Here is a 144,179-nt window from a genome sequence, read left to right as displayed (position 1 = left end):
GAAGCCTCCCCAAGACAACCAGAGCCCTTGCATGCAGTGGCATGGCTGACCAGGCTGTCCCTACAATCAGCTTTCAGAGTTGGACGTGTGAAATTGAAAAATATTAAACATCACAGCTTGTGACTTAGCTGTTCCTTCTGTTCCCACTGTGGGGGAAAAAGTAACACAATCTCCCCTAGACGCGATTGTGAGAGCGGACATTTGGATGCCATTTTAAAGCAATGTTTAATGAAGTGAGAAAATGCATTTGCGGTGTTGTGCTCTGTGGCACATATATGCAAGCCCAGAAGTGCACAACGGACACATTTTGTGATTTAGACATGAATTGGAAAAGCCAAGGAAATGCCATCGAAATAAAAATCAGACTTGAAAGTCTAAGCTGAGCAAGAAACAGATGTACTTTCTGCTACTTAAAAAAGAAATTCTTCTGTCCTCTCCTCTCTTCCCCCCACAAGCTGTGCCCTGTCACTGTCTTAAGATGACCTTTCCACTGGGTCTTTCTGAGATGCTTTTAGAGAACGGGTTGGGGCATGTGACTCTTGACCTTTCTGCAAATTCTGCAAGGAGCCCCAGGGTTCTCCAGCTGCCCTCTGGGTGGTCCCCACAGACGTGGCTGCAGATGTCTGCTCCTGATAAGTCCAGAGACCAGGGACTGAAGACCCAACAAGGGCTCCTCTGGAGGGTGAGGTAGGCAGCAGCCTGGCCTGGAGAGCTAAGGGCTCAGCCCAGAGCAGCTGCTCACGCTGGGAGGCGAGGGCTGCTGGCTTTGGTGTTTTGTTTCTTGGGCAGGTGTGGGGGAGGTTATTCTTGCTTTTAAAGGATTTTTTCCACCCTGCTGCCATCAGCTGACAATGAAATCTTCCTAGAGTTGACATCCAGCTAAAGGATACTATCATCACTAAGACCAAAAATAAAGCTCAGATATTCTTTCTAAGTAAGTCTAAAAGTGGGGATTGAAATTGACATTGCTTTGGAAGAATAAACAGGGCAGCCTTCTTAGGTAGCAACTTATGTTTGGTAGTGTGCAAGGGGAATGACTGATGATGCACAAATAGAACAGAGAAAATAAGTCTAGAAACTGTTGTTTCAGTTGCTAACAAATGAATTATCAATACAGAGAAGAGAAGCGATCTAAGGCTTATTGAATACACACTAAGTACCAGGTATTGACCCAGGTACTCTCCATATGTGGATTCATCTAGTCTTTACCACAACACTGGGAAAGTGGCACTACTGTTTCTGTTTCAAAGATGAAGACACTGACATCCTCCGAGATTCAAGTATGTGACCTTGTGCATAAAAATAAACGGTTGAGCCACATGACTCAGGATTCTTTGAATCAAAATTCTGTGCTCTTTTCTGCATACTGTCATTTTAACAGCTGGTCTAAGTGAATATCAGGTTGTTGTTTAAAATTAAGACCGTATTTTCTTCATTTCCAGTAACAAGTTGGAATTTTTGTGGTTTGAAACAGGGCCTCCTACATGGGTGAGTTTTCAGTAAAAAGTGTATCCCTTTTGGTCCCTTTTGTCCACATAGAGCTATGCTCATGTTGTGTAAAAGCCACAGTTTTAGTAATTTTTTGTTCCAGAATCCATCTAGCCCACCTTTTGATTGTCTGCTCTGCGACTTTTTGCTTTCAGATCCCTTGGTTCTTCAACTTCTCTCGGTTTGTGTGGATTCTGTGTCTTGGCTGGTGTTCTATCTCACCCCTGGTCTCAACAACCTGATTTGGCCTTCCTCTTCTGGCACTGATGGGGTGTCCTCGCAGACACAGCTTTCCCTTCTCATGCATGGCCATGATGGGCAAGTGGTATTTGAGCAGCTTTTCTCCCTTGGTTCCCTTATCGGTGGCAGGCATATGGGCTGCCCCTTCTCTGCATCATAGCTTTAGCGCAGTGACTTCTTATTTATATAGGAACAGCCTGACGACATAATACGTTTCTGCTTTCTTGAGTAGGGATATTTAGCATTATTATAATATGGTAAAGTTGTCAGGCCATTGAGAAGGTCAAGACCAAGAGTTTCTTGTCAGTTCTGTTAGATAAATATATTTTTAACCTCTGTATCCAGCCTTTGCAGTTAGTTTTGCTTCTTTCTGCCATTGGTATAGCTTTTTACACACAATTGTCTTGGTCAAACCTGAAAGTGCTTCTATCACGCCTAAGATATGAAGGACATGGGCTTTCTGATAAGTCTTCGTTTTTTAAGATGTCCTTTGCTTTCTTATCTCTCTTCTTCTCTATGTTCTAGATGATTAAAATTGCCTAAAGGGGGCAGTATGTTGCCAATTAAAAGCCCTACCTTGCAGAGTAGATCAATGGTTGTCAACCTTTTTGCCACCAAAAACCACTTTCTTATTTTCTTTTCTCAAAGATTCAGATTTAGTCCAAATACTAAATTTCTTTTTCCTATCATTTTTTAATTTCCCAAAGACAAGCAATTATGGCAGAGTGAGATATGAACCCAGGTCTATCAACTAAAACCTGAAATCTTGGCTTGCCTGCTACAGGTCAAATTGAGGCAATATTAGGTTGAACCATATGAAATTGCCAGTGTTTGACTATTTTTGACTTACAAAAATGAAAATTGTTTGTGGCTCTGCCAAATAATATTGTTGACTGAATTAATTTAATTTCAGACAGAATGAATGCTTTATATGTAAATCAGCCAGGTTAGATTCATCCTGAAAAACATACTAGTTCTGGGAAAACTTTTGTAATAGTAGCAATAACTCTAATACCACATTCGTTGACACTCCCTTCCTTTCCTCCACCTGCCCCTGCTCTGGCCAACCCTTATACTTCCACAGGCTCCTTGGGGTTAGGAGCACTTCCTTGGGAAACACAAAATTAGGTGGATAACATGAATTCTGTCTGATACATATATATTATATATATTTAAATATTTATATATTATATATTTATATATAAATATATATATATTTTAAGCTTAGTAGTCACACATAATTTGTGTTCAGATAGAATTCTGGGATCTTTTCCTTTTACGTTGTCTAGGTCTTTGTTCCCAGCATGGAGTGAAGGAAAAACTTTCAAGAAGAAAGAGGGAGCATACAGTTGGAGGAAAACCCTCACAACTTGGGGTCGTGCAAACTTTGAGTAAAGGCGAAGAGTGCTTATCATCCCTAACCATCTGAAGCCTTCCTATATGGAAATCATTAATCATCATCGTCGCAATCATCATTAGCACTATCCTCATCCAAATAGCTAACATTTATTTGTCTTATAGCTTACAAACAACTCTTGCATACATTTGATTCTCCTAACATTCCTGTGAGATTGGTATTATTAGTTTCCTAATTTTGCAGATGAGTAAATTAAGTGAAGTTCATGTAGTGAGATCCTTGACTCTGAAGCAGCATTGCCCAATAGAAGCTTCTGCAATGATAGAAATATTCTATATCTATGCTCGTCAATACAGTAGCCAGGGCACAGGTGACTGTTGAGCAATGGAAATGTGGTGATGTAACTGGATTCTAAATTTTATTACTTTTTACAAACTTTATTCACTTGAATTTAAATGGAAATAGCCACATGTAGCTAGGGCTAACATATTAGATAGTAGCTCGAGAACCTGTATTCTTTTCTTTGCCATGTTTTCTCTCTTTGGTGCAGGGATTCTGGAGACTGAAAGAAAGGGAATGAATGTAAACTCTAGCATCTTATTTTGATGGATACAAACGTTATCCACCTGAAAGGGATTCCAAGGGGTTACATGAACCTTGCACAATCTCCCTGTAAAGGCTGTTAGACTATGAGATACTCTGATTTTTCTGGCTGTTTAACTATATTGTACCAAAAAATACCCTCCAACACAGGCTAAACCAAATTCACCTGGTTTCTTTCTAGCCATATGGTCTTATGACAAACATGACTAATTCGTGCTCTGTTTGGTTTGAATCTTGTTAATCTGCCAATTGGTTAGCACCCATTACAAAGCAGCTTTTATCTGGAGATTCTCATTAGCATGTGAAATTAGTCTAAGTCTAAACTTCATTTTGCCAAATCCTTCCTTGGTCTGCTCTTGAAATAGAGTCTGTTCACAATAGAGGTTTTGTTCCTTGACTGTCAATAAGGTCAGATAATTAGCTTGAAAATTTTTTAAATCAGATATTTACCATTTTTTTGCCGCAGTCTAAGCTATGGCAAAGCTAATTTTTTTAAGTTTCACTTCTGCAATAGAGAAAAATGTCATCTGTTGCCCAGCAAACAAATGATTTCTTATTGTATCAGTTTGGTTTCATCAAAATAATTTTAAAATATTCTTTTGCTAAATTTCACTTGACCCGCTGCTGCTTCTAATTATTCTCTCACCTCTAAAGTTTTTCAACATTGCCAAAAAACCCCTTGACATTGCTTTTCTGCATTTTCCCACCAGTGATGGAAGGTAACACAAAGAATCAGAAATGGCTGCATTAAAATTTTTTAAAAAATAAAATTATAGTCAGGAGGACAGGTATGCATATGTAGTTCCCTTAATTATTTATGGTTTATTTCTTTTAAAGTAACTTTTTATTAGTTTTTCAAAAACAATACATGTTATTCAGAAAAAGTAGAAAAATCAGAAGCAATTATCCCAAGACTTTCTAGAATAAGTAAAATTTTAAAAAGAGTTTTTTGAAAAACTGACATAAGGTGGCCGGCTCTTATTTGATCAAGTAAGGACAATTAAAAGACAGAGAAAGAAAAGGAACAGCTTCTCTCATCATCACTTCTATGGAGAAAGGATATTAGTATACTAAAAATTTTTTTTAGCATAAAGAATAACCAGTTAGAGTAAACATATTTAGTTTTATAAAAAGCATGATCATTTCAGTGTCCTTCTTTTTCTCAGTTTTGACCCAGACCTGGGAAAATGTCATGCTGGAAAGCATTTGTGGACAATAGGTATAGAGAAAACATAAAAGTCCCCTTGAATCCCACTTTGCATGGCTGTTCTATTATTTCATTACACTTTATTGGAATAATGATAACTGTGTCTGTGAAAGAAGGGATTTGCATTTTCCTCGGCATTTACTGCTATTCTGTGTCTTGTCTACCTCCCTTTGTAGAGTGTTTGCAAAGCCTGCCTGAAGGTAAAATAAAAGCAAGTGAAATGTGAAGGTCTTTTTCCATCTTGTTGCCTCTCCTTTTAAAATATTTAATAGTGCAACCAAGACAAGATGGGAGATAACCTGAGCAGAAAATGTGCGTCACTCAAAGCCCATCATTTTCTCTGTCCTGGCCTTGAATAGTTACTAAGTGGTAGAAGACATTATGGTACACTAGTTAAGAGCTTGGGCTTTGGAACCTGCTGATCTTAGCACAGCTACTCGCTAGCGTGGAAAGAATCCAAGTCTCAGCTTTACCATCTATAAAATGGGGATACCTAAGTCTTCCCACCTATTGACATTCTTGTGAAGAGTAAATGTCAGTTGGTCAGCATAAGATCTGAACCATAGTAAGGGCACAGTGAATGGCAGCTATTGTTCGTTTCATCTGTAGGACGCTGGGCACTGGGTGGAAGGAAGGTAAAGGAGCTTTTGTGTTTCTCATTGTGTGCGGTGCATTGTAATTGCTCACTAAGTATCAATACTAATCATCATAGAGAGTGGGTGGACGCTCTTTGGAAAGGGCATGAAGGCTCTGTGCAGGGCAAAAGTCAGATGCTTTTGATGTGCTACTGGGTCATAGCGGGCTTCTTAGAATCTCCAAAGGACTCAAATTTACCTCCTGCCAAATTTCGATGTTCTCTGAGGCGCAGGATCCAGAAAGGAGAGGTTGAGAGAAAGCTCAAGTGTGGGTGGGACTCCCTGGAGAAAAGCCGCCCGAGGAATGCAGGGACCTGGGTCCCGCATCATCAATCGCCTATTGAGAAGCGGTCCCAGATCTAAGATGCTCTCTGGGAGGGCTTGGCTTTCAGAAAAGACAAGTTCTAGAAAGAGATTTGATTGTTGTTTGAGGGAAGGTAAAGATATTTTAACTTTTAAAAATTTTTATCCCAATTGTGTTTTTGTTGAGGGGCAGAGGTGATGGGGAGAGATGGAGCTGGTCACAGAAGGACTGCAAATCCCAAACTACAAGTGTGCTGGGTTGTAGTGGCTGTCGTGCCTCATGTTCTAAATAAGTATTATTTTATTTTATTATTTTTTTTTGTCCATTAAAACTGGCTTGGTTTCCTGTTGGAAAGTTTTTGGTTAAAAGATCATTTTGCTGCAGATAACATTCTCTTCTCCTTCCTTAGCTAGGAAAGAATAGCTGGCAGCCTGCAGTGCCCCAGATGGTATTGTTTGAATCTGGGAACAAAGATTGATGAAAACATTTGAGTCATAATTTTGACAAATTATTGAACTCCCCCTGAGCTTCAGTTTTCCCATCTTTAAAATGGGGATAATAATAACACCCAGCTGATAAGGGATTTGGGAGGAACAAAGGTGACAGTGCTGGCCAGGAATGGAGTGCAGTCGCTGAGCAGAGACAGCCCCTAGTGGACATTAGTTGATAATAGGACAAGACAAGTAGAACCAGGCTTGATGTCTCACAATTTATGTCGCTGATTTCTGTCTTCAGACAGCACTGGGGCATTTCCTTTGGTCACAATTTTCTTCCCTTAGGAACTCTCGGGGGCGTGTGCTCCCCTCCCAATGCCCACCTCCCAATCAGAAACAAAACTGGGCTTTTTCAAAGGAACAACTGCTTTCCCTAAGCACAATCTTCAAAAAGTGGTGCCTTCTCAACAAATTTTAGGATACGTTGACTTGAGATTTGTTGTATTTATGGTGAGAAGATATTAAAGAAAGCCCTGAGAAATATGTCAATGGAACATAGTCAAGGTAGTCAAAGGATGGAAACTTTCTTTCTCTTTCTTTTTTTTTTTTTTGAGACGAAGTCTCACTCTGTCACCCAGGCTGGAGTGTAGTGGCGTGATCTCGGCTCACTGCAACCTCCGTCTCCCGGGTTCAAGCGATTCTCCTGCCTCAGCCTCCAGAGTAGCTGGGATTATAGGCACCTGCCACCATGCCCGGCCAATTTTTGTATTTTTAGTAGAGACGAGGTTTCACCATGTTGGCCAGGCTGGTCTCGAACTCCTGACCTCAGGTGATCCACCTGCCTCTGCCTCCCAAAGTACTGGGATTACAGGTGTGAGCCACCGCCACCTGCCAGGGTGGAAACTTTCTCTGTGTGCATTCTCTTGCCTGTCCCTGGTGTGGGCCCTGCTCTCTGGCCGACCTCACCCTCAGCTCATCCCCATTGCTATTCAAACACTGCCACCTTCCTTGCCTTCTTGTACTGGGGACTCATTTTCTTCTTAGGGTTGAGTCATGCCTCATGTGGAACCTGGGGCTATGTAAGCCCTCTCTCCCATAGTTGTAGGAACTGAAGGTAAAATGAGAAAACATGCTAGAAATAAGTAATAAGTGCAAGAAAACAATGACTGTTAGTAAGTGGTGTCTTTTTTGAGTTTTCTACGCATGTTGATTGATTGTGTTGCACCTTTCACATTTCCACCAGCACTCATGGAATGGGAAGGTCAGGCTCTGAGATGCATTCTGTGGCTATGCACCAGCATCTGTGTTTTGGTTTGTTTTCACTTTTCTTGTTAAAAGCGAACTATTCCACTATGCAGACAGAGTGTGTAGATCTGGTGAACATTTGATCTGATGAACATTTGATCTGGTGAATATTCTGTTTTCCAAGTGCCTCCCAAATCTGGCTGTGTATTAGAAAAAATTGGAGGCACTGGTTTTCAAACAATTCTGGATCTTGTCCTTGAGGATAATTCTGTGGGTCTGGGCTGGGGACTAGGAATGCCTGTTTTTGTCACTCATCCTGGGAGATTCTGACAGGGCCAATTCATGGACTGGCCTTTAGGAACTGCTCCATCGGTGATAGCCACACACACACACACACACACACACACACACACACACACACACACACACACACACACACACACACACACACACACACACACACACACACACACACACACACACACACACACACACACACACACAGTCATTCACTCACTCCTCTGCAGCAGATAATAAATCCCTCCATGGGATCAGAAGCTCAGGGCCTCCCTTTTCCAAAGGAGGCCGCCTGCAAGAAGACTGAATGAAAAGAAGCCAAGCCTGGTTCAATTCCCAGGGATGGAATTTAACAATGACTGATTGCTCATCATCTGCTATTTGAGTGTCATAATAAAGACAAATGGGAACTTGGGAAAAGATCTCTCTATAACTCACCTATAGTAGTCAGTGCACTGCACTGTAGACCACAGGGTAGGCTGCTGAGCCCAGAGAAGGGCAGTTATTAGTTAATAGGTACGCACTGAGCTTATAAAATGTTTTATTAAACGACAAAATCCTAAACATTATACAGGGTCCTGTTTTGTGGTCCGTATGCTGACTAAATTCCCAGGTGACTTTAATGAGCAAATGGCAGCCCATTAAAATTACAGTAGTTTTGCAAAGAAAATAGGTCTCCAGGGGAGGACAAGAAAATGCACCAGGCTGCTACTGTGTTGATAGTTGTCCCAGGAGCTCCCTTCTCTTCCCCAAAGATTGCTGGTGGAGGAAAATCTGCTGTTCTGAAAAATATTTACCCCCATCTGGCCTGTCCTCCTGTGTCTGAGAGACACTGCTTGCTTTTGCTAATCAGTTCCTAGCCTTGCTGACCTTGAAACAATGAAGAAAACAACACTTGTGTGGATATTTTGCTTAATAAAGAAAACATTTATAGTTAACCACTGGGAAAGAATGAACTTGTTTTTCCATATTGGTATAACGACCTCAGCTTTCTTTCCAAGAGACTATATTGTAAAGCAATAACCATGTACCTCTACTAAGTTATCATATTATAACTTATAATTTATATTTTCATTATATAAATTATAAGCCTCTTCTTTATATTAGGTCACTAGGAATTTTGCTTTGTTTTGCTCTCAGAAAAGGTGCTGTTTCATGCAGACCAAAGGGGCAGTTTCTGATCTTCTTTCCCCAGATACGCTATGAACATGGTTCCCAGTGTCTCAAGAGTTTATTCCCCAGAGACAGCATCTTGAATATTTCTTTCCAGTGTACATCACCATGCAAGCATCCTTCATACTGAGGTGTGGGAAGAGTTTTTCACAGTATGTGAGATGATAAACCTTCTATTTCAGCATCTGTATGTAATTTACACTAAATATGATGTTCTATAACCCTTGCCATTACTGGTCCCTAAGTGGACCTCAGCCTTCAACGGATGAATGCTGAGAGGCAGCAAAGCTGCATGGACCAAAAAGGGACCAAGAAGGGCAAGGGTCAAGGAAGGCCTAGATTCCTCATTTTTGCCCAGCCTTCATCTGACTGAAAACATACCTCTATGTGCAAGTTTTCTCTTTAAATCACCATAACCCTCTTTCCTCTCTTCCTTTGGCCCTTTTTTTGGTCAAGTCTTTCGTCATTTAGGTACCCTTTAAAACATCACCTCTTTCTGAGGCTTTCTCTAGACAGCTACTATCACTCCTGTTGCCCCTGCCAATCACTCTTGATTTAATCACTTTCTATTGTATCACCTTTTTATATTTCTGCCCTAATACTTGCCACTCTATGATATGATCATGTTGGTTTATTTCCTTGACTATTGTTTGTCTCTGCCCATCCCTGTCTCTAGAATGTAGGAGCTGGGGCCTTACATATCTTGTTCTTCATTGCATCTCTAGCACCTCAAACAGTGCTCAGCACAGGGTGACAGACAACAGCATTTGTGGAGTGAATAATCTGTGGAAATTCTTTTTTTAAAAAAACAGAGTCTTGCTCTGTTGCCCAGGCTGGAATGCAGTGGCGCAATTTTGGCTCACTGCAACCTTTGCCCGCCGGGTTCAAGCAATTCTCCTGCCTCAGCCTCCTGCCTCAGTTTCCTCCTCTGTAAAATTTTTTTTTTGAGATGGAGTTTCACTCTTGTTGCCCAGACTGGAGTGCTATGATGCGATCTCGGCTCACCACAACCCCCACCTCCTGGGTTCAAGCAATTCTCCTGCCTCAGCCTCCCGAGTAGCTGGGATTACAGGCATGCGCCACCACTCCTGGCTAATTTTGTATTTTTAGTAGAAATGGGGTTTCTCCACGTTGGTCAGGCTGGTCTCAAACTCCTGACCTCAGGTGATCTGCCCTCCTCAGCCTCCCAAAGTTCTGGGATTACAGGCATGAGCCACTGCGCCCGGCCACTTTGAAGTATTGTTTGTATTTTGTATTTTTGGACTTGGTGCAGCCCATTGGGAAGTCGGATCATTAAGACTGACTGTGAAAACATATTTTGGCCAAGTTAAGTAACAAAACCATGGGAGTGGGAGGAAGGTACCTTTTCTTTGATGCCACATCACTATTCCTTATAAGATTCCCAGGAAGGAAGGCATGGGAGGTGCAGGCTGGGTGTGGTGACTCAGCACTGAGTCTTGCTGAGGGCTCTCGAGGTTCAGTGGGTAAAGTAGGTCAGGGGAGGAATTTGTGGGCTCTAAGTCTGACACTGCCTCTTAGCCTATATTTTACGTGTAGATAGTGGCATGGAGAATGGAAGCCTGGGATAGAAAGTCCACATTGGTGATTCCTTGGAGGCTGTAAGAGATGATGGCCCTACGGTTGCGAGGGTTTAGGAAGTGGCGAGAAGTATGCCAGGTGTGCAAAGCCTGGCCATGGTCCCAGATGCAGGTTCTGCCTAAACTGACTTTACCATAAAATGTCTTCAATGAGTCCAGGGTGGACAAGTTCTCAAAATGTTTTCTAAAATAGTGGCAGCCAGGAAAAAGCATACCAATATGCCCGGTAGCTATGCTATCCTAAACTATGTTTGGCAGGTGGCTGCATGAGCAATTCATTCTGCAAGCTATAAATGACACCAGTCTTGTTACTAGATGGTCATTTCTTACTGAGGACACAATTATTATTTCCTTTGTGTCTTGGAGATGGGTACAGTGATTTAAAGGGAAAGCTTATACATGCAGGTATGTTTTCAGTCAGATGAAGGCTGGGCAAAAATAAGGAAGCTTCCTTGATTCTTGCCCATCCTGGTCCTTTTTTTGGTTCATGCATAATGACCTATAGGAGCATATGAGTGTAAGAAACTTTCTGTCCAAGGAATGCCTTCATGCTCTTGATGTCCATGTGTTTGTTCTTTGCTCCTGAGGCCATCACCTCTACCCACCATGATTCTGGGTGACCGTAGATCATGAGACAGATTTGGGAGAATGACATCAGGAACTAAAATCTTGCCTTCTTATTTGATGAGTGAAATCAACTTTCTGAAGAATGAGTAGAGGAGAATGATTTTTTTTTCCTCTTAGATAACCTGACCTTGAAGGTTGCCTCCACCTCTTATGCCTTAAGCCTCAGTTTCCTCCTCTGTAAAATGGGAATAATGTCTACCTGGACTTTTGTACAAATTAAATGAGATAATATAAAGGTGAGGTGGGGGAGCCAGGATAAATTTAGTTCCCAGCCATTTACGAGGAGCTACCTGTCATGTGCAGGATACAGCAGACATGCCAGGAGCCCATTGATAAGTAGAGTATTGTAAGTAATTAAGTCGCGTGTCTGTATAAAGTTCTTTTAGAGGAAGGGCATCTGACTTAACCTGGGAAGTATTTGGGAGTGAGTGAGCCTGGACTGGGGATAATGTCAGGCAAGAGGAGGTGGGAATGCAGATGTGAGTCTTTAAAAAGAAGGAGAGGAAGACATAAGTAGGGGGAGAGCGACTCTAAGCAAGGAGTACGGTACCTCAAGGTGAGTGAGCTCAGAGTGATTCCAAGTGACTGGGCTGGAAAGCACAAAGCTGGGGTGGATGAAGAGGAGGGTGATGTTATCAGAACGGCCAGACTTTCTGAAGAAACAAACCTGGCAGCAAGGTGGGAGGTCTCAAACTGGTTGGAGATCTGCAAAACAATTCTGCTGGTAACTAGCTCACTGACGGAGGTTGAAAACAAGATGTGTGTCACATATATCAAGCTCTTTCAGACATGTGTTGGGGGAAGTGAGAGACTTAAGAGAGTCAAGCCCAAGCAATATTATTAATATTCTCCATCATCAAATGTTGGACCCAGGCCAGAGAGCGTTTTCTGTAATAAATTTTTTTTCGTTGGATTTTATCCTGTGAGATACATAAAGTTTAAGGCTGTCAGTGGAGAAGCATTCTGTAAACCAGGAACAACTGACATTTTAGTCTTTAGAAGCTAAGTAGGGTATGGCTCCCATATGAGAGGGGTGGAAATTCTTTTTATTCAGCAAAGTGTCTTTGTTGGAGAAATTATAGAGCATGCTACAATCATTAAGTCGCTGAACCTTCCTCTTTGCATAAAACATTTGCTCAATTGGCCCACATATAAATCTATTTTTTTTGCTCAAAATGGCAGAGAAGCATTAATATGGGAAATGGGCTTAATAGGTTTGGAGAGAAGCATCAGTCATGCACCAGACACTCTTCTGAAGACTGGCCTGCAAAGAACTGTCCTCTTTAACACACCAGGGGTTATCCAGCCTGCAGTAGTCATTCAGCAATTCAGCAAATATTTAGAAAGGGCCTTGATGTCCTAGGCTCAGCACCATACTGTAGATCACAGCGGCCAATAAGATGGACAAGGCCCTGATCTCATGAAGCTCAAGGTCTGGTTGGGGGACTTGATAGCAATCAAATCATAAACAAGAGAATGTTAGATGGTGGGTCATGCTGTGAAGGCACTCTAACAGGATCCGGAGACAGAGTAGGGAGTGGTTAGGGAAGGTCTCTGAGGTGACACTGGGCAGAGACTTGAATAAGGAGCCAGCTGTGCAAAGATCCAGGGGAGAGAAGAGCAAAGGCCTTGAGGGAGGAATGGGATTGGCAAGTTCACCAAGTGCTATGGGGTGACTCAGGCTGAGAACTCTGAAATCAGGCTGTCCTGGTTTGATCTCAGTGCTGCCACATAATAACTGTACTAATCTGGGCACGTTACTTAACCTCTCTAAATCCTACTTTGCTTTTCTATGAAAAGGGAGCCATTATAGAACTGCCGTAGGATGCTTTTATGAGATAAAGCAAGTAGACTGTCGGACTAAGAGTAAGCATTCAGTAGGTGTAGGTCTTCTTCATCAATAATTAAGTCAACAAATGTTTACTGAGCATTTTCTACATTCCAGGCATTAAGCTGCAAACATATTACGAGGGATATTGTCTGCTGCTGTTATCCAGTCCTACAGTTTGGGGAAAGATTTCCCTCTTTAGACTATGACCTCAGGGTACACATAGGACATGCACACAGGGGAGAAGCTATTTATTAAATATGACAGATGGCACTATGTAAGCTAAATCCTGGATTATTGTACTTGAAAACATTGGTTTCCCCAATAAATATTTATTGTGTGCCTGCTGTTAGTTAAGCAATATTTTAGGTAATGGGGATAAATTATGAACAAGATAAAGTTTCTGAGCTCATAGAGTTTGCAGTTGAAAACTCTTGGCAAAGACTTATCAATGTCTAATTTGATTATAAGTTTCAACAAATAACTCTGAAAAGGCATGAGATGCATCTAATGTAACCTTTCTCTGGGTACAACTAAAACTATGTGTTTGGAAAAAGGATTCTATTTGGCCACCAAAGTTTTCACCACTCTTAATATGGAACCAATTTTTCAGTATTCAAGAGGTAGTAATATAGGGAACTGGAATGACAATCTAAACCATTGGCTGCTTTTTTCCGTCAAGAAGAAATCCAGGGGAAGCGTGTTATATGTATTGAAAGAGAATGTGTTCTGAAGTCAGACAGACCTGAGTTTGAAGGCTGCCTCCACCTCTTAAGCCTTAAACCTCAGCTTTTTTTTCTCTGTAAAGTGGGGATAATATCTACCTGGAGTTTTGTGCAAATTGAATGAGTTAATATAAAGTTTCCATCCCAGTCACTGATATTGGCATGCAATGAATATTAGTTTCTAGTCTCCTTCTTCCCTACTCACCTCCTCTTCCTGCTTACATTCAAAACTGGGGTTTCTTCTGAACTATCAGCAAAATCTAAGCTGTAATTATCTCATGGTTATCTCAATGATAAAAATTTTGCTGGGGCTAGAGATTTGAGGCATCATTTTGGAAACTGTTATCTCAGGTGCCCTTCACCTCCTGCGCTGAGATGCAGTTTTCTGAACAAGATGAGATGAACAAGGTGACACTTTTGACAGCAATCACATGGGCTGGTTGTGAGAATTAAGTGAGATAATATGTATAAAAGCGGCTTAGCATAGTGCCTGGCACAAAGGAAACAAAAAGTAACAGCTGCTATGCATATGCAGGTATTTTAGGCTCTCAGACCAATTTTTCACTGCTGGATGGTCTTGGGAAACAGCCACACTTTTAGAGAATCCTTTTGTTCTAAATTTGAAACTGAGAGCAGGCAGTGTAGGCTGTGACCTCATTTGCTCTTGGACAATGGCAGTATAGTAGCTCTTGAGACAAATGTGAATAAAATATTACTTTGGACTTTTGACAAACAACACTTTGCATAAGTATGATCAAACGAGAAACTAATGGGGTAAGTTTTCCTCTAGGACACAACTGGATAGAAAGTAGAAGTGAATGAGACTTTTTAAGAAAAATCCACATTTTAGTTTTGCTAAACAGAGAATCTTGAAAATTTGAGTAGTATGAGTCTTGACAATCATTCCGAGTACAACAAGTTTTAAATATATTCATTCAACAAATATTTATTAACACCCACTATATTCAGGCCAATATTTTCTGGCTTTCTATTCTAGGAGCCTAGGCCTCAATTTCACGGTGTATCTTGTATACTAATCCCTAGCTTATTTTGAAAGTGCAGCTAACATTCACCCAACTTCCAAAAAAGTCAGCATATTAATAGGGAACATGTACACTTTCTTTTGATTAAACTTTGAAATTTAATTAGTTAGTCCCAGGAGAGTGCAGTTGACATTATTGTCAACATTATATAGTAGCTGATCCAAAAGGACCTTGGCCAATAGTGTTCTAATTGTGGAAAGTAGGGAGAGGAAGGCTACAGGCTTTGCCAGAGCCAGCTAACCCAAGCTCCATTTGTTCTTCAGGGAAGGACAGAATTTGGTTTTAAGACCAATTGTGTGAGTATCAATGTTTTGAATTCATGTTTCTTTTTACATTGTTAAATTTATATATTTCAGCTTCACTTTGTTTCATCTGATGCCTTGATTTTTATCTTATTCAATCTCTAAAGTGATAGGCAGTCTTTAGAGGTATTTCCCCACCATCTCCTCTTCTATTTCTATACTCTACCCTTACTAGTACCAAAACTAGAGACAATACAAGAAAAGAAAACCACAGACTATCTCTCATGAATATAGATTCAAAATCCTCTGTAAAATATTAGCAAATTGTTTCCAATAATATAGAAAAAGGTTAATATATCAGGACCAAGCAAGGTTCAATCCAGGAATGAACCTGGACCATTCAGCCTGGCTGGTTGAACATTCACAATCAATGGGTATAGTTGGGAAAATATTTGGAAATTTTTGGGAAAAATGGGAAAATATTAACAGATCAAAGAGGCAAAGTCATGTGGTCATCTCGATAGATGCAGAAAAAGCATCTAACAAATTCAGCATTCATTCAAGACAAATCTCTCTGCGTATCAGGAATAGAAAGGAAATTCTCAACCTGATAAGGTCTTCTATGAAAAATATACAGCTAATATCATACTTAATGGTGACAGACTGGAAGCTTTCTCTCAAAAATTGGGTATGAGGCAAGGATCTCTTCTCTCATCACTGTTCAGTGAGCTTGAAAAGCAAAAGAAAGAAAGTCCATGCATACTGGGAAATAAGAAACAAAACTGTCTCTATTTGCAGACAACATGATTGTCTATTTGAAAAGAAGTTACAGATAAATAAGGGAGTAATGCCAGAATAAACTCTGTGGTGCTGGATTGCAGTCAGAGATGTCGTATGAAGTCATGTTTATTTTAATACATATACAGCTAAGCAGATACAGAAGTAAATATACATGGGTTAGTATACATACACACATAACCTAATGTTGTTCACTGAGAGCTAGGATCAGTGACATCCTTGAGCAATGAATACACTTAGCTCCAGATTTTGGTTTCTAAACATTATTCTCTAATAAAAGGAACCCGATGTTCTTGGGAAAATGGCTAATTCTAGGGCTGGGGCAGTGAAAACATAAGATGAGCCTGGAGCATCTCATGGTGCCAGAATTTAAAGAAGTGGTTAAGAAAAAAAAGGAAAGGATGGGACATATCCAAAGGACACACGATCCAACCTGAAAGAGTTTCTAATGGCCAAACCTAGAAAATCTGAGAAGCAAAATCAACAATGACAGTATTAGATTATAACCCCCAAATGAAACAAATATCTATAAATCCATACTGATATAAATACATGTTTAAATAAATACATGGGAAGAAGGAACAAGTCTTACTTACATATATTAAATAATGTTAAGAAATGATAGAATGAGGGAAATTGAAAATTGCCATAAGAACCTCACAATAGTGATTACCGCAGGCAATATCCACCAAGAAATGCTAAGAATAGTGGGTGAAACTTTAAAGAGAAGTGGGATAGCTATGTAGCCTCAGAGTGTCTTCCCCAAAATGTTTGTTTATTACTGTGGTGGTCTTAACATGTGTCTGCAAATTCTTTGATATATCTCTCTCTAGGACTTGGAGTTTAATTCATCTCCCCTTGAATGTGAGCTGGATTTCATGACATGCTTCTAATGAAAAGGAGAAATTAGTAACTTTTCCTTAAAGAAGCCTCATAGATACTACCTTAATCCAGTGATCAAGGTTAAGTTCACCAATAATAAGACATACTGATATAATATCCCTGAAATGTTGCAAAGGGCATGTCACCTCTGTGGCATTCCTTCCAAAAATCTATAACTGTATCTAATCCCGAGAAAATATCAGACAAACCCAAACTGATGGACATTCTACAAAATATTTGACCCGCTGTTTTGAAATATGTCAGGGTCACAAAACACAATGAAAGATGGAGGAACTGTCACAGACCAGAGAAGATGACAACTAAGTGCAATATGGTGTCCTGGATGGAATCCTGGAACAGAAAAGAGACAGCACTGGAAAGATCAGAGAAATCTCAACAAAAGCTATAGTTTAGTTAACAGAATTAGACCATGCTAATGTCTGAGTTTTGTTAATTGTATCATGGTTATGGAGGGTGTTGACATTGGAGAAAGCTGGGTGAAGGGTAATTGGGGACTTTATGGTCTTTGCAAGTTCTTTCAAAAAGTCTAAAATTAATTCAAAGTAATTTAGTTTTTTACCTTTTAATTTATTTTTGTTTTTATTTTTGAGATGAGGTCTCACTCTGTCACCCAGGCTGGAGTGGAGTTGTGTGATCATAGTTCATAGCAACCTTGACCTCCTGGGGCTCAAGCAGTCTTCCCATCTCAGCCTCTCACGTAGCTGGAACCACAGGCATGCACAACGATGCCAAGTTAATTTTTTTACTTTTTTAATTTTTTGTAGAGACAGGGTCTCGCCATGTTGCCCAAGCTCACCTCAAACTCCTGGGCTCATGTGATCCGGCCGCCTTGGCTTCCCAAAGTACTGGGATTATAGGCATGAACCAGCATGCCCAGCCTGAAAAATAATTTAAAAGTTGGTGAAAGTGAGCTAAATTCTTACCCATCATGGTGTGAAGTCAGTAGTTATTGTATAAAATTAATAAATCAAGAAATAGTATTTTAAGCATACTATTTAGCAATACATGATTAACTATTTGAAGAAGCAGTTGAAAGAGATAAAAGTGACTGCATATGGGGAATAGGACTGGGATGGAGAAACAGTGACCCCTGGGCTGCTGCTTCTCATTGTAGGCTTTTCTGCATCAGTGCCTTGTAACAAAACTTTTTATTCTGAAATAATTTCAGACTTACAAAAAAGTTGCAAAAATGCTACAGAGATTTCTCCAAAAGTTAACATCTTACATAACCATGCTACAATGATCTAAAACCAAGAAATTAACACTGATAGAGCATTGCTAACAATTTGCAGGTTGATGGTTAACTGCCATTAATTAATCTATGAGTGTCTTCTTTATGCCATTATGTTCTTGATCTGGTCCAGGATCCAGCCTGTGATCTCACATTGCACGTAGCTATTGTCTTTCCTTACTTTCTTCCGATCTGTAACGGTTCCTTAGTCTTTGTTTTTTACAATTTTAAACAGTATTGGCTGCTTATTTTGTAGCATATTTCTGAATTTGTTGTTTTTTTTTTTGAATTTGGATTTGTCTGATGTTTTATGCTTTTCTGAACATGTATTCCTTGCTCTTGATTTAAATAAACTAATTATATAACCCAACTACATTTTACCTGGGTGATCTTTTCTGATGTTCAATGTACTTGGCCAGGAATTTATTTTCACCGTATATGTTAAGCCTTTTCTAAGTTTCTCAATGTGGGCTTTGTTTCTTTTGGTTCCATCATTGGTAGAGTGAAGAACAATCTTAATTTCTAGCCCCCTCCTAAGGATTTAAGCTGACAGCAAAGAACAGGTCTAATTTCCTCTGGTCGTGGGAGGAGACCAACCACAGAGGCAGGGCTTGGCCTCGGCCCATGCAGAGGTGCCTGGGGGTTGTTGAAATGAGGGCAAGCTTCCTTAACCAAAGGTTCTGGCAAACCCCCAAGGCACCCCTTCTCTTCCCTGTGATTGAGCACTTGGGTGCTGACCTTTTCAGGTCTTTGCCTGTCAGACGCTTGCCTTTGGCCCAATCATAGCTTCTCACTCCCTTTAAACAAAGAGAGTAGAGACCATCGGCATCTCCAAACGTGCTTTCTGCCTTTTGAAGCTTTGAGAGACTGCGCTGGCATAAATCAAAGGAGAGAGAGAGAGTTTATTCATTTAGCTCATCAAAAAAAATCCCACTGTCATCATGTCACATACAGGAATTTATTCTTTTAATAGCTTTATTCTTTGCCTGTTAAGAAAGGAATTGTTCCAGGGCACTCATTCCATAGTGTATATTAGCCATTTCATTTTTCACAGATGGAAAAAAGTACCTTTCCACACATGATTAATTTTGCAGTTGAATACCAGAAGAGCCAACCATGTGCTGGCTTTGGGCCATCCATCAGCAATCTAACATCTGTAATCTAGCCACAACGAGTCACTGTTAACATCACGAACAAATCATGGCTGGTTCATGGTCTGAGCAGTTTATGGACCTTGTGTGGGCAGAGCTTGCATTCTTCCTAGGGATTTGAAAATGAGGAAGATCTGAAGTAAGGAAAGCTGCATATGAAGAGGGCTCACAGAATTTTGTCTTTAAAACATTCCCATTCGATTCTTACCAATGAGAGTTCAGAGCTCTGCCTTCTTCCTCCTTAAAGGAGAATATCAGGGAGAGAATAGTGGGGCTTATACTTCAGAAAAGAGGGGGAAAGCATGATTAGAACAGTTTGAATTAAGTAGAATCAGAACAGTGGCATAAACTTTTTAAAAAAATTTTTTTACCTCTTTTCTCCCATGGATCTGAATTGTGCAAAAGAATTATCACTCACTGCGAGTCCCAGTGTGAACACTTTTCATCAGATGCTCCGACAGCACAATGTGTCATGGAGCCAGGCGGACTGGGTTCGAGTCCCAGTTCCCCAGCATAGCAGTTATCTTTGGATGCGTCACTTAACCTCTCTGATCTCCTGTTTTCTCCGGGATCGTAATATCCACCTCACACAGTTGTTGTGAGATTTCACAGGGCAGTGCTACCATATGTGCCGGCACCTGACACTTAGTAGGTGCTGCTGGAACTTATGTTTCTGTTTTTTCCCTCCTCTTTCCTCTCTAAAGAGAACGAGGCGTCTCTGCCAGGATTAACAGATCAAGACAACCTTTCTGGAAGTTTAGTTGAAGGGCAGATCCTTTAGAGGAACATGAATAGCTTTATAAATTGCCTTCAAAAGTAGCACCAAATCCTTCAGTCAGTTTTAAAGGAACTGTTTACCGCTGCATATGGCAGCCATTATTTGGAATAATAAACCCTCTGAGAATCTGAACATGCATGGGCCAACAGATGGGTCAACCTGCTTCGCAATTTAACAAAGTAATTTATTTCAATCACCGGGACAGGGCATGTGAAGATTACTAATTCAGTTCACAAGCAAAAGCAGCAAACACCACTTGGTTGCTGAATTGTGCAGCGATTATGGAAATGCACACCTGTTCAGTTGGTTTTGGGACAGTCTTCATTTCGATTAGCGTTTTGTTTTCTTTGAAGGTATGTATTAAATTGCTGTAGATTCTTCTGCTGAAATGCATGTGCTAATTGGTGTCAGGATGAGATAAAAATCTCAGTGAAAATTTATACTGTAGTGTAGATAAAATTAAGGTCATCAAAGTTGACTTTTAGAAGTAGAACAGGTGTATCAGAAGTATATTCTTGTAATAATTGGGCAATGTGATGTTCTTTCTTTTCAAAACATTCTGCCCAGGATTTACTGGGGAAGAAAAATAGCCAGGATTATTTTTCTCTCGTCTTCAGATCTGCTTAAATCTCCCAGATCTTGATTTTATCTCTCTTAATCCATGCTCACTCTGGAGCCAAAGGAAGAAATAGAAAAGATGGTCAGAGAGCTTCTCTGGAAAAGCTTCTATGAGCTCAAAAGCAGAATCCAAGATGCTAAAAAGAACTGGGTGGTATTCCCCTTGATAGCTCTCCTCTCCTCTTCCCCAACCCCAACACTGAGTTGGACAGAACTTGTCTGATAATGTCAGGAAGCTTCACACAAAAGATGGTGCCTGGTTTGTATTTGAGAGCTGCCATATGTTAGTTACAATTACTAATACCACAAGATTGTTTTGTTGCCCTTTTTGAAGGGAAGATATTTGTTTTCTTCTATAAAGTTGTTCTCCACTTTGATGTCTGTACTTATTTTACTTCAATATAGATGAGTTTCCTTTCTTACTATCCCTCCCAAATTATTTAATTTTTGGTAACCTTCTTTCAGCCAGAGGTTAGATTAGCTACTGGAATTTCAACTAAGCAGAACACAATTCTATCCCTCATGCAGGCAGGAAGACAGACAGGGAGGCAGCAGTTATAACTCAGTGAAAATATTGCTACAATTGGAGGTAAATGCAGATTATGAGAGGATCCCTTGTCAGTGTTCTTAGAAGGCACTTCTATAATATTTTTACATTTCCATGTATATTAGAGCACTAAATTAATATATCAGTAGAGCTGCAAAATTGTGGTATTTTTAAAGTTTGTGCTTATCAAACTTCAATACCCACATGAATTCAAGGACTGTATACATTAACTCATCATCTCAGGCCATTTGTGCTGCTATTATATAACAAAATACTTAAGACTGGGTAATTTACAAATAACAGAAATTTAGTCCTCATAGTTTTGTGGGCTACAAGGTTCAAAATCAAAGTGCCAGCAGGTTTCGTGTCTGGTGAAACCCTGTCTCTGCTTCCAAGATGGCGCCTTGTAGCTGCCTCCTCCAGAGGGGATGAACTGTGTGTCCTCACATGGCAGAAGAGCAAAAAGGCCTTAAGCTAGTTCCCTCCAGCTCTTTTATCAGGCACTAATCCATTCATGAGGGCATGATTTAATCATTTCCCAAAAGGCCGCATCTTTTAATATCACCCCAATGGGGAGTAAGTTTTAATCTATGAATTTTAGGAGCCATTCAGATCATGGCACTCATTTAAAGGCAATGTCAAAAGTCTCAGTTTGAGAAATTCATGAATATGAGGCCTGGGCCAAATGGCCCTCCTTCTCCCCCATCCCCACCCCCATCTAACAGCTCTGCATTGCAACTCCCTCTTGGTTTCATTTGGATGTCTCATCTCCCTAACTCCTGCCCTGCCCCTCCCAAGGCTCAAAATATCTTAAACCCAGTTTTTCACCTTGCCCTGAATCACCAAATCAGTTCTTTCTTGTAAAGTCTTTCCTTCTGTAAATGGCCACGCGGTATTGTCATCCACTTTGCACTCCTCCTTCATCATCGTTCCTTAAAACGTGACCAGTTTTCAAGAGCTGTTGGCTCTCCCTCTGCCCTATGCCCTGAACTCTTCCTGTCCTGTCCCTCCTCACTGTCATTTTCCTTATTTAGGGCCCTACCATTCACCTGGGTGGTTATCGTGCCTTCCACGAAGTCTCTCCTTTTCCTGCCTCGCATCAACATATTCCACCCCCTACCCACTTAGTAAATTGATCCTTTTGGTACCAAGATACCTGGCTCCCCACTGCCCACAGAATTAAATAGATGCTTACCAGCCCGAGAGCTAAAACTCTTTTTGGAATAGCCACAACTCTTGTCCCTTCCTCCACATACTCTAGGCACAAGATAAACAAGAATACTGACTATTCCACAAACACATCTTTGCCTCTCTGCCTCTGAGCATTTACATATGCTGCTGCTCTGCCTGCAATGCCATCCCAGAGATTCTGCTTGCTGAAACTCTATCCTTCCTTTAAAGTCCACTTCAAATGCTTCAGGAAACCTTCCCTCCTCCCCGACCCCCTGCGTGTTGCTCCCTCTTTAGAACACTAGTAGCTCTTTGATTCTTTTATATCTTATGGCTCTCACTTTTTCTTTTCTTTTTTTTTTTTCTTGAGACGGAGTCTTGCTCTGTCGCTCAGGCTGGAGTGCAGTGGCACAATCTCATCTCACTGCAAGCTCCTCCTCCCGGGTTTACGCCAGTCTCCTGCCTCAGCCTCCCGAGTAGCTGGGACTACAGGCGCCTGCCACCACGCCCAGCTAATTTTTTGTATTTTTAGTAGAGATGGGGTTTCACCGTGTTAGCCAGGATGGTCTCGATCTCCTGACCTCATGATCCACCCACCTCGGCCTCCAAAAGTGCTGGGATTGGCTCTCACTTTTTCTAACGTACCTATTCCACAAATACCTAACAAGCATCTATCAGGAGCTACAGACTCTGGCATGTGCTGGGGTTAAATGAGGTATCAAGGATCCCTTTCCTCACAGAATTTATAGTCTAATGAAGGAGGCTGACAAGGAAACACACAACTCCCATAGGGTGACGAAGCAGGAGAGTGTCTGATGGTAGCACAGAAAAAGGCTGCTTCATAAACTGGGGCACAAGGGCAGAAGAATCCACAGACAAATATCCCCCTCAGTTATCTATATTTTCATTTATACCTTCTAGGTGGACCTGTTCTTGAGGGAAACTGGCTGATATCACTGCATGTCCTTGAAGTCTGAGTATTGTGCCTATACATCAGCACTTACAACTTTGGGTTTTTTTTTAATATATACATTTTTATAACACTTTAAGTTCTAGGGTACATGTGCACAACGTGCAGGTTTGTTACATATGTATACATGTGCCATGTTGGTGTGCTGCACCCATTTACTCGTCATTTACATTAGGTATCTCTCCTAATGCTATCCCTCCCCCCTCCCCCCTGCCCCGACCCCACAACAGGCCCCGGTGTGTGATGTTCCCCTTCCTGTGTCCAAGTGCTCTCATTGTTCAATTCCCACCTATGAGTGAGAACATGCAGTGTTCGGTTTTTTTGTCTTTGTGATAGTTTGCTGAGAATGACAGTTTCCAGCTTCATCCATGTCCCTACAAAGGACATGAACTCATCATTTTTTATGGCTGCATAGTATTCCATGGTGTATATGTGCCACATTTTCTTAATCCAGTCTATCATTGTTGGACATTTGGGTTGGTTCCAAGTCTTTGCTATTGTGAATAGCCCCGCAATAAATACATGTGCATGTGTCTTTATAGGAGCATGATTTATAGTCCTTTGGGTATATACCCAGTAATGGGTTGGTGGGGTCAAATGGTATTTCTAGTTCTAGCTCCCTGAGGAATCGCCACACTGACTTCCACAATGGTTGAACTAGTTTACAGTCCCACCAACAGTGTAAAAGTGTTCCTGTGTCTCCACATCCTCTCCAGCACCTGTTGTTTCCTGACTTTTTAATGATCGCCATTCTAACTGGTGTGAGATGGTATCCCGTTGTGGTTTTCATTTGCATTTCTCTGATGGCCAGTGATGATGAGCATTTTTTCATGTGTCTCTTGGCTGCATAAATGTCTTCTTTTGAGAAGTGTCTGTTCATATCCTTTGCCCACTTGTTGATGGGGTCGTTTGTTTTTTTCTTGTAAATTTGTTTGAGTTCTTTGTAGATTCTGGATATTAGCCCTTTGTCAGATGAGTAGATTGCAAAAATTTTCTCCCATTCTGTAGGTTGCCTGTTCACTCTGATGGTAGTTTCTTTTGCTGTGCAGAAGCTCTTTAGTTTAATTAGATCCCATTTGCCAATTTTGTATTTTGTTGCCATTGCTTTTGGTGTTTTAGACATGAAGTCCTTGCCCATGCCTGTGTCCTGAATGGTATTGCCTAGGTTTTCTTCTAGGGTTTTTATGGTTTTAGGTCTAACATTTAAGTCTTTAATCCATCTTGAATTAATTTTTGTATAAGGTGTAAGGAATGGATCCAGTTTCAGCTTTCTACATATGGCTAGCCAATTTTCCCAGCACCATTTATTAAATAGGGAATCCTTTCCCCATTTCTGTTTTTGTCAGGTTTGTCAAAGATCAGATAGTTGTAGATGTGCAGCGTTATTTCTGAGGGCTCTGTTCTGTTCCATTGTATCTCTGTTTTGGTATGAGTACCATGCTGTTTTGGTTACTGTAGCCTCGTAGTATAGTTTGAAGTCAGGTAGCATGATGCCTCCAGCTTCGTTCTTTTGGCTTAGGATTGACTTGGTAATGGGGGCTCTTTTTTTGGTTCCATATGAACTTTAAAGCAGTTTTTTCCAATTCTGTGAAGAAAGTCATTGGTAGCTTGATGGGGATGGCATTGAATCTATAAATTACCTTGGGCAGTATGGCCATTTTCATGACTAATAAAGAAGAAAAGAGAGAAGAATCAAATAGATGCAATAAAAAATGATAAAGGGGATATCACCACTGATCCCACAGAAATACAAACTACCATCAGAGAATACTATAAACACCTCTATGCAAATAAACTAGAAAATCTAGAAGAAATGGATAAATTCCTCAACACATACACCCTCCCAAGACTAAACCAGGAAGAAGTTGAATCTCTGAATAGACCTACAACAGGCTCTGAAATTGAGGCAATAATTAATAGCTTACCAACCAAAAAAATTCCAGGACCAGATGGATTCACAGCCAAATTCTACCAGAGGTACAAGGAGGAGTTGGTACCATTCCTTCTGAAACTATTCCAATCAATTGAAAAAGAGGGAATCCTCCCTAACTCATTTTATGAGGCCAGCATCATCCTGATACCAAAACCTGGCAGAGACACACACAAAAAAGAGAATTTTAGACCAATATCCTTGATGAACATTGATGCAAAAATCCTCAATAAAATACTGGCAAACTGAATCCAGCAGCGCATCAAAAAGCTTATCCACCATGATCCAAGTGGGCTTCATCCCTGGGATGCAAGTCTGGTTCAACATATGCAAATCAATAAATGTAATCCAGTATATAAACAGAACCAAAGACAAAAACCATATGATTATCTCAATAGATGCAGAAAAGCCCTTTGACAAAATTCAACAATGCTTCATGCTAAAAACTCTCAATAAATTAGGTATTGATGGGACATATCTGAAAATAATAAGAGCTATTTATGACAAACCCACAGCCAATATCATACTGAATGGGCAAAAACTGGAAGCGTTCCCTTTGAAAACTGGCACAAGACACGGATGCCCTCTCTCACCACTCCTATTCAACATAGTGTTGGAAGTTCTGGTCAGGGCAATGAGGCAGGAGAAAGAAATAAAGGGTATTCAATAGGAAAAGAGGAAGTCAAATTGTCCCTGTTTGCAGACGACATGATTGTATATCTAGAAAACCCCATTGTCTCAGCCCAAAATCTCCTTAAGCTGATAAGCAACTTCAGCAAAGTCTCAGGATACAAAATCAATGTGCAAAAATCACAAGCATTCTTATACACCAATAACAGACAAACAGAGAGCCAAATCATGAGTGAACTCCCATTCACAATTGCTTCTAAGAGAATAAAATACCTAGGAATCCAACTTACAAGGGATGTGAAGGACCTCTTCAAGGAGAACTACAAACCACTGCTCAACGAAATAAAAGAGGATACAAACAAGTGGAAGAACATTCCATGCTGATGGATAGGAAGAAGCACTTACAACTTTGGAAAGATGTTTTTGCACAAAGCTCCTGAGTCTGAAATTTGCGTGAAGCTCCCTTTGAGAGATGAAGCCAGCTGGGCTTCTGGGTTGGGTGGGGACTTGGAGAACTTTTCTGTCTAGCTAAAGGATTGTAAATGCACCAATCAGCACTCTGTGTCTAGCTAAAGGTTTGTAAACACACCAATCAGCACTCTGTGTCTAGCTAATTGGGTAGGGACCTGGAGAACTTTTCTGTCTAGCTGAAGGATTGTAAATGCACCAATCAGTGCTCTGTGTCTAGCTAAAGGTCTGTAAACACACCAATCACCACTCTGTGTCTAGCTAATCGGGTGGGGACCTGGAGAACTTTTCTGTCTAGCTAAAGGGTTGTAAACACACGAATCATCACTCTGTAAAAATGGACCAATCAGCACTCTGTAAAATGGACCAATCCACACTCTGTAAAACGGACCAATCTGCACTCTGTAAAACGGACCAATCTGCACTCTGTAAAACGGACCAATCTGCACTCTGTAAAACAGACCAATCAGCACTCTGTAAAATGGACCAATCAGCACTCTGTAAAATGGACCAATCAGCAGGATGTGGGTGGGGCCAAATAAGGGAAGAAAAGTAGGCCAGGGGAGCCAGCAGCGGCAACGTGCTCGGATCCCCTTTCAAGCTTTGGCAGCTTTGCTCTTTCACTGTTTGCCGTAAAGCTTACTGCTGCTCACTCTGAGTCCACATTGCCTTTATGAGCTGTAACACTCACTGCGAAGGTCTGCAGCTTCATTCCTGAAGTCAGTAAGACCATGAACCCACCTGAAGGAAGAAATTCTGGACACATGTGAACATCTGAAGGAACAAACTCGGGACACGCCTTTAAGAACTGTAACACCGGGAAGGTCCGCAGCTTCATTCTTGAAGTCAGTGAGACGAAGAACCCACCGGCAGGAACCAATTCCGGACACACCTTGTGGGAAAATAAAAGTCTCAGGGGAAAAAAGTAAAATAGAGTAAAATGCCAAAAGGATTTTTAACTCCAAAGCTTGAACTCTTCCCAGAGCTTCAGTTAGTTAACTTGCTATCTCAATAATTAGTTCCATTTTACAACTACCATTTTACAATACCACTGCAGGCTTAGGAGCTGATATCACAAAACAGTGTCTAAAGTCAAGTGGCTTTCCTCCACGTGTTACCTCAGAAACACCCCAGTACCCATAGCAGAGTGCTTGACAGAGAGCCCACAGTCAGGGTTGGATAAGCCAGTACTAAGCACTGTCCATGTTGAAATGTGGAGAAAGAGTTTAATCTTGTAAAGTGCTGGTTGGGTCCCTCCTGGGACAACTAGTCTACAGTTCCCACCTCCCTTGCAGCTCACTTAGTCACATGGTCCAGTTTTAGCCAATGGAATGTCCCTGTCCTAATGGGCGATTTCTAGGCCGCAGACTCTTTCTCCTTGCTGGAAAGCCCCCTGTTGAAGATGGCAGAGGCAGAGGTGGCACTGTCAGTACCTCCATGCCTGCCTTATCTGGCACACCACGTTGGACTGTTAAGTGAGCAAGAAAAAAAGCTCCCACTATGCTAAGCCACTGGAACTTGGGGTTTATTTGTTGAACACCTGGCATAACCCTAACAACTGATACAATCCACTTTGTGTTGTGTTCAGAAAATGAGGACAAAAAAGCAAAACATCTCTAATGGGCTCTCTGTGAAACCAGACTTGCCTTCAGGTGAGTTGGTTGCCTTGTTTCTCTGAGTGTCTTCAGTGGGCCTTTGGAAACTTGGTTTTTTGGAGCAAAGTTAGGTAGGTTCAATAGTATGTTTGAAGTTTTCCTGTGTTACATTTTTAAAAAATTTGTAATTTGTGGATGCAAATTCTTCATAGCTTTCACAACTGAAGAAAAATTTCCAGATGTTTCACAAAGCACTAAAATACTGTACGTTGTTTTCTTTTTCAATGGGAAATTATTCACAGGGCAATAAAAGGTTGTTTTTTCAGTAAACAGATTATGTTTCAGTCTGCGGTGTGAACACTTAAATGGAACGATGCAATATGCCACTTTTTAAAAGAGGGTTTTAAACATGTCAGTACAAACCTTTCAATCCTCTGTCCCATAAATTCAACTTTTTAAAATGAAATCAACCTGAGCCCTGTGAAAGCTCATACTGCTATATCAAAACCAGTGAAATTTGCCTGTTTATTGCCACCTATGGAATGTGGCAAAGAAACATTCTTTTCACATGGGACAATTTCTTCAACTTTACACCAAGTGAAATTTAATTACTTTTCACTTCCTGGAATCATTAGGCATTAGTTCTCCTGGAGGCGGAGCGAAAGGAGAAGCTGAAAAATAAGTCTGTGTTTAATACATTTCACCTTGGAATTTTATCCTTCTTCCCTCTACTACTGGTTATGCGGCAAGTTTCAGCCTGGGAAGCCACTTCAGAAACATTTAGGAGTTCTCATCAACACAGGTACATTGACACTCAAAGTAATTCCTTGTGTCTCAACCAATATTGTCAGTGAAACAATTGGAATGTCAGGTTCTTCCAAGTTAGCGTTTTGAGATATTTTTGTCTTTACAAAAAAGTAGTAAGTGCAGTAGCAAGTAAGCAAACAGAAGCCCGAGCAAAGCCTTCTCCAGGGTATGGTTGTATCACAACACAGGAAAAACATAATTGTACAGAACAAGTATAGTTTAGTAATTTAGTTCACATCACAATAGATTGTTTCACTCTTCAAAGGGATTCATGGGTCCTTTTATATTTAATATTCTTTTTATATTTAATTATAAATCATATATTAAAGTTTCTCATAGAGTATTTGAATGCAGTTTATGGTAATTACCTAACAAAGAGAATGAGAAGGGATAAAATTAAAGACCCTTGTTAAAGTCACTGTCAGAAATGCAGATGAACAATCTGCAAAGACACGGAAGATGAAGGGAAAGCGGGAATCGGTGGGAAGGAACACAGTGCGTCAGATCACATCCATGTGGTAGTGCGAGGTATACTCGTGCTACATCGTGAATGTCTTTCTTCACTTTTTGGGATCCTCACCCCATGATAATGTGCAAAATGCTCTTGGTAATTACAAGACAGGACACTGCTGCTAGTTGGTTGAGACCTAAAGACTCTCTCATAATACCACTCTTTGGGAGGCACCAAAGATGAATATGGGAAAATGTGGGATGGAAGTTGACAACTGTACAAAGGAGGAACATAGCATGACTTTTTTTTGGGGTAGATATGGAAGAAGAGAGATGATTAAGTGAGAGCAGCACTTTCTTTATGGGCAAGAATTCCCATGCGTACACATGTTGGTTTTGCAATTCAGTAGAACTGGATTCTGAGCATCCTGTGAATCTTAGTTTTGTTTTTTTTTTCAAAACAGTGGCAACCATTCTTTCTTAATGGATAACTACATACTCTGTGTGTGTGTGTGTGTGTGTGTGCGTGCGTGTGCACATGATGAAGAAAATGATTATCCCCCACTCAAGAGTTTTAAAATGTGGATAATTTTCGTGCTGAAAACCCAACTTGATTAAAGTCTCTATATTTCACTATGTTTAATTATCTGGACCTCTAATTTATTTGAAGGCATATTTTCAAGATAAAACTAGAGGACATATTTTATTTAACTGTTTGTTAGCTCGATCTGAAGATTATAAATATTTAGACCAGTGGTTTTGGGACCCCTACTGTTGTGTGGGGGTCACACAAATGTTGGGGAGCCCTGGCCCTCCTAAGTCTGCAACCAACCAAAACCCCCTGGCCTCTTCAGTTTCTCTACCTTACAGCCAATAGACTGTAAAGATTTCTCCCCTCTGAAATACTCTTTGATCTGTACTGAATTTCATCTGAATGTGAAGTTTAGTCAGGAGGGGTTTCGCCTTGTTAAAAACTCTCTCACATAGTGAAGGAATGTTTTTTGAGTGCTTATATATAGTTATATTCTGGGCTTTGGGGAGGTTACACTAGTCAAACAGACCTAATCTTTGCATTTTTGACTAAGTGGGGAGATGGACATTGAACAGCAAGCTACTTCAATAGCTTGTTAGCTATTTACTGTTATGGTCAGTGTGACAAAGGATGCCTGTGGAGTCTGAGTGTGTATGAGGTAGAGCTGGGCAAGATGTCCTCAAGAAAGTGACTCTTATGCTGAGACTTCAAGGTTAAGTAGCATTTGGCCAGAAAAAACAGTCACAGGAAGCACCTTGGGCAGAGTCTTGGTTCAGGGTGGCTAGAGATGGGCAGTGTGGCGGGAGAGGAGGCTGGAGCAGGTGATTAGGTGGGTGGGGAGGGCCTGGTCCTGCAGAAGGTGGAGTGCAGTGGTGGGAAGTTGGTGCCCATTAGTAGGGCAAGAAGTTTGAAATGTGCTTTGCCTAAGTAAATATTACTTGCAAAGATTTTAGCCTGTCCATCCTTGCTGGGGTGGGTTTGGGGTTGGAGGAGATGATCCATCATTTTTCACCTGGGCCTGACCTATTCTTTTTAAATTTAAATTTAAATTTAAATTTTTTTTAGAGACAGGGTTTTACTCTGTCACCTAGGCTAGAGTGCAGTGGCATGATCATAGCTCTGTGCAGCCTTTAACTCCTGGGCTTAAGCAATCCTCCTGCCTCAGCCTCTCAAGTAGCTGGGATTACAGGTGAGAATGACCATGTCCAGCTAATTTTTTTTTTTCTTTGCAGAGATAGGGTCTCGCTATGTTGCCCAGGCTGGTCTCAAACTCCTGGCCTGAAGCAATCCTTATCTTCCTGTCTTGGCCTCCCAAATTTTGAGATTGTAGGCATGAACCACATTTGTCCTCTGACCTATTCTTGATGGGGTTGCAAGCAGAGCCCTGTGGGCCATGGCAGAAATTTGTATAATATCCTAAGAGCAATGAGAAGCTACTAGACAGTTTTAATGAGAAGTGTTACGTATTTATCAAGTGCTGTCAGGTTCTAATGTTGAGGACTTGGATGAGGTTTGGCAAAGGGCATCAAAATATCTGAGTGTGTTTGTAACAAGTCATGACAATTAAATTTTTAAAAACTGTAAAGGAGGAAGGGGCTGGTTAAACATGATGACATTTGATCTGCCTCATTCTTGTTCAACCTAACAGCATATAACTGTGCTAAAGAGAATATAACTCAGTATTAATCTGTAATAGTAGTAGACTGTGGCTGTTTTGAACCAACTAATTTTTGCAGTAATCTCACTCCTAAAAAAACGTGTTCTTGGCCAAGTACAGCGGTTCATGCCTAAAATCCCAGCATTTTGGGAGGCCGAGGCAGAAGGATGGCTTGAAGCCAGAAGTTTGAGACCAGCCTGGGCAATATAGTGAGACTTTGTCTTTATAAAAAATTAAAAATTAGCTGAATATGGTGGCATGCATCTGTAATCCTAGTGAGTTGGGAGGCTGAGGCAGGAGGATCTCTTGAGCCCGGGAGTTTGAGGCTACAATGAGCTGTGATCACACCACTACACTCCAGCTTAGGTGACAGAGCAAGACCTTGTCTCTAAAAGAAAGAAAAAAACCTGTTCTCAAAAGAAGCTCATGGTGGGAGGAGCAGAAACCAATGCTGACATATCAGTCTTTGATACGGAGGTATAGTAGGCAGACATGAATTTTCCTAGATTAAAAACAAATGTGTAATGAAAGTTGAAATATAAAGAATTTCTCCATTTATCTTCTTGACTAAAGAGGGAAAAAGATCGTACACATTGTAGATCATTTGAGTTTTAGGCTGATGATTTGAAACATTTTTATAATAATTCAGTGGCTCTTTTTGAATATCCAGATGTTAATAATGGTTCCCTGCTATGTGATTAGAAATGAATCTGCCAAGGAAAAATGAAGCCCTTTTCTCTTGGGGGAAGTTGAGTAACTTCTGTTATTTTCCCAGGCTTCCTGGGGAAGTCTATCAACATATGAATAAATGATGGGAACCGGAGTCTGGCTGGTCACCATGGAATTATCAGCCTTGTTTTCTGAGTTTGACCTTAGTTATTTACACACTCAGCTTGAAATACGGCAAATGTAGTCACTTTTCAGCTATTTCATTCCTTGAAATCTAATAGTCCTTTAAGTGTTTGAGATTGAAAAGGCTGTGCTGTTTTCATAAAGGTTTCTGCTGTCATTGGTCGTGAAGGCCACGACTTTTGCCTAAATAAAGAAATAAGATGAGGACTGGGGATTCCCTCTTCTCTATTAAATTTTTCTTGGGAGAGAGAGAAAAAAATCATCCTCTTGAAAAAGAAGCAACATTTAAAAGCCACAAATCTCTCTTAGAGATAGAAACCCAGTAACTGGCTTGGATGGATGATTTTTGTTTTATTGTTGCATTTCTGATATGCTGCCTGTTTTAATTTTTTCTTTAACACTGAAGATTCCATGCTAGGGTTGTCTTAGATCTAGGTATTTCCAAATCATTACATTCAAACGTTAAAACACTCCATTTGGCCCTTAGAAACATCATGATAGTCTTCCTTTACACTGAGGAGCTAAAGCATTTCCGGTATAATGCCTAAATATAAACATACATCTGCAATGACCTCTTCACATATGGGACTCTTTATTCAGTCCACCAACATTTATTGACAGGATTTTTAGGGATTTCTTGTCAAATGAGATCTTGTTTTGGCAAAATAAAAACTTATCATCTGAGAAATGAGAAGATCATTGCTTTTTAAGCAGCATTTATAGGACATTTAATATGTATGGGACATTTAATATGTCAATATTTAATTTATTGACAGGATTTTTAGGGATTTGTTGTCAAATGAGATCTTGTTTTGGCAAAATAAAAACTTATCATCTGAGAAATGAGAAGATCATTGCTTTTTAAGCAGCATTTATAGGACATTTAATATCTACAGCATTTTGCAAAGGAGCAGAAGGTAATAACATTAATAACAATAGCTGGCATTGGGAGCTAACATTTGTTACATACAATCAGCCAGGCACTGAGGTAAGCACATTATATAGTTTGGCTTATTTTTTCCTCCAGCACTCTTTTGGGATAGGTACTATTATTATCTCTATTAACGGATGAGGAAACTGAGGCTCAGTAAAGTTTAGTAATTTGCCTAACACCATATGGCTAATGAAAAAGCCAGGACACAGTCCTAGGAAATTTGTTTCCAGAGTCAAGAACCTTCTAGATCAGAGGCTCTCCAACTGTGGTTCATGGACTGTTTTCTGGGAACCCATGAGATCAAAGTATTTTCATATTAACACTAAGAGGTTACTTGCCTTTCTGTGCTGACATTTGCGCTAACGGTGCAGAAGCAATGGCAGGAAAACTGCTGCTTCTTAGCACGAATCAAAGTGTTAAAATCAAGTTGTGCTAGTGGTCCTTGTGTTCTTCACTGCCATGTATTTGTGGGGAGATAAAAAAGACAATTTCTTTTAACAACGTCCTTGATGAAGGAGTAAGAAATTATTAATTTTTCTCAACTTTGGCCCTTATGAAAAAAATTTAAAACATATTCTGTGTGACAAAATGAGACATGAGCACAAGGCCCTTCTTCTGCACACTGAAGTACAATGCTATCACTGTTTGATCGTTTGAACTGGGAGCTGTCTAGTCCTTTCTTTCATGGGGCCCCATTTTTACTTGAAAGAATAAGACAAACGATGGATACTTAGACATGGCAGATCTTTTTAGTTGTGCATTTTTGCAAAAATAAACAAAATGTGCTTATTGTGTCAAGAAACTCACTGATAGTATTTATGGCTAATAATAAAATTTGAGCTTTCAAGAGAAAATTAGAATCTTGGAGATTTTGTATTCACCACCATGAGCTTGATAGCTTCAGGATACTTAAAGACTTCTCTGAGCTCAGAAGTGAAATTAACACATGCAATTTTGTGATATAAAGTAAGATATGGCAACATCTGGAAAATTGCATAACTAACAGAGTCAACCAATATTTCCCCAATGACCAATGCTTGATGTTACAAAATCATGCATGGGTAAAAGATTCATTCAATGTAGGAAGTAAACAGTGGATGGTAATGTTACAGAATATAGCAACAGTTAATTTGTATAGTTTCGGATTCCACATTATAACTAACCTTTAAGAAGCTACCACTTGTTAAGTTTTGGTGTGATACAAAAGAATATCTGCAATGATCAGATAAAGCTATCAAAATGCTCTTCCTTTTCTAAGTACCTAATCGCAGTTAGAAAAAAATATGTGTGATGCTGGATAATCTTCATAAACTTCAATCAAAACAATATATTGTAACAGATTGAATGTAGGAGCAGATATAAGAATCCAGCTGTGTTCTATTAAACTAGACGTTTATAAGATGCATAAAACTGTAAAACTATGCCATTCTTGTTACTAAATTTTTAAAATTAAAAAAAATTTGTGGTAAAATACACATGAACATAAAATTTACCATCTTAATCATTTTTGAGTGTACAGTTCAGTAGTGTTAAGTACATTAACATTGTTGGGCAACTAATCCCTAGAACTTTTTTCATCTTGCAAAACTAAAATTTTACACCCGCTAACCAATAACTCCTGATTACGCCCTCTGCCCCTCAGCCCTTGGCAACCATCATTCTACTTGCTGTCTCTGAATTTAACAACTCTGGGTCCTTCATATAAGTGAAATCATATAGTATTTGTCTTTTTGTGACTGGTTTATTTCACTTAGTAACTTTCTTGCTTTTTTTTTTGAAATATAGTCATTTTCATAACAATGTTACTTATGTTAGCATACAATGGATTTCTTATTGTTATTTCAATGAACAATAAATACTTAAAATTCTCAGTTTTAAATTTAATAGAATAAATGTCAATAGATATAGCCACTATACATATCTCTATTGAACCACTAGCTGCATTACTGTAATTACTCATTTTAATGTTTGTCTTTATAATATAATATAATGTTTGTCTTTATATTATAATATAATATAATGTTTGTCTCTATAATAGTCACTATATGGTGACTATTGTGGCAAGGACTGTGGAATATTTATTTTATATCTATAGGGCAGATATTAACTGAGTATTTGATAAGCGATGAGTGCTGAAACCCAAATTACAGTCAACACACTTTGAAAGTTACAGATCAACTTGTTGTGTGAGTGCATAATGCATAATTTTAAGGGGTGCTGGAATAAACATTTTAAATAGGTATTATATAGTTTAATGTGTTTGGGAAGAACTGTAACTTAGATATTGAACTTCCCATTTCACCAATTTCATTGTTTAGTATGAACATAAAGTAAGATGCCAGGTAGGTAATGTTGTATATTGGAAAGGCAAAAAATTGTGAAGTTGAGGCTCCAGTGCTGGAGCTGGGAAAGCGATCATAGTCATGAGCTACATTTCTTCTGATGAATGAGTTTTCCTGCCATCTTCCTTATGGACATCTGGTGATAAGGAGAAACTCATTGGTAGAGAGTCCTTGAAATTTCCATAATATGTGCCAACATGAATTAATACAAAATACAACAATTATGCAATATGGAACTTGAAAGCAAGTATTGTACTTTATCCACTATGATGGTTAATACTGAGTGTCAACTTGATTGGATTGAAGGATGCAAAATATTGTCCCTGGGTGTGTCTGTGAGGGTATTGCCAAAGGAGATTAACCTTTGAGTCAGTGGACTGCGAGAGGCAGACCCACCCTCAGTCGGGTGGGCAACATCTAATCAGCTGCCAGCATAAAATCAGGCATGGAAAGAGAAGACTTGCTGAGTCTTCCAGCCTCCATCTTTCTCCTGTGCTGGATGCTTCCTGCCTTCGAACATTAGACTCTAAGTTCTTTAGCTTTTGAACTGTTGGACCTACACCAGTGATTTTCCAGGGGCTCTCAGGCCTTCGGCCACAGACTGAAGGCTGCACTGTCAGCTTCCCTACTTTTGAGGTTTTTGGACTCAGACTGCCTTCCTGGGTCCTCAGCTTGCAGACAGCATGTTGTGTGACTTCACCTTGTGATTGTGTGAGTCAATTCTAATAAACTCCCCTTTGTATATACATCTATCCTATTAGTTCTGTCCCTTTAACGAACCCTGACTAATATACCCACTAAACAATATGGGACTTGAAAGCCAGTATTAGTACTGGCTTTAATTTCAAGGCTTTCAAGACCTAATAATTATGTCTTAAACCCTCATCTTTTCTAGAGAATGACTTTATTTCTCATTTGTTAAAAACCTGCCCTAATGTCTTTCTCTTGATGAATGTTCTTAGTTGCTCTAGAGCCAGGGGATCATTGAGGAAATCTTTTGAATTTGATTAAAAATAGTCTGTGTTAAAAATAGAAACTCACAGAATGACATATTAAGCCCTTACCTTCTCTGTATTTTATTAGTAATACATATGGTGAATAAATACAGTTGCTGCCATATAAAGCAATTTTTGGTGCTATTAACATTGTTTTCTGATTTACTATGATATGAGTGTTGATCTGGGGCTGTCACTGGCCTGAAATTAATGGTGTTTACGGTCTAAATTAGGCAGGATGTCACAAGATCTTAAATTCCATAGAGAACAGTGTCTGAGAAATGTGCCTTTTGCTGGTCTCAGTGGAGTAAAGCTTTTGATCTTCTGCATACTTGGATCTGGTTTCCTCCAAAGCCATGTTGCCCACATTGGTGCCAATGGCTAAAGCTGAGTTTTTTAAGGACAGCACTGGCTTAAATTCTTGTTGCATTCAGACCAGTTGCAGTCTTGTCTCTGCTCCCTTCCCCTATGAAGAGTTTGGGGAAGAAACATCATGAAACAATATATATTCCTCCTGAGTACCTGATCCAGAGCTCAGACATTTTTGGAAGTGACTTGGCTTGATCTTTTATCTAACTGTCTAATTTAGAAAACCACAGATTGTCTGAACTTAAAGGGAATCAAAGACAAAACAAGAGTGAGGCGGCTGAGCTACAGACGCAGAGATGCAGATCTTTGCGAAGACCCTCACAGGCAAGACCATCACCCTCGAGGTCGAGCCCAGTGACACCACTGAGAATGTCAAGGCCGAAATTCGAGACAAGGAGGGCATTCCACTTGACCAGCAACGTCTGATATTTGTGGGCAAACAGCTGGAGGATGGCCGCACTCTCTCAGACTGCAACATCCAGAAAGAGTCCATCCTGCACCTGGGGCTGCACCTGTGAGGTGGCATTATTGAGCCTTCCCTCTGCCAGCTTGCCCAGAAATACAACTGCGACAAGATGATCTGCCGCAAGTGCTGTGCTTGCCTGCACACCCGTGCTGTCAACTGCCGCAAGAAGTGAGGCCACACCAACAACCTGTGCCCCAAGAGGAAGATCAAATAAGGCTCTTCCTTCCCCCAAGGGCAGCCTCCTGCCCAGGCCCCATGGCCCTGGGGCCTCAATAAAGTGTCCCTTTCATTGACTGGAAAAAAAAAAAAAGACAAAACAATTCAACACACCTTTTTTTTGCAGTTGATGAAACAGAACTAGAGAGGCTAAGTGGCTCACCCCAGTCAATACTGAATTGGTGACAGAACAAGGGCTAAGCCCAGGGCTCTCATCGGTGGTTTATTTTCTTTCAGCTGCCTGCTGATAGGGAACATTTGTGGGACTTCTTTGAATGCCATCTTGGGAAAATATAGTGAAGTGGGATCAATCCCACCCCAACTGTCTCTCTCTGTTTATGTCTCTCCCTCTCTCTCTTGCACACACATAGACACACAGGGTATTCCAGTCACAGTTCCAACAGCTCTGTGACTTTGCTTGCTCACTTAGTGAGCTAAGGCTCAGGAGTGTACTCTGCTTCAGGGAGATGGTGATACCTGTGCTGGCTGTTGCATGTATTCCACGAAATGATATATGTGGAAGCCCTTCATGAGATGTAAAACCCTATAGCTAGTGTAACAGGGTGGTAGTAACAGAAGATTTTAAAGCAAAGCTCTGAAATGCTTGTTCGCACAGTTTTTTGTATAGGTACAAGAAATCTCATGAGGTTGTGAATCCCGTGGTTTCATTTGCATAATTCATAACTCTGTAATATGATATTGTCTTAACCAAATAGTTAGCCTTCTCCCGGTCTTTTCTTCATCCCTTGCAGTCTTTTAAGCCAAATTCTCAATTTCAGACCTTGCTGGAAGTCCCCTTGGACCTTCGGTTTGTTATTTCAAAGCTAGGATAAAAAGAGTTTAAGATATGGACATGTCTAAGAAAAATATACTTATTGCTTTGGGCCTTTTCTTTCATTCTGTGTTATTTGGCAAGCTTGTTCTATTTGCTTGAGCTGTGGGCTGGGGGTTAGGAGACTGACTGGGTTTTGATCCCTGCTCTGCTCTGTGTCGCTTTGGACCTGGTACTTAACCACTGTAGAAAATAAAAAGGCCGACTCAGTGGACAGCCTGTTTTGGTCAGTTCAGGCTGCCATAACAAAGTGCCATAGGTGGACTGGGAGTTTAAACAACAGAAACGTACTTTTTCACAGTTCTGGTGGCTGGAAAGTGTGAGATGAGGGTGCCACCATGGTTAGGTTGTGCTGAGGGCTCCCTTTCTTGCTTGCAGATGCCCATCTCCTCACTGTGCATTCACACGGCAGAGACAGACAGACAGTTGGCAAAACCTCTAGTGTCTCCTTCTCTCTCTCTCTCTCTCTCCCCGCCCTTTTTTTTTTTTTTGAGATAGGATCTCACTCTGCTACCCAGGCTGGAGTGCAGTGGTGCAACCTCAGCTCACTGCAGCCTCGAGCTCCCGGGCTCAGGAGATCCTCCCACCTCAGCCTCTCTGGTATTTGAGAACACAGGTGCACACTATCATGCCTGGCTAAATTTTTGTATTTTTTGTAGAGACAGGGATTCATCATGTTGCCCAGGCTGGTCTTGAACTCCTTGACTCAAGTCATCCACCCGCCTTGGCCTCCTAAATTGCTAAGATTTGAGGCATGAGCCACCACACCCAGCTGGTGTCTCTTTTTGAAAGGACAGCAGTCCCATCGTGAGGATCTCACCCTCATGATCTCATCTAAACCTAATTATTTCCCCAAGGTCTAATATTCAAATACCATCACATTGGGGGTTGCAGCTCCAAAATATTAATTATTTGAGGGGGAATACAATTTAGTCCATAGCAGGCCCCTTGCAGTCTAAAGGCTGCAAGTCTATATTACATGTGAGGTGTAATGCTAAGTACTGTGCAATACCAGAAAATTTGTAGTATGGAAAATCCAAAATACAGCTCACTCCTCAGGAGCACAGCCTGTTTGGAAAGCAAACATAACACAAAGCAATGTGAGAGGAATCACGCGAAAGGAGCAGAGACAACAAGGGCCTGTAGCAGTTCAGGAGAGAGAAAGAGAGAGATCAATTCCTACTGGAAGAATCAGGAAGGTCTTCCTGGAAGACGTGGTGTTAAGTTGGATTTTGAAAGATGGCAAGATATCCACAGATGACTGTGGGTATGGGGTGAGTGACAGGCAACAAGAACAAAGATGGAAAAATGCTTTTTGGAGAACAGATGAGCCTGAAGCTTAGCAGGGGATAGTCCTGGAAATACTGGTTCAGTCCACCCAGTTCTAAAAGCAAATGTGTGATGACTGGAGAACCTCTTCAGCAAATTAATAAACAAAGTGGGTTTTGGGGGAAATTAACTCAACTACAGAGAGGAGAGTTGCTTAGGGCAGAGAGGAGATGAACAGAGAAGCCAGTTTGGAATCTAGAGATGTGGCTTGTAGATTTCTCTTAAACATCTGGAATGTATATTCAAAAAAAAAAAAATCAAGCCGTGGATTTCTTCACTGCTGGAAAACCACCATCACCCTTCTGGTTTTGGCTTCTGCTTTGGGTGATCAGATTTATTTCCTCTTGTCAAGAGTTATATTCCCTTTGCGTGATAGACAGAGGCTCTGGGTGCATCCGGAGAGGTGTCTGTAGTCAAGACAAGCTGTCATTTCTAAGAGCAGCCGAAACAAGGGCAAGGGCTGGCATTTCACTGGTCCCTGCATACCTCATTTCTGGGAAGGGCAGGAGTGAACTTGGTGGGGCAGGAGAGCCTGAGGCAGACTATGTTCTACATTTTGGGAGCTGTCATCCTCAGGGATGAAAGACTGTCGATTCAGTTTTCAGTACCCTTGACGTCTGCAAGTTGCTTTTGTAGCCTGAAATTCCTCAGGCCTCTTCTGCCTGGTGTAGGAAGGTTGCCACCTTGACATGAACCATCAGACTTGGCTGCCTCACTGTGTCTGGCTGCATGACAGAAGTGCCTCTGCCCTCTGCCCTGATTTTATTTATGGTTGTGTTTCACATGGGCTCAGGACAGTTCTCACAGGTTCTTTACTTAGGTTTCCTTGTTAGTGTCTGTTTCCTGCAAAGCCACTTCAGAATGCTGTTTCCTGGGGACTTTCATGCCCTCTCCCCCGTGGCTGCCCTGAACACCAATTGTCAGAGCTTCCAGTGGTGCCAGAAGATCCCAGGCCCCCTTCTGGACTCACTGTGCTGGAGCCACTCTGTCGTCTCTCCTGGGGCATTGGTGCCTCTGCTCAGGGCCCTGAAGCATGAACCTTCCTCCTTCCAGGTTGCACTCCTCATGCCAATGAACACCCAACCCCTTTGATTCAGAAGTTCTCTAGACATGGCCAGACTCTGAATCCTAGTTTAAGCCAAGCCGATCCTGAGGACTCCCACCCCCACACCAGCCCCTATAAGGCATGTGGCTACTGCACTTTGTTTCTTATCCAGGTGGCAGGACAGGGAAGCAGGTGCTAGAGGCACCAGCAGCACCACTCCCAAGGTGTCAGGGGTGAAATTGTGGCAGAAAGTTGCACAGTTGCATGTCGATGTGAAGTATCCTCCAGGGAAATTTCATTTTCAAAAATGCCAGGACTGACTGTGTTTTCATAGAACCAAGGCAGAGCTTCCGTTCTCGGAGGGTGGGCTTTGGAAACAAGACAGCCCACTGCTGAGTCCAGGAGTTATCTCTTTGGGGCATTCAGGGAGCTCAGGGGACACTGTTGCTGGTCGGTTGCCCTGAGCAGGAACTTCTCAGGCAACATCAGGGGACTGGGGGCCCTGGGAAGGAAAGTGGGCTAGGGGAAATGCCCTCAGCTGCAGGTCAAACTGTGTCCTGGTGTTGGGTGTAACATGGTATGTAATAAAGAGTATGAATTGGTGGAACAGCTACCCTATTTTTCCATCACAGCATGGGGCTTCTTTTCAGTTCCAAGCCTGAGAGTGAATTCTGGAAGGGTGGGGCAGGACAGACCTTTTGGGAAGAAGGCAACTCCTTTGCCATTGGGCCGGCACAGTCCCCAAAGGGTTGGCATCCCTGGGCCCTGCTGGGCAGTGGGGGCTAACGTTTTGTGTACAGAGGGCACAGGAGGCACAGGGGGCACCAGCTTTGAAGCAGCTCTTCAGCTGATGGTCAGTTATTAAACATCTCAACTGAATGGCTCTTGTGGGGAAACAAAGATGAACAGATCCCTCTCCAGGGAATTCACATTCCATTTGGGGAGACAAACAAATAAATGCAATGAAAAAAATGCTATAACTGAGATGTCCTGTCACAGAGAGTGTTCCTCAGCAGCAGCGGGAGACAGAAGGTAGTAAACATCCCGGGGGATGGTGGCTAGGACTGCCTGTGATCTCCAGGTGGATGGGTGGGGCTTGAGGACATGGAGACAGGACCAAGCATGGGTGAGGAAGGCCATGGGGCACCCCGATGACAGGGGTGCACAGAGCGCAGCTGAGGGTGCTGATGGACACAGAAATCCGAGGAACTGAGCTTTTCCTCAAGGTGGCAACAGTCAAGGCAGAAAGAGGGCACTGGCGTCCCAAAATGCTGACCTGGGAAGTGAGTCCCAAAGACCCCTGGACAGAGTCACCCCAATTCTGTCTGTGGGGATCTAGTTTTAGGACTTGTGTTCCAGAACGAACTCCTTCTATTTGATGGCCTTCAAAAGTGGTAGGGCCTTGTAGAAATGACTAGTTTAATAGTGTGCATTGTGCATTCACTCAGATCTCTGGTTTGGAAACATGCCCTTCTAGAAACCTTCCCTTTAAATTTAATTATTTGAATTGGTAATAGAGGCACCTAGTACAAAAGATACAAAAGGAAGGTAGATAATGAACAGTAAGTCTCCCTTCTATCCCAGGGACCCAGCCACCCTCCCTAGAGGAGCCACCGTGTTCAGTTTCTTGTGTCGTCTTCCAGAGATATTTTATGCACAACATGGCTCTTTCTCTATACACACACCCACAGCACCCATTTAAATGTAAATAGGAACACACCATAAGGTCTTTCTGTACCTTGTTTGTTTCTCCTAGAAATATATCTGGCTCTGGTTCCGTATGAGCTCATATAGAGATTCCTCAGTTATTATAGCTTCTGGTTATTCAGAATATATGTGTCAATATGCATGTGCCTATGGACATATTCAGAATATATGTGGTGCCACAAATATACCTAACATCCATCATTTCACACGAGTAAAGTACTTGTAAAGGGCAATAAGTTTCCAGAAGATGAGTTGTTGGATCACCTTGTAATGAATTTAAACTTCAGGTAAGCATCACCAGGTTTCTTTCTGTAATGGTCATATCTCTTTCCATGCCCACCAGAAATGTCTGAGAGTGCCTGTTGCTCCACACTCTTACCAACAGATTCTGTTTTTAAACCTCTTGATCTTTGCCACGCTGATTGGTGAAAAAGTGTTTTCTCATGGCAGTTACCATTTGTGTTTCCTAATATTTTGACAGAAATTGAGCATCTTAAAGAGTACTTTGAAAAATCCTGTACCACTTCAGTCCTTTTTGAAGTAGGCAGAGGACAGAAGGGAACAATATTCAGAAAACAGAGGTCCCAGTCAGCTGAGAGATAATTGTAATAAGTTCCTTGAGGACAACCACGTATCCTTTTCCTTTTTATCTTTGTTGGCACACAAAATTCACTATAAATGTGTGTCAGATTGAATTTGTGTCACTCTGGTGTAAGAGGGGAAACTTTTTTCATATCTGCCCTTCAGACTTTGATGTTTCCCTTTCAAGAGTTTGAAAGTGCTTTCCTGGAAAAATTCTGCTCAAAGAGTTCAAGTTTCATTTCTTGTCACAATGTTACTGCTTGAAGGTCCCATTCTTCTGTTATCTCCATGACTTTCTTGTTGTCTTTCCTAAATCATCGTGTATCTGTGAGGAAGGTGTCGGAACTGCATTAATCTCAGAATATGAGGAGAAAACATTTTGTGAATGACATGGACTCCAAATCTTGAAGGAGTGTTTCTCTACAGCCTGTATTTGCTGCCGAATTTTTCATATTGCATTAGCCAATATTAAATGTCAGTGAGTTACAGCTCTTTGGTGCATTCACCTTAACTCTAGGACATTTACCAAAGGAGTTCTGATCATGGGATCCCATGGGAAACATTAGTAGTATAATCTACGTTACTGCCAGTATTGAAAATTTTATTAGAATGCAGTATGATATATCAAGATCTTTATAAAAATGAATCATTTTTGCAATTTGACTTTGCAACCGTTAAAACTTTCCATAAACATAGATCTATGCATCCAATAAAGAGCATACAACATGAAGCTTTTTGTACACTCAAAATGTTTCAAATTTTAGGATAAAAATCTTAGTGGTAATAAATTGGATATCTATGTCCCTTGCCCTGCCCCCCTAGGAATGAAAAAATATCTGTTTTTAGTTATCAAGTTTTATGCTGGAAGCCATGTTAGAAAAGATTATGGACAACCTTATTTCCTTTCTTCTTTCCTCCCTTTCTTTTTTCTTCTTCCTTCTTTGGTCATATATTAGGCAGCTACCATATACTGGCCACTGGGATAGAGTCAGAAGTGTATGTAATTGTGCTTATAAATATGACTGTTTTCACAGTCTTTGCAAAGGCAAATTATTTTCTTTTTCTGTAAACCCTTTTGTTGGCAACAAACACGAAGGAAGGAGCTGATCCCACAGCCTAAGACTGGTGGTAAAACACCACTTTCTTGTACAAAAATCTCACATTCACAGAGGTGCCAGAGTGCTTGAAATTCTACCACTAGAGTTTTTGTCCATTTGGTTTAAAGTATTAGCCCAGAAAGTCCCTGTTCAAGTGCAAGTCTATAACTTGGGATAAATAACGTACACTGATGTGTACTGAGATGTTTGAGATTTTAAAAATTATGCAATTAACTATCATCTAACAGAGAGCTGACTCCTAAGGAAAGGGAAACACCAGGTAGGTGACGCCTGATGGTGGAAGGGATGGACCAGAACATGGAATATTGCTGGGGATTTGTGAGAGTGCACAAGACCAGGGCCCTATAACCTAGATGTATAGACATTGCTCCATTTTCTCTGGATAGTAGAAAACCAGGCCATTGTGGTGTCACCTTGTTCCTTCTCTGGGTATCTGTCTGTCTCCCTTGGATGGTGACTGGAATTTGCTGAGTAAACTCCCTGCCACTAATCAAGACTAACCTCCCTAGGTGGCCTATACCCCATTTCCAACTCAAACTCTCACCCAGGTGTCCTCTCCTCTGTTGACCCTAAGCCATGAGGAATTATTTGCTGTTTCCCCCCAAAACCAGCCTAATGCACTTCTTTCCATTGCCTCTGCTCACACTAATTTGTGCTGAGGATGGTTTGCCTGCCCCATACCAATCTATTTTTCAAGTCTCAGTTTGAGAATCACCACTTCTTGAAGACTTTCATGACTTTGCCATCTTCACACCTGCTCCAATTAGAGCAGACTACTCCCTTCTTTGGGAACTCCGTGAATTCTAGAACACTTCTAGCACAGCATCTATAACTTTTTATAGCACTTACTGGTTTACCTTTCTGTTTCTTTACTAGATTCTAATCACCGTGAGGGCAAGGACTATGTCAAATATATCTCAGTATCCCTAGCTTCTTTTAACACTTGGCAGGTAATGTATGCTTAATGCTTTTTGGCTGAACAAATAACAAATGGCTCAATATCTTAGAGAGGGGACCTGGTGATATATAGGATAATTAATAGATTATGGACATGGGGGTCTTGCTTCTTGAAAACTCCATTTGATTAGGTATTTCTTGAGCACTTAACACTTGTGTCACTATGACTTAGTCACAGCTCCCACTTGCTATCAGCCTTATACACCATTTAATGTAATCTTCAGCACAACCTAAGAGGTATGTATTATTATCCCTGTTTTTTTTGGATGAGGAAATTGAGACTTGGCAAGATTAAGTAATTCGCTTAGAATTACACAGCTATTCAAAATTTCAGGCCAAGTCCATGCGAGTCCAACACACTTGCTTTTCCTTAACTGCTGCATGAAGCTAGGTACTGCAGAGGATGTAAAGGTGCTGCAAGCACTTCACAGTCTAATGACAGGACAAGCATATGCCGTGAACTCTTCTAATTCCAGGCATTGGATATCTGCTACAATAAGGGTACAAGCAAAAAGGCTGATAACCACGTTTGTATATATACAGAGTTGCCTAGTTTTACTGTCATGATATATAATTAATCTTTATTCATGTATCTCATAAGCAGAGATGAAGAAAAATTCATCAAAACTGGAAGCACACACATCGGGTTGCTACATTAGCATGCTTTGGTTTTGTGCAGAGAACCAAATTCCAGCCAACGATCACTGGTCCAGGGCTTGCCCAGCTCAGGCGGTATCTGTGGGTGACATAGCCTGAGTTGTGCCTTTGTTTGAATTACTAGCCTTGGCACCAAGGATTTAAACATGGAATAGACTGGCAGGACCGTGGTAGTAGATTAGAATATCTTTGTTAACTTAGAAGTTGTGTGAGGTTGAATTGGAACCAAATCACGCTGAGGTCCTTCAGAATAGATGGTGTATATATACTAATGAACAAATTGGATGGTTCTTGTGGGAAAGGCACCAACAGTGAATGGGAACACAGCCAAGTGAACACATGAAGACTAAAAATTTGGAAAACTCAGGGAATGGCTATTTGGGGCAAACAGTGGGAAAACATATGGCCACTTAGACTAGACCACCCAGTTGGATCTGCTGATGTGCAAATCACTGTGGTGTGGAGACTTCCCCAGCCAGCCCCATCTCCCCATCTCCTCAGAAAAGGTCTTGAGTGACAGAGGGTCTGGATACAGGGGGCTGATGGTCATCAGGAGAGGAATTCCAGTGGGGTCATCCTGAGGCTAACTTGTTCCCAGTCAAGATGACTTTCTGAGAGGTTGTTCTAGGAAATGATCTGTGCTTTCAGTTTGTTCTTGAGAGGTCTGAGGGGTTAGCTGAAGAGAGGAACCAAAGCAGTTAGGATTAGACTCTGTTGAGGTAGCAGAAACCCCGTCATAATAGTGGTTTAATCCTGTGTTAGTTTGCTAAGGATAAAAAATAAAAATTAAAAAAAAAAACCATAAAAAACTAGTGGCTTAAATTATAAAAAAAAAGTCTATTTCTCTTTCTCATAAGAGAAGCCCAGGTGTGGCCAGGCGTCGTGGCTCACGCCTGTAATCCCAGCACTTTGGGAGGCTGAGGCGGGTGGATCTTGAGGTCAGGAGATCATGACCATCCTGGCTAACGTGGTGAAACCCCATCTCTACTAAAAATACAAAAAAAATTAGCCAGGCATGGTGGTGGGCACCTGTAGTCCCAGCCACTCGGGAGGCTGAGGCAGGAGAATGGGGTAAACCTGGGAGGCAGAACTTGCAGTGAGCCGAGATTGTACCACTGCACTCCAGACTGGGCCACTGAGCAAGACTCCATCTCAAAAAAAAAAAAAAAAAAAAAAAAGAAGCCCAGGTGTGTCAGCTTAGAACACGATTTTACTCTATAATGTCAGGGACCCAGTTTCCTTCTATCCTGCTCAGTATGTAGCTTCCACTTCATGACCCAAAATGGCTGCAGAAGTTCTTGTAATCACATCCTTATTCCAGCAGTAAAAAGGAGAAAAAGACAAAGAAGCACATGCTCCCTCCCTTTAAACATAGTTCCTAGATGTTGTACCCAGCACCTCCTATAGTTGCACACCTAGGTGCAAGGGAGACAGAGAACTATAGTTTTACTCAGAGTGACCACATGTCCAGCCAGAAATCAGAGGTTCTTTTATTAAAGAAGAAAGAAAGAAAAGATTTTGTAGGACAACGATCAGTCTTTGCTACATTAAAGCAGACAGGAGGAACCTCCTGGAGTTCTTTGGGTGGTAGCAGTAGTACATTGAGTTGGGGCTGGGATCCCAGGGCTGGTAATTCTAGATCTGCATCTTGGGCCTGAACAGGAATTGCTGTGTGCTTGAGTCGAAGAGAAGGCAAGGAGGACAGAAAGGAAGTTTGTTTCCTGAAGCATGGCACATAGCAAGCACTTGGCTCCTGGGTAGACACTCCATGTGGATCAGCAACATTTCCTGAGACATGATCCTCAGAGCAGCAGTTCTGCAAAATGGTAGAAGGTATGACTCAAAAGGCAAGGGCCGTGGTAAAACAAGTTGGTGCAACACCAATTTATGGGCAGTTAAGCAGGCCACTTAACAGTGAGAAGCCTTAGGACCTTCAATGTGGACTAATGAGCACTACAGAATTCTACCCAAGAGTGGAATGTGGCACACAGCATCTCCCCTTCCTCAAGACACATCTCCAGTGTCCTGTGGAATGTGCCCCATGGATTCTCAGAGATCGGCAGGACAAGGAACTCTGAAGTTGCGTTGCCCGATGCCACCTCTGACAATGTGTGTGATGGCAGGTTGGTGCCACAGAGGGAGATTTGGTGGGGCAGCAAAGAGCAGAAGATGCTGAGGCTCACGTTGAAAAAGGAGGGAAAACCAGGCCTTACGGAGAAGTTCTTTACAGGCAAAACAAGAGGGCAAAGACGTGAGAATTAAAGTAGAAACTCCTGAATAAAATCAGTATGGAAAGAACCAAGATAGATACTTCTCCCAAAATGGCAGAGAGAGGGGGCCTGATCGACCCCACCGAGGCAGTGACCAGCCACGTGCTAAGCCCTGCAGGAGCGGTGGGCTCCTTCCATCTGCAACCTCTGGGGCAACCACAAGAGCTGCAGCTGCTCAGGGGAAACTGCAAGCTAAGACATTTAACTGCAAGCTGCTAAGACATTTAGTCCTCTTGAAATCCATAGTGATTGTCTTTCCCTCAGATTTAAAACTTTGCTCTCAGATGAAACTTGTCCTATCCCCTAAAAGGTGTAGAGAAAGAAACTTTGGTAGTAGTGATTGACAGTGGTGGTGGTGATGCTCAAATATGGTGGAAAGGTGGGCCCGGCCTCCTGGTCTTCCCCTTTTCTCTCCATGGGCTTCTTGGCATTACCTGTGTGATAGGAGCAGGTCTATTTCTTTGCTAATTCCCCTTTGGCAGGGTGCAGAACAGTTGGGGGAGGGACAAAAGAAAAGGTTAAGAGAGAATATCATTTTTCTCTTGCAACACATACCCCTACCCCTTCATCATACATTCTCCTACTTCTGACTCTATCTTTCCACTATTACAGAAATCTGCTTATTTGACACAATCTTCTGAATGCCTGCTTTCCCTCCCAATTTTTTGCGTTCCTATTGTGTACTTTGTCCTTACGGGTTGTTTAGAGCTTGCCTCTTGGTTTCTCTAAATGTTGAGAGGACACAGTTATGGCTTTGTGAAACTGGGCCCCCCAGTGGAGCCACAGTGGTGGCCCAGGCTGGAGGTGGGGCTGGTTCTGGGCTGTGACTAAGGAACTGGTACTAGAAGAGGCCTGAAGTTCCTATGCGTACAAACTTGCCCCAGTTACCTTAAGCCTCCTGAAAGCTACCCATGTGATTATTTTAACCTGATTTCACTGGAGCTTGCTAGATTTTACTTGCTGATTTTACTGGATATGGTCAAGGTGAGAATTAGGGGTAAAGGCAAAGAGACATAAATCCCCTTTCCTGGTGCCCCTCACACCGACCCGGGCACTACGCAGCTCTGCAGAGTGGAGCAGAAAATTCCTTAGCCTTGATTGTTTCTTCGTTCATTGGAATTATAAAATGGAGAGCAATTGTAAGTTCTGAGAGAGCCTCTAGTTTCTGCATTTGAAGATTGGTACTACTGCTTGTATTTCTAGATTGACTTGATATGACCTCATAACTTTATCAGAGTTTCCCTAGGGACACTGTTCCATGCCAAGTGTGTCGCACTAGGTATGATAATTTGCTCCAAAGCTGTGGAAAACTAGCAAAAGGACAGATAAAGAATTCACCAATGTACAATTCAAGCCTAGGCTGATATTTATTGGATTCATAAGGCTGAATTACTGATAAAAAGAGGGGAAATGAGCAGAATTGTCAGTGCCGTTAATACTGTATACCAAAGGGCAGAGGCACTTATACAGCTGGAGAGGACAATAAAAAACATAAGCATGTTAAGGACTGTAGAGGCTCAGTCACCTCTGGCCAGTGTGGCTCAAATAAATCTATATGGGACCCCAAACTTGAGACTTGATAAATGTGCCACTTCATTTCTCTGAGCTGTGTAGTCCATATGGGGCCAAACATGTCAACACTTCAGACCACATCATTTCTGATTTTAGAATTTTTCCAAACGCAACGGGTATTAAAACCCCAAATCTTGCATGCAAGAAGAAAACTTCTGTGGACGTACCAAGCAAAATGTTCAGCTGCCCGTGACTGCAGAGCGGGAAGACAATACAAGCATTTACAGGCTGGGCCTCCTGGAATCCTCGTTGAGAAGTGTTGGATGGAGGAGCCTCCATAGACGCCTGCCCACCTCCCGTCCCCAGTCCCAGACTCCACTCTTCTTTCAAATGTCACACGTCAACAGAAGCAGAAGGCTGCTTGCTTTCTCTGAATGAGAAAAATAGCCTCAGATTTTGCAATTTGTGTGGAGCAGGGAATTTAAACATTTTAAGTTTAATTTCTTATGATTTACCTTCATGAAGTATTTTGGAATCAATCCACATTCAGCTCCCCTCCTATTCCTTAGCCCTTCCTAAGTGGTGCATAACTTTTAGGTCTGGAACAGTTTCAAAACACATGAAGAACTCACTTTTACTGAGCCACTTGGTTTTCAATCATAAATGTCAACATACATAATATACGTAGCACTGTCTCACATAACACAATTAAAACATGTAAATACAGGGTCTTTCAGTTAAATCAACTGTGTGAACAAATATACTATTGAATGTTTTACATATGTGCATCTTTAAAAATCATAAACACGCACATCTGTTTAAGTTTTGTGTCTACAAAGTTCACACACAAGTAAAAGTTGGTGATATTATTTTCTGTACCCAAACTGTTTAAAAAGTATGTGTGTTTGTATATGTAGAAAATTCAGGCACAATCTAAAAGCCATATATGTTTCCATCCATATATATGTAAAGTTAAATTACCCATCTTACTTGGCATTTACGTCCTTTGTAAACAATATCCTTAAAGGTTGGTTTTTATTGTTTATACTATGCCTGCTGAGATCTGCTAAATATAATTGTGATTTTTGAGGGATTAAGGTAAAACCAGATCTCTGATGCAAACTCAGACCACACCCTCCTCTGGGCCAACTCTGTGAAGCAGGCTGGGAAGCAGCAGTCACATGAGGTGAGTGGGGACTCAGTGACACCAGAGGCCGCCTCTTTTGGTAAATATTAGTACATCCTGGACACACTGCTGAGAGCTGCCAGTCACACTGCCATTTCTATGGCAGCTGCGGGTCCGGCAGAGGCCAACTTTCTGTCAGGCAGCTCAGCACACAAGCTCAGAAGCTGGGTGTGGAAAGGAAGATGTTTTAATTCTCACATCTACTTCATTAAAGTCAACACATTTTGTGGGTGTCAGTTTCTATCATGCTGCAAAATAATCATCACTTTAAAAAATGTTTGAAGAAGATGGGATTTGGTAACCATTCTAAACAAACCAGGACCACACCACAAACACATTGGTATTGGGGCCCCTAAATGCAAAGTGACCTCATGTGCTAGAGGGAAGTGATCTCATGGATCCTGATCCACTGCTGCAAATACCCAGAAACCCTCAGGGCTTACATTCATGAGCCTGAGGCCCAAGCACCCTCCATCTCTCTTTCACTCTTCAATGAAAAGAGTAAGTTGGACAAATATACATTATTCCAGTCATAGGATGTCCTATGGTAGCGGGTCACGCACTAATCTCTTGGTCCATAAGACCCAGAGAGGCTGTGATTTGCTCAAAGTCAGAGACAGGTCTAGAATCCGGGTCCAGTAACCTTTTAAAATTTTAATTAATATTTGTTTGGAGCAGTTTTCAGTTTACAGAAAAAATTGAACCAAAAGTACATAGAGTTCTCATAGGTCCCCTCTTCCACCCACCCCAAATTCCCCTGTTTTTACTATCTGGCATTAGTGTGGCACATTTGTTACAATTGATGAGCCAATATTGACATATTATTAACTAAAGTTCATAGTTTACATTAGGGTTCATTCTCTGTGTTGTGCATCCTATGGGTTTGACAAATGTATAATGACACGTATCTGCCATTATAGTATTGTACAGAATAGTTCCACTGCCCTAAAAATCCTCTGCCTCTTCATCCTACTCTTCCTGTAACTGCTGACAACCACTGGTCTTTTTACAGTCTCCATAGTTTTGCTTTTTCCCAAATGTCATATAGTTGAAGTCACACAGTATGTAGCTTCTTTCTTAGTTCTTCTAAGATGAACTTCTTTCACTTAGCAGTATGCATTTAAGTTCCCTCCAGGTATCTTGGTGGCTTGATAGCTCTTTTCATCACTGAATAAGTACAGCCATCACATGGTTGTATTGGTTTGATCTATTTACATATTGAAGGACATCTTGGTTGCTTGCAAGTGTTGGCAGTCATGAATAAAGCTGCTATTACTGGAGCACATTCCTTCCACATGGACTCAATGTCAAATGTCAAGACTTTGCAAAATCGATTCCTAACAATGGTTGCATTTGGCAATGTTTGGGCCTTATGAAACCTTTGAGTATTATCTGCCCTGTGTAAACTCTGCTTCCAAGAGACTCCTCTATTCTGTCTCTGAACCATCCCTAATGTAACACACCCATTCCAGAGTTGTTCTTTTATTCGTATCCCTTTATCCTATTTAGAATGTTTTTTTCCCTTTGGTTTTCCAATCTGTATCCTACTCATCCAGGCCTGTTCACATCCTGCCTCTGCTGTGGCAGTCTTCCCTGGATTCCCACAATTTTAAGGCAAAAACTCTAGAAAAAAAATGGGAGGAAAGAGAAGTGAGTAATTTACTTTCTCAATGACAAAATCCCCTCAACATGGAGAAGAGCAGTCAGACAGATGTGCTTCGAATCCTTGCTCCACTACCTTACTGGCTCTGTGCCCTTAGGCAAGTTACTTAACGTCTTGAAGTTCAGTTTTTCCATCTATAAAACGGGTTGAACACTATCAACATTTTGAGCTACTGTGAAGATCTATGTAAAGTGCTCAGAGTACTTCTGACACCAATAAATGATGATGCTCTCCTCTTGCCCCACTTCCTCCTTATCACTATCATCTCCAAATCCAGAAATGATCTCTCCCTCTTCTGCATCCTCACAGCCTTCTATGTGTGTCCTTGTCATGTCTCCAAACTAGAATACATGCATGTGGGGCTGCTTAACTCCTTTGGCATGCACAGTGCCAGGGGCAGGCTTTTTGCGTGTATTCCTTTACATTTTAAATTGGTGAGGTTAAACAGCACTAATCCCTGTGTTTGTAGAACCCTGTTCCAGCTAACCTCTTTCTGTCTGTGTGGGTAACATCCCTAAATACCCTTTTTTTCTGGGGCAGGAGAATAGTTCAAACTATTTCTGAAATAGGGAGAGGACTGTCAATCTCGGCGGGGAGTCAGGGGATGTCTGAGAATTTGCGGCTAGGGTGCACCTATGTTTTTCTTTCAATTACTCATGGCTGAGGATCCAGTTGGAGGATAAATCAGACCCTTCTGTCTTCTCTCTCTGGTTTTGTATCCTCGATTCAGGCTAATGCTGGGGAAGGAAATTGAGAGGAAAGCCCAGCTTTGAAACCACATGATGAGTTTTATTGGGGCAAGAAAGTTATAACTGTGGTAAGATTAGAAAAACAAATAACTTGTATGTAAGTGACCTCCCACCAATCTGGTGATATCTGAGGGTAGCAAATGTAGAAACAGTGCAGTGTTATTTATGCACCTTTCCTAATCACTGTGGGACCTGGGACCTCTGGGAATCACTGAGTCTGTCTTTTGTGCAGGGCACATAATTGGTTTTGGGTTTTATAGTACAGGCCAGCAAACCTTTTCTGTCATGGGCCAGATAGTAAATATTTAGGCTTTGGGGGCCATATAGTCTCTGTCAAAATTAATCTGCTGCTATATTGCAAAAGTAACAATGGCCAATATGTAAACAAGTGGGTGTGGCTGGATCCCAGTAAAATTTTATTTATGGATATTAAATTTAAATGTCACATAATTTTCATGGGTCACAAATAATATTCATTTTGTTTCCTCTCCACCATTTAAACATGTAACAAGCAGTCATAGCTTGTTGGCTGTACAAAAGTAGGTGGCAGATGCATTAAGCTGTAGGTTGCTGATCCCCACCTTACAATATCATGTGGAAAACTGGCTTAGGCAGAGTTGGGGTGAATCAGGTGTAATTTTTTGGTGGGGTGAAGGGAAAATGATGTAAGAGGAATTTGATACCCCTTTGTCTTATTGCTTTCATTCTGAACATTAACCCATAGATCGATCATGTCACCTCAAACTAAATTGATCATTAGTGCAGTATTTCTCAGCATTGGCATTGTTGACATTTTGAGCCAGATAATTCTTTGCCGAGGTGGGGGCTGCAGGGGTGGGGTTCTATGCATTACAGATTTAGTAGCATCCCTGACCTCCACTAGTTAGATGCCAGTAGCTCCTCTCCTCTCTGCAGTTTGATAACCAAACACAACTCCAGACATGGCCATGCACCCAGCTGAGAACCACTGAGCAAGTGAAACAGCCTCAGAATGACAGGAAATTCAGCAAACCCTTAGCAACCAACTAACTGGGATGGAGGAGAAGCACGCATGTATGTGTGTGCACATGTGCCTGTGCGTGGGTATCTCCAGACAGGGCAGTCTTCTCTGGATTCCCACAATTTTCAGGCAAATCTGGAAAGAATATGGGAGGAAAGAGAAGTGAGTAATTTACCTTCTTAATGACAAAAGTGTAATCACAAATAATGCGTTGCCTGAAGGGGGCACTCCCTCAGGGAAGACTCCAGTCCAGTCATTAGCAGGGTGTTTCTAATTATCAAATAATCAAGTCAGGCTCCACAGTGAGTAAACGGGGCTCCAGGCTTTTAATAAGGCCCTTATTGTGTGATTACCCTTTGAATGCCAATTGAAAGTTTTTCTGTTTTTAGTAGAGGACAAATATTTCATTCTTTCTGTGAAAAAGAAACCTCGGTAGGAATTGAATCATTTCACTTCCTGACCAGCACAGAAAAAAAAAGATAAAGAAAGGAGAAAAAAAACATGTCTTTTTTTAAAGGAGGTAATAGAATGCTTGAATTCAAAGAAAAAGTTGCATGTACTGCTTTAACCTGGGTTTTCAGTTTTTGTTTTTTTTTTTTTGAAATGGAGTCTTGCTCTGTCGCCCAGACTAGAGTGCATGCACAATCTCGGCTCACTGCAACCTCTGCCTCCTGGGCTCAAGTGATTCTCCTGCCTCAGCCTCCTGAGTAGCTGGGATTACAGGCACGCACCACCGTGCCCAGCTAATTTTTGTATTTTTAGTAGAGATGGAGTTTCACCATGTCACCTAGGCTGGTTTTGAACTCCTGACCTCAGGTGATCCACCCACCTTGGCCTCCCTGGGTTTTCAGTTATTAACAGAAAATGTTGAACCGAGACCTGTGGTAGTGAAGAGACTGGAGATTGTTTAGAGTGTGGCCTTCAGGGTATTATGAAATGCTATCTATGATAGATATTGTATTGAGAACTTATTTAAACACACAAAAAAGCATGGACTGACTGAGACAGTTGGCATGGCTTTTTACCATTCTGTACTCTTTCTTAGTAATTGCAGATGAAACTGACACAGAGATGAGTAAGTAGCAGTTTAGCCATCGAGACAAGTAAATGCCATTTGATTTTCATACTGGGGCAGGTATCTAAGTCAAGGTTCATCTATTTGCCAAGAGTCTCCCCACTCACAGCCACCCCTTGGAAAACCAAAATTTAAAACTGAACTAAAATAATCAAAACACCTTGTGATCCTGTGAAGAAAATTAATAGGAATCACTCAAGTGGGTGATTGTTCCTTCTTCACTCATTTGCCACAAATCAGCTTGTTTTTATTTGCCTCAGAACTCCCATTAAATAAAATTTGTCTTGTAGCCCACAGATCATTTCCCATGACCAAAACCCAGATCTGTCTTTTCCTACTAAAGAATCTGAGCTATGTTTCTTTTCAACAAATCCCTATTCCCTGACCCATATTCTATGTTTCACCATGTTTTGTCTACTTGTCTTCTGATTCCAGCTGTGTCATTTTAGTTATCACGCCTTTGTGTCTCAGGACAAACATCGTAGAGTGGGAGCGAGTCAAGGATGCCGACGACACGACATTAACCCGAACTGGGCAGCTACATGCCGGCATCCCAACCAATGACCTCCACCCACTCACTGTTGACAGGAGCATTTTTTTCCCTCCTAATGCATATTTTAGTCTTGATTGACCATCAACCATATGACAGGGTTGTCCTGTGGGCAAGTTTATTATTAACAGCTCACAGCTGGAGTTACAATAACTACACACGGCTGTGACATTGCACTAATTGACGAAGACACATCTGAGAACAAGACACAGAAAGTGGCCATTGCAAATTACTTCAAGCACAAATGGAGGGTTTAGTGGGAAACACCAGTTTCAGATTAGAGGCTTCTATATGTTGAGACCAAATTGGTGCGGGGAGAGGGGCTGGCTAGAGGAGAAGGGGAAAGCAAGGTTGATAAGTCATGCAAAGGCTTCTTTTGAGCCTCCATTAGGTTCCTATTTCTATAAATTATTTTAAACAGATCCCTGTTAATGAGAAAGAAACAACTGCACTTAAGTGGAATTAATCCTGAATTTTTAAGTGCTCAGACAATTAAATCACTAAATCCATCGGGTGCCTTCCGTTCATATTTCCCTGTCTAATCCTGCTGTCACAGGTGAGGCTGGGCGAGGTCTAAGAATAGTACGTGCTGTGATGGCTACATCACTTAGCATTAGAGTCAAAGAAGCTGAGTTTGGAGGGGACCTGGGTTTGTCTGTACAGGTGAGTGGAGTGATGGGGGCAGGGACACTAGCTAGGGATTGTGCATGAGTTAACTGGCTACCGCTGGCTCCTCTGGGGGAAGGCTCCTGAAAAGTTATGAAATGTGAATAGGCTGTCTGTGCATCTCTCAGTAAATTTCTTTCTCAGATGTTTCCAGCCAGGGCGACTCGATTGAGAAATGACTGGGAGAGAACAGAGGATAAGGCCAATGAGCTCAGTGTCTTATAAATCAGCCGCACCGAGCTGAACTGGAACTGTCAAACTGTGGCAAAACCTGCTGCTGTGCAAGCTTGTGAGGCTTTTCAAAAACAAAACTTAACCCTCTCCTGGCTCTCTAGATGGGAGAGGGCTTAATTAAAGTTCGCAGAGGAGTGAGGAGTGGAAAAAGAAATATAGTTTTCTCAGAAAATAAAAAAGAACAAACTCAAGGGAGCCCATATGTGACACGTCCCAATTCTGACTTGGCTCAGGCACAGGATTATAAGTGGGGCCATGCAAAATAGCTAAGTGCTGTCATTAGTAAATCCTGCCTAGAGGTCCAGTATTACTCTGTGCTCCAAAGCACAACTAATCTAATCACCCGGAATTCTCCCAATAATGTTACCCCTATTTTATGGATGAGGAGACTGAGGCACAGGGAAGGTGAGTCCTTTGCCTAAGGTCATATAGCTCCATAAATGGAAGAGGTAAATAGGGTTTGAACCTGTGAAGTCTGGCACCGGAATCCATGCTCCCAATCACCATGCCATCAGTCTCTCTTTGGGGACATCACAGACCCCAAGTTAATAACCCCTGCTCTAGGCAATAGAACAGTAGGCAGGTCTGATCCTGACACTTCGTTTTCTGAGAGTCCTGCTCAGACATTCTGTGTCTCAAGTGTATCCAGCGTCTGGATCTGTGCCTTTGATGCTTAACTACCTATACTTGTCTGGAGTTATGTTAGTGCCTTCCCCCACCCGAGTCTTTATACCAAATGCTGAAAATCAGCTTTGAATTTGGAAGCAGAGGATTTGGGAGGAAGACTCACTGAGATTTCCCATGGCAACTGTAAGTCAGCCAGATTGCATGGTCTCCATCCAGGTGAAGGCGTGAAGGTCACCCCCTTGTGCACCAGAAAACAAGGCCTGTGTACCAGGCTTGAAGTTGCATTACTGTTGCTAGGGAGACCATAATTAAATTTCCTGAATTACACACAGTGCGATAAAATGTTGAATAACCATATTTATTTGCCTTCTAGGCCCTGTGGCATCTGTTGTTTAGTTCACAAAGCTCCTATTGACTGAAGGAGAGGTTTATTGATCCAGAAAGCTGTGATGGGCCCATGAGGCAGTGGGAGCTGGAGGACTCCTGGGTAGGGCTGAGAATTCTCATCTAGTTCAGCAATCACTAGCCAAGTGGTCTGGCATGGGAAAATCCGTGGAGACAGCCTGAGACTCTGGCATGAAATTGATCCCTCTCTTTCCTGATGTTCTCACTTCTTGATTCAGGGGAAGAAAGAGATGGTGTGGGAAAGTGGTGGTATGGAAAAGGAGGGGTAGCAGGAAGGAGGCAAAGGGGGTTGGTTAGAGACAAGTGGTGGAAGGGGGTTGGAGAGCTATGGACAGAGCTCATGTGTCCTGTTCACATGCACAGGGGTGAACATGAGGCACTGTCTAGGGATGGGCATTACTCGGAGCATGGATACACAGGTGAATGAGACACAGTCCAGCCCTCGAGGAGCTCACCAAATAGTTGGTTCCCTAGATACTTAAATCTTATAAGAACTTTACAAGCAGAGAACTATTGGAAGGAGAGGAAGGGTCCCTTAGCTCTGATGAGCAGGTTGGGAAAAGATCTGCGGATTTGGTGATGGTGAAGCGAGCTCTTAAAAGATGAATAGGAATTCAGTGGGTGATTGGCTTATTGAGCTCAGGAAATGGTGTAGGTAAAAACACAAGCAGAGAGGGGGCAAAAACCTCAGATGCTGGGTATTCTCTGAACTGGCCGTCTCCAGTGACCCTGATGTACCCTGAAACCCCAGAAGTTTTCAGGCATATGCAACCCAGATGACTATGAACCAAAAAGTCAGTCAGTCACAGGCCCTTGCCTATGGTTCCCTGCCTGGCCAACCTGTCCTCCCTTCATCCAGGGAGCTGCAGAGGGCAGCATGGTGGCCTTCCCCTTGTCGAAGCAGGTAACCCAGGGAGCCCAAGGGGGCAACGATGGATCTGGATGGGAACCACATGACCAGGTAAGAAGGAAAGAGAGTTGATGGCTTGAAAGTGAAGAGTCCATTCCATAGTAGTTTGAATTTCATTTTAAATATTTTTTTTCCCTAAAACTTCTCAAAATATTTACTGGCATTGCCACTCCTAAGTTAGCAAATGAATGGGTGACTTCTCTGGAGCAGAGGAACATAGAGCAAAGGAAGGAGAAGCATAGGGGGATTGGGCTTCATACAGGAGCTCACTGAAGCACAGAACCCTATCTTTCGGAACAGAGTCACAGAGGTGCGACAGAAGCGGGTTTTGCTGCCTGAAGTTCAGCAGTGTTTCAATTAGAAATCAGTTCTAATTGAGGCATTGGAGCTCTGTAACCCATCATAGTGTGGAGTGATTTCTCGCCTGGCTTCAATTTGGTTGTTTCAATTACTGAGGTAATAATATAGTCACACCTCCATTACTCCAAGGTATGCTTCTTCTTAATTTATCTTTGTATTCACCATTGGACTTTCTAAATAATCTGTTTTTAGTGTTGTTCAGTCTACCCTGCTGAAGAAGATGTTTAGAAATGTTTTCTTCCAAAATCACAAGATGAAGAAGAAATGACTTCTTCCCCTTATTTATTTATTTATTTTTTGAGACGGCGTCTCACTCTTGTCCCCCATGCTGGAGTGCAATGGCGTGATCTCGGCTTTCTGCAATCTCCACCTCCTGGCTTCAAGCAATTCTCCTGCCTCAGCCTCCCAAGTAGCTGGGACTACAGGTGCCCACCACCATGCCCAGCTAATTTTTGTATTATTAGTAGAGACGGGGTTTCACCATGTTGGCCAGGCTGGTCTCAAACTCCTGACCTCAGGTGATCTGCCCGCCTGGGCCTCCCGAAGTGCTGGGATTATAGGCGTTAGCCACCATGCCTGGCCTCTTCTCCCTATTTTTAAGCTTTTTGTTAGAGAAATTTCAAGAAGTCATCCACAGTAGAGAGCAGGGCACCGAGAACCCACAGGTGCCCGTCATCCAGCCTTCACGGCAGCTCAAGGCTGATCTGATTTCCTCTCTCCCCAAGCCCTCTCCCCTGTTCTTCCATGGCCCACCACCCCCATCCACTGGATTGTTTTGAAGCAAATACCAGACATCATGTCATTTTATTTATAAATCCTTCAGTATGTATCTTGATAAGGACTTTAAAAAATGTGTAATTACCATGCGTCATCACACCTAAAAAATAGGATTGGATTTCCAGTCAGTTTTAAAATTTCTGCAGTTAATTAGTAAATGTCCATTTACTAATAAGCAGGACAAACCTATACACTGGATTTGGTTGTTGTGTCTCTTAAATATATTTTAATCTGTAGCTTCCCTTTCCCGCTGGCTTTTTTCCTTGCAATTTATTTGTTTAAAAAACTAAGTTATTTGCACTGTAGAGTTTGCCACATTCTGAATGTATTAATATCTAATAAAATGATACATCTAGGGGACTATATTTAATAACTGTGAAACCATTAGGTGAAAGGCCAACAGGAAATATTCTATTGGATAAGGCTGATGATCCTGGAGCCCTCTGGTCAATCCTAACATCCCCGAACAATCTGATGTGTACATTACCTCCTAGAGTGAATTCTTACCCAAAAATTTAACTTGAAACTGATTGAGCCTATAGTTCTCAAAACCACTTTATAGAAAATACAAGGGACAGAAAAGAAAATCACATGATAGGCTTCCTCCACTTATTTTAACGTAGCAAGCATTTATTTAAAATTTCCTTGGTTACTCTGTTATTAACAGGCAGTATATTGTGATGTTTTCTCCAAAGGTTACTGAGGACTAAGGTGTATTTACTCCTCACTAAATGGACTCAGACTGCTGTAATTTTGTGGTTCTTTTGCCTGGTTTTTGTAGATTTTAATCTACTTCTAATGAGGACTGACTGTACTGTAACAATTTTCACATGCCTCAGTGACCTTCCTTCTTGGTCTTCCTTCTCCACCTTGGCCCCTGCCCACAGGTTTTTTTCCATTTTACTGTGGATTGAGAAACCGAACATTGATCCTTGTAAAACCTGTAAAGGTTAAATAGCTCTCAGTGAAAACTAAATAAAGGCTTCTATTAGTAAACACACAAATATTAGTGACAGGACTTTAGCAAGAATCATTGAGATTTTTTACTTTTTTCCTGTCTGAACAGCAGAAGCATCTGGATAGATGAGATATAACCCCAGTGTTGCTAAACTGATCACGTTGGATAGAAAGGTCAGTCATAACATGCAACAGTAAGCCTTAGCTGTGCATAGGAAAGGTGGAAAAATTCCGAGTTAACAAAACCCAGGAGCACACACAATCCTGAAAATCCCACAGGAATGTAACCTAGATGAGATCCTTAAGGATAAACAAATGCCACATTTCACTTCCTGACACGTCACATTCTATGGGTCCTGCTCGGCCATTCTGTGTGACTCTTGTTGGCAGCACCTTCTTCTTAAAATATCCTCTTCCTTTGGATTCCATGACCTGACATTCTAATTTTCTCCCACCTCTTGGGACTCTCCCCAGTCTCTTTCCTGGCTCATTCTCCTCTTGCTTACCATTAAATATTGGAGAATTTCAAGGCTTGATACACTGCTCTCTTCTCCTTCACATTCTACACCCTCCCTCCGTGACCTCGTTCGTACTCATGGTTTTAATTATTATCTATACGCTGGTGACTCTTAAATTTATATCTCCAGCTTAGGCTCTCCTCTGAGCTCCCAATCATAAATCCCATGGCCTATTCCACATCTCGACTTGGCCATCTCACAGCACTTCAGACTCTGCATGTCCAAACACTGAACTCATGCCTTCTTCCTCAAACCCGTTCCTCCCCCAGCATTCCACCTCAGTAAACAGCAGCGCCATCCAAGATGAGCAAATCAGACACTTGGCAGCACCCCGGACACCTCCCTCCTGCTCACTGCCATATTCAGTGAATCAGTGAAGTGCTGTTAATTCTCATTTCCAAATCTAGCCATGTCTCTTCATCTTCACAAATGCCACCGTAGTCCGAGCTCTCACAGTCCCATTCCTGGGTTACCTGGAGAGCTTCCTACTCTCCCCACATCCTCTCTGTGTCCAACCTATTCTGCAGCCAGGATCCTTTAAAAAATATATAAATCTGCTTATAACTTCATCATCTTCCCAGTGCCTTGAAAAAAAAGACCAAAATCCTGGCTTACATGGCCCTGTGTTATCTGGGTTCTACCTCCTTCACCAGCCTCATTTCACAACCCTTTTCTTGTTCTCTGGGATCTACTCATCCTGGTCCTCAGGTCAGGCCTCAGGACCTTTGCACAGGCAGTTGCCTCTGGTAGGATTGCTTTCTTCTCTTGACCTGGTTAATTTCTATATGTCTTTCTGAACTTACTTCTTTTAGGAAGTAAAAGAAGTACTTTTACCTTTTACAGACTACCGGCTGCTGGTAGGTCTTCCTAATGTCATGTTCACAGACCTCATTCTTTATGATTGAATCAGCTTTACAGGTGAGGAAACAGAAATGTTAAGTAACTTGCTTGGGGGTCCAGGTAGTGGCTTTGTGAAAACACACAATGGATCATTTTCACTTTAATAGCAGCTACATCTCTTGTCAATGATTAGAATTCTGTGTCAAGTTTTGGTTTCTAAATGATGTGCAGATGCTGGAATGAGTTGAGAGAAAAGAAACAAGCTAATTAAAACGTAGACGAGTAGGACCTTTGAAGAAAGAGCAGAGGAGGTGGGGATTTTTTAATATGGTGTGGGGACATGGGACGAAAACTGGATTTAGAGTTTTCAAGTTTGGGGAGGTTATTACAGCAGAGATGGCAATAAAAATACTTTTTGACTGGCCATGGGGTACAGAAGATGATATTTCTCATCTCTATAAAGATGAGAAGTTGTAGCTAGAGGGGGTTTGGTTTCACAAAAGAAAGGGTGATTAAAGATTTGAACAAGACACAGAGTTAGTTTCTAGAATGTCTTTTTGCAGATGTGGTTAAAAGCAGGATCAATAGCCTTCTAATTCACCTGGTGGCTCAGGCATTGACCTATTTCAGGCAGGGAGCTGGGCCTGCTGACCTCCTGAGGTTGTTTTGAATGAATGACTGACTGACTGAATGAATGAATGAATGAGAAAGTGAATCTTGCCATCTGTCACAGGCTAGATTGTGCTTCTGCCCTGCCTGGCATGGAAAAAGAAATATTGAGTGGCACGCGTCCCTAAGGTTTCCTCAGCTGATCACACTCAGTTGGCCTTATCTGCCACACAGATGTTTCCATTTATTGCTGATAAACCGTCGGCTGAGAGTCAGCTTTGGGGTAAGAGGTGGGGGAATGAGTGGAGGGGAGGGTAATACCCCAGATGTTTTCCAAGAAGACGGGAGAAAGTTATTCCTCAGTACTAATACATTTCGTCATCCTATCTGCCTGCAGATGTTAAATTTGGGAACACTTCCAGGTTCTCTTTTTGCTCTTAAAATAAAATAAGTTGTGGATTTAAAAACATCCAGGACCCAGTCTTCCCTGGGGATGTATCTCTTTTGCATATGGATGAAGCTTTGGGGACTTAAGAGGATCCTAAATTTTACTGGCTATGTTTCTTGCAGTCTCACCAGTCCTGTCAGGTTTCTCTGTCGGAAACCAGGAAAAATGAAAATAATCAGAAGTGCCAATTACTGAGTGCCTACTGTGTGTCATACAAAATTAAATCACCATGGCAATACTGCAAGGGCCGTATTAACATCCATTTTACCCTTGGGGAGTTCACCCAAAGATTGTCATTTCTCCAAGTTCACAAAAGTGCTAAGTAGCCAAACCTGGTTCAAACCCAGGTCTGTGTAACTTCAAATAATAATGGCAACATTTTGAGAGCTTTCTAGTGTCCCAGTCACTCATTAAATCCTATGGAGGAGGCACTATTAGGTCCTTTCGAAGGTGAGGAAACTGAGGCATAGGTCATATAGCTAGTAAATGCAGAGTAGAGAGTCAAAGCCCCAGCAACATGGCTTCAGAGCTTATGACCCTGTACTGATTTCCATCCCCTTTCAACACTGCGTAGAGAACTTGGGTTGCCTGGACACAAGCTTTAGTTAAATGATCTCAGCTTCAGTATCTCGAGTAAGAAATCTTTCTTCCCTGTGTTGTCTTATCTTTCCACTGATCTTCTGTTTTGGGAGCAGCTGCAGGCTCCCCACCCTGTGAGAGCTTTCGTGTGCCAAGTCATTGGCTACAGGTGGCAAAGTTGTGGCTCCAGTTCAAGTCTCTCCCCTGGAGCTGGATGTTCCAGAAAGGACACTCAGTTCTTCAGGGCTGTCTCTGTGATCCAGGCTTTGATCTGGGAAAGGTTGTGCCTCATTGCAGAGTTGAAGCTATCTCCCTGCTTTGTTTACATGAACGCCCTTCCAGGACTCTGTCTGCTTTTGGGGTGGAAGTGCCCTGCCAAAAACTCCAGCTCTCCATGCTGGCTGTGTGGCCAGCATACCTCCTGCCTTTTCAACGATTCCTCTGCCCTGGATAGACAGCGGTGTCTCATAACAGTTTGGAAACTACAAAAGTTTCCCTGGCAGGATGAATGATTGACTCGGCAACATGTTCTTGCCTTTTGGAGTTGCCCTCCAATTTTTCCAGGCTTGATTCTGTAAATCATTTCATCTTGTAAAAATACTGGGCTGTGAGCACGGATGATCTCAAAGGTGAGGATTATTTGAAACTCCATTTGAAAATCTATCCTCCTTTCAACAGATTATTCTTGTGAATAAAAATTTTCTTGTGAGCATGCCAGTACACAGGTAGTTCTAGGGCCTTTGAGAGGAAGTAGAATACGCTTCTGCTCCAAGAGGCTTTGGAAAAAGTAACTTGTCTATATATTGACAACTAATTTATCATCGAAAACATTAGGCCTGCTCTCTGCAAGTGCTCCTGGGAGGTGTTGGGGAATGAAGTGGGGAAAATTCGGAAATGTTTTGAAAGATATGTCAAACCCGTAAACCTGAAAATGTCATTTAGAATATTCTGTTGCTTTCTGCCATCCCGAGGAGATGGAAATCTGTGGTTTTCAAGATAGGTTAAGGTTATGTAACTCACAGAGTTGGAAGAACATTTTGGGCAATGATTTGAATTATTGCTTGTTGTAGTTTTTGCTCATTTTTCCCTTTTTCCAACAATGAGAGAGAATCGGTTGAAGGCAGGCTGTGACAGAGAAGGTCCAACAACCATAAGTTGATGGATGATATCAGAGAGGAAGCTTCTTTGACATCTCTGCTCTTCTTTAACTTGCTGACCAAAGAGTAGCCCATGTGCAATTGCCATATGCTTTTGAAATGAACATTCATAAATATTAGAAATTATCTTGCTGGTTTTTGGAGTGAAGGCAAATGTGCCTACTTTTCAGCCATACTTAGGAGACCTAACTCATTTTTTAGAGTATCTATAATTTAGTGTGATCCAATGAGTTAAAAAAAATGTACCCAAATATTCGGTTTAAAATTTTGTTTTAGATATGAAATCCTTTCATCAAGCTATACCCTAGAAAGGTAATTTCATAAAGTATATTTGTAATATTATAATGATTAAAACTGATCACAAAGTGATATAAATGGATTAGCTTGGGGAGAGAAAAGAAGACCTGAAAATCTTCTATATGTTTGTGAAGCATTAAAAAAAATGACATTCCATTTAACTCTCACAAAATTTTTTCTTTTTTGCCGATGAGGAAACAGAAGCTGGGATATGTGAGTAAACATTTCCAAGGTCCTGCAGCTAATCAGTGGTGAGCTTGCGAAGAAACCCATAGCTTTCAAACTCTGAAACTGATGCTCCTTAGATTCACCAGGCTACCTCACTTACTACCTAAGTGAAATCATCATGGAGGGCTCCTTGTCCACCTCTTTGCAATGACCCTAAGGATCTGAGACATACCTACCTCTCGACAAAGGCAATAACATCATATCTAGGAGGGGCAGTAGATTGATTCTTGAATTAGGCTGCTTGAGCTAGTACTCTCGCTCTGCTGTTCACATGCTATGTGGCTTGGGGGCAAATTACTGAAACTCTTTGTACTTCAGTTCCCTAATCTGTGAAAAAAAAAAAAAGTGTGGATAATACATATACCCAACTCATAGGTTTTGTGAGAATTAAATGAAATGGCAAGTGGTTTGCCTAAGGCCTGGAAAAAATAATTATTCAATATGTCTATACATTTTCTCATTTTATTTGGAGCTTACATTATGTTTAGTTATTAATTTCTTTAGCAGAAAGCCACCTAGAAAAAAGCATGCAGGTTTCTTACGAGAGGAAAAAATAAACGCTTGTGAGCACAATTAGATATGCCAAGGAAGACGCGGGTAACCCGGTCTGGGAGAGCATTGGTAAGGTGGCTGATCATGCTTTCTTGTTTTGGTTTTCTCTCAAACAAATTAGAGATTCCAAATTAAGGAGCAAGACTAGAACAAAGGTGAAAATTATGAAAAATTTCTGTGAAGCCCAATGCTCTATAGTAACCAGTTAGCAAAAAGCTATTGAGGAGAAAGGAACTAGACTAACGCAATGTCTTTTTGCTATAGCTAATTCAGTCACTGTCATTACCACCAGCATATTTTCAGAAAAGAGAATATTTAAAAGACTCAATTCTGTTAAAAGTTGGGTACCATATAGTCTCAAAAGTGAGCTATGAAATCCTGTCCCAAGCCAGAAAAAACAAGTTCACCATCTTGTGAGAGTATTCTAAAAAAAAACTTTTTAAAACCTGTTTCTTACTAATTATTTGATTTACATCGAACATTTTGAATTTTCCATTATGTGAAGGGTCTAAAGTCTTTTGCCAAGGGCAGTGAAAATGGTGGGAAGGAAAAAAAAAAACACAAAACACCCTTTGTATAAATTTCACCAATTTCTGCACAATTAGAATACATATTAGTTTTTCTTGCATCAATAGAAAACATGCTGATGGAGGGAATCCATTCTGGATATGTCAAAATAGGACCTTTCCCAAACAACTCAGACCATTTAAAATTGCTCCTTAAAATAGAAGCTTATTTTTCCCCTTAAGATTTTGCTGTTCAGGGGTGGAGCTCCTGACCATGCTCCCTCTGCAACGCTGCATTTCAGGGACATTTTATTTAGCATTTTACCTTCAGTGGTGATAGCATCCCTTGCTATTTGGGAGGTGGGGTGGGATTAATGAAAATAAAGGTTAGCCCTTCCTGATCTCCGTGGGGTCCATGTTGTCTCAGTTTTGATCATTTCCCCCAAATTAAGATTTCTGCATAACCCCCCCCCCCCCCCCCGTGTCTGTGTTTGGCTGGCAGTTTTATGGCTGACCAAATTGTGCACTGGCCGCTGTTCTGGTTGGCTGAATGTTTATACAGGCTGTTAATCAGATTGGGGAGGGGGCTGTGGATATGGGGACTGTCTGTGAGCCGGAGCGGTCCTGTTTGCTGTCGTGTGCAAGGGCCTGCACTTTGTTACTACAAATTACATAATGACATGTTACATTTCAAAGTGTATTTTTACTTCAGGGAAAATTAAACCAATAAACAAACAACCCTGGTGGAAAAAAAAAAAAAAGAAAAAATAAGATCCCTGGTTTCCAGATCTTCCTCTTGGAAAAGGTTCTTAATTAAATTGTAGCTATAAACAAATCTTTGTTTTATTGCAAAGAGAGCAATTGTGTATAAAAGCTATTTTTAAAAATTAGGATGTGAACATTTGCCGGACAAGGGTCTGGTCCGTGTTACGTATTTTATGATCTGTACAAAATGAAAAGGCAAGCTTGTGTGGTGATGGTTGATTTTCAATTTTTGATTGTTAATCCCTCTCAAATGTTGCTCCTGCCTTGCTTGAATAGAGCCTGTAAACACAGGAATTACCTTAATTTTTCCAGGTACTGATTCAAGCAAAACTGCTTAGCATAAGCATGAACTTGCCGACTCTGAATTTTTAGTCATGTAGAAAATCAGTTCTTTTCTTCATACTATCTGCATTTTAGGAACTTTGAAATTGTTAAAAAACAGAACAAAACCAACCCTCTAACTCAACGTCCAAAGTTTTCACTGCACCCTTATGCATGCAACATTAATTCTTTCCTGTAAGCTGTTGAAATTAAGCATATGTTCAGGATCCAAGATTATAATGATACTCCTTCGTGTAGTAGTTACACTCATATATTATTCAAATATGTGTGTGTGTACTCGTACAAAATTTTTTTTTGAATAAACTACATTATCAAAAGAGAATGTGTTTTCACTCTCTTCTCTCTAGTTGAGTGGAATCCTGAGAAAAAGGACACCTATTAAGCTGCATTTTGTATGAGTTATTTGATCAAATCAATTCTACCCAAATCTGCTGTTATCAGAACCATTTGGCCCGGAATTCCTGGGTTTGTTCAGGTGTTTGGCTGCTACTAGGAACAGCAGCAGCCCAGGAAATGGCTGGGTGAAAGAGGGCCCCTATTATATTTTAAAAACACCCGATGATGCTCACATTTCTTAGGCAAAATTACGATGTGACTTACAATAATTTATCAGTACAATCCACAAAATGAGAAATCACAAGATGAATTGAAATAGACAGTCTAAGTCTTCCTGTTCAGTTTATTTATTTTTAAATTCAGGATGTTTTAAAAGAAACCTTTTCCCCTTAAATCTTGGAAATAAATAAAGGGGTTTTGAACCTTCAGTTAAAATGTCAGATTTCAGCAATGAATGGAAAAAAGAAAGGGTAGCAAAGTAAAGGACAGATACATAGTGGAGATTTTTGTGACTATAAAGGGATCATTTGAGGCAATGCTTTTTGCTGGCAAAGAATGCTTTCCCTATCTCATCTTGGATTCTTGACAGTTCTGTTTGAATAATTAGCTTGGATTACTTTATTACTTATGATGGTATTCAACCCTGTCCCAAATTGACCTTCCACTTTTCAAGTGGTTGTGTTTTTGACTTCTGTTTGGGACATTCTGATGGGGCTTGACCTTGACTTTACAGTGAGCAGAAAAGACCACCAGATTTTTTCACTGCTGCTTGAGCTTACTTTCACAACTATCAGATAAAGAACAGCCCAAGGTGAAGAGTCAGATATTAATTCAGGGCTTTCATTCTATGAATGACTAATCCAATAAGAAAGAAGATTTCCATCCAAGGAATAGTCTAGGAATTGTCTAATAAATGAAGATATGCCCATGAATAGATAAGATGCCTTCATCCTTGTTTTGTGCTTTGCCAGCATGTGACGTACAGATGGAGAAAGGGTACAACATAGCTTGTTGAATGAATGAGTAAAAATGGGCAATGTATAATAACAAGTATATCACGAGCCCTTTCCTTTCCATTCTCTTGGATTGAATGCTCTCAATTTCCCCAGGTTGACAACTTCTTTCCTCTGCCTATGTTGCCATCCATGTCATGGTTTGTGTCAAGACTCTAGGAGAAGTCTACCATCAGCACCACAGCTACTGTGCACAAATCCAGAATGCCAGACTGAAGTCAGAAGGAAAGGTAAAAGTCCAATTCTCAGATGGCAATTCAGATTTAGAAAACAGAATGAGAAAAAGCAGTGATGTCCATCTCTCCTCAATGATGAATTCATGTCTTAAAATGTATCTGCATCTATTTCTTTCTGTCTACCATCCATCCATCCATCCATCTTTCCTTCTTTCTTCTTTCTCTTTCTCTTTCTTTCTCTCCCTCCTTCCTTCTCTTCCTTCTTCCTTCGTTTTCATAAGTAAAACTAGTACTAATGCAGAAGTCTGAAATTAGACTTTAAAAATGAGTACTACTCTTTTTTTTCCCCTTTTTGAGAGAGCTGGTGATTTTCTTCCTTGCTTGGCATTAACTGTCTTACTGTCTTATGATACTTATCTTTAATGTGGCATATCAGAGAACCTCTTTGAAAATGTTACGGCTTAATGCAGCTCAGGGAAATAAAAGCCCACTTTAAAAAAGCCAAAATAAAGCTTTCTGATATGGACTTCACAATTAATTTTTGAGAAGGTCCACTTTCATATGCAAGCAAATCTGTTTAGAAATGTTTTACATTTTAAAGCATGCATACACATATAAAACTCATTTATGTGTTTTTAAATGCTGTTTAAAATTTTAAAGCATATATAGAGAGCAAGAGAGCAAGAGAGGGTGCTCTATATGCATCATAATAGCATGAGAACTGAAAAATAAAAGTTTACTTGCAAACTTAACCGGCTTTGCAATGCAACAGACTAAACAAGTCACATTTTATACAATGTATATGTTTATAATATGAGTGCAGCATGCCAATGTGCTATTTAGATCATTGTCCTGGTTGAATGAACAAGCTCACAGGTTCGCCATTTAATATTTGTTCTCTTAAAAACATGAAACTCGTTTTGAAAATACCGGCTTAAATGGGCATTATTAAGTCTTTATCAGTTCTAAGCATTTCAGCCTTTTGCATCCAGAAATTTCTCAATCTGACAGAATAAGAAATGCATTTACATGGCCTAAGCTCTTAAATTGTCCCTTTCAATTAATGCCCCATCATGGAGCAATCTGGAAACCATTACTCAGTAACTCTTCATTATAATTGCTTGCAGCTGAGTATCCAGCCCTTGGTAATATAAGAATAAAAGAAAACTCAGTTAGTAACAAGTGCAATTGATTCCATTCAGAATTCCCTTGGTGCTTTGCCATGTTTGGCCTGCATAAGAGGAAACACGAGGGTTTTTTTTTTTTCTTTTGGGGCCAGGAAATGAATTGGCAGACATAAGATGGTTTGTGTGGTGTGCGCCTTCATTTTTCAGCTGGTCCTTGTTAAAAATGAGACGGTGGGACTCCTGCTTTCTTCCCCACTGGCTACATTTTTTTTGGAGGGCTTTTCTGGTAATAGATAAAACCACAAAACTTCAATTTGCTGCAAACTAACAGCATCCAGAAACTGTCACCTTCTGTAGCCGTGGCCGATCCTGGGACTTACTACTGCTAAGGAGTGGGCTTTAGAATTTTATTCACTTCTACCTTGGTCCTGACTATGAGAGCAGAGTCCCTGGTGCATTCTGTACAGGTGGAGAGTGTTTATGTGTTTGGAGGCTATCAATCACCAACTCAAGAAATGTAAAGATCTAAATTATGATAGATGAAAATGTGAAAATGTGATGTGGTAAACTAACCACCCCCACAACCATGTTCCCCCTTCCTGCCCATGCAAATCAAGGACCTGGCTTTTAAAAATGGTGAAGGGAAATGTTCTTATCACCCATTCCTGTCAGAGATGATGCAGCTCATTGCTGATGCTGAGATCCAATGTCCAGTGCCTGAGTACCCCTGGATTCTGAGCACTAGGGGCTGGACTGTGGAGACCATCAGTTCATTACATCCTGTCCCTGCTCCCTGCTGTAGATGACTGAGACCAGGTAACAAGGACACTTAACTTCATAAATTAAAAATGTGTAAATTATAAAATACATTTTTAATTATAGAATGAATTGATGTTCAGCAAAGAAAAGTTGAATGTAATAAAACTCTCATTTATTTCCATTATTTGCTTTCATCATCAAAGGAAAAAAAGCATCTCTCTGAAGTTAAGTGGCATTTCATTTTGATTAATTGTAGAAAGAAGATTGGAAAAATCTCCCATGACCAAGGAAAATTGTGAAAAATATTTCTGATATTTTGTCTATACATTTTATTTTTGAGGGTGTTTTTTATATTAGTGTGACTATTTTGTATTTCCTACCCTGTTGTAAACTTTTTAAAAATTGCTCTTACAGTTATTACTAAGTATATGATTTAAAATCCCTAATTAGGGTTCTTAAACAAGAGAGAAGCACTCTCATACCCCTAGAACAAGATGAACAAAAGAAGGAGGAAAAATCTTGACCTCCGTAAGATCCAGGATGGCATGTGCAAGGCACTGACACAGCATCTGCCGGCATCACTGACTCTCCTGGACCCCAGAAGCCCACTTCCCTAGGCTCTGAAACCCTGCAGCAATGAAAAGGAAGCACAGGCAAGCCATAAGGAAGATAATTTTTCTACTAAAAAATAAATAGAAATGCATCCTTAGAGGCAGGTTTCATGAGGACACAGAGAATCTGGTTTTGTGTGTGCCTGATTTTGTTTTTCTGTCAAAGAGATACAAAACAATCAACTGAGTTATCTTGAACTTACAAAGATTAAAAATAATCAATTCCTGTTACTATTTTCAATTTTTCCCCCGTTTTACTTCTTTAGGTATGAAGAAATATAGCCTATTAAAACCTGGATTAATAAAAACCTTTCATTAACTTTTAGAAGGTATGTGATAATGAAATCAGTGTATGTCCAATAACCTTGTCCAGTGACTATGAATTCAGGCCAATTAATTAGTGATTCTCAACCTTGGGATGAGTTTGGGGGTGGGAGTGGGATGGAGGTGAAGCCTACACTTAGTAAAGAAGATGTATCTAGTAGTGTAGATGTCTATGTTTGAAGTAATCAAACTCCAAACTCTGGGGGACTCTGGTCCAGGTCTTTAGCCAAAGGCCACATACATACATACATACATGTATGTATGTGCATACATGTGCATACAGCCACAGGCATGTCCTCCAATCTTCCTTATGAAGGCCTCCTTGATCCTTTAATGGAACCCATCATGGATGGGTCATATTCCTTCATAAGTCAGGCGGGCCTGTCTGCCCAGTTATCTAGGCTGTTTACAGGACCCTTTCTTTGTTTCAGATTTTCAGCACTTTTATTCAAATCCTCTCTTCTTGTCCTCCTGAGGACAAGCAAGTCTCCCATTTCCAATCAATCAACAGATCTTTCTTGAGGTCTGATTGAGAGGAATTTTCCACAGTTGTCCAATGCTGCTGTTTAGTAATGTCTGTGGCCAGGCTTCCTAAGACCAAATTCTTGGATTTGAATGACTTCAAAAATCTTCTTTCAATGAACATTACATCTAATAATGTTGAATAATTTAAACTGCTGAGAAAAGACCATAGTTTTATAAGGAGATGAGGTAGATTCTTACTTTCCACCATAGATTGAATTTATTTTATCTGTATTCCTAGTAATATGTTCTTATTTTTACTTTTATCTACTTATATTTTTATAGACAGAGTCTCACTCTGTTGTCCAGTAGGTGCAGTGGTTCTCACAGGAGGCCATAGCTCACTGGCTTCAAGTGATCCTTCTGCCTCAGCCTCCCAAAATGTTGGGATTATAGGCATGAGCTACTGCTCCTGGTCTCTAGTGATATGTTCTTAATGAGGATTATTTCATTTTACTACCTCACACAGAAGTCCTATGACCAGGAAATGTACAAATGGACAAGAAGAGCATATCAATAATAGCTGGCCCTCAATTATTTGTAGAGAGGTAGACTTACAGAGGCTGCAAAGTGAAGTCCCCATGGACATCCACCATTCAGAGTGTCTGGGTTGGCCAGCAAAGTATTTTTGAAAGCATGAATTAATTTTCATCATTGGAGAATGGGATAATCCATATGGGAACATTTTCCCCTGCTTCTCTAGAAAATCAATGGATCTAGCAACAGTGGCCCCCCATTTGGCCTGGCAGTGATGAATGGGTGTTGGGGAGTGGTGGCCCCTTCCAGTGGGCCAAGGGCTCTTCAGTTTGCCCCCAATCTCCTCCCAGCCAGTTTCACTCTTCATTTACCTGTTGACCCTTGTCTGCTTTTGAGTGTGAGGACTCTACTGTGTTTTAGAGCTACTTGAAATTCCCCAATTGTCCTCCTTTTCATCACTGATGACAAAACTCCTCTTTTTAATGCTGCTGTGTAGATGCTTGGGTGTTGACTGTGAACTATGACCTTCGTGATCAACTTGGAATCAAATGTCTCTCAGGAGAGGATATAAAGGACTATCTGGAGGGGGCCCCTCCTCATTCACTGAAGGAAGGAGACATTCATTTATTTCCTTTTCCTGCTCACTGGCTGTGAAGATAATGATCGCTTAAAGAAATATGATATGGGAGGCCAGAGAGAAAAAGAAAGAAGCAAAGCAAGAAGTGTGACAAATTCTCAAATGCATTTTGAGCAGTTGAATTACACAGGGCACTGTAATAATGTCGCAGGACACTTTTACAAAGATTTGAACACCAGGCATTCTAATCCTAAGCACTACACAAAATGGCCCTGCAGATTTGCCCCCGTGGGGGCCTACAGGGCTCTAGTGAGGTCTCTCGCCCAAGCAATGAAACATTTCTGTGGTAGGCTGAAGACTGTGGGCCCCCAGATCCATGAAAGAGCAAGCTCTGCAGATACCCAGTCTCTTCTGGGATCCAGTTTGTTCTATGTCAGGGATCAGGAGGAAAACCACATAGGGTAACTCTTCTCAGGAAGGTAGAGCCTAAAGGGGAATACCCAGCCCTTTCTTTGACCTCTTTCTCTTCCTTCGGCCTTAGCAATGAGGGCTGGGAAGAAGAGGTGACTGTGCATTTGTGCATCTCCCTGCTTCCAGGTCCCTTCTCTCCACAGAGGCCGAAAATCCCATTTGGATTGGCAAATCTGGCTGAACAATGTCCAGATTAAATCTGAGAACTTTCTCAGTGTTAAAGGTTTCCAGCCTTTAGCATCCATAAAAGCAAACAAGATAAAGTTACACTCAAAATAGGAATGGTAGGGAAAAGGGTCTCCCAGGGTTTACCATAAAAATCAAATTACTCCCAGGACCTTGGTGACAGTTAACTCTCTGGCTTTCTTATATCCCACAGAATTATTGCTCTGAAAGAGTCTTTCCCACAGTTCTCCAGACATTTGTTGTATGCTCTTTGTGTATCTGGGCATGCACATACCACCTGGGTCCACACCATGCATGGTGTTGACATCTCACAGTTGCTAACAAATGAGATGACACCAGAAAATTGCTTTGTCCAGCTCAGCAAAATCAAACTCCCTAGTTGAACTTCCTTCTGATGCTGGGGACCAGGGAAACAATGAGTAAAGGGCAGGTGACTTAGCAGATCTGTAGCAGAATGCCAGCCCCAGCTGTGTACTAAGGAGGGGTTGAAATTGTGTGGGCCACCTACCAGTTACTTCTCAGAGCTTCTCACTGTGCACACTTAGCTTCCTATCATGTCTGCTTAATTGTTTGAAATGTATGCACAGGTGTCCCTGATAACCAAGGAGCTATAATTTATTGGTAATTCATTTTGCCAGTTTTTCTTTCCTTTCTTCTCTTAGAAGATGCTCCCCATGGGCAGGCCCAGCAGCCCCCTTACCCAGAAATCAGAAGACCAGGAAGGAGAAGTCTGCACAGAGCAAGCCAGCTGTTTCAGTCCTATGGCCATCTTCCATCAGTGACGATGTCCAAAAGGATGCAAAAGCCCTTGTGACAGAGGCTGCTTGGGAATTAGCAAACCTGCTTCCTCTTCCCCCTGGGCTTACACAGCCCATTGCATTTTCCAACCTCCATTGCAATTAAGTGGCTGTGTGACTGGGTTTGAGCCTGGGAAACATGAGCAGCAGTAATTACACCACTTTGAGGCCTGTCATATTTAAGCTCCCTTGTGAGGTTCTCCATGTTCATTGTCCCTTCAGCTGGTTACGATGGAAATGACTTCTAGGGCAGCTTTGGGAGTTGCCTGATGAAGATGCTCAGCCAGGAGATGGGAAGAGTCTGGGTCCCTGATTCATCATATGGAGGAGAGCTTCCCAATCAGGAATAATCTCACTGGACTGTGACATGAGCGAGAAAGAAACTTTCCTTTTGCTAAACCACTGAAATTTCTGGGTTCTGCTGATAGAACAGGTAGCATTACTTCGAAAAATACAACATCAGTCTAGGACTTTCTGAAAGAACGAGATACGTAAATAAAGCCTAGGAACAACCTGTAGGAACTGGAGAACGGCGCTTATTATGGATGGAGAAAGAAAAAGAACTACAGATCCTCCACAATCTTCAATGTAGATTACATCTGGAGTAAAAGAATATCTAGTGTAGATCAAGAATAATATCTAGTGTGGATCATATATTCTCCAAACATGAAATGCTTGTAGCTTGGAGAGATCAATATTTCTTCAGACAATCAGGCACTAACAGCACTTGTGGATATTCACTTGGGAAATGTCAGAGCTCCAGATTATAAAATTCTTGCAAAAGCTTGCAACTGGCGCAGAATGGAACATGGGACTTTGTAATTAGGTCTATCCCAGAATTACAACCTTTGCCCATACTAAGCTGGAAACAATAGAAAGTATTTAAATGTTGGACATTTTAATTACAGCGTAGGAGAGAAAAAACACACAGTGGATAAAGATGTTGTGGTATATTGGCTATAATATTCTTAGCAAAGTAGGAAGTTATGACTTCAAAAAACTCTCAACAGATTCCTCACTTTGATGGGAGGAGACTGCAGGTATGGGAGCAGTAGAGACTTGAATTACTCCAACATTATTGCAGAACATTCCTCAAGTTTTTCCTGAATAATTGGACCCCTTATAGGTCTGTCACTTTGCCACCATGAGATAATATTGAGTTTGCAAGAATGCTTTTGCAGAGGCCGCTGTGCTCCTGGAAGACAGTATTTATAAAAATAGTCACTTTGTATGGTGGTATCTGTTTGGGACAGTGTGAGCCCCTCACTACTCTCAGCTTTAGATATGGAAAACTCAAAGACAGACACAAAGGAAAGTACTTCTGTTTTCAGTTATTGAGAAAATAATCCTTTGTTTAAAAACCACTATCTATTGATTAAATTTAGTGATATTAGAGACATATAAGGCATGAATATATATATATATTATTTTTCAAAAATTCAAACAGCTTAACACAAAACTCTATTCTCAACCAACATTTCTTAGATGTTTGCAGACAAAAGACGAAAATCAACTGAATTGTTTCTTAGGTTTAGGAGTTCTAGACTCCAGGAAAGAGACTCTCTGGTCCTGATGAGGCCATAGGTTAAATAAGTTTGTTTAGTTATTTTCTCTTTCTGCTGTGTAAATTGCCTTTCATTAGCTCACTTAATTGCCTGGGAGAGAACCTTTTCTGAGTTACCTTCTGAAACCAGGGAATTAGATGTGAGGTGGATAGCCACCTTTCTCTTTTTTGTTACTGTAAACTATATATCTCTATTTTTCTCACTAGCCATAAAACACAGTCAATCAAGTACATCACAGACAATTTAAGTGATGCCAACAATGTACTCTTAGCATGAATATGATACTGAAATCCTGCCTGTGAAGGATTGCAGTATTTTAGCATTATTTGTCTCTGAAATACACACACAAACACACACACTCTTACGTACACATCTGTATATCTCCTATGTGCTCTGAATCCTATAATAATTGGTGAATAGTTACTGTGCCTTACTGAAAACATGCTGACTCTCATCTTGAGTTGAACACACTGTGCCACATGTGTTATTTACTTCTCTGTGGCCTTTGTGAGGGTAGGTTTTGACCTATAATGGGCAATAAAATGTGTGCATGTGAGAATGCCTGAATTAGCTCAAAGGAACAAAAAAAGAGTATTGCCCTACATATTAAAGGGTTGGTGTTCTGGCAAATCTAGGCACTGCTGGTGGGGTGGTAGAGAAAATGCAAGACCAATATCAGCAAGGAATTGAAGATTGATGAAATTTTTTAGACATTAGGAAGGGCATCATACATTCCTCTGCAACCTGGAAAAAAAGCCGATAATAGAATGAAGCAAAGCTGGTAGAAACTATAGCTAGAGACAGACGATTACTTCAAGATTGGAGAAAATGGAAATGTGGGTACAGATGTACAAGTAAGGCAGCATGGAAGTGCAGGAAAGTGGTTAGTATAGAAAGTTCTTCCCATCAGTCCACACAACCCCCCAAATCAGTGGTTTGCAGAGTTGGCCACAGCCTCACTGGGAATGTAAATTCTTAGGCCCACCCCAGACCTACTGAATCAGAAGCTGTGGGGGTAGGACTCTTGATCTGTCCTTTAACCAGCCTCCAGTGGTTCTGATGAGGGCTGAAGGTTGAGGACCACTGGGAGAAGGTGTACATGAAGTGGGAAGCATAACTTTGCTGTTCTTGCAGATGACTTCAGTCTTCCCGGCCCTTCACAGCATCAGCCTCTTTTAATGCTGTGTGCCATTCTACTGTTTATAGGCACACAGTTTTCATGACAACTAGTCCCTAGACAGAAGTTCAAGTGTAGACATAGGCCTATTTCAATGCTAGAGAAAATCTAGCAGGGCTGACTTTAGCGAGAGGCAGTGTGTCCATCATCAATGGGCACCATCCTATGTGATTTTCCAGGATATTTTGACCATAGTCAATATTCACCATATTGTGATCACTTTGAATCCCAGAGAGATTCTGCTCCACTAGGCCACTGCACCCACACCCATCTCACTGTTCTGGTTTACAATAAAGAAACTTCTGCCTTGGCAGCCAATGCACACTTAGCCTCTTCCCATTTTGCTTGTTAGAGGCTTTGCCATACAATGAAGATTTAATGCCATATTCAGCTAAAACACCAGCTAGAGAACCTATAACACAGAATACTTTTGAAGAGTTCAAATGAATGGGTTTGCTATTTTTCAGAGTGCTTTGAAACACAATTGAGTCTCTCTCTCTGCTGTTCTCCTACACTTGGGATGATCATCTTGCTTCATAATTTGGTATTACTAAAAGGTTTTTTGTCTGATTATGAGCCCAGAGTTCCCAGAAGAGGGGGAGATCTAAGAATCTTTTTCAAGGCCAAAGAGAATGTGGAGGAAGCAATTTCCTGTGCCCTGTAGAAATAAATGCTCCAGTTGTTGCTCGGGGAAAATGCAAGAGAATCCTGCTATTTTGCTGATATGGAAGACAAGGAGGATTTGCACCAAACATTGCTTTTCACGTGGGGAGCCAATCCGCCTTATGTGAGCCCCCAACACGTGGCAGTGCAGTCTGCTTTGTTGGGTTTCACCATATTCCACTGATAGGAATGAGAGGACTGAAAACTGATGAAGGGGGCAGTGAGGGAGCTTCAGCTGATAGCGTGTTGAGTGTTATAGCCTGTCTGGCACCTGATGTCACACACAGATATTACACTTTAAAACTGCCATCGGATGTCAGAGGTTTCCTAGATGATAGTTCCATGGGGATCCAGAGAAGGCCACCTGCACAAAGGTCTCTGGCTGGCTCCTTCTTTATGTCTGCTACCCAACAAGAAACCAATAGCAGGAAAAGATTTATGAGTTGGTGAACAAAAGATAAATGATTTCAGTCTCTGGATGTTTTAAGAGCAAATTTTTGTACATCAAATGGTTAAAATTGATCTCTCCATTGACTTTTGTATGGGACGGGCCCAAACGAATGATGTTAGGTAATCAATGAGAAAAGGCTGTGCATGAAGAATGAAAAACCACAATATTGGATTGCTATGGAAAAGGCTCCTCAAAGCAAGAAATAAGTGAGGGCTACTCACACTCAAAGAAGGCTGGACCAAGAGCCGTCTCCCCTGGCTCTGACATGCTGAGCAGACTCTATCACAAGCTGGTCTGAGACGCATGACTCATGAAGTGAACCCTCTGACAGTTAATATTTCTTTTCATGGAGATTCTGATTTTGCTATCTGTGCTGGCGTTTCCTGCCTTTGTAACCTTCCTTTTATTTCAAAGAAATAGCTCCCAGGGTGCTGTTGTTTGTTATAATATGTTGTGACTATAAGCTTTTCTGGTTTAAGCCACTGTGAGAGGACCAGGCCTTGTTGTAACCCACTGGGAGGGACTGAGCATTGCTGAGCACAGTCTTTCCCAAGCTGCTAACATGTGTACTAGCCTCCCTAGGTAACTGCTGAACATCCCAGGGCTTCTGGATCCACCAGGCCAACCCCGTCATCCCACCCGTAACTTCCCAGCAAACATGTGGAGAATAATACCAGGGCATTAAATTAGACCTCATTACCTAGCCAGTTGGGCTGCCCGGCTCTCCTGCACATAATGAGGTCTGATTTACTGTGATCATTATACAGGCATTATAGGTCACTAAATAACATACTTTGCTCACACATGTCTTCTGAGCTAACAAATATCCTGAGAGGAAACATTCTTGAGGGCATGAGTCTCAGGTTTGGGTTGGTAACTTCAGGCTCACTAATTGCATGAAGGCACTTTGCCTACTGCTCATGAAATCTTGGGATAGGAAAAGTCTAATTAACGACCTCAGGGGATGTGAGTGAGAGACAGGGAAGAGACTGCTGGATTCTTTGGCCTACGGGACACAGGCCAAGGTGAGCCACTGGTGGAGGCTGACCCCAGGTGAGTCAACCATAGAGCCAATTCCATAGCACCTCATGCAGGACCTTTTGGGAGCAGGACTGGGGGCTCCTCCCTTGCCTCCTTGCACTGTGTATTCCTGACATATCACTTAGGAGTTCCCTGTCATGTCTCTTTCTCTCACCACTGGGCCTTTGCATGTGTTGTCTAAAGTGCTGCACTCCATTCCCATCTCCCTTTGTATGTGTTGTCATCATGTTTGGAAACTCAGCTTAGCTGTCTCCTCCCCAAGAAAGAATTCCATGATCCTTTCGTACCAAGTGTCTACTCTTATACAGTGTATGATGCCATATGGTTTTCATTGACCTGCCTGTATTCTCCATTAGACTGTAAGGCTCTAAATGGCCTAATCTAGATCTTACTGATTGCTGTATTCCTAATGCCTGGCACAGCACCTGGGACGTGGCAGGTGCCATGTTATTTGCCTGGAGAATGAAAAAAAATTGTCTCTATGGAAGGAAAGAAGGATATTGAGAGCAATGTCATGAATGTGGTGGTGGTAGCAGAGGGTGGTGACTTTTTTAGCCTTGGTAATATCTAGTCATGGAGAAGAGGTCCCTAGCCACCCTGGACATTACTTTCCCAAGGCTTTCATTATCCAGACATACATCCAACTGGAAACTTCTAGAAGGAAGAAAACCTTGTATCCTTGAATGCCTGGCCTGGGTCTTGGCATATAGTAGGTGTTCATTCAATGTTGGATTAAGCTATTGGCTCTAGTAGCCAGTCTTGCCCACTCACCAGAGACTGGGGCCAGTTTCCTTGAACATAAGGGGAGAATGTGGTTTGTGGCTGAGGAGACTGAAGCTTCTTTCTGGCCCTACCCTCAAGTGGAGCTCTGCTGGTAGGCAGGGGAGAAAGGGGCACTGGCAGGGTTAACTGCTGTCTATAATTCCAGCTGCAGCAGGTTGACCTTGTAACAATGCCTGGCTATAGGCTTTTCCTTGCATAATCCGAAATCATAGCACATTGAGGTTTCAGCTTTGGACATAATACAATTATAAGAAAATGACGGCATCAATGGATTGTCACAAGTTCTAGTTTGATAACATCCATATTTTTCTTAAAACTGCAATATATATTTTTAAAAGTCTATTTTTCTCAAGGAAGACACTGGGGATTGGGAAAATAGGATTAAAAATAATTCTTTTTTTTCTAACTCGTAATGCAAAATATGTAACTGGTAAATACTAAGTAAATCTGACCATATATCTACATTATTTATGGAAATAATTCAGGATTATTTACTTTATAGAAAATTTGTTAGAATGCTTTAAAAATTACTGAAATTAAATAAAATCAGGCTCCTTGAACTATCCATGAGTGCAGCTTCACATAATCAATACTTTAGCCATTCTAGGATGACATTGCATCTCAAGACTATTTTCTAACTTAATAAGATTAGAAATAATAAACTGATATTATTTCTTTGTGAACTGGGGCCTCTGACCTGGTAATTTAATGCCTTCATTATTGCACTGGAAGAGCTCTTAGAGACCACTGAGCTTCTCGTCCTACTCACAACCACATTCCGTCCACGTGATAACCTGAGACCTTGTTTCCTTTGGATATGGGGGGGTTACATGCAATTGAGGAATATTCTTAACTTATTTTTAAAATGCCCTGAGCATTATTTTCAGGACAGTAGTGTATATATTTAAAATGGAAAACTTTTATTGATTCAATAACAGAAACCAGTAGGAAATAAGATGGCTTATTCCTGAATTGTATTGTTCTGGATATTTTCACGCTGGCCAAGAGGTGAATTCTGCAATGGGGACATGAGGGAGTTTGTTTTTGCCCAGCCTGTGCTTGATTCAGCTGTGATGTTTCTTGCTGCTTTTCCCTGCTATCTGGGAGAAACTGAAGGCAAAGCTGTTAATATCTGAAAGTGCTGTGGGTCTGAGGGCTGAATTCTTATCCCATTTTCTCATGAATTCTGTTCCTGCCTCTTCGAAGTCGAGGAGTCTCTTGAGCCTGTCTGTGTGAAAGCACTTTCTCATGAACCTTTGCCTGTGCGGCTTGAAGAGAATTTCCTCCTCTGCTTAAAATGTATTAGGGCCACACCTCTGCCCAGGAGGTTTTTCAGAGGCTCTTCTGAGAGGCCTGTTCCCAGAATCACCTGTGGTGAGAAGCCAGTGGAGGACTTGATTCCCAAGGTTATAAGCTGGACTCCAAAATGGAAAATGAATGTGGATTAGAACAACCCACGTAAAGATTCTCCTGACTGGGAAGGGCTGAGCTAAAAGAGGACGAAACATGTTCTATTTAGGGAGCACCATTTAAAACGCTGAACAAGAAGGGCAGGAGGCAGTTACGAATTCTTTAATTGACCAATAGGAAATTGAAGTCTCTCTGCGACAGTTAAAATTATTTGTCCACTGGATCTGTTGGCTGTTGGTGACTTGCAGAAACAGCTTTGTTGTCAGGAAGCGCTGCTGAAAGTCATGTGACAGAGCTGACTTGGGCCCGGTGAGTTTTGAGCAATGTGACAATAATAACAGTGGCACCCACTGTGCTCCTGGTGCTATTGAGAGTGCTCTGCCTCCATCATCTCATTTGCTCCTTACATAAACTACAATTGTATGAAGTGGGCCACATTTAAACACTTGGTGAGACTGTGACTTTCCCAAGGTCACCCAGTTGGAAAGGGTGGAGCTAGGACTCAAATCCAGATTGCCTATCTTGAAGGTCATGTGCTCATAACACCTAACTGTATCATTTGGCTGTGCCAGAAAGATTCAAGAAAGAACCGTGCATCTACAACACCGCCTCAGAATCAGTGGCTTTCCAGGGCAAATAGTTTATTTCATTTTATCACTTTCTCACATAATTGCCTCCGGTTTTATAGACTGTGGCACAGTGTTTTCAAAATATTGCAAATAGGAAGCTAGTTATTACTCAAGAGCAGTCAAGTGCTTCTGGGCACTTCTGTTGAGCCTCTAAATGTCTTTGGAAATGCTGATGCTGGGTAAAGCCACCTGGTGAGCACAAAGCAGCCCATAAGATCTGAGATGGGATGCATTTTCCTGAGACCCAGGCATGCCTTTACCTATGGGAATTGGAATATAGCAGGGGAAATGCTAGGTTAGTGACTTGTTCTATTGCAATGTCTTCTCCAATGTAATACACTGGAAGGACAATGAAGAAAGGACAATGGAAGACAATGAAGAATAATGAAGGAACAGCCTCTGAATCGATAACCAGAGACTTGGGATACTACATAGCTGTGAGAACAGTGGAAGATTCATAAACTATTCTTTTATAATGAGTGCAAAATTGAAGATTCAAATATTAATGATGACAGTGACTCACATTCCTTGGGTGCTTACTATGAGTCAGACACTCTTCTAAGCCCTTTATGTATGATGTTAGCTCATACTACACAAGGTTCTTATAGCAACTTTGTGAAGCAAATGTTTGAGTGTAATTTATTTCTGCTCATGTTATATTGGCTGAAATGAGTCACATGGCACAACTGGCTGCAGAGGAGGCTTGAGCTGAGTGATCAGTGCCCAGATAAAACTCTTGGCATCATGTTATTAAATAAATAGGAAGAAGAAAGCCAGGGGGACAGTGAACACCTCTGTCCACCCCCTAACGTATCGAGCAGTGAACTTATCCTTGGAGTGGTCTGAGAAAAGGGGTGTTTCTTGTTTTCTCCTCCATCTATGTTTTTGGAAGATGACTGTAGAAAAACGTGATTTTACAGAAGTTGCTAATCTCACTCAGGTGCTGGGCACTCTGAATAGATAAAAGACAAGAAAGGATGAGTGAAGGAGATGAAGAAATTTAAGCATTGCCTCTTCTGTAAACCTCCTGTCTTTGGATAGAACCAATACTTTTGTCCATGAGGCTCTTGTGCTTTTTGCCTGATTTTAGAAATTATGGAAGTTGTTCATTTATTTATTTGACTAGCATTGATTGGAAGTCTGGGATGCATCAGGCCCTGGGCCTACAAAGACACACAAGATAGACAAGGTCCTTGCTGTTAAGAAGTTTACAGTCTATTTGGAGAAGACAATTGTCAACAAGTAAGTGGAGAGGCAACTTCAGAAGTTGATAGGTACTACAAAGAAAGAACATAAATAAAACCACCCAAAATTTAGTAGCTTATAATAACAAACATTTATTCTTGCTTACCAGCTACATAATTTGGGGGCCTTGAACAAAATGAAAGTGTAGGGCCCTTGTTAAAAATATTAAAACATTCAAAACAGTAACAGAAGAACATTAAACCAGGCATGGGGCTCTTCTAAGCAAAGAGTCCTGCACAACTACACAGGTTAAGCACCTGTTTGCAGGTGTGTGGGTTGGTGGGGCTTTGCTCCAGGATTTGGGTTTGCCTCAAATTTGCTCCACATGTCTCCACATTTTCTTTGGCACAGGAAGTACCAGGGCTTAACATCTCTTGGCAGGTCAGAGAAGTACAAGGGGCATGCCAGTCTCTACAAGCACATGTTGAGCCTCTGCTTTGGTGATGTCTGCTAACATCCTATTGGTCAAAGGAGTCATATGGCCAATTTCTAGGTCAAGAGGTGGAGAAGTACATGATTCCTACCAAGAAGCCATAGCAAGGGTATGGATGCAAAATTCTGTTAAGGGATGAAGTGAAGAATTGAGCTCAATCATCCTCATTGGCCTGGTAAGAGTGTGATGAGGAGCAATTATTTTAAGAACGGAAGTAACATGCTCTTTTTACATTGTCAAAAGATCGTTCAGGCTGTTATGGGGAGAATAAATTGTAAAGGGCAAGAGTGAAAGCTGGAAGACTAATGAGTCAAAGAGAAAGATGCTGGTTTGGATTATAGTGGTAGAAATGGAGATGAAAGTGAAGGATATTATGATTTAGAGGTAGACTCAGTGAGACCTGTTGCTGAGTTGGATGAGGGGGGTGAGTAAAAGAGATCAATGAAGAGAGAATCCTATTTTTTTATTTGAGCAAAAGAATGGAGAGGGAGGCAGGAGGGGATTAATTAGTGGGTCTGTGTCCTTAGCCAGACTACAAACTTCACAAGGAAGATACTACATTATCTTATTCATCTTGAAATTTCTAGAGACCTGTATAGTGATTGGCTTATACTAGGTGCCTGACAAATCCACCAAAGGAAAAAAAAAGCAGATGCTTAGTATAGTGAGTGACATCCTTGGAGCTCCTGGAGTAACTTGGGTGAAAGATCATTAAATAATTCATTCAATTAATTCAACAACCATATATTGTTCATAGCCCCAATAGTTATTCATTCCATTAACATTTATTGACCATCTTATCATGTGCAAAGCCATGTACTAGAATGCTGGTAAATAGAAATGATTACAGCACCTCACCTAAAGAAGGTGATGGTCTAGTGGAAGAATCAGGTAAGGAAATCCATGATTATAATACAGGATTAGAAGAGTGTGCATGAGGAACTATGGAAGCAGAAAGGAAAGTCCTAAATGCAGCCTCCTGGGGAGAGTTTTAGGAAATTTTTCCAGAGGGAGTGATGCTTAAACTGAATCTTCAAGGAAAGTAGGAGTCAGCCCACAGAAGAGGCTGGAAATAGTGTTGTAGGCACAGTAACAGCACATGAGAAGGCTCAGAGGCTCAACTGTATATGACATATGTCTGGCGACATGCAAGCAGCTGAAGAATGAGGAAGGCAAGGTGAGTTTGGAGAAACAGGCCAAGGCCAGATCACAAAGCGTTTTGGATCTTATGCCCTGTGCTTGGGGCAATAGTTTGCTGATAGAATTTTAAGTAAATAAGTGACATGACTTATGTTTTGGGAAGATGTTTCTTGGAGCAAGGTGGTGGATGGATAGGGGTTGGAAGGGACTGGAAACAGAGACTATTAGGAGCTCTTGGAGTAACTTGAGTGAAAGATCATGAAAACCCAGACCAAGACAATGGCAGTGGGAATGGGGAGAGGTGAATGATGTAAGTGACATCTAGAACAGTGAATCAACAGCATGATTGGCTGCAGGGGACAAGGGAGAGTGAGGCATTGACAGTGATTTCCAGGTTTCTGGCTTGAGTGACTGCATGGAAGGGGATGTGGCCATTCACAGCAGTGGAGACTGTATTGGGGAGAAAGTTTGGCTTGCAGAAGCCCATTGAGCCAGTACCCACATTTGGTAGGATTACAAATATTATCAGGGAGAATTCACCAAAGCGGCTATTCTAGGTGCACAGTGTGGGATTGTTGTTGTTTTCATGGGGTTCCCTGATTCTGGTACTTGAAAACCTGAAGTTAGCCCTAGAGAGACATCTCCCTTCAACTGCTCCAGTGAATCTGGAGTTACTATCTCCTTTTTTCTGTGCAACAGTGGAAAGCCTGCTCAAGGGTGTTTCTCTTCTAAGGGTGATCACACAGCAGTCAGGGATATGGTGCCCTGTGGCAGTAGCTATACTCAAAACACACAACCTTGACACTATAAACATTTTGGGCTGTATAATTATTTGCTCTGGGAACTTTCCCTTGCATTATAGGATGTTTAGCAGCATTCTTAGCCTCTACTCACTAGATACTAGTAGCAAACCCCAGCTATGACATCCCAAAATGACCCCAGACATTGCTGATGTCCTTTGGGGAGCAGGTGTCCAAGAACAACTCTTACCCTTCCTTGGCCTGTCTCAGTTACCATAATAATAATATTAATGAGTATAGCTAAACACATATTGAATATTTTTCAGGTATTCTGTTAAGAACGTTACTGGAATTATTTCATTCCAAAATAGAATTCTATTTGGAGAATTGTATTTGTTTACCTTGTACAGCAGAGGAAACCAAGGTACACAGCTACACTGCTCCAGTGCTGAGGATATCAAGTGGTTTTCTTGCCACTATATTACTCTAGGTTAACTTCAACCCCAGCATCAAGAGAGCTCAAAGCTCAGTAATGACCCCTATATCCCATGGAAAAATTAACACTGGGTCTGTGAATATTTGTTATATGTTGCAAACACTCACTGCATACCAGGTGCTGATACAGGCACTCTCCATATGTTAACTCATTTGATTCTTATCGTGACCCAGTGGAGTAGGTCCTATTATCACCTCCATTCTATGGATGAGGAAATGGAAGCATAGAGAGGTTGAGTAACTTGCCTGAGGTCACGCGACCAATAAGCAGCAGAGCCAGGGTTCAAACCCACCATCTGGCTCCAGAGTCCAGGTCTCACCCAGTACGCTATCCCTCATACCTGGTAGCAGCTGAGGCCCACTGGGCTGTTGGGTTTGGGAGAACACCAGCAGCCATGAGCAAGCAAGGAAGGGAGGTGGTGGATGAGTCTTCGGAACACAATAATGATGTAGAACGTGTATAGGTGCATTAGAATTCATCACAAGGGCATTTGAATCCCTCCCCAGCTGCCCACGCCCTCCCCAGTCCCCTATGGCTCAGAAAGGCCCCAGAGATTTGAATCGTGGTTTTGAGAGCTTCATAGTCAGAGCAGGCCATAGTTCTCATTCCATCCCTCAGATCTTTAGCCCAAAGGCAAGGCTGCCCCTCACTGCAGCTTCGCCAGGCAGCTCTCTGTGACTAGGGAGGCAATACTTTATCCATAGTCACCTCTATACGGGGAGAAAAGAAAAGCCCAGAAAGTCCTGCTGGGCACCATTCTCAGAATCTGCAGAGCAGCCAAACTTGCTGTGAGCACAGAGATAAGCCAGGAAGTGGAAATGTGACCAGGCAGGTACTGGCTCTGCAGACTGGACAGAAAGACTGATGTGGTGGGCAGTAGGCCAGGGCGGGCCAGTGACCACAGGGCTCATCTAGCATCAGGAGAAGCAAAACATTCACAGCACAGCCTCCAAAGAAACAGGACAGAGTGATGACAAGGAGACTGGCAATGGCGAAATCAAAGCAGACCCAAAAGTTCCCCTTCCCAGCTTGGGGTGACCTGGGAGGGGCACTTCAATATCAACCTGATCTATGACCCAAACCTAAGCCAAACTTCCAGCCGGCTGAAAAGAAGACATTTTTCAGATCATCATGGAAGTTCCTTCCAGATTTTTATGCCCTGCCCAAGCCTGTGAGTGTTCAACTGTCTTAGATAAAACTCAGAGGAAGCATCTGTGATCCTGCTGGAGCTAGTCCTATAGAAAGCAGGAAGGAGTCAACAAGCCATAAGGCCTCTTCTCTCTGGAGATTCTCACTGTGGTTTCCAGACTGGAAGGTCTGAGTGGTCTGAGGAAATAGCAAATGCTCACTGTGTTCCCTGCAGCCTCCTGGGAAGGGTTACACATAACACTGAACTGGCTCTCCATGATGCCCAAGAAATTTGTTAAAATGTTTACAAAAATCACTTCCCCAACAAATGTGTACTGAGAAAGGCTCTGTTTAAGACAGTCAGCTGAAGGTGGAGGGGAAGCTAGTAGATAAGGAATACAAGAATGCAAAGCTATGACCCTACTTGAAGGGGTGCAATGATCTGAACCCCAAGCCTTATGTGAGTACATGGTTTCTTGCTGTTAGTTATGTGCTGACATGTAACTTCTCTGAAAATAGAATTATTTACTCCATTAATCGTCCCCATGAGAGAGTTGGTTACCCTCAACAAGGGAATATTCCTGTGGACATCTTCTTTAGCCCAGGAGAGAAAATAAGGGAGCAGAGGCAGCATGTCCCTACTTAGAAGTCTGGCCATTGTCTACACAGTGCCTTGCTGCCTCATCATCTTTCACTTGTGTAGACAGTCTCATTGGATCATTACAACAACCTTGTGCTGAGAAAGAGCAGAGCCTGTGGCATTATCCATAAGGATGGTGATGATATTAAGAAATTAGGCCGTTTATTGAATACTTACAATGTATGGGGCCCTGGCCCTGTATTCTATGCACAGTTGCCTGTTTAATCCTCACTGCTGCCCTGTAAGGAAGGTACCTCTTTTTGGCCATTTTGTTGATAAGGAAAATGAGGCTCAGAGAGTGACTTACTCAAGGTGACACATCTAGTTAGTGCCAGAGCTAGATTTGAACCCAGATCTGGCTGACCAAAAGTCCTTGCTCACAGACACTGAACTCAGTCCACAAGGCATTGGTAACTTGCTGACAGGTACACAGCGGGTGATACAGCACTCCCGCCTCCTGCTTCGGGATCCTTCCCCTGCCCATACTTAGCTCAGCTGAGTCTCTTGGAGTGGGTGGTTTCCAACTGTTCTCGTCCCACCCACCTGCTCTTCCACCCCCTCTGCCCAGACGTGGACAGCTTCCTTTCTGTGTGCACTAATGAGCTCTCTAAGCCCAGGCAGTGCCCTGGGGTGCCAGATGTTAGGGTCACAGTGGGAGTTAGCCAGGAACATAGGCGTCTCCTGTTTGTTTTGGGAAGGCACCAATTCTGGACCACCCAAACTGCTCCTTAGCCAGAGCTCGCTTGGGAACTCTGACATGGAGTTGGCAGCTTTCCTGGTCCTCCTGATAACTCCCCTGGGCCTAAGGCTCAAGTACCATAAGCCTCTCAAAGCCCCAAACCAGTGCACTGCTGGTGCTCGATGCACAGCCCTTGGCTGAGGATGTCCAGTTTCCTCCATTCAGACAGAAGACAGCTGTCCACCCCTGTTCTGGAAGTCCCGACTCAAAACAGTGGTGCCTGTTTCTTCCTTCCTGGTCCACCTGGCTTTAGCCTCAGCCTGTACCGGTTTTCACCTAAACTGCCCACCTCCACAGCAAGGCCAGGAAGAGCTCCCAGCCTGAAGTGCATCCACTCATTGTTACTGTTGGTGTTATTGATGTGCACAGATTGGATGGAGAATGGGAGGCTCATTGTGTGGCTTTAGAATCAGAGAGTTGTGGCTCTGAATCCCAAACATGCCGCTTAGGAGCTGCAGGACATTGAGAAAAGCCACATTTTCTCAGCATGTTGGCAGTGTCTTTATCTGTGCAGTGGGGCTCATGCCACCTACCTCTCAGGGCTGGCATGTGGATTAAAGGTGATGTTTCATAAGAGGTGTCTAGGACAAGGCCTGGCACATCAGGCCCTCCATGGATGTGACTCTCTCCTCTCCACTTATCCACACGAACAATCACTCCTCTTCTTATGGACACCTGTTCTGTGGCTGAGTGGCTTCTAAAAATAAGTGGACACTTCTGCACACTTTCCCTGGAAGAGATAAGGGAGTGCTGGTGGCTTGGTTTCAGTGGGTTTGGTGTTGGGCGGCTGGTGGAAATGATCCAGTTACTTCTGATCCCTCCCCTGCACGGACGCCTCCGTGGTGTGCAGGCCCATTCCTCCGTCCCGAGCATGCAATGTCCTCATTCGGAGAGGTGAAAGGGAATGTTTATAACTATGCCTCCTGGTAGCTTGGGGGAGAGAGGACACCAGAACAACTTCTCTACACAGGAAGTACAAAGACCAATGCCTCTGCCTGCGTGCCTTGGAGACGCTTCCTTTTCAGGCTTATCAGAGATTTCTCCCAATTGTAGTTTTCACTACCTCCACACCCTTGCATTCTGTACTCTCTATTCTCTTTGTTTAGAACAACTTCCCTTCCAATCTTAATTTTTTAAAAAAGTTTTAGAGTACAAGTGGTTTTTGCTTACATAGATTAATTGTAAAGTAAATACAATTACTATAAAGTCTGAGATTTTAGTGCACCCATCACCCGAGTGGTGTACCTTGTACCCAATGTGTAGTTTTTTAAAATCCCTCATGGCATTTCCTGTCTTCCCTTTTCGGAGTCTCCAAAGTCCATTATACCACTCTGTCTGCCTTTGGATACCCATAGCGTAGCTCCCATTTATAAGTGAGAACATACGGGATTTGGTTTTCCATTCCTGAGTTACTTCACTTAGAATAATTGCCTCTAGCTTTATCCAAGTTGCTGCAAAAGACATTATTTCATTCTTCTTTTTTATGGCTTAGTAGTATTCCACTGTGTATATACCAATCTTTATCTAAAATGTAGCCCATTAAATTACCTTCCTATCAAAGACCTTTTAAAAATCTTATTTCCAGAGGCTAGTGTTATAAGTAATAACGAAAAGCACTGCCTTTGAACCCCTGACTACAAGGAGTTCATCTTCCTTCCATCCCTCCTGGAAGTCACTGACAAAGAGATGTGATAGAAGACAGGTGCAGGGTGCCTTGTAGGATAGTTATTTGTTTTCTTCTTTTTGGAAGATGGTAAACTCCATGAAGGCAGTGACTATATTTTACCTATGTATCAACTCCATCCTAACAAGACATTGTCCAGGCCAGGTTTTCTCAACCTCTGCACCATTGACATTTGGGGCTGAGTAATTCCTTGCTGTGGGTCTGTCCTGTGCATAGCAGGATGTGTAGCGGCATCCCTGGCCTCTACTCACTAGATGCTGGTACCACCCTGCCTCCTCAATTGTAGTAGCCAGAAATCACCCCGGTTGAGAACCACTGCTTTAGGTTCTCAATACGCTAAAAAATATTTTTTAATAGAAAAATTTTAAGTATAGATGAAAGTAGAAAAAAAAGATGATGAATTTTAGGTATCTACCACTCCTCTTTAATATGTATTAATATTTTGCCAGTCTTGTATCATCTACCTAGTATTATTTATTTCATCTGCCTACATTACATCTATCACCTATTATTTTAAAGCAAATCTCAGCCACCATATCATTTCACTCATGAATACTTAAGTATGTATCTCTGAAGGATAAGGACTTTTAAAATTGCTATGATGCCATCACATCTGACAAGAGTAGTAATAATTCCTTAATATTATCTAATACCCAGCCCATGATCAGATTCTCTCATATCATGGACTTTTTAATAATTGATTTGTTCAAAGGCTCAAATAAGGCTGTTAAATACAATTAAATTTCTTTTAATCTATCTTTTTCATGCCACTAATTTTAATGAATAATTAATAAATATTTTTAATTACTGAAAGTGAGGGGTGCCAAACCAAATTTTGAGGAAAAAAAGAGTGAAAGTTTCTGAAAGTTGGCATGAAATTTCCTTCCCTGAAGGCTGAAAAGAAACTCTCTTGTGTTCCTTAGCATTTGTTTAGTTCTCTCAGAGTCACCATTGACATACTTGCCTAAAATATCATTTATTTATGAGTGAATATCTTCATTTAATTTTTACGTGTATTTTCAATGCTCAAAAATTAAATTCAACTCACTCCGTAGAGAGAACAGTGCCTAAAATATCATTTATATATGAGTGAATATCTTCATTTAATTTTTACGTGTATTTTCAATGCTCAAAAATTAAATTCAACTCACTCCGTAGAGAGAACAGTGCTAGGTATAACTTGGAGAAGAAGCATAATTTTTCACAGTTGTTTTCTCTGCTTGGTTTTCCAAGCCAAAGTCAAGTAGAAATGGAAAGGCATCTCCTATTGATACTGTTTGCATCTCTAATGATCAGGAAGCTCAGATAGTTAAAGCAATTGTTTGGCCAACGGTCCTTTTAATCAGTACTGCACTCATATCTAAGCATATGTTTTTAGACTTTAGATAGTGACTTTCTTTTTATGTTTACAAAATTATTTCTATGGCAAAATCAGAGTACAATTTATTTTCCCTGCAAGAGTAACCTTGGGGTGATAGGAAAAATTATGTATCTATCATGTTGCATTGTTGTTTACTTGTAGAAGCTGCAATTTGTTTTCCTCTATTGAAATGTTTGCTTTCCTTATGACATAGAGAATATTTGGAGATATATTATGTATGCATTTGCTCTATGCATATATTCTTGCCCTTGGGTAGAAATCCAGTGTCCATGGAAGAATGTGGCATTTGATTGAAAGCCAGTGAGCCTGGTGGTTTTCCAACAGTTACAGTTCACGGTTCTGCTTGAAGCAAATGCCTCCAACTGTGGACAATGTGCCTTCCTTGAGAACTTGAGACAAGTTGCTGGTTAATGTCTCTGAAACAGCCTGTTAAGACTGTTACTACAAATTAGAGTCTGGATCATTCCGAAACCCAAATAGACTTCTTTCATCTTCCAGATGGCCGTCTGATTGGGAGCTGGGCAGGATCACATTTCAGGTTGTGACTTAATGATTCAGGACAATATTTATGGTTATTACTTGACAGAGGGCAGTAAGGAAAATTAAAGCACAGCCCCATGCTTCATTTATGACAAAAAACAAATACATGGCAGGGTTGTAGATTAGAGATGGCATCTCCAAGCTCCAGGCAGAATCCAGGCACAATTCTGAGATGACCCATGTGAACAGGTACAGCTACGTTGGCAAGTCCAGACTTCAAAACTTCAGTCAGTGTGTTACTTTTGGAAACAGCCAAATAATTCTCTAATAGGAGATCTTGGGAAAGGTATAGCTATGAGTGAGAGATTTCAGAGGGGACAAATAATGCAATTATGTTCTTTGCTGGTATGATGACTACATGCAGCTGAAATATTATGTTTTAGGGCACATTTTTGACTTTATTATTACAGTTGGTAATATCAACAGGAGAAAAAATAATTGTGTCTGCCAGTTGTGGGCATTTTGTTTATGTAGTGTGTAATTTCTGCATTAACTTCTCCTTCTGAAACATGCTCTATATGATATAATATTCATCTCTTACTTTACCCGGAATTTTAGGAATTCTGTAATTGGGTGCTTTGGGGAAGAAAATGGCAAGCCAGGGAAGATGAGACATAGAAAGGGATAAATAAAGCTTGAGTCAGTTAATGAAAGTGTAGATTGTCTATACGAAAAGCCAGCAGAAAGTTTATCTTGCTCCATTAATCCTCTACTCACTCTGTGAAATGACAATGCACATATTGTTCTGCGGGAAAAAAAAAGAGAAAACTAAACCATATGCCATTAATACATTTGACCAGCTGTGACATTTTTTAAATAAGGTTTTAACTGGTTTTATTACAACAACTGTGTAATTTCAAAACGACTTCGTCATCTCTTATATCTATTATAAACAAGTACTTTGTTTAACCGAGCCAATAATAACCTTCACAGGGAAGGTTGAGACTTGAGGGAACCAAATTCTCTGATTGTTTAGATAAGGGAAAAGAGATTCTTTGGCTAGAAATAGAAAAAAGAACATTATCTTGAAAAGAAATTTAATTTATCACACGATTCCCAGTAATTTGATATTTCTTTCTGTTGTTTGTGGGATTGGCTTCCAGTGCCCGAAGACTACCCCCAAGTTAGTGCCATCTTGGTCCCAGCACTCATGCTCTGCTCCTGGGCTCCCAGCTTCCAAAGGGACTGCAGAGTGGGACTGTGTCAACACCACTTGGGGTGTCCTGCCCCCAGTGGGGAGCTTGCTGGGGAAAATATGGTCAAGGTGACTTCAAGAGGAGTCACTACCTCTTCTTTTTATTTTTTCTTTGACACATAATGACTGTACATGTTTATGGGTGTAGAATGTGATGTTTGACATAATGTATACATTGTGTAATGATCATGTCAGGGTAATTAGTACCTCCATCACCTCAAACATTTATCATTTCTTTGTACTACCTTTTCTTTAGGCCTTGACCTTGACAGCCCAAACTGCAAGTGGCTGCTTTTGCCAGGTGGACTGGAGAGAAGGAATGGGGAGAAATCTCCTTGCCTCCTTACATCGTGTAGGGTACACCCAACAGCCTCCTGGGTTCAAAGACAAGGCTCTAGCTCCCCAAATAGTTTTCAGTTGGTGGCCTTTCTTCCTCTCAATATAGTCTTTTAAATTGTTGCTATGCATACTCATTTTATTTCTTTCCAGACATTTGTTTGTTCCTGCCTTCTGGAGATGCTCAGGCCCTTTCATTTTGCAGGAGGGTAGATTGGATGCTTATGCACCTATTGTTTTTTTCAGTGAGTGGTGCTCAAGGTGAGTAACACTGACAGCTAATGTTCCTCACCTGTCTCCTTTAGTGTAGCAAACTGGTGTAACTTGGACTGACTCCTTGGGGAACACAGAGGGCTGGGTCTGCACCAGACCAGAGCATGGGCTTTAGAATGAACAGAGTTAAGTTTACATCCTGGTTCTATTCTCTACATGATCAGAGGAAATTAACTCTCTCAGTCTCCAACTTTATCTGGAAAGTGGGAATAATAATTCCAGTTTCACAGGATTGTGATAAGAATGATATAAAATTGCACGCTTGAGACAGGAAAAACAGTCCATATTTGAAAGGTTTACCCCTAATCTCTGCAAAAGGAAATCCATTCTATCGGGAATATTGAGCTGTCTGTGCCTCATACTACGTAGTTGTAGCAGGAACCATAAACCCCAGGCTACAGGACCAGTGTTCCCAGATTGCCCATGCTCTGTACTGTTACCCTCTTCCCAGTGCCTCTGTGCTCTATGCCTGCCAGTGACCCATGGCTTCTCCATCTCTTGAATCAACTGTGCGTTTGTATCTTCATCACATTCAGTCTGTGACGTTCCTTATGTTGTTCTTTGTTGATGGAGTCACAGAATATTGTCAAGCTGAAATTTACCTAATTTACCTTCTGGGCCAAGGCTTCCACGTTACTGCGGATGTCCTTGAAACCCAAGAGGTTGTGTGACTTACTAAGGGCATTAAAGCTAGTTCGTGGCAAAGCCAAGTATCTTGATGCACGGGCCAATAGTGTTTTCATCACCTGAGATTGTTATTTAACTTCTGTGTGTAGATATGTTTCCTATTCATGCCTCCACTCCTAACACACACACACACACACACACACACACACACACACACAGCCCTCAGATTTAAAGTTCCTTGAAGGTATATCGACTCCCAGACTGTCCAGCATTTTAAAGAGGTAATTGATAAATACTTGCTGAACTGATTCAGTGGTAAGGAGCAATTTCTGGACATGTCAGCAAACAAACATTTCATCAAGTATCCTCCTTTTCAATTTTACAGATCTATTGATCTGAAAAGCAATACAGACAACATTTTCATGTAGGAAGAGGAGTTTTATCCTGAGTCAATGGCCACTGCCTTCCTTCCCCAGGGGACTCAGTTATCCTTGTAAAGGTGGGAGTTGAGACATCTGGATCACTTCACACTGGGGCAAGGTTCCTTACAGCAGGAAGGCCAGGAGACATTCAGTGCCTTCTCTGCACCTTGTGATGAATAGGATCTATTTATGACAGACTAACTCTGTCCTCAACCTCAACCAGGCAGCGGCTCCTAGCCCGGTTAACTTTCAAATGTGCTAGTGAGGGACAAAAGGCACAAAACCAAATGGAAAGTATTGCACACATTCAGTGAGAGAGGTGGATGCAGTCAGCCAATTAGGGGAGACGTGAAACAGATGACTCCTGACACGGCTGGAGAAGGCGGGGAGTTTTCTAATACATATTGGATTCCGTTTTCACCAAAGGTCAGCTTTAATCAAGTTCCCAGTGTAAATATTACCAATATAAACCAAGTAATGGAGGTTAAACGACTGCTCTTGAGGTCAGCGACTCTTGGTCAAGCTGGAACATTTCACATGAAATGGACCAGTTGGAATTTACCTGGAGGGCCTCAGTGCCTGGCCATGAAACTCGAGCCCGCCCTGACTCTCTTAGCTGTTGGATGGAGTGCAGACCGATGCAGAGCATGGCAGGGTAGCTCTGCTTTCCAGCCCCATGGCTGAAAACCAGATGCATTGGGCCCTGGGGTTTTCATAAACACACAGGGCTGCAGTTTCTCTGTGGCTGAGGTTATAGTGTGGGGATGGGGGCACATGAATGTCTGATGCACAGGCAGATACATCCTGCTTACTGACTTCTCTACGGAGGAACACCTGGTGATCCTGGGAAGATTCCCCTCTCCTCCTAGGTTCTGGAGGCTGAGGTCCCTGATGAGCCCTCAGGCAACCCTTCACAAGAGGTGCTACAAGATCTTGCTATAGAGATAGGGCCACTTTATCAAATGCCGCACCAGCCTGGCCTGCCACACATGATCCTGATCATACTGGCATTTTTGACTATGCCCTTTCCTTACTGTCCTATTGCTCTTGCTTAGCCTTGTGGCATCACATGTCTACATCATCATTTGTCTCTGTCTCTTGTTGTGCCTGCCACTCGGTTCTTAAAATCATTGTCCTCGTCTCTCACTTTCTGCTGGCTTTAACCATAGCCTGAACTTCTCTGCTGCCTTCTATTAAACAAACTATATATAAATGTATATGTATATACACACACACATATATATAGTTCTTGAAACTATATATATGTATATTCTTGCATTAACTTTTCCTTCCAAAACATGCTCTATGATATACTATATATATAAAACAACAAACTATATATATGTGTGTATATCAGATAACTTTCATTATTATATAAAAAAGAAAATTGTTGCAAAAGTTTCTTTTGTCCTTCCAATGTGCCAATTACTATGATAAGTGACTTATATACCTCATAGTATTTACTTTTCATAGCAATCCCATGAGGCAGATACTCTTTATTATTCCTAATTTACAGATTAGGAAACTGAGGCAGAGAGAGGATAAGTAACTTGCCTGAAGTCACGTGGTGGTAGAGACTGGGCTTGAACTCACCTCTGACATTAGTCTGCACTCTTAACCACAACTTATATTGCCTGCTTAAATGGTATCATGAAGCTGGTATCTTTTCTGCATGGATGGTTTTGAATTCTCATTCATTTCTGACCAGGTTCTGAGTAAATAAACAGTTTGCCATCTACATATCTTAGCCCCTTCTTTCAAAAATGGGCTTTTAATCAGAGATGTAGAAAGAGTCTCACATATTTTAACTCTTAGAGATAAATCTATGTGCATAACAAACATATTGTGTAGAGGCAGTGTGTTAAGATAACTTTTAAGGGTATTCATTGGCTGTTCCACCCAGCCAATGCTCAGTAGGGTCTGGGAGCTTCATGACTGTCTGGCTTCATGCCTTGTTCATCAATGAACCACACATCCAGGAGGAAAGTATGGACCCATCCTGTAGCAGTTGCTTTGGTACCTGGTCTACAACACAAGACAGCCTGGGGAGAGGAAGGCTGCTGCCTGCGAAATGCACCTCTTGTCATCTTTATGGGCATGCCAGACTATAAAACCTGGAGAGATATGACCTGAATAACCACGTTATCTCTTTCAAAGCAAAAAGGAGAGGAGGATGGAACATGGAGATTGATGTACAAAAGCGAGAGTCTAAATAAACAATCTCCATAAATTTGCATTTGTATAGGAGCATTGTTATAAAATGTGGTCTTCATTAAAGGGAGAGGCTGGTGATATACCTTAGGAAGGCCTGACATGTGTGATTTCTGGTCATCTGGCTCTCTCATCTCTTTAAAGTCAAATCCTGTCTACAGAATATTTGCTTTGTCTAAATAATGCAGCAAAATCACCTAAAATGAGAGCTTCTGAGATCTATTCATGACAATATTATACATGTGGTATAATTTACAGGGATAAAGATGTACGTTCACATGTATAATTTCCAGGGGTCTTAGATGCAAAAGTTTTCTGGTGATAGGTTTTGGAAAAAATCTTTCAAAAGGGCATTCTGGTTTAGAACTAAATATTCTTTAATCCCAAGGGAAAATGAAACAGAATAATTGAGAGTGACCAAAAATAATTTCCTTTATAGAAGGGGGAACAGTTGCTCTTTTTCTTTCTCAACTCATGACTGAATAAATAAAAAGGGACAATAGCTTTTAACAACAGCATGAGGGATTTAGGTTAGAAAAATGACAAGCTTTCTTTTAAGAAGATTGTTTTGTACAGGCTGTCATCTGTTCTGGTGTAAAGTGGAGGGAAGAAAACAAAGTAGGATGGCTTGAGATCCTTCCCGAAGAAGAAACAGGAGGAAAATAGTCCCTAGCCTTGCTAAAGACATTAGAAAGCAGAGCCATACTGTGGAACAGTCACTGGAGTTAAAATTAAAAGACTGGAATTCCAGACCCTGGTTTTCAATTACTAGCTGTGTGACCTTGGGTAAGTTATTTCACTGCTCTGGACTTCATTTTCCTCAACTGTAAAACTGGAGCATTGAACTAGAAAATATCTAAGGTTATCTTCAGTTCTAATAATTTTTTGGTTTGAGATTCCTTACGGCAAGGGATAAATATGTTATGGTTTGCCTGGGATGGTCCTGATTTGTGCCTATTGTCCTGGCATAATTATTAATAGTGCACAATTTCATTCTTAAAATGTCTTGGTTAGGACCACAAATTATATAGTCACCCTACCTAGATTAGTTAACATAACAATTTTCACTGGAGATCAGCTTACATTGTTTTTCACAATACTGATATTAACCAGAAAAAAACCAGAAATATTCAGCCAAACAACTAAGCTCTTCTTACAAGAAACAAATATTAATAATGGTAATAATGAGAGCTCTTGTTTACTGAGTTGGAGTGCTTTCCAAGCATCAGCTAATGCAATTCTCATTACAACCCTAGAAGTCAGATGCTACTCATTTCTCTTTTACATTTGGGAGCATTGAGCCTCAAGAGGTTAAGATAACTTGCCTAAGCCAGGATTTGAACCTAGGTCTCTCTGCCTCCTGGGAACAAACATTTAAGCTTTCTACCATGCTGCTTGCAATATAGTGTATTTTGCTAATACCCCTAGCACCCTCAACCCACCAAGTGCCTTAGCTGCTTTTAGCAGCCAATCTTCCTGGCTGAGAAAGCAAAGCCTTTGCAAGTTCCAGGCCATTCTATATGACATGAAAACTTACAGATGAAAATCTTCCAAAATCACTATGACTTCATATGAGCAACATTTTTTTCTTTCCAACAAAGATACTCAGACCCCTGGGTCATTGTGAAAGTATTTGGAACTCTAAGCTTTTTGGTATTTACTGAACAAGACCTGCCTAGAGATTATTGAGAAGTTGTGATGTTAATTAAACCATGATGTTCCTGTTACCCAGCAAGCAAACGGTTGAGTGATAAAAGCGGTTCAGTGTCCTAAAGTCATTTTCAAAGCAAAAGAGGGTCTGAACAAAATAAATGATTTGAATGCAAGACATAAACAACCAAACAGGCCTGCAAACGAGACCAGTAATGAGGCATCTGGGACCTTAGTTCTGCTTCTGATGCCTTTCAGGGCGAGCCTTGATGCTTTTCAGATTTTCAAAGAAAAATAAACTGGTGACAAAAGAATAGCAGCTGTGGGCACAATAAGGAAATTAGTTGGAGCAGATTTGTAATTAAGCACTGAAAATGGATCAGTGTGATCCCTCCCTGTGTGCAAGTACCTTTTGCTTTTTGCCTCTTCTCAAAACCCCATTTTTAACAAAATTAACACACGCTTCATCTTCAGTCAAGCATGTCCTGACCTGGGATATTAGCTAAAGACATTATTTTTTTTTCTGGAAAAAACAAGACATTAGCTCACAAGAAGCCCAGAACCCCATGAAATAAAATAACATTTGACTTTGGGTTGATTTTTGTCATTTTATAACTTTGGAAAGACAGAGAGCTTTCTTCACTCAGAAGATTGTATGTTTATGTATAATGAAGGGAGAGTGAAGGATCCTGGGGCATTGTGAGGATAATTAATTTTTATTTCCTAATATAAGATGAAGATGAAAATTTTATGATCTTTATATATAATTGTCCTGATGTCATTCAACAATCGCATCACAGCCAAATAAAGGTTAGGCTATAAGGATGTTACTATATGTTGAAAATGTTTTAGAAAATAGCAGTATTTTTGAATGGAATGAACTTTAGTGTTAAATATATTGATTATGCCTTCTAGGCTAGAGATGCCTCCTCACCCACAGCCAGATGAAACCTTGCTGCTTAATGTGGCATTTCATGGCTGAGATGCCCCAGCAGCTCTTAGAGGGAGACAGACCTAGACTCTTCTTGAACTGGAAATTAGTGTGTCTGTCAGAGAAGCTGATTCCTACTTCCTGGTCCACCCTGGAGAGTGGGCCTTTCCTCTTGCTTCTGGTTCCTATCCCCTCTTCCTGTTCTTCCTGTAAATCACTTTGAGCTTAGAGAAATGGAGGAGTGGGTCGACCCAGGTGTCCTGAATCATTAGGCACACTGGCTCCTCTGGGGGCCAACCAGACTCTGAGCTTTGACAGCAGTGAAAGGTGACAAGAAAGTAAATATCCTAGTGCCCCACTTAACCAGAGGTCAGACGTCCCCCAACCTCCGCCTTCTGGAATTCAGCTTGAGAAAGAGGAAGGAAGCAAAACAGGCTCGAAGCAGCGGAAACACCAGTCACAAATCAATGCGCTTTAACTATGTCTGATTGAGTTGTAATTAACACATACTTCTAACAAGCCAATTTATATAGTCTCTCAGCCCATAACGAATTAAAAGCAGAAAATTGGAGGGGGCCAACAAAGGAGGTAAGAGAGATTGGTAGGGATAACACTGAAGGCAGTAAGAAATGATGGCCAACAGCCTGACATCAAAGGAAGAATCAGAAACAAGCCCCTAGAAAGTGGTCCCAGAATTAGCAAAATCAGCTCTCCACAGCCATATATATCGGGTCAAACACATCTGGAAAGCCCTGAGGGCTCCCTGTGGTACTGAACACCATAGTTCCTGCTCTAAAAGCTGAGACAACGTGTGAGAAGGAGCCAGCTCGTGCAGAGACCTCGGCCTCTTCCAACTCCCACGGTTCTCCAATCAGAGAATGTTTGAGAATCACCCAGGGAGCTTGTTGAAAATAACAAACTGGGAGATTCTGACTAAAAACATCTGTATCCTCAGTCCAGGTTCCTGCGTTTTCACATGGCTCCACCCACTGCAATGCTAACTCACATTCCCACTTTGGAAATCATTGCTAACTCCTTCACCAAACTGGGAAACCGCTTAGGCAGTCACTTAGTAATTGGGGCCCTGATTCTTTTGTAAAATAAAAGGTCAATCATCTCTAAATTCCCTGACAGCCAGACCTGCTTAGAGTGTATTCTAATTTTCCAACAAATGCCCATGCAGCTGCTGAGTGATTGAGGAAGTGTTCATGAGGATGACTGACCCCTTGTCTTAAAAAGAAGGCCTAGAAGAGTGCGTTCAGTCGGTGTCTCTAACCTTGGAAAATTGCACATCCCATCAGTAAAAATTTGGGGGTGCTCACTCTCAATAGATGTGTTTTTATTTATTTATAATTTATGCATGTGCTATTAAATGAATATATTGTTTATATAATAAAACATACTCCAAAATAAGATAAAGATTAAATTAGATGTTCTAATCTTTTCTTCACATACACCACTTTTAAGACGACTGGAGTAAATTTTAGGACAGATTCTATTCAACATCCATTAGAATATGAGCAATTCTAAGGGCACTTTTTGCTTAATTGGTCGTAGTAGTCTCAAGGCCCAGCTCATGGTCCAGGAATGTTTTTGAATGAATAAATGTCTTGGGATTTGAAGTGGCTAAGTTTCAGTGATCCGGAATATTCATTTATATGGAATACCTCTTTCTTCTGTGGTAGTCAACAAATACATCGTGACTAAATGTAGAAAATAAAGGGTGAGGTTGGGAAGTATTACTCATATTTGAAGAAACCACCTGTTAGAATTTAGGGAGTATGATCAATATTTATGAAGCTCAGAAAATCTTCTCCAGGGCAGGGGGATGACTCATAGTTCATGAAAAGGTAAAAGCATCAGCTGTTCCGTAGCAGGTATGTATTAAATACCATATGTGTCTATGAAGGGTTTCATGTGTGTGTTGAAGACATTCTTTAGGAGGTAGCAGGGATTTCTTTTTCCAAGGATATGCTGTGTCAGATGCAATTTATTGAACTGATTTTTTCTTGCTTTTTTTTTTTTTTTTTTTTTTTTTGGTTTGGGAAAACCAGGTAACATTTTTTAAATGCACTTTAAAAATTAATATATACCACATCCTTCTTTATGCAAAAGAAGTTTAAAATTTAAAACAGTTTAAAATTCTCTTGATTATACTAAGGGTAGTTTGTGGCTTATGTCATATGATGAGTGACTTTGCAGAGTCCTATAGCTGTACATCTTTAGTATTCTGTTTGCCAAAGTGACCAAGGCTCAATTATAGTTGTCTGCCCACTAGTCATTGGCATGGCAGTCTCCTTGGTGAGTTGTAAGGATCACACTAGTCATTGCTGGGACTGTGAGAAGGAATTATCTGGGAAAGAAGAGGGTAGACCTGTCTTTGAAGAAATGGAAATGGTAATGGATACCTGCTTCACTTAGTCCAGCACTTCTCAAATGTTCTGTTTTTAGGATCTCTTTACATTCTTAAAGTTGTTGATGACTTCAGAGAGCTTATGTTTATCTGGGCTATATCTGTAAATACTAACTATATTAGATATTAAAATTGAAAAATTTTCCAAATACAAGAATACCCATTCCATTAGCCATCAGAACAACGAAATCTTTGTTATGTAGCCTCTAGAAAACTACACTGTAAATTCGTGAGAGAAGAGTGAAAAGGACAAATAACATTTTGGATTATTATGAAAATATTTTAACTGCATAAACCCACAGGAAGGGTCTCAGGAACCCCCAGTTGTTCCTAGACTACACTTCGGGAACCGCTGACTTAGTCCATTCAAGAGGCAAAAACCTGACCCATGTCCATGCCTGGCAGAAAGTGTCAACCAGCTGTAAAAGTGACACCTGGCTAGTGAGGTTAAAGAATTTCATTTGGATGATGTCTGCCTTGGTGACAGCTGGTGGCCCACCAAATTATGATAAAGCACATACCATGATGTGCTGAATGTGGAGGACACGGTATTTGTAAGAGTGACTTTTCACCTCTGGAATTTTTGGAACCAGTGACCTTCCCTTCTTGACATGACTCTTGACACGACTCTTGACACAATAACCAATGTTCCTATGAATTCTTTGCTGTGGCCACCTCTGGAAATCATTAGCTTCTGGGCGTGGGTAAAGGATTCTGAAGAGTAGATGCTCCAGAGCTCAGTTCTCGAGTTTCAACAGCAGGATTCTTTTGAACTGAGATCTTGACATTTCAGCAGGAACTTTCTGCTGTTGTCAGAAACAGGGTAAAATAGGTACCGGTTCCCTTGAGCAAATGTTTAACATTATATTAGTTACATTTAGAGTCAATAACCACACAGATACTTGTTGAATGAATAAGTGAAATATGAAGCATGTCATCAACTGAATGTGATTACCTGTGGTCTCAGAAGGACAAATTATTTCTTAGGGCGGAATGGAGAGCCTTCTCCCCTTTTTCCAGTGAGAGAAGATGGTGGGGAGGACTCACTCTTCATAGAGACACGTTAGTCATGTTGGATCTGAGTCAGAGGACTGGGGGCAGAGCTGATTATGGTGTAAAATAAAAACATGGGGCACCTTGTTTAAAAAGCATTAAAGAAGTGTATTAAAGGTACCAAAATAGAAAACTTTTCTTTCTTCCATATTTCTTTCTCTCCTCTTGTCATCATGTTATTTATTTGCTATCTGATATCATTTTTTAGTAAAGAAAAATTAAAGTTTTAAATTATTAGCACAAATTTTCCCATTTATCTTTATATTGTGCAATGTCAGCTTTAAATGAAAATGTAAGAGCACTTGTGTAGAATCACTGAAAATATACAATTTGGTTTCCATAGCTTGTACGTGCATAGGTATTTGATTCTTGCCAGAACAGTGAAAACACTGCACAAAACTCCACTGCTTTTATTTCACTTCTTGAAATACGTGTATTCTACCGCACTCTGGAAGCAGGTAGCTTCCATAATATGCTCACCTTGTATTCACTTGGAGTCTCACTGAACTCTCACACAAGGTGGGCCCACTAGAATTGCTGTGCTCATGAGGCATCACCAACAATACATATAAATGGGACAGCAAGAAACAGTGGACACATGTACTGTGCATGTCTTCTCTGCTCACATATACATTCCGTTGTCCCATCAGACTTTGCCTACAAAGCACAAGTTCAAAGATAGAATTATTAAGAATTTCAAGATGGCAACATCTGAGAATTAACCAAGCATGGCACCCACTTGAGCATGAGACCCTATGGCACTGCTGGATCACATGTCCATGAAGCTGACTGTCACCTGGGATCATGCTACTGTGTTGAGAATGGAGGCTTATCCTGACCAGTGAAGCCATGCTTGGGTTATGGTGTGTGCAACTCTCCCAAGAAGATGGGATATACAGGATCCCACAGGAGAACACTCCTCCTGCAGGGCCAGGGAGGCTAGAGAGCAGAAGAGGGAGCCCTAGATGATTAGTTGGAGTGCATGAAGAACATGATTAAATTCCTTTTTCTATTGACTTTCTTACCTCATTCTTTGAAAACTTCTGTGTAGTATATGTGTATTTTCAGAATGCGCAAAACATATTAACAAAGCACTATAGGCATAAAATTTATAAATATATAAATATATATTGGTGACTGTGCTCAAAAATGTTTAACTGAAAGGAGTACCTGAAAGACTAATTGGAAGGTCCCACCCTAAAAGACAGCATGGGGAATGGGTCAAGGAGGAAAGTGAAGGAATGAGGCCAGAAGGAGGATCCTTTTGTTTTACTTAGCAATGGCTTCCTGAGAGTTATATGCCATCGAACTCTTCTTACAGCACTATGAAGCAGTCTTATTATTCCCATTTTACAGATGAGAGAAGGGAGACCCGGAGTGTTACATAAGTTGCTGAGGGTCACAGAGCTGATTATGGCCAGGTATGCCTATTGCCCTGATCACCTATAGATTGCAGCAGGCTGGGCACATAAAGAGAATCTGAGCAGACGTGTCCCCATCAGGCAGAAACTAATGTTTTCCCTGTTCTACAGATGAGGAAATGAAGCCTCAGAATAAGGTGGCTGTGGCTGGAGCTTCTTGGGGCAGAGGCTGGGCACGTGGTGCATTGCAAAGTCTGGAGGGCAAGTGCCATGGCTGAGATGGTCACCAGCGTCCTGTGGAGGGTAGATCTAGTTTCTAAAGGGTTGGAGAGACCCTTCAAATGGGAATCACTGGCCTTAGAAATGGGTAGACAGAATCCTTAGCCACTAGACTGAAAATTACAGGCTCAATTTATTTTACACAGCAAGCTCAAGGGCATGAAGAATCAGTTTATAATGATCTCTGTGGTATTTGCAATATCCCTAAAAGGTAACAAAGCAGCTTCATCTCATATTTATATCTACACGGAGTTAAGTAGCTGGGACAAGGCCTTCCCGCTTATGATTGAGAGAGATGCTGTTCAACTCCAAATCCCTGCGCTGGCTCTGACACAGGCTGCAAATAAGGCAGCTTCTCATTGTCTTTCCATTTCTTATTTTACCTCATTTGGTTAAGCTCAGCACGAGGAACTTCCGTTTTCTTATCTTGAACATCATGTACTGTTCCAGCCCACAGCCAGCCACCCAGGAAGGAAGCATTTTGTTCCTTTTAGACAGGGGGTCTGGCCAGCCATATGGCCACATTGTCGAAAGGCTCTGTAAGTAACTAACTCTATCCCACTAAAAAAAAAGATCTATTAGAGCTTGAGAGTGCACAGCATGTTAGAGTTTAATATTCATCTCTGGTCTGTTTACCTCACAACAAACATGAAAAGAAAAACTGCAGGGGCAAGGGAGAGGGAGGGTAAGGAGAGGGAGAGAGAGCAAGAGAAGGGAGGGAGGGAAGAAACCAAGCATGGGCCTCTTTTCCTATCTATTTTGAGTTTTCCTAAATCCTATTGCAACTTAATAATGTCAATATGTCAGACCTCAATCTGTCTGTTACTGTTGAGAATCTAAACTATGTTAATTCTTTACGGTAGTCAACTCGTTATTCAAATGAATATTAAATGCTTGCCATTTTTAATATTACATGAAAGATGTTTTTATTCTTTCTCTGTTCTTTTTTGACTTTTATAACTTGGTTAAATATTTTGATGTCTACGTAAAACATGTAGACCTAAGAAAGAAGTTCCAGCAAATGCATTGTTTCAGCTAGAAAACATAAAAAGCAATTTGCATGGCAGATTATCTGTCCTGTATTTTTACATCCCTGAGGTAACTGGCTTCTTGGAAACTATGCTTTAAGCTACCTATTGCTTTTGATTTACACTGCAGAGAATTTTGAAAAGTGCTAAATGAAATGGATCAAAAATATTTTAAGTGACTCAAAAATGTGAAGAAATGTAGCATGGAAAAAATGCCTGAATCTGTTCTACTTAAAAAGCTATGCCAAATAGAGATTTTTGCACTGTCAGTCAAAATGGCCTAGTTAATGAAGTATAGTAGGGAGAAGGAATTAAGCTGTGAATTGGATGGAAAAAATTACACGTTTTTTCCTTCTAGTGTAGGAAGCTAACAAATATATATCTAATTCTAGACTATTAGGAGGCATGGTGGGAGTGGAAGGCCCATGGGTGATCTAAAAGAGCACTCATGCGTATCATCTTTGGCATGTATATTTGCACACATATGGGGCATTAGTAGGACTGATGAGAAAATACATTATGTTTCAAATAAGAGTTTTACTTTAGAAACTTGATTCTGTGTGACTGGCAAACTGTCTAGTGAGCTCTTGTTCCACCTGTCCAGCTCTCATCCTCTCCCTAGTCTAGAGGTGGATTTATTTCTCATATTGACATAAGGCACATGCTTGATTGAATTCTTCTATCTCCCTCTCCCTTGCCATCTACCTTGCTCTACTATCTTTGCATCTTATTGGTCTTCCCTGGACAGTCTCTGAGAATGAGGAGAAATATTCCAGTAATAATAGCTGGTTCTTCCTGCGGGTTTACCCCGAGCTTTTCTATTTACCTTTTCCTAAGCTCTTATACATATTATAGCCCTTCATCTTCCCCATGATCTCATGAGTTTCTATTAATATTCCAATTTAGAGTTGAGAAAACTGAGGCACAGAGAAATTAAGCAACTTGCCCAAGGACACAAAGTTTATAAAAGGGGTACTGGGATTTCAACCCAGATAATCTGCTTCCAAAGCATGTGCTTATAACCAAATTTATTACTGCCCCCAACAAAAGGAAAGGCATATATTGGCTGGGAATGAAGACAGGAGTATAATGAAGAGGGTAAAAAGGAGGGGGCTTTTGGGTTCAAATGATCTGTTTCTTGATCTGGGTGCTGATTTACATGCGCCTTGTGGAAAATTCGTGGGACTGAATACTTATGCACTTTTATTTATGTGTATTATATTTCAATTATCTTAAAATAGGAAAAAGTAAATGAACAAAAATAATTAAAGTGTATGTATATGATCAATGATAAGTTGAATGCCCGTTGGGTATTCAATAATAATCTTCTTGCTGAAAGAAGATCGATGAACTGGGCGCACACAGAGGTGGCCTTGCCAGGAAGTTGAAAACATACACATGGGGTCCAGAATGGGTGTAAGTCTAGGCCCTGCCACTAGTTAATTTTGAAGAAAATAAGTTGATCTCTGTCCATGTCTCAGTTTACTCACCTATATAACTGGGGATAGTTTAGTCCTACTTTACATAAAGATTTAGAAGTGAAGTGAAGACAGTCTCCTCCTGTTCGATGCCAGGAGAGCCTTGGTAATTAGAGTGTAGCAGTTGGTGCAGGGAAGGGAACATTGGGCTAGTAACTGTGATCATTTTTCCTAAATAAATAAAGTATAGGTATTTAAAAGCCATTTTGATAGCAAGATCAAGGTGTGTTTTTTTCTCCAGGTAAAGGCTTTTTCTTTCAAAACAAATTGTATGACCAGATGCAAGGTTAGCCAGCTGACACTAATAAATCCACTGCGTTCACAAGTTCAGAAGGTGCAGACATTAGAAAGAGTACATTTCTTCCTACTCTTCCTTGTTAATCGTGTGTTCCATAAGTAAAATGCAGAAGCAAAAATGAATAAGCCTATGCAATTCCCTAGAGTTTATGACAGAGGCCAAATTCCGGGAAGAAGCAAACCAGTTAAGTTAAATTTCTTGGATTAGATAAGACTGGTTACTGTGTCTATGCATTGGCTTGATGTGCTGTAAACCTGTGAAATCTGAAATCTTCGTTCTCTTCTTTTGCATCCACCATCACACTGAGCTGGCCCACAAGCATTTATAGGATACCTACTGTGTGTATTCCTTTTCTGTGCCCTTCCATGCCTGATATTCTGCCCTTGGTCACAAAGGCCCATTCTAATTGTGCCAGTGGTCAGTCTGCTTGCCACAATTCTGTCAAACGAGATAAATTAAACATGTCAGGTGACATGTGGAAGAAAAGGCTTTCTGATTTATTAGAGAACTCTTTACGGATAAGAGTTATTTCTCTTGGCCTGATACCTGCTCTCAGAGGCTTGATCACATTTCAAGGCACTGTAGCCACTTCCTTAAATATTCTGGGTTCTCAGATGTTTGAGTGCATGTGTCTCTCTGTGTGTACACATCTGAATGCGACTGGAGAACTGGAATGAGGCTGTTGCTGATTGCAAAGTAAGAAAGGAGGGGAAAAGTTAATCCCTGCTGCTCTCACTTCAATGACTTTAAGCTTCACTGTTGCTATTTCAGTTGGGGAAGAACTTAGGTTCACACTGCAATTTAAAAAAACCCTTAGTGTAGACAAGTTTGAAAACATCATACTATTATTTGGGGAGGTGTATAGGAAGCTCTATTTTTTTACCTGTTTGTGTTTTCAAGTAGGATGCTATTGTATCTTTTTTCCCCTGATGTAGTTATTATTCTTTTTTTTTAAAAAAAAAAAGACCCAGTGGCATAGGAAGGTCAAATTTGGGGTGATCATTCTCCCTGTAGCTTTTCAGATGTCACAACGAGATGAAGTATAATTTAGGAAGCACAGAGCTGGGTGATGGGTCTTGCAGAGCTGCCTGTCTGTTGAACCTGGAGGAAAGTTTATCCCCAGCAAGGTAATTTATGACACAAGAGTAGCTCAGCTCCCTGTAGGCAGCACAACCTAAGTTCTCCAAGATCTCCTGGTTTATTGGAGAGAACTGTTAGTCTGGAGCCAGGATAAGTTATGGCTTTCCAGTGGCTTTCTCCTTTCTCCTTTTCCTTGTTGTGATATTTATTATTTGTGGATGGGGATGAGAGGGTTCACGCTGCCAACTTTTGAACCCTCTCTGAATTCATGGCTCTGAGTTTTGAACAGTCCCTGAACCTTCCTGTATTTGAGTTTCTATTCTCTTAGCATTCTGCAGCTTCCTGTTTGAATTGAGAAAGGCTTATTTTAAAAGGTGGAAACAATTCCTTAAACATCAAATAGCGTTTTTTTTTAAGTGCAACGTATTTTGAGGAGCCAAGTGTAAATGAATTGGAAATATATGCTCCAAATTTCTCCAGTTTATGCAGCAAGTTCATGGCTGAATTATTGTTAGGTTTCACTGGATTCAAAGTTGATAAAAAATGATAGGACAAAGGATGGGCAGGCACAGCCACATTCATTCTTCTTCTTTTTTTCTTTCTACTGTTTTGTTTCTTCATTCATGTAAAATGGGCTTTGGTTGAGTTCTAAAAGCTGGAGAGAAGAAGAGGGCTCAGGAGACATTTACAAGTCGGGTTTTGCCAACTAAAAACTCTGTATTAGGAAATAGGGCATTTTGGCTAAAGACTTAAATTCTTGATGTAATGGCTGTAACCTTAGGAGGTAGAAATAACTTTGAAATCTGGGCTTCCTACCTCTCCACTGCATTGGAGCCTGTCTCATCCCCTTCACACCTGGAGCTCATTTGCTGCTTCCTCCCCAAGCTTCAAGTCCTGTCCTTAAGAACCCTGAAAGGTTATTTGGATCTAGAGCTTTCTACGGCCAATTGCCTTAAATATGTCTTTTTGAAAGTAGGCCCTGTGGGTGTTAGAGACAGCTCTGCAAAGGTGGCCTAGGAGGAAGCGGGGGAAATCCTCCTGCACAATCCTACTCTTCTGTGCTCACCACGCGACTGGTGCCCAAAGCTGCTTCAGCCTCAGGAGACCTGTGTGGGGGCACTTCAGGCCTTTAAGGGTCAGAGTGCATGGTACGTGGCTTAAGAGATGCTCACAGGGTGACAGTCAGGATTGTGTGGTTGGGAGAGAGTAACCATGAGGCCACAAACCGGACTGAGTCAGAGAAGAAATGTTTACTCTTCCTGCTAACATCCTCCAAGACATGCTTGGGAAAACGACTTGCCATTTTTCTGGCTTTGCCCATTTTCCCACCTGAAAATGATGGGCTCATGATTGCCACCCACCTGGTGAGGTGGACGCGGGGTGAATGTGGGAAATTCTGCAGGGAGCTTAGGAATCCCTGGTTTCCAGTTTAGCATCTTTATAAAGCACTAAGTGCCAGTAAAACGCACTTGTAGCACGAACCAGACGCTACGGGGGAAGCAGGTACATTTTGCATGCAGTGAGCCACCAGCTCAAAATCTGCCTTCTTCTCATTTGTAGAGAGGAAAACACAGTTGTTAAAAGTTACTTTGTGATGACAGAAATGTGCTGAAAAGAAACTGCCAAGAAAATCCCTTTGCCCAGCCCTGGCCCTGGTGTCCCGTGGCCAACTGGGATTATCTAAAGTGGGTGTCCTTAGAGAGGGCAGGCATTCTCTTCCACCACAGACTGTTGAAACCTCCCCATTTGACTGTTTTAAAAGCTGCAGAGAATTAAAAATAGAAGCTTTTCAGAGGGAGGAGAGGGCCCTTTGGGGGCACTTTATTTGCTTTGGTTTCTATCTCCCTCCCTGGAATGCAGTAAAAACTTGGAGAAGTCAGCACGCGGAGGTAGTCTTGCAGAGAAACGAAACCCCCTCGTGCCAAAGTGAAGGCTGAGGGGCTCTTTCTGGGATCTGGTTTTATAATCATTTCTGTTTATAGTAGGAAAGAAATAACCCCCTTCTTGAATTCAGCACATGGAGCCCTTTCTTCACTGCCCCTCTCCTTATACAAACATCATAGGGCCTACTCCTTCAATGGGTTATTATTGAGCAGCTAATGTTAAATACAGGCGGATGCTGCCCATTGAATGGGAAGCCTGTGTCGCTCAGGTGGTGAAAGTACCATTCATGCAGAGGAGATGGTGATTGCACATGGCGGCCACCAGAGTCTAGGTAGTTGGCTGGATGGGTGGGGAGCAGGATGACTTCCATGCTTTTTGGAAAGTTCACTAGAGGGTGTGAGGGTGGGGGAAGAGAGGACTCAAAGGCGATCTGGAGGCCACTGGTCCCTGGAGCACTGAGTTTAGCTGATATCCTGAGGAAATGGGAAGGGAGGATATGATTGGAGTCTGAGAGCCAGCGTTTGGCTAGTTCCTTCTCTTCTCTGCTGTCTGTCTTTCTCTGTTTTGCTCTCTCTGTCTCTTTTTCTCTCACACACACATGGCCCTATATTCTCCTAGTTCAGATTATATAAAACACCAGAAACATGACAAGAAAGGAAGAATTCCAAGTGTTACTGTATTACTTTGTGAAATAATTTTTTATTAGGGATCCCAGCAGGCCATCTACCCCTGGGACTTGAATCCCTTTCTCAGAAACCCCTGTGGGCAGAAAGCACAATAAAGAGGAGTAAATAAATACAGAGATGAGGGAACCCTCCAGGAGCCATCCCTGCCCTGGCTCACACAGGTAAGCTGGGCTTCCTCCTACCACCTTCCTCCTCAGCACCTGCCTGGCACTGACGATGTGGTGCTGCGGCATTGCGGGATGCTGTAGGGCTGTGCCCTGGGGAAGGGGGCTCTCTCCCTTCAGAGGTGGAGCTTTGAGCTGGATCTTCTGGTGACTAGTTGAGGTCTTTGTGGTTTCTGAGACACTGAGTTGGATATGCCTTAGCTACTTCTTTGCTAAGAAGCAAAATGTCTCTTCTCATGCTGCAGTGGAAGAGGGCTTATGAGAAGCATTCTACCTTTCTTTACTCTACAAGAGTGATTTGAAAATGAAAAAGTTAATGTTTTTGATGCACGCTGTCACACTCAGGTGACAGGTACAGCAATATTACCTTTATTGTTATGGTTATTGCCATGTCCCTGTGTGTTCATTTTTCCCTCTGACATCACAGGGTAAGTATGGTTTCCTTTGGAAAAGACACTGGTACAGACTGCTAATGAGGACATCCATGGGGCCGCACTGACAGCCATTTCAGCCACAGGCCATCCTCGTTCTATTGCACTTCACTTCATTGCACTTTGCAGATACTGCATTTTTTTCACAAATTGAAGATTTGTGGCAACCCTGTGCCCAGCAACTCGGTTGGTGCCATTTTTCTAACAGCATATGCTCACTGGTGTCTGTGTGTCACATTTTGGTAACTCTCACAATATTTCAAACTTTTTCATGATTATTGTACCTGTTTTGGTGATCTGTGATCTTTGATGTCATTATTATGATTGCTTTGGAGCATCACGAATTGTGCCCATATAAGATGGTGAACTTCATTGATAAATTCTGTTCTGACTACCCCACTGCCAGCCATTCTGATTGACCCTTCCCCAACTCTGTCCCTCTTCTCAGGCGTCCCTGTTCCCTAAGACACAAAAATATTGAAATTAGGCTGATGAATAACCCTACATTAGCCTCTAAGTGTTCAAGCGAAAGGAAGGGTCACATGTCTCTTTATCAAAAGCTAGAAATGATTAGGCTTAGTGAGGAAGGCATGCTTAAAGCTGAGATAGGCTGAAAGCTCGGCCTCCTGCACTACTCAGCCAAGTTGTGAATGCGAAGAAACAGCTCTTGAAGGAAATTAAAAGTGCTACTCCAGTGAACACATGAATGAAAATAAAGTGAAACAGCCTTATTGCTGATAGGGAGAATGTTTGAGTGGTCTGGATAGAAGATCAAACCAGCCATCACATTCCCTTGAACCAGAACCTGATCCAGAGCAAGGCTATAACTCTTTTCAATTCTATGAAGGCCAAGAGAGGTGAGGGAACTACAGAAGAAAAGTCTGAAGTTAACAGAGACTGGTTCATGAGGTTTAAGATGAGAAGGTGTCTTCATAACATAAAAGTGCAAGGTGAGCTAGCAAGTGCTGATGGAGGAGCTGTAGTAAGTTATCCAGATCTAGCTAAGATCACTGATGAAGGAGCCTACACGAAACAAATTTTCAATGTAGATGAAACAGCTTTCTCTTGGAAGAAGATGCCACCTAGCACTTTGAAAGCTAGAGAGATGAAGCCAATGTCTGGCTTCAAAGCTTCAAAAGACAGGCTGACTCTCTTGTTAGGGGCTAATGCAACTGGTGACTTGAAATTGAAGCCAATGCTCATTTACCATTCTGAAAATCCCAAGGCCCTTAAGAATTACACTAAATGTAATCTGCCTGGGCTCTGTAAATAAAACAACAAAGCCTGGATGACAGCACATCTGTCTACAGCATGGGTTTACTGAATATTTTAAGCCCACTGTTGAGACCTACTGCTCAGGAAGATGCCTTTCAAAATATTACTGCTCATTGATAATGCATCTGGTCAGCCAAGAGCTCTGATAGAGATGCACAAGATTAATGCTGTTTTCATGCCTGCTAGTACCACATCCATTCTGCAACCCATGGATCAAGAAGCAACTTCATCTTTCAAGCCTTATTTAGGAAAAACATTTCATAAGGCTATAACTGCAATAGAAAGTGATTCCTCTGAGGGACTGGGGCAAAGTAAATTAGAAACCGTATGGAAAGAATTCACCATTCAGATGCCATTAAGAGCATTCATGAGTCATGGGAAGAGGTCAAAATATCAACTTTAATGGGAGTTTGAAAGAAGTTGATTCCAACTCTTATAGATGACTTTGAGTGGTTCAAGACTTCAGTGGAGGTAGTCACTGCTGATGTGGTGGAAATAGCAAGAGAACTGGAATTGGAAGTGTACCCTGAAGATGCGAGTGACTTGTTGCAATCTCATGATCAAACTTGAATTGATGAGGAGTTGCTTCTTATGGACGAGCAAAGAAAGTGGCTTCTACTCCTGGTGAAGATGCTGTGAACATTGTTGAAATGACAACAAATAATTTAGAATATTACATAAGCTTAGTTGATAAAGCAGTGACAGGGTTTGAGAGGATTGACTCCAATTGTGAAAGAAGTTTTACTGTGGGTAAACTGCTATCAAACAGCATCACATGCTACAGAGAAATCTCTTGTGAAAGGAAGAGTTCATTGATGTGGCAAACTTCAATGTTGTGTTATTTTAAGAAATTGTCACAGCCACCCCAGCCTTCAGCAACCACCACCCTGATCTGTCACAGCCATCAACACTGAGGCAAGACCCTCCACCAGCAAAAGATGACGACTCACTGCAGGCTTAAATGATCGTTAGCATTTTTTTTTTATCAATAAGGTGTTTTTAATGAAGTTATGCACATTCTTTTTTAGACATATCCATTTAATAAACTACAGTATAGTGTAAACATAACTTCTGTATGCTGTGGGAAACCAAAACATTTTTGTGTGACTCACTTCATTGCAGTGACTGGAATTGAATCTGAAATATCTCCGAGGTATGCCTGTATAATTTCCTCGGGCATTGATCATGCTTCTTTTTAAAAGGAGGATATCTGAGAACCTGGCTATCTTGAAAATAAGATAGGGACAAACCTAAAATGTTTTAGTTAATATTCCAAACCCTGCAAAGCTTAGCTAGCTTGCCAAAGTTTGATTTCTGTAGACCTGTGCTGTTCAGTAGCAACTGGCCACATATGGCCAGTAAGGCATATGAAATGTGGCTAGTCTGAATTCAGATGTGCTGTAAGTGTAAAACATCCACTGGCTTTTGAAGACACAGAATGCAAAAAAGAATGCAAAATATCTCATTGATATTTTTTCTTATTGATTATATGTTGAGATAATACTTTGCATTTAGTTATTTACGTATTTTATTAAACTTAACGAATTAACAATTTATGTTTTTAAAAATGTGGCTGCTAGAAAATGTAAAATTTATCTATGTGGCTGCATTGGTAGCTTGCATTATATTTCTACAGGACAGCACTGGTAATATAGCCTTTATTAATAGACAGTGGGAGTATTGCTATCTGGAATTCAGTATTTCCTCCCCAATTCACAACATCAAGGACATGATTGGCCTTAATAGACTCTACTGTTGTATATATTGCCAGGGAAAATTATGAAGTACTTTGAAATAGATAAAAGTGTCCTGTCTAATTAGACGGGTATAATTGGGGTTACTTCCACGTTTTATTGTTCTTGAGCTATTTTATAGTTTTGCAAGTTGAAGAAAACTGGTAATAAGGAAAATAATTCTTATCTATAGAAGTCAAATTTATTATACCTGGCAGAATGTAATTGATCATTGCCTGCAGATAGATCCCTTTGCATCTTGTTGTAAATTATTTCTGACATTCGTTATTGCCCATATATGTGTGGATTGTTGAATTCTTCTTTGATCTGATTATAACATCTTATTTATCCCTTATTAATTAATGAGCTGAAAAAAATCTTGGAAACAAGGTCATTTTATCTTTTTATGAGAGTCACAATTTTACCTTTTTCAGACAAGATTGGGTGTGTTCAGAGTAGTATGGCTGTAGACAATATTACCTTTTCCAAACAACATTACAGAATGTAGGAATTTATGGTGGTCAAGATTAGCTGACCTGTTCTTCCTTCCTCCCTCCAACTGCTAGCCACGCCTCTGGGTTGTTATTGAGCTACTTCTGGCACTGTGAGATGGAATATAGAGTACATTTTTCTATAGACAGTATTTTATCTGATGGTTGTTTGCTGCTTAAACATTATTCATATATAAGGCAAGCTAAACTGTGGGCTGTTTTGAATTTTGTGAGTCAACCAGAGAATCCTCCTATCCAGTGGAATATTTGATTCTAAGAAAAAATGTTCTTCATTCCAGATTATGAAAGAGAAACTTAGCATACTACTCCTTTGTAAGGCATGTACCGTGGATATTGCTCAGGTATCCAGTTGCATAAAATCCCCAGAGTTTAATGGTAACAGGTGTTTAAAAGAAAGAGAGTTGTTCCTGCTTTTTGTTCTTGTGGGGTTGTTTGTTTGTTTGTTTTGCCTCATAAACATTAAAAAAAAAAGTCCCATTCTTATTTTACCTTGTTTTCTTTTTCCAATAAGAGCTGGCTTCCTTCAAAGCAAGGTAAGATGAGATGAGCCAGTCACATCAGTATGTATTTAACGATTCCATTCATTCCTGTAAATAGAATTGATTTCAGCAAACATGAGCAAATTAAAAATATAGAATTGGCAATTTCACATACTGTCCTTTTTTAAAAGTTTGGAAATATTGCACTTAGGATGTATATGTTTGATTTCTTTTCCTCATTAAAAAAAGTTGGCTTTTTTAGCAGAAATATTATTATGTTTTGTGAGTATTGGCCTCCAGCATTTAAGTTTTTACAGAAAACAAGGATGTTTACTGGTCTTTCATAGCAGGGAAGTATGATTTTTATATGTCTGTAATTCTGAAAATGAAACATTCACTCTACTAATGCAGAAGAGTCCACTTATGAATTATATGTTTTATAGACTTTTTAAAATATAAAGCAACCATCTTGGCAACTCCATTTAAAGTATACTTATACAATATTATCACCATATAATCTACCCATATATAATTATTTTCTTTCTTGTTTCTTTGAGAAGTAACATGAGGCTTTATGGCATGAGTAAAGCCCTTGACTGAGGTATTTTTAATACCATAATTTACCTGGGGATACAATAAAGAAAACAAAAACATATGCCTTTTATAATTTTCAGTTGTTTGAAGTTAATTTTTGAAGTTTAACTTGGCTATAGCTGCTTTTGATTTTTTATACTAAGAAATGTTTTTAAAATTGTTAAAGAAGAATATGAATTTATGCAACTATTTATTTCAGAATAAAATAATATCTTTTAAATAAGTCGATTTAATTAAATGAAAACCTTTGGTAAAATTTGAAAGACCTTTATGCGCTTTTGATGTATCTTATAAAAAAAGTATTGGTGGCCCTTAATTCTCAATGAAATGAGGAAAAAACTGACACATTAAGTCTTCTGTCATTATTCAAAAATAATAGAGTACTGTATTTAAAAAATAAAACCAAGTTTTTATTTGCATAGGAAATTTATTTCTTATAAAAGGTCTTTACTCCTCACCCATTTTCCACAAAAAGGAATTACTATGTTCTTTAGCTCTTTCTTTAGCTAGGATTTCTTTAATTAAGATTTTCCTCTCACATCGATTTTACTTGTTTCATTATTAAGAAAGTGTTCATTGCAGTGATGACTAATAGTTAAATAAATAGATACAGAGATGGTGATTCCTTCTGGAAAGCAAAGAATTGGGGAATCTTTTCCAGAAAATAGTTTTACTTTTTATTAACTTTATGGCATTTAAAAAATTAATAAAAGGATGATGTCTTTGTCCTCGGCTGACCATTAAGGGCTAAAAAGGTTTAGAAAAAAGGTTACTATTTATTACATATGACTATACTACTTATCGATACTATTGACCATATAAATCATATCACATACTATTTATGACATATGGCTTCATATAAAGGAGAGTCTCTGTTGTTAACATGACCATTACTTATGTGAAAAATAGCTAAGAAAGGGGTACATTCAGGAGGCATGGAGTACTTCAGCTATTTTTAATAGCTGAAGTAAATGGGGTTCAGGCAATTCATAAAATGCCTGAATTGGTAGGCAACGTTTTATATTTGCTTTTTGCTTGGAAGAGGAATCTTCATCAGAGTTGCAAAAGTATCCTTGCCCATCTCCCTTAGAAAAACTTCAGAACTGCTTAGCTAGCAGGATTGCTAAAGCTTGCTGCTTGTCTCTTTAACATATAGATGAAAATGAACATTTTAAGGAACATCTTACTGTTTTGTCCATAGGATGGCCAGTGCAATCCAAAGACTATACTTTCCATAAAGACTTTTGGCAGTGTAGATAAACTGAAGAAGGCACAGTGCTTTAGCATGCCATCTCTTCTCAAAATCTAAGGCCACCTTTCTTTTGAACACCATGCTGTCTTGCCTCCTGGCCCCCAGTCTTTTCACCCTTTTCCCTCTGAATTAGCTAAAGAAAATTCATGGCACTTCTGGCTTCTAGAGGGATGGATAATTCCAACTCCGTAGATAAAAATGCAGTAATGTGATCCATTTAAGAATGCAATCAGTGTATGTTCATACAATGGGTCTGTGTTAGGAATATATTATTAAAGGAATATTGTGCTATCGATAAGGGGTTTTATTAATTTACAAACTCAGAACTCCAGTATTTCTATCAGTAACATGAGTAAGAAAGTGATGAATCACTTACAATCAATCCTGATGGAGACAATGTTATCAAAGTCTATATTTGCCATGCATAAAATTTATTCATGCTTAACTTTAACTTCTGTTCTTAAAAGCTTTCCCTATATCCTAAAGTAAAGGCATGGTTTTATTTGCAAGTGAGCAGAAATTGTAGGAAATTGCAAAGCAACCTCTGAATAATGAACATCTTGCCAGGAAATTGTATCTGATCTCTGAGGAAAGGTGTTGGAAGAGATAGGAGACGGCAGGAGGATTGTCTCAAACACAAGTTTGAGTTCTTTTGACAACAATGTCTCCCTGTTTATGAAATATAGAGAATTCTGCTCAAGAAGCGAGGAAGTTTTGGAGACATAATCAGAAAGAGAGAAATGCAGACAAAGAAGTTGTTGAAACTAGCTCACTTCTCATCATGCTATTCTCAGAATTTTTCTCTTCATCTCGCACTAAAAACAACCCTGTGCAAAAGACAAACCTTTTCCAGATGTTTTGGTGAATTCACTTTTACTCTCCATGGACAATAATAACCAGTTTTTGTTTAAGGCTTTACAATTTAAAAAGCATGTACTTTTAATATTTATAATAATAACTTTTTTAATGTTTACAAGAATCCCTTAAAACTGCTCCTGTTTTTATTTACTACTATCATACTGACTTTTTCAAATAAGACAACTGAAATTCAGTCTCTTTTTAATCATCCAAGTAGTAAGCAGTGGAAGAGGCACTTTAAAATACAAATTATTAAGCTCCAAATTCTCTGCCTTTCTTCCTCCTTTTGGATGACAATAGGGTAAAATGAGACAAGCATGTTTTAATAAATAAATGTTTATTTGCTTTTTTTGAGTAAGAGCTTGGAGAAATCTAATATGTCATTTTGCGTATTCTGAAAAATCCCTTGCTTGAAGAATCTAATGACTTTTATGCCTATGGATTTATATATTATTTGCACCATTTTGAAATATTTAGGAAAGGAGAGAATATAATTATTTGCCATGAAAATAAACTAACACCATCAGGCCAGGAGTCGATGCCAACCAAAGCATCCTATTGTCCCATATGCTGTTGCTGGCATTGATGAAAGTTGAGGATTAGAAGAAGTGGAATCAGCCAGCCTCATGTAGATTTCAGCTGGAATCTGTGCTGTTCCTCCAGGGTGCACCAGGGGCCTTCCTCCTTCCCTCACTTTCTTTCATTCCCCACTCAGTAGCTTCAGAGGTTGACAAGAATTCAGCTCGGGCAGGCAAATGTTGGTTTATAACATGAACACTGACCATTTCTATCTTAGAATTGAGAGAGGGGAAGCAAAGAGAGGTTGCCAGACAACTACAGTAAATCAAAAGAGGATGTTGGGATCTTTCCATGATGCCAAGTGCTTGCTACCAAAGGCTTTTTCTCCTGAAGTAACTTTTAGCTAAATTTACAGATTTTCAGAGGAAAGAACCCCTGTAGCCATGTTTTCCCCCAAAGATCAGGCTCCCTTTCCACCTCAGAATGGCTTCTCACAAATACAGTAGTTTTTCAACAACAGATGGGTCTAAGTTGAAAGAGACCTTGTCATTGGTCCAGTGGCATGAGGACTTCTTCAAATGCACATGTGGTTCTGATGGTCACGGAGGGACCACACGACGTTGATGCAGTTCCTCTTTAATGGGCCAGCTCTTCATCAGCCCTGATGTTCAGGCGCCCATGTTTAAGATGCAGGCCTCCAGCAAGACCAGCATGAGTGCCACAGAACTTTGTGGAGACTCGCTAATATAAGAGGCCAGCATTTGGGAGAGGGTAGTGATTATGTCATTTCAATTTCATACCATCTGTCCCCAGATTTCTTTCACTACCAGGCTGGCCACTGGCTCTGGAGGACAGTCAAAATCCAGGGCTCTGGAATACTCTGTATGGAGTTCAAAGGAGCAGGCATCCCTGTGAACTCTAAGGCTGGTTGTTGCCATGGGGAAGTGGACCGAGATCGCTGGCTTCCAGCAAGATATGTACTTGAAAGTCCTAATGAAAGCGTGTTAAGCCCTCCGAAGCTGGCTATGTGTCTGAGAGCCTGGCCAAGAGATGTCAGATAGCTCCATGGGCAAGAGAGGACATAAGCAACTGAGGAAAAGCGAGGAAGAGACAAGCTGACGTTCTTCTCAACAGGAACATTCTTTCTTCTTGGGAGTCCATCAGCCTCATCATTTATTATCAGACTGTAACCACCCTTCATCCTCTTTCTCCAGCAGGATCTCATCATTCCAATAAGAACCTAAATCATAAAGCAAAAACAAGAATAATATGGCTTTTGTTTTTGGCTAGAACGTCAGAGTTTCTTCTTCTTTTTTTTTTTAAATGCTGGCTTATTTTATACAGGCTCTTGAATGATTATTTTCTTTTCTCCTAGGCAATCTGGATTAATTGATACAGTAAAGGTCTGGAAGTCCTAAAATGTTGGGTCAATTCCTAACTCCGACACAAAGAAGCTAAACAACCTGCAAGAGAATATGTAAAAAAACCAACCACAATTTTCCTATCTGCAAAATAGAGGAGGGGTGCCACTGGGCAGCATTTTAAAAACCTTGTGTTCCTTATGCTAATTATTCACCCTTTGGCATTCCAGATCATGCCTCTTGACATCAGTAGCTTGATTGCCAATGGGATAATGCTACTGGTTTCACTTTTAAATATGGGTTTCAAAAGTTTCAATTTTCATAGTCGTCAGAGAAACAGAATATTGAATGTGGGAAAAAAAACCTCAGGCAGAAATCCAGATGTCAATCTCTCTCATTTCACAATGAGGAAGCCGAGGCCCAGAGTGGTGAGTGACCTGCCCAAGGCCACAGTCAGAGTTAGAGCTGTGCCAGGCCCAGGACGCGGGGCTTTCCTTTTGATCAACATTACATTTCCTAAACCAGCTTGCCTTTTATATGCCTGCTTCCCATGATGATTTCTGGGGAAAGGATTTCTCATGACACGGATTTTTCATGGCTCTAGATGGGTGATTTGGGGCAACATAGAAGGGCGCCTTTTGATCTAGCTGCTTCCGCATCAAGTACAACACTCCTTCTTCGATGGCAGAATGGCTGGCCTCTCCTATCAGTCGCTGAAGTCTTAGAAGACATGAAAATAAACAAAGCCTGACAACTCCGTTCCCTGTGTTACGACCTGTTCACCTCCCCTGCCACTTCCAACTTGACTTCTCCCTGAGTAGCCCCCATGTTATTTAAGTCAGCAGGGCTTGCAGAAGTCCAGCAGTGCCGAGGCTGCCAGAAGGAACACTTGCGTGGCAGGCGCATGTGGGTCTGAGCTCTTTAAACTCTGGGTCACGACTGGCATAGAAGGGGCTCCTGCTGCTCTTCAAATCGCTCTTGGTCTTGAAACTTCCTTCCAATGGTTCCCTCCCTTATGCTTAACCACTTGGTGCCCTGGAATCACCGAGTGTCTCACTCTGATAAATATTATTTTTTGAAGCACTCAGGAGTCTACTTTATTCTGGAATGTTCCAATAGGCAGCTTTAACAAAAATATGGGTGACTTCTTGAAAAAAGAGTAAGCCCAACTTAAAGTTGACTGTGAATGAAAATAGCAATCTGACCTCCAATTCATTAAAAAATACCCATATGTTCACAGAAGGTTGTTTCGTAATAGCTGCAAAGTGGAAATGACCCAAATGAATGTCTATCAGTGGATGCCTGGGTGAACAAAATATGGTATATCTACACAATGGAATATTACTTACAATGAAAAAAGTATTGCTCCATGCTATATGAACACATCTCAAAGTTATGCAAAGTAAAAAAGATCAGATCACATATTGTATGATTCCATGTATATAAAATGTCCAGAAAAGGCAAATCTATAGAGACAGAAAAATTAGTGACTGCCATGGGCCAGAGGTGGGAAGAGGGAATGACTACAAATGGGCATGAGGTTTATTTTGGGGTGATGGAATTGCTCTAAAATTAGATTGCAGTGATGGTCTCACAACTCTGAATATTTATGAAAAAAATCATTGAGTTTTGACTTCAAAAGAGTGAGTTTTATGATACGTAAATAATACCTCCATAAAGCTATGCAAATGAACAACCATGCAGCAGACGCACCAGCTCCTAGCAGGAAGGAGATCTTTGGAGTGGAGGGATGTCTGATGTGGCTGGGCCAACAGACGAATTCAGCCACACAGTTTCCCTCACCCTGACTGCTCCTCACGAAAGGCGACCTTTAAGTCCGGGCAGGAGCCCTTGACATGATGCAACGATTTATTAAATTGGTAGGCTGCCCTTACAAGGTGAAGTCTGACAAAGCCTCAGTTCAGGGACATCTGCATTCAAAGTCAAAAACCGATGGCAGCCGCAATGATTTAGATCTGCAATTAAGACATTTAAAGTGTTTAGGGCTGACAAGGAGTTAAAGTAAATGTTGATTCAGTTGTAAAGTCTTCAAAGATTTAGGCTTGCAAAAGGGCCTTGCACAACTGTAGGATTTTATTTATTTATGCATTGTTATTGACTTTAAAATATTCTTTTTTCTCCCCCCAGAGAACTTTTCCAACCAGCAGTGGGGCCCTTAGCAGGGGAGACTGGAAACAGGTTTGAATAATGCGTTCAAGATAATTTTCAAAAAATCACCATTTAACGAGTACCATATTCCCTCCAATTTTCCCTTACATGTGATTCACCATTTTGAAAATACTGATGTATAAAGAATGCATTGAATGTGGCAAAAGTTGAAGATAGCCCCTGTGGATAAGGCCTAATGGACACCATCCTGAAATAATACATACAGCTCAATCCCCAGACATGTGTCTTTAATTTAAAATAATTCAGCAATCATGTTCAACCAGAACCTGATTACACAAAATGGGACTTTTTAACTCCCCGTCTTGGATCAAATTTTGAGGCTACAAAAAAGCAGGGGGTGGCAAAGATAATATGTGCCATGTTTATATATTCCAGATATGGTGATTAAATGATCCACACATGGGCTGGGCACGGTGGCTCACGCCTGTAATCCCAGCACTTAGGGAGGCTGAAGCAGGCGGATCACCTGAGGTCAGAAGTTCGAGACCAGCCTGACCAACATGGAGAAATCCCATCTCTACTAAAAATACAAAATTAGCCGGGCATGGTGGTGCATGCCTGTAATCCCAGCTACTCAGGAGGCCGAGGCAGGAGAATTGCTTGAACCCAGGAGGTGGAGGTTGCGGTGAGTCAAGATTGTGCCATTGCACTCCAACCTGGGCAACAAGAGCAAAACTCGGTCTCAAAAAAAAAAAAAAAAAAAAAAGAAAAGAAAAAAGAAAACAAAGATCCACACACACATTTAACTGTTTCTTTGAACTTATCAAGGCACCTAGTGCTATTTTCCACCTGTAAATATTTACCTTCCTTTAAGAGAACTTGAGTGGAAGTCCTGACTGGGATGCAAAAGAAAAAAAAATGCTGAACATAAATTGAAGCTCTGTCAGAATATTATGGCTTTCAAACCACTGAACTATAGTCTTATTCTCTACTTTCTCAGAGGCTCAGGAGGGAAGGAGGCTGAACAGAATTAGCTCTCTTGGGATAGCACAGGGGACCCAGTACAGGGCCCAGAAGATGGTATCTACCGTAGTTCTTGCAAGTGTTTGGCTTCCCTTTTATCTTTTATTTTGTTGCTGGCTGCTGCCTTCCCTTCTCAGCTATGATGACGTGGGTCCCCTTCCATACAGGAAGTAGAGCCCCTGCCTGTATTGTGATTTCTGAGATGTGAGGAGGTCTCCAATCCTTCTTCTTGATAGGATCCCCAGTACTGGAAGTGCCACCATTATTAAGTACTGATTTCTTCAAATCTTCATGATCACAAGTAGTGGATGTAGTGTTCGGTGAATCCCAAGCAACAGTCTCTAGGGATAAGATTCCAGGTAAAACCCAAACACCCAGTTCAATTTGAGTTTCAAATAAACTACAAACATTGACTGCATCACTAGAAGAAGAATGACGAGTCAGTTAATTTTACTCAACAAATGTTATAAAGGCTCGCCCCCCAGGATGGGAGGCTCTAAAAATTAGGCACCATAAACCTGGATATACTAGAAATAAAGCTTTGTGTTGGTATGCTTTGTTTTAATATAAATGGACATATTTAGAATGGATGGTTTTCTTTTCATGTTGATAATGTTTCTGCTTTTCCTTTTGTTCCTTTTGTTTACATATCCTTTATGCATTGAAAGAAGAAAGTAGAACCATTTCTGGGTCCCAGCTGTGGGAAGAGCTCCTGTGGCTGTGGATTCTGACTTCTGGGTCTTGGCACAAGGTGTGGCCAGCAAGCTAAGCTGTCCTGAGGGTGTTCAGGGCCAGGGGCTGAAGACGGTGTTGGAGCATCCACAGACTGGTTTGTCTCAAGAAGCATGTTACTAAATATGAAACAGCAAAATCTGCAAGTGGGTTTACTTTTCTCCCATAGATCAGAATGGATTCAATATTATCTCTTTATTAACGTCACTTTTAATCACTTGCATAGCAAGTAGGACAGAAAGGTGGCTTGAAAGTCAATCATGTGAGAATTCCAGATAAATTGACTTTGCTCACAACAATCTGTTATTCATGTGACTATCAACTGTCACGTGTGCTGGGGCAAAAAAAGAAGATAAGGATTCACTGGTCTCAGATAGTTCCAGGAGGGGAAACCCAGGATTGAACTTTTTCAGCCTTCTATGGTAAAAGTTCCTGCTCTGTCGGTGCGCCAAAGCTTTTTTCAGTTTCCTAAACTCCCATATTCAAGAAGATAAGCTATTTTCTCTTCTTTCTCATCCTTCCTTGACAAAGCAAAGCATATTTTCATTGTCTACTCTGTGTCATCCATGCTTGGTTCCTGTCCTCAAAGAGCTTATAGTTCAAATAAAGGAGAGGGAGTATTTTACAAGGGAATTAAAGGTAAAAGATTCTGAAAGCCAGTTAAAAAAGTCATGAGGGAGGGGTCTGGGAGAAGCTGAGCAGGGGTGAAAGGGTATGAAACATTATGGAAGGAGAACAGGGGAGCACCCTGACTACTGGGTGGAAACACCAATCAGTGGGTAGAAACCACACAGTGGTAACACTGATCAGTGGGTAGAAAACAATGGCAGCAGGTATATGAGGCATGGAACACTTGGCTTATTGTAAAGTTTTCAAAATATGCGGTCCTTTCTATCCACCAGGGGATGGGAGTTGTCTTTGTATATCAACCATGGAAGGGCTGTTTTGGTTCATCATTCTGTGGTCTACCTGGGTAGACCTGATGCAGCCGTGTTTCTGAGGAAAGGAAGAACAGCTTTTGTTTTGTGATATTTAATGGTAGATGTAGTGCCATGGAATGATGCAGATTTCATTTAGATATTCTTGGATCTTGGCCCCAGGACTCACTCATTCTTCCCTATATGAGCATTGGTAGTTACAGGTTTTATCCTTCCTTTAATTGTAAGTCTTTTGAAGCCAAAAACTGTATCCAATTTGTCACTGTCTCCTAACAGTACTTAGCAGTGTCTGATGCATCATAGGGAGTTTGTAAATGTTTGGATAAATAAAGGGAAAACAAAAACAACCACAAAAACCTTTATTTTGCTTTAATAAAAATATTTTAACTAGTTTCCACTGGCATATATATCCACATGGTAGATATATTCTAAGAAACAGTCTCTTCAAATGATGGCTTCAATAATGGATGAAAAATCAATTTCCTAATGAATTATTTTATAGAAATCACCACACACACACACACACACACCTAACATCAATAAAAAATTCATTTGTGATTTTAAGAACTATAGGATAATAATAGGTAATCCATGTGAAGTTATGACAGCTTGTAAGGCCAGGGAGGGCACGAGGAAATGAAACACACAGATCATCTTCAAACCACAGAAGCTCAGACTTCTCTTGCTCTGAAAGTTGACGATCAGTGAAAAGCCCACTGATAGCTGAGTTTTACCTCCTCTTCTTCTGTATAATCCCTTTTTTGGTGAAAGCAGAGATGTCATGGACAATGTAGGATTTCATCAAATCTGAGAGGCCGTTGATTGTGGGACGGCATTGTTTTAGGTATCACTAAGAAAGAAAAAAGCCTTGCCAAGTAAACTCCCCAAATTCAGAGACATTCAAATGTTGAAAAATAACTGTTTCAGAATCTATGAAATACAGACAATTCTCCCTAATGCTTGGCCCAGGGCTTTGCATACCATAGGTGGTCAATAAGCATTTGTTGAATGAGCGAATAATGTTGACAAGCAGAAATGCCTGGTTTATAATGCCTAGAGCCCATCACTGAGAACAGCGGGCTAGATCCCTTCTTGATGTTTTAAGTAATCACTGAGAGAATGGGTGGGCGATTGCTCTTCTGATTGCTAAGAACAAAACAAAACACAAAACTGATAAAAAGCAGAGTTGCAGAACTGCATCCTGTTGATGTACTGCCAGAGGAGTTAGGCCTGGAGTACTGTTCAGTAAGAAATAGTGACTTTTGCATCCTTGATGTCCCAGTCATACATGGGCTTTTCTCTGAATAATCAAAGAAAGGATTATTTTGTGTAAGAATGGACAAATGAGTGTGTGAGTTTGTGTACGGTAAGGAAGGCAGGTAGATAGAAATACATAAAAGAGTAAAAAATTTCTTTAAAAAGCTCACTGGGTTTAACACATGCATCATTCACACATCAGAAACCAATATACACTTGCGATTCTGTACCCACAGAACTCAGAACTGCAGCTTGCAACTCCATGTCTCCGCACAGTGATAAATATGGGCAATATTAATGTCATCTTCTAAGCCCCCAAAAATATAGCTGACTCTGTTCAACAGAGCTGGTCAGACTGCTGCAGATAAATCATATTCAGATCAGAACTCCATGTACACATAATCTTTGGGGCATTTGCAAAGTCTAGGGGCATGCAGTGACAGATCTGGATTATTGATATCACTCTGTAGCCTGTCCTCCTTGAGTTTTTTTTTTCGTACCAGTAATAAGGATGGATTCTCTGACACTGACCTCCTTATAAATTGGCTTCTAGTTCATCTTTCCAGAGGTGCCACCAGAGAACCAAGAAGCAATTTCAATTAAGAGTGCAATTAGGGAACATACCTTTTGAAATATTATTTTTTAGTTTTTACTCATTTTCAATAGTGGTTGTGCAAGACCCTCTTAAGACCATTTCAATTTTCAGGAGGTTACTGGAAGAGTCTCACTGGGCTTATCTGACTGTGTTAAACAAGGGCAGAGCTTAAGAGTTTGATCACTGCTAGGCTCTTTAACAGGAGGATCTGTACCGGATCCCTGTGGGTATTTCTGTGGGAACTGGCACAGGTTTTTGAACCTAGTATCTGCTCAACTGAAATGTATTAAGTAAATGAATAATGAATAAATGATGCTAAGAAGCACAAGCCTCTTGGTACCACTGTAGCAATTAAAGACTTTTAGAGTATATAAATTTTTCTTCCTAAAATGCATTCTGAGGAGAGTAGATAGGTATTAATGCAAGAAAAGGAACACGAGTCCAAAAAAATTGTTGAGCATTAGTGGATTCAGCAAGGATTTTTAATCTCTTTTTCTTAGATTCCCCTGAAAGAATTTTGAAACTATGGACCCTGTCACACTTTTAAGTTAGCATCTAAATTTTTTAAATCACAAGTTGTAACAGTTACAAAGGACGCAATTTCTGGCACATTTCTACCGTTATATCACTCTTTTATTTTTTTTTTTATTTTTTGAGATGAAGTCTTGTTCTGTCACTCGGGCTGGAGTGCAGTGGTGCAATCTCGACTCACTGCAACTTCCGCCTCCTGGATTCAAGCAATTCTCCCACCTCAGCCTCCTGAGTAGCTGGGATTACAGGCATGCACCACCACACCCAGCTAATTTTTTTGTATTTTTAGTAGAGCTGGGGTTTCGCCATATTGTCCAGGCTGTTCTCGAACTCCCGGCCTTAAGTGATCCGCCCGCCTCGGCCTCCCAAAGTGCTGGGATTGCAGGCTTGAGCCATCACGCCTGGTCTATATTACTCTTTTAAATGTATCCACAGAACCTAAGTATCATAACAATTTGATGCCTATCTCACTATTTTAAAAAAAATATAGAAACAAGCTCTTGAAATTTTACATTTCTTTATCTTTATAAATGCATTCTTTATATTCTACTTTCTCCATATGGTTTTATCTTAATGAAATGTATTTTCATACTTAAAAGACTTTTCTTGAACATTTTACTTCTCTGCAACGAAAATATGTATCAAATTTGAAATTAATAGTTTTATTCATTGTGCCCTTAATCTTTTTTATTAAAAATTCTACCACTGATATTTAACAAACAACAATATAAACTTTAATAAAATTATTAAGCATGAAAAGTAAAAGTACTGGATATTTATCTCTTAATGAGGTGGAAGAGGCTGTTTGTTAAAATCGGAATTCAAACAAGGTTCACACATGGCAATTTGTTGGTATGTCTCTTAAATCTCTTAGCCTTTCTTAGTCTTTAAATATCTCCCCTACAGCTTCCTTCTCAATTTATTAAAAATATCAGGGCCTTTTTCCCTGTATTTCCCAGTAAATTATTAGTTAAAGCTAGAAGCATGATCAGACTCAGGTTCACCTTTCTGGTGAAATATTTTAGGCAATAATGCTACCTTTGCATACCTTTCTTAACCTTTCAAATTTAAGTCTGTATCTGCCTTTCAATCCAATCTCCACACTCCCTTGCCCAAAAATCTCTGGCACTGGAAAAGTGAGGCAACACAGTAAGGCCAAGGCTATCAAGCACTCAGATTATTCCAGATTGAAAGTTTGGTCATCCCATCAGGTAAGAGCCTACCTGGCTGAGTTGCTGGCAGTGGGTAGAGACAACATAGAAAGGGTGGGGAGAAGGCAGCTGTGATGACGAAGTTGGGCTTCCTGACCAGTTACAGAAGTGGGAACTGAAGTAGGGTCCTCAACTCTACTTCTCTTTGTGTATTTCCCCAAGTCTGAGAAAAGTACAGATGCAGAGAGGACCTTCAGTAGGATCAGAAGTAGTGGCCATTGCCATCCTAGGTCTCATAGAAGGGCAATACTGTTTGGGGGGGTGGAGGAAGGCATATAAAACATACCTAGGGTGGCCATGGGCTTGTCTACTTCAGTCTCCTCTGCAGCTGGAGTTACAGGCATGACTGTTGTCCTAAATGCACACATCTCCCGAAACGAGCATTAAGTCTCTCAGACAGGACTACCCAAACTCTTTAGGAAGAGCAGAAACATTTCCTGTGCTGTAATTGAATAGATACACCTATCTCCATGAATTCCATGTCATGTTGCTTGGTTCTTTCCTCTATATTCTTCTCTCCACATATTCTTTCTCCTCTTTGGGATTTGGATGGACATTCCCTTAGTTTTCAAGAGAAAAAGCTGAAGATTACTATTTGAATAAGGCTTGGTTATGTCCTTAGCCAAGGGTCCTTGATCTCATTTTCTTTTCTGGGAGAGAAGGAAAAGGGCTTGTTCTTCCTTAAAAGCTTAGAAATCCATTATCCAAATTGCACAAGAGATCATATCAATGTGTAGCTAGCTGTACCAACTAAATATATGTTTCAAGTATTTGGAGAAAGTGTTTTGTGACAAGAGGGAGGTAAAAAATAAAAAGTGGGAAGAAAGAAAGGTCATAAAGGGAGTGAGAAATGAAACAGAAGAAGTTTGTGGCATAACCAGCAGATGATTACTATTCTTAGCTCCACTTCCCTACTGATATTGAAATGATTTCTTATTTCCGACCTCATGGGAAAGACTATTTTCTGGGGCATCACTAGACTGCTGCTCTGGCTTTTCCAGCAACCTGTTTACATTGAGGACAAACATTCAGGAGAGCCAGCTGAGGGTTCTAATTTAAAGTGCTCAACATTAGCTTTCCAATGCTGATTGCAATTATTCACCCTACTTGACCTCACTGCCTGATAGGAAATTACTCTTTGGAGTAATAAGAGTAATATTTCATGCTTATTTCATGATAAGAAATCACCCTTTGGAGTAATATGCATCCTGTTTAATAATGCAAGCACTCTGAAAAAAGCATTGAGTTAAAGTCTCATAGCTCTCCATGCCTTTCCTCCTATTAGAAGGTGAGGACAGGTACCAGAGGGGCGGAGAGGTGGAGGGTTCAGAGAGGGACAATTTGGGGTATGGGCCACTTCCAGAGAGGCAGTGTCAGGATTGGGCCCATTGCGGGTTTTGTCAGAGCATGAGAGCCCTTGCTGGAGTAACTTTATGAGCTAATGAAGTAAAATCAATAAACCGAGAATGTGGTAAAGTGTCAAAAAATTGAGGAGATTGAAGTATAATACCCCAATATTTTCCCAGTATAACAAACACTGTTATTTCATAAAACAGAGGACATTTCTTGCCCTTTTTTCTTGCCGTTGGTGATATTAAAAAGTAAAAAAGTGAGTCTCAGTTGCTTAAACCTGGGAGGCGGATGTTACAGTGAGCTGAGATTGCACCACTGCACTCCAGCCTGGGCAGCAGAGTGAGACTCCATCTCAAAAAAAAAAAAAAAAGTGTGAGTCTGTGGTCTTTGAATAAATGGCCTTTTTTCCCAAGAAAGAACATTCATAAATTTATAATCATACACACATACTATATACATACACATATAAGATATATCTAATATCATTGCCCTTATTTTTCTGGGTCCATAAAAGCTTTGTTATAAACCTGCATTTGGAAACAAGTGGCTTAGAAAATACAGTTATCAGGTCAAGAGATGGAGACCAGCCTGGCCAACATGGTGAAACCCTGTCTCTACTAAAAATACAAAAATTAGCTGGGCATGGTGGCGCGTGCCTGTAATCCCAGTTACTGGGGAGGCTGAGGCAGGAGAATCGCTTGAGCCTGGGAGGCCGAGGTTGCAGTGAGCTGAGATCACACCACTGCACTCCAGCCTGGTGACAGAGCAAGACTCCATCTCAAAAAAAAAAAAAAAAAAAAGAAAAAAAAGAAAAGAAAATACAGTTATCACTTATAAAGAGTTTCTGAATATATCATGTAACATGATTTATAAATATGTCAGAATTATGCATATGAAATACATATCATATGTAGTAATGAAGTACTGTCTACCAAGAGTTTCCTTTGTAAAATCACTCTAGTCTTTTAATATGGAAATACTACAGTATGTGTTGTTATAAATCATAAAAGAAAAGCACGGTTTATTGTTCAACAAGAGCTTATAATGTAATAGCAGTTATATTATCTCCTTACTCTTTGGTGGAACATATAGACTGATATGATAATCCTATGCAGCCAGACCTGATTGATGTGGCAGTCATTATTGTAGCAAAGTCAGGTTAAAGCTTTAAAGCTAAGTAAGGGAGCAAAAGTAACTGCAAACTATATTGCACCTGAGCTCACTATGAAACCAAGTGCAGTTCCTGCACAAGGAGATTGTTATGTGGATTGAATGCATGCATTCCACCTCCTTCTGTTATTTTTCAGGGGTTCCTGTTCTGAGCCAGTACTCCTAGCTTGAATATCACCTAACCCAGAGAGTGGTAGCTAGCCCTTTCTTTGTGTCCTTTCCTCCTGCCTTGACCATGAAGGAGGAAGGTTCATATCTTGGCCATTAGAAAATCAATTGCTCCATTGTCCATCAGCTGAGCCCCAGGTGGTGATTATGAATGATGCCAGAGAATGGGATAAGGCAAACCTCAACCAGGGAGCTAAGAAAGCTTGAGATGGTATAATGAAGAGTGTTCTGTTGACCTAATCAATTGATTCCTTCTATTAACCATTATTTTGGGCCCTTACTTTACGCCAGGAATTCTGCTAGGCACAGGGAATATGAAGAAGTATCAGTCCCCTTAAAGAATTCATAATTTAGGAAAGGGAATGTATAATATGAATAATGTAACACTGTCTGATAGGGGATGAGCAACTTAGCGTAAAGGGAGGAGAGGGAAGATGATCAGGGAAAGCTTTATTCATTTATTTAACAGTATCTGTTGGGTGCCTATTGCTGTCCTAGGACCTATTCAAGGCACTGGGGATACAGCAGTGAGAATAAGACAGGTTAGGTTTTTTTGTTTCTTTGTTTGTTCCTCTCACGAAGCTTACATTGTAGAGGAGGGAGACAGGCAAAATGCAGCAAGATGCTTGACTTGCATCTTCTTACTGGCACGTCAGCTTGAGAAAAGAGGAAGTTCAAAGAGGACAGAGCTTGAGGCGGCAGGGCTAGGTGGAGAGACTAAGAACTTGGTGAAGCCCAGTAATCATTTGAGAGTTTCGTTCCAAGTACAGAACCTAAATCAAACTGGCTTAAGTAAAAGGGAAACATCTGGCTCATGGAATTTAGTAATCTAGAGAGTAGCTGGCTTTGGGCTCAGCTTGCGGTAAGAGTTAAGAGGGTATCAAAGAGACCCTGTGTCTCTCCACCTCTTCATCTCAGCTCTGATCTGGCCCATAGTGGCCTCATTCTCTAGACAACTATGGATAACTCCCACCTCATGTCCTTAGCTCTGGGAGCTCTGGTGGAGAAGAGAGAATCTTACTTCTCTCTTGATGGTATAAGCAAGTCTTTTCCAGCACTTGGCTCTGAGGGATCACACGCCCAGCTCTTACGTGGAATGGGATGCTCTAATGGGCCAGTCCTGAGTCACATGCCTTCTGCTGGAGCCAAGAGTATCTCTCCAGGAGAAAATCCGTGCGTACCCAAAGAAGAGTGAATGCATGAGAGTAGCCAAAAAGTCATCCCCAGCATAGCAGCTTCATAAACAGTTCCCTGGGTGTCAGGCTGCGTGTCAGAATAGAATATAACAGGTACAGCCAAGGTTAAAAGGCAGATGAGTGCCACCCAAGGAAGAGACCAGTGCATGATTAGAGGCTGCTAGCTGAGCAAACACACACCAGCCTCCTTGGTTCTCCTGCATTCAGCTCTCTTACAGCAAGAGAGTAGAGACAGTGTGCATGAGATCCAGCTGACAGTGCATTGCCCCTAGGGCCATCAATCCACCCTGCAGCAAAAGTGGGTGATGTGGCTGCATGCACCCCACTTTGTGGAGAATAGAAGGACCCCTCCCCTTCCCCCATGGGGGTCTGAATTGCAGAAAAGGGGTGGCGAGGGGCAGGTGAGGGGACATGCCTGAGGGCCATCCATGCATGCGCCTAAGCAGTATTCATTGAGTTTGAAATAGAGGAAGATTCCTGCACAAGGTGATGAGCCCAGCACAGGCTATGAGGGCCCCTACCTCTTGGTAAGGAAGAGCTCTAGGCCCAAGGCCCATTTTTATGTGGCCAAGCAGAATCACAAAACTGCCCACACTAGACTGCCTTTCCCAATACCAGGCTGCTTTTCCAGGAGTAGAAGGCTTTATGTTGCAAAATAAGGAATTTGGGCATTATTATATGGGGAATGGGGCAGCTCAGCGAGGTTGGAGAACAGAGTGGTTACATCAAGGAGTCTTGAACCAGGCTACCCGGGGTGGAATCCAAACTCTGCTACTTAGTGCCATGTGACTTTAGGCAAGTTGTTTTCCTTCTCTGTGCCTCAGTCTTCTCATCTATGAAACGAAGGTGATAGCAACAAGTCCCAGTGAATAGGTATTTTATGAGGATTAAATGAGATAATATATGCGAAGTGCTTAGAATAGTGACTGATCCCTTTAAGGTTGCTGTTCTATTGGAGGGGATTTAAGGGCCAAATAAAATGATAGACCACAGAACTAGCTGGTGGCAGTTCTGTGACCTTGGTGAGCCATTGCTTGTTTCTGAGCCTCAGTCTCTTCCTCGACAAAATATGGAGGTCAAATTAGACACTGTCTGAGATCTCCTTGCTCTGATGATCTTTAGCTGTAGTTGCAATGTGGCAACGGACTTGTGTTTGAACTTTAAAATGAGCCTTGGTGCCTTGCCCTGCCCTTTCAAAGAAAGGGTACTGACAGCTCAAAAGGAACCAAAGCTCTTTAAACAAAAGAGCTCACCTGACTGTCCAAGGTAATCCAGAGAACTCTCATGAAAAGCCGCCTTCCAATGCTAGGAGCAAATGCCCACTTTTCTCTAAGAAACAGATGAGAGCAAGGATGTCTGATGGTTTTTGAGTTTACACAAACCGGGTCCCCCCCACTCCTACAATCTTTTGAACATCTCGAGCCAAATGAATTCTTGATGTCAGCAAAATTTTACATATGCTATGCAAAAGCCATCACCAGAAACACAGAGAAAAAGACATAAATAATGCAAATTGAGCATCCATCTTTGCCTTGGCCAGATGAAGTGGGGGTGGGGGCTGCAATTAGCAAGTTGGGGCCCAAAAATGATCATTGTGCTGCATAATCTATGGGAGGAATCTTGTTAGACCTGCACATTTGCAAGACAGAAATATCGTGCTTGATGAAAGAGAAGGACAAATACAAATTGTGAGGGACTGTGAAACAAGGTAGGAGGAGACATAAACAGAGACGCAGACAACGGCCAGAGAGAGGATGCACTCACAAAAGATGGGAGACAATGGAAGCCCTGCCCTTGAAATCCTTGCCACGGCGTCTTGATCAAGCTGTTGATTCTATTTGAGCCTAAATTACAAAGGACTGTGAATTATACGTGGAAAATTATCTGGGTGCATCCCTTAGCAGATGGGAAAACTGTGGTGGCAAATGAAATCAGCAGGCTGCCTTGTGGAACGAGCTCCTGCACGTGTTCAGAGTCTGCCTGGGGTACAAATGCCAGGATCATCAGGAACAAAATAGCCATTAAAAAAAAAAAAAAACACCCTTTTTCTTTTCTCAAGATTTAAGAGACCGATTCCCTTTTTCCAAGAAATTGCCAACTGGTTTTAATTCTTGGAGATTTGGCGAGGAGTAGGTGTGAGAGGAGGCTGGGAGACTTCTCCGCTTCCTCACTGCCCAACCTGGCCACCCTGAATTTCATGATCATCTCCAGGGACTTCAGCACTGGGCACAGAGGCAACAGCAGAAAGGAACAGAAAGTCAGCTGTCTCAGGAATGAAGCCTGCTCCTCTCCTTCAGGGGGCAATGCTGGCCAAAATTAGTGGTTTCTGCTGAAATCACAGTATGAAACTACACTTCCTTAGAGAAGGAAGTGTAGGAATTCTCTGTTCCACTTGAGGAACAGAAAATGAGCTTAGGGAGCTCCCAGCAGCCAGCACAGCAAAAACCTAAAGAGAATGATACTCACCAAACAGCATGGGGAGGCAGATGGGGAACTCTCAACAATCACCCATCTCTGATCAGTAGCCTTCTGCTCTGCCAACTAGGGTTTCCACAAAGTCTAGAATTTTTTGGACACAGTTTCACTAGACTTATATCCTAAAGTGAGTTAAAAGCCAGCAGATAGAAATTCAACATCATCATAATTATTAAAATAAACATAATAATGATAACAACTCTAACTGCAATCATCAATACACAAGCACGATGAGAGCTATTACTTTCTTAATGCTTACCATGTGCCCAATACTATGTTAAGTACTTTATATGCATTTTCTTATTTAATTCTCAAGACTTTGAGGTGGATACCATTATTAGTTCCTCATGAAAAGTGATGAAACTGTGGTGCAAAGAAGAGAAATGACTTTCCAATGTCGTTGTGGTAGATTGATTGCAAGGTGGCCATAATTCTTCATTAATCCTGGCATCCACACTCTGCAATGTGACTTCACAGCTTTTGACTGTTCTTATGGCTTCCATTTGGACAATAGAACGAGGCTTTGCTGACAGTGTCCTAGTTCTGAGCCTAGGTCTCAAGAGACCTCCACTCTTCTGCTTTTTCTCTTGGAAACTGCTGGGCTGCCAGATGTACAAGCCTGGACTAGCCTGTTGAAGGATGAGAGACCACGTGGAGCCCATAAGCCGTTCTAGCAGAGACCATCCTAGACCAGCCAGCCTCCTGAAGACATATGAGAAAGTCCAGATGAACTCAGATGAGCCTGGCCCAGATTGGAAGAACCATCAAACTGATTGCTGACCCGTGAGCAATAATGGATAGTTGTTTTAAGCTACCAAAGTTTGGGGTGTGCGTTACACAGTAACAAATAACTGAAACAATGGCCCAGGTAATACTATTACTCTAAATTAGGTTTCCTTACTCCAAAGCCCTTTGCCTTTAACCTCTAGTCGCTAGTGACACACTCTCATGCACTCCACCTTGTTTACCAACACCATCTGCTCTAATTTGGTCTTTCTCTTTCCAGTAGGTTCTGGTAGCATCAATTACTGTTTGCCTATGATATTCATTTGCTAGCAGAACCCCATGAGACATGGAGAGAGATCCCTATTCCAACTCTAAGGGCAAATCTTGATTTTAAAAGCCAGCAATGGTGGCTGCAATCCCTTCAAGGACCATTAATCAGGGGTGAATATGTGACCCCTTTCTGACTATGAGATGGGCCCACGCACCAACTGGGGACATCTGGGAAAGGTTTCCTCTAAGGACAGAAACACCAGGAAATACAGCTTTTTAGATTTTGTATGCTGCCCACCATCTTGCACCAATAAGGGGCCCTGACTGAGGCTGAAGCTAAGCTGAGACGGGCACAGCACAGACATGGGAGAAACATGGAACCCTGATGAGATCACCAGGACAGAGGTGGAATCAAGCCTGGGATCCACACTACTCTTCTTTTGAACTTTCGCTTCTGTTAAGTCATTTGAATCTTTCTGTTTTTTCACTTGCAGACAAAAGCATCCTAATGGTTAGAGTTCTCATCATCAGTTAAAGGGAACCCAGCCACTTGCTTGTCCTTTATTTTCTACAAAAACCAAAACCAAAGTGCACACAGAAGCTTATTCCCTGGAGGCAGGCCCCAACTTCTGGGAGCCCCGTGCTTAAGACATGTCTTGGCGCCTTTTGGTTGACTTCGGCAGTAAGCAGCTGCCTCGAGCCTCAGAGCAGGATGACTGCAGGATGGGAGTAAAGGGCGAGAAGTTTTGAGAAGTGCTAGGACCATGATTGAAGTGTGGTCAGAGATCCAAGGAAGCAAAAATGTTCCAGCAGTGTGTGCCTCTGAGAAGAGGCAATCTCTCTTTTGGTTGGTCCCAACTTTTTCTCCCCATTCCTGGACTCCCAGGAAGCATGTGGTATGTGTCTTTATTTAGGGGTGACACTCAAAGTATTTAACTACTGTTATGGCACAGATGTGGACCAATTAAAACAGATGACTACTGTGGTGCTGGAGAGGGGCTTAGAGGCTTAAGTTTTTGGGTCATGGGCAAGTGCATATGTAGTCAGAGGGGAGTCATCCTGGAGAAGGGGTCAGGGCAGAAAGGGTAGAAGATGGATCCGGGGGACAGGTGGTGGATGGATCCTGGGCAGTCAGGAGGGCATTTACCAACCAGTCTGGACTTATCTTCCAAAATGTAACACAAATGTTAACAACTTATTCAGCCACATTGGGGCATACCAGGCAGGAATCTATTAGAATGCATACCATATTCTCTATGTTTGTCTGTTCTGCCAGCCTGTGTACTTAGGCCAGGGGCACTGTGATGCTGACATATGAACACATCTCTGGCACCTAGCCCTATCTGCAGCACATAAGCCATCCCAGAACAGCTGCATTTACTTTTTAATAAATTAAATTGAACAGAATTGACAATATAAACATTGAGACCCATCCATGTTGTCTAGTCCAGATTCCAAACATAGAGGAATCTGACTGGTCATGACATTTCCCTTTGAAACAATTATTATTTTGGAGCAGAGTTATGGAGAGTTAAGGTGACCTCTGATGTTCCGACCTCTTTCACCCTGAGATATCGCAAGATTCAACTGTCTCATTGGGAAGAGCAGATGGTGGAGGGAACTGGGGGAGAGCAGCCCATGGCCAGCCTCCATCACCCTCAGTGATCCAACACTTCTCATTTGACTGAGAAAAGGGCATAAAACCCTGCCCCTCGCAACTCTTGCCCTGAAAAACTCCCAAAAACAAGCCAGGAGTCCAGGACTTGCACACTGTGTAAATCTCAAAAGTACCCCTGTGTACTATTCATCTTCCTTTCCCTGAACACCAAGCAGTGTCTGACCCATGGCAGGGACTCTGGGACCATCTGCTGAGAGCTCAAGTGAGTGAATGAATCAATGAATGAATGAATAAATGAATGAATGGGGTGCCCTCCCTTGCAAGCAGTTTTGGTGTAGAGAACATGAAATAAACTTTGGAGTCATATTAATTTGGGTTCAAATCCAGGTTTTGTCATTTAATGGATATTGACTTTGGGCAAACTCCTCAACCTCTGTAAATGTGTTTCTCATATGCAAATAGACGTAATAAAATCAATGTCAAGGGCTCACAATGCCTGTAAAGTGCTTTAGTATAACACCTCTAAATGCTCAATAAATTGTAACTACTTCTCTCTTCACTTTCTTCTTTTTCTTTATTTCATCTTTTGAGTTTTAACATTATTAGTAGTAGTATTAAACTCAGATATTCTTCACATGTGTTAGAACAGCCTAGCTTGAGTTTCTTCACGTGAATCATGCCCTGATAAGTCATATAAATGGTGTTTCTGAACAAAGTCTTTGTTGTTCACTTATAGCCGTTGAATGTGCATACGCTAAGGAAAAAGACCCACTTGAAACAAGCCTTGTAAAGAATGTAATGTTTAAATGTAATGGGCACCTCCCTTCACTTATCTTCTCCCTCATAATTTTTATTGAGCCTTACAGTGTGCCAAGCCCAGTGCAAAGCTCTTTATGATCCTATGTTTTTCCTAATCTCTAGAACAGCCAGGAAGGTCGATACCAAGGCAATCTTCTTTTACTAATGAGAAAACTGAGGCTCAGAGATGTTAAAAGATTAGGCTAAGAGAATACAACCAGCAGAGCCAGTATCATGAATGTTATGGTGGTCTCCCCAGTATCCATTTCTTCTTCCCCAGGTGCACTTCTGGTTTTGGTGTGATCAGCTCCATCCTCAACTCCATTGAGTGACTGTAATTGATTTAAAACAACTGCGGTAATCCTATTTCTTTTGGACAGTGGTTTTATTGGATAGCTCAGATAAACCAGACCTCAGCTAATCAGTGCAGGACATTCCCCTAGTCAATCCGATTGGCGGTGTGACAACTGGTGGAGAGCAGTTGTCCCTCTTTTTCTCCTGCTGGCCCCTAATGAAAAAGCAGTTAGCCTCACTTGCTGCTGGAGCCAGCCTGAAGCTTTTTTTTTTTTAATTTTTATTTATTTATTTATTTATTTATTTTTTTTATTATACTTTAAGTTTTAGGGTACATGTGCACATTGTGCAGGTTAGTTACATATGTATACATGTGCCATTCTGGTGCACTGCACCCACTAACTTGTCATCTAGCATTAGGTATATCTCCCAATGCTATCCCTCCCCCCTCCCCCAACCCCACAACATTCCCCAGAGTGTGATATTCCCCTTCCTGTGTCCATGTGATCTCATTGTTCAATTCCCACCTATGAGTGAGAATATGCAGTGTTTGGTTTTTTGTTCTTGCGATAGTTTACTGAGAATGATGGTTTCCAATTTCATCCATGTCCGTACAAAGGACATGAACTCATCATTTTTTACGGCTGCATAGTATTCCATGGTGTATATGTGCCACATTTAGCCTGAAGCTTTGAGAGGAATCGGGGAATCAGTCTGAGGATGGAGCTGAAACAGCGGAGTAGAGAGAAAAGGAACTACTGGTGACATTGAGCTGCTGAACAACCAACCTGGAAGCGTCCTCTGCCTCCGCTCCAATATCAGCTACTAACTTTTGGTGTTAAACCTGTTTCACTTGTTTTTTCTGTTACTTGCAATCAAAAGCATTCTAAATGACACAGCAAGATTCAAACCCAGGCTTATCTGACCCCAGTGTGAAACCTCATGTCCTACTGCTTTCCACTTTCCTAGCTGATGGTCTTAAACTCACACCTTTATCAGCAGGCAGTAGCACCACTGCTGAGTCAGCCAGTCTGCAGCATTTTTGGGGCAGTTTGTTCTCTGGCTGGAAGAATGAAGTTCAAGAGGTAACTGGTGGACATCTAAGGGCACTCTTTCAAATTGGTGACTGGAGATCATTAGAACAAGCTGAAGGCTATTTCTAGATATAAAGTAATGAAAACCTCTTCTTGGGATCAATCCAGCCAAGGAAGGCTGTGGAGTAGGGCAGATTTCAATGAGGACCAGAGAGGCAAGCAGACAGCTGCAACAGCTGCTTATCAGGTCTTGATGTACTGAACATGTAAAAATGCTGAACTCCTCTGACTGCAATCTAATTTGTACAAGTACTTAGAAAGAACACTGAATTTATCAGAGCTTGAAGTGCAAAATATTAAAAAATAAATCACTGCTAGTAAAATTGTAGAGCTATCAGGAGATCCATTAGAAAAGACAGTTAGCAAAGTCTATTTGAAGCACATTCATCAAGCTTTAAAATCATAGAGAAGCCCTCATTCACATGGGCATCCTTCTAGCCAGCTCAAGAGGACCCTACAATTGAAGGCAGAGAACAGCTGAATCCTCATAATTAGGAATCACATCATTGGGAATTTTAATAAAAGTGTTTAAAGATATAAAAGAAAATGCCAGCCAATTCGCTGAGATCAGATGATATCTAACCTTCTTTTTCCTGGTCCCTGCCTTCCCATGTGTGCTGTGGCCAGGGCTGCTTTTGGTCTCCACCTGCAGACTTAGTCATGCCCAAGACCAGGCTATACGTCAGTTTCCCAGACCTGGGGTTTAGGTGACTTGTGGCAATTGAGAATCTTCTGTATTGGGTTTCAACCCACCTTGACTACCTGTAATTGAGGGATCCATGTTGACCTCACTGGGAAGCATCCAACCTTCTTGCTTACCCAGTTCAATCCTCAAGCAGGAGTGGGCATCCTAATTCTGACTGGTCAATTTCTGTGTTCAGACCTAAAACCTCAAAGGGGCCTAAGCTCCTTGGACTCTGGGCTGTCCTCTGTCCCCCAAATGATGTGTAGTGTCACACTCAAGGCCAGTCTTTTCAGCTCTGCCCATTTCCCCTGGATCTCCTGAGGAAGTGGGTTCCAGGCCAAGGTCTGGCCCATTCCTCCTCCCATCTGCCCCATACAATGCGAGAAAGAATGAACCTGACTCATTTGTGTGTTAACCATTTATTTGTTTGTTTTTTAATAATGAGGCAATATAGCATGATGGTTTAGGAAGCAGTGCTTCTCCAAGTATGCATGGTGAATGACCAGTGTTTTATGTTTTCAACCTACCATAGAATGAAATGTGGGCTCCAGCAGCACCTTGCCCCACATGTGCCTCATGATGCAAATGCGACAGCTCTGAACTCATCTATATCCTATTTAATGAGGTGTGCCCACTGATCATGCACTGGGAAGCCATAAGTGTCAAATTATAAAACATTCCAAATGTATACTTTCTATTTCCATGCTTGCCTTGTTGCAGATCAGTAACAATTAGCTCACATCTGCACATGGCACTTTGAGTAACCTTTGTTTAGATCAATGGTTCTCAAAGTGTGGGCCCTGGACCAGCAGCATCACCTGGAAACTTGTTAGAAATGCGAACTCTCAGTCCCCAGCCAAGACCTAAGAAATGAGGAACTCAGGAGATGAGGCCCAGCCATGGGGACTTTTACCAGTCCTCCAGGCGCTTGTGAGGGTACATGCAAGGTTGGAGAACCACTGCTCCTGCAGCTGAGCAGGGCAAAGGCCTGACGACAACAGGGGTGTTAGGACATTTCTTCTGTTAGAACCTTAAGTACAAGTCAAAGGAAATAATCATGTCAGTACTGACCTACTGAACTCAATTTTTAAAATTTTGAGTTGTATTTTCCTTCAAGCCAATAAGTAGTGCATTCTACAGAAATTTACCTAAGTACTCATTTTAATCAAGTCCACAATTCCGGTGTTCAAAGTTAATATTTAAGAAATTTAAGGCTAGGTGTGGTAGCTCATGCCTGTAATCCCAGCACTTTGGGAGGCCAAGGCAGGCGGACCACCTGAGGCCAGGGGTTCGAGGCCAGCCTGGCCAACATGGTGAAATCCGTTTCTACTAAAAATACAAAAATTAGCCGGGCATAGTGGCACATGCCTGTAGTCCCAGCTGCTTCGGAGGCTGAGGGAGGAGAATCACTTGAACCTGAAAGGGGAAGGCTGCAGTGAGCCGAGATCGTGCCACTGCACTCCAGCCTGGGTGACAGAGTGATACTTTGTCTCAAAAAAAAAAAAAAAAAGTAAAAAGAGTGAATGACCATTTTATAACTTCTCCTTAACTCACTCCTATCTTTTGCATTATTTTTAAGCAATGCTTCAATAGCATGTGAACAGAGACACTCAGAAGGAAGGAATACCAAGGAAGGGAAGATGAGGCTCGTTGAAGGCAAAGATACAAGCACCGTGATATGCTTTGGGTCCATGTCCCTTGCAAAATCTCATGTGGATTTGTAATCCTCAGTGTTGGAGGAGGGGCCTGGTGGGAGGTGATTGGATCAAGAGGTAGATTACCCCCTTGCTGTTCTCGTGATAGTGAGTTCCCATGAGATCTGGATCTTTAAGAGTGTGTAGCACCTTCCTGCCTCTCTTCTTCCTCCTGCTCAGGCCGTGTAAGATGTGCCTGCTTCCCCTTCACCTTCCACCATGATTGTAAGTTTCCTGAGGTTTTCCCATCCATGCCTCCTGTATAGCCTGTGGAACTATGAACCAATTAAACCTCTTTTCTTTATAAATTACCTAGTCTCAGGCATTTCTTTATAGCAATGTGAAAACAGACTAACACACACCCCATCTCTGTGTCCCCAATAATTGGTTGATCATAGACACTCAGTACATCTTAATGGAACAAATGAATAAATGAACGAACAAATAGAAGCCTGGAATTGGATGAGTTATAACACTTTGGGAAATAACTTTCTGATTCATTGAACTTCTGGTTCATTGACAAATACTTTTTGCTCTGGTTTCTATTTTTAAAACACTTTCTTAATAAAGTGCATTTTGTTTTTCATCTAGTTTGAGTGACTTTCTATTAATTGCAACCCAGTGGTCACTTGATTAAAAGATAGTCCTTGTTCAGGTGTAAGGCATCCAAGCTACATCTGTCTTAAAGGAGACTGTCCACGTTTCCCATGTCGCATAAACAACAAAACTGAGAATATCATTTGTGAGAATTTTCTTATTGGAAACCACATGCAGATAAAAGCAAACAAAAAAATTATAGCCCATAAAGCATGACAAGTATACGCTGTTATTATTTTAGAGCAAATTTAATTATTTTTATTGTTAATACTTAAATTAAGCACACCTGCATTTGACATTACCATGAGGATAATCGGTAAAATAGTTGAGTATCAAGCTTAGAGTTGTTCGGGAAGAATTTGCCAAAAATACAAGGAAAATCATAATTTTTTTTAAATGAGAGAAAAGTAAAAAGCATCTACCAACTGGTTTGCATACTCAGGGCCAAGCAGCTAGAATGATAGATTCACAGAAGTTAACTGAGTCTGGCTGAAACTCCATTGGCACAATGCCAAG

At 41.2% G+C, this 144,179-nt stretch overlaps 1 long non-coding RNA gene and 1 pseudogene across 1 annotated transcript; both read left to right on the top strand.

The window, feature by feature from the left end:
• The first annotated feature begins 37,066 nt into the window (after positions 1–37,066).
• Positions 37,067–37,453, top strand: LOC101137593 (ubiquitin-like; annotated as a pseudogene).
• Positions 37,454–63,994: 26,541 nt separating this feature from the next.
• Positions 63,995–143,305, top strand: LOC129523633 (uncharacterized). The gene is made up of 3 exons (XR_008667176.2): positions 63,995–64,246; positions 68,910–69,043; positions 142,952–143,305. It is a non-coding gene; the product is annotated as an uncharacterized lncRNA (long non-coding RNA).
• Positions 143,306–144,179: the final 874 nt, after the last annotated feature.

Source organism: Gorilla gorilla, chromosome 6, assembly GCF_029281585.2.
Source record: "Gorilla gorilla gorilla isolate KB3781 chromosome 6, NHGRI_mGorGor1-v2.1_pri, whole genome shotgun sequence".
Lineage (NCBI taxonomy): Eukaryota > Metazoa > Chordata > Mammalia > Primates > Hominidae > Gorilla > Gorilla gorilla.
The sequence above is the reverse complement of the archived record's forward strand: the minus strand, read 5'-3'. Positions and strand labels throughout refer to the sequence as shown.